At 39.9% G+C, this 144,179-nt stretch overlaps 4 protein-coding genes across 11 annotated transcripts; 3 read left to right on the plus strand and 1 right to left on the minus strand.

Annotated features, from left to right (window-relative positions):
- The first annotated feature begins 25,138 nt into the window (after window positions 1–25,138).
- LOC131236960 (uncharacterized) lies at window positions 25,139–79,119 on the plus strand. 8 transcript variants are annotated; one of them, XR_009166956.1, is made up of 8 exons: window positions 25,145–25,450; window positions 35,157–35,255; window positions 35,439–35,808; window positions 42,802–42,936; window positions 75,518–75,600; window positions 76,968–77,073; window positions 77,189–77,338; window positions 78,973–79,119. XR_009166956.1 is itself a non-coding variant. In XM_058234541.1 (7 exons), the coding sequence occupies exons 1-7, from the start codon at window positions 25,314–25,316 to the stop codon at window positions 77,282–77,284; spliced, it is 1,026 nt and encodes a 341-aa protein (XP_058090524.1). In that variant the 5' UTR covers window positions 25,145–25,313; the 3' UTR covers window positions 77,285–77,480. The 8 variants fall into 8 exon arrangements, 5 of the variants coding, with proteins under 5 accessions (XP_058090529.1, XP_058090526.1, XP_058090524.1 ...); XR_009166955.1 differs by lacking the exon at window positions 78,973–79,119 and adding an exon at window positions 77,980–78,618; XR_009166957.1 differs by lacking the exons at window positions 77,189–77,338; window positions 78,973–79,119 and adding an exon at window positions 73,151–73,223 and having other exon boundaries at window positions 25,140–25,450.
- A 5,528-nt stretch (window positions 79,120–84,647) lies between these two features.
- On the plus strand, window positions 84,648–86,324 carry LOC131224969 (pentatricopeptide repeat-containing protein At5g66520-like). The gene has a single exon (XM_058220406.1). It carries the CDS (start codon window positions 84,648–84,650, stop codon window positions 86,322–86,324), a length of 1,677 nt encoding a protein of 558 aa, XP_058076389.1.
- A 4,212-nt stretch (window positions 86,325–90,536) lies between these two features.
- Window positions 90,537–118,244, plus strand: LOC131236961 (organelle RRM domain-containing protein 6, chloroplastic-like). The gene is made up of 4 exons (XM_058234547.1): window positions 90,537–90,812; window positions 98,611–98,679; window positions 98,899–99,005; window positions 117,984–118,244. The coding sequence occupies exons 1-4, from the start codon at window positions 90,566–90,568 to the stop codon at window positions 118,071–118,073; spliced, it is 513 nt and encodes a 170-aa protein (XP_058090530.1). The 5' UTR covers window positions 90,537–90,565; the 3' UTR covers window positions 118,074–118,244.
- Window positions 118,245–127,467: 9,223 nt separating this feature from the next.
- On the minus strand, window positions 127,468–130,975 carry LOC131236962 (protein CCA1-like). The gene is made up of 7 exons (XM_058234548.1): window positions 130,817–130,975; window positions 130,208–130,541; window positions 129,666–129,800; window positions 129,449–129,560; window positions 129,296–129,357; window positions 128,696–129,124; window positions 127,468–128,591 (listed from the first exon to the last, which is right to left on the minus strand). Exons 2-7 carry the CDS (start codon window positions 130,217–130,219, stop codon window positions 127,803–127,805), a joined length of 1,539 nt encoding a protein of 512 aa, XP_058090531.1. The 5' UTR covers window positions 130,220–130,541; window positions 130,817–130,975; the 3' UTR covers window positions 127,468–127,802.
- Window positions 130,976–144,179: the final 13,204 nt, after the last annotated feature.

Raw genomic sequence — 144,179 nt, forward strand, 5'->3', positions numbered from 1 at the left:
ATTCAAAAGTACTATCTCATGGTTTCATGCATAATATACTTGACAAATACATATATTTTAAAGTTAATGGTAATTGTGTAATTATTATTTATATATGTGTTAATGACATGTTAATAATAAGTAATAAAATGGAAGGTGTAACTGAAACAAAGAAGTTTTTATCTTCCGTATTTAAAATGAATGATCTTGAACATGTGGATACCATCATAGGTATCAAAGTTAAAAAATATAGTGTGGGTAATGCACTATGTTAGTTTCATTACATTGAGAAGATATTAAATAAGTTTAAACATCTAAAAATAAAAGAAGTAAAAAATCACATTTGATTCAAGTATCAAGCTGAATGAGAATAATAAAAGAGCAATTACACAACTTAAGTATGCAAGTGTTATAGCCAGTCTAATGTATATTATGCAATACACTAAATAAGATATTGCATATGTTATGAGTAAGCTCAATAGGTTTACTAGCAACCCTAGTGTGGAACACCGAAATGCTATTAGTAGATTTATTGATTACTTAAAAGCAACCAAAAACTTGAGGTTATTTTTCTCAAAGTTTCCAGCCGTATTTGAAAGGATATATCGATGTGAGTTAGATATTGAGTGAAAGGGACAACGAGTCTACTAAATAGTGGGTATTCACTATAGAAGGTGTAGATCTGTCTTGGGGATCCAAGAAACAAACCTACATAAGTCACTCGAACATGTAATTTGAGTTTATAACTTTGACTGTAATAAGCAAATAAGTTGAGTGGCTCAGGAATCTGTTATTAGAAATCCATTTTTATGTGAAGTCTAAACTGGCTATGTCATTATGTGGTGATAGTGAAGCCACATTAGCTAGAGCTACAATGACACTTATAGTGCAAGGTCTAGATATATAAGTTTACAACATGATTATGTGAGACAATTGATTAAAGATGGAATAATTGTAATTTCCTATGTGAAATCAAGCAATAACTTGACTGATCTTTTTACTAAACCTCTAACGAGAGATGTAATAAATGCAACATTTATAGGATAGGGTTGAAACACTTCAATTAAATTTTCACCAGTGATGGAAACCCAACCTAAAATTAAAAATTCCTTATATAAGTTTAGGTTCAATAAGTAAAAATAAGTTACTGATATACGGAACGTTTTAACATTAAAATTATATAAAACATCATTCGTAATAGATAGTGATGTGCATTACAAATAGATGGTTGAGTCTTATAACTCTTAATGAAATCCAGTCTAAAGAACAAGTGTCTTAATAGTAACGGAGACACTAAAAGTATTTCACCTATGTGAACGTAGAGATGGTGTCGTATCTTATGAGAGTTGGAGTTTCTTTAGGATTGTTCATGAAATAAGATAAGCACATGGTCATTAATTGTGTTGAACAAGATTTGTGAGAACTATAATAACATAAAGTGAATATGTGTAGTTTCTCTGGCTCCATTATCTAGGAATAACTAGTTCAAAGCTGCGGTTACCGAGAATATCGATAGAGTATTGAGATACTAACACTAATACGAGATTCAAATTAAAAGTTATTTTTCTTTATGTATATAAGCTGTTTATATTTTGACAGATGTTTTTATTTGAAAATACCTTTTTAATTAAGTGGAGGATTGTTGTGAAAAAATTTAATATATATAAGTATTTGTTAAAAAACTTAGTTTTTTGGTGTTTTGAGAATAGCCCCATATTGGAAAGGAGAGAAGAAAATATTGTGTGTGTATATATATATAGGGTGTGGAGTACCTTATTATTTGTATGGTGGATCTATAGAGTGTTGAGATGAACACACGCGTGCACATGCACACACGCACGGTCATGATATCGGGCTCGGTGTGAGGGTGTGGGCATGTGAAGCAATATGGTTATAGAGGCACTTTTAGCATACTTTGTACTTCGCACGTGCGCATCATGTCGTGGATGGGTTGCTCCCTTATGAACCTGTGCGAGTCGTGGTACAACAAAGGCTATAGGTCGGGTAGTTGGAGTGCTGTGAGTAAGAGGTTTGAAAGACACCAGTCTATCATTTATAGAGGCTGGAAACGAGCCGTTTAAGTGTAGTGTAATTACTCATGCAATATATTAAACTAGACCATGCAGAAACTGTTGCATGTGGCTAGCCCAATAGTCATAAAATGGCCTAAACTGCTAGCATGCAGTTGGTGGTCCCACATGCATAATGGTCAGAAACAGCGAAATAAGTTTCTCACCAATCGTTATAAACGGTCACTTGGAGTTATGACCTTGTACCAAAATGTCCAGCAATCCTAGCCTATACAAACTATGTTGGGGTGGTTCATTAGACCATCACCAACCACTCAAAACACTCTCGCATATGACCCAACAAGAAAAGCTCAAGTGATCTTTGATCAAGTCAGTAAGGTTCTGTGAACACTAGGAGATCAACGCCCATGCTCTCTGGCAATCTTGCTTTTATTTTTTTCGTGCGTGTTGTATGTTGTGGGGTATGTAACCTTGATTGTCGGTTTGGAGTTGCTACCAGCCACTTAATCTTAAAATCTCGTAGTCGGCTAGAACCCGCGAAATATGTAAGGTTGAAGAAATCCAAAGATTCTCCTACCTTAGACTGACTCCTGGTCTGCGATCCGGGATTCCGAGTAAGGGATCTCGATTAAAAGAGGGAAGGTGTTAGGCACCCTCTCTACCTGTATGAATGTACGATCTCTACTTGGTGTGGTAAGAAAATCTCAAAGGATGAATGATATGGTCGGAGTAGGACTAGGCACACGTGAATTTTTGATGTGGCAAGATCTGAGATTTCGGCAAGCCACAGAGCATACGTTCGGGAATGTATCTAGAAGGCAGATGTGATGATGCTTATGCAAAAGTAAAGAAAAGTGGACTAGATCACTAGAAATTTCTGATATGACTGGATCTGATAAACGACAAGTCACAGAGCATCCATTCATAAGCGATCTAGAGAAGCAAGGGGGCTGAGAAGAGAAGGGATGTTATGATGAATTCTTGTATGTAAATAAAATGAAAAGATCTGGGCTTTGGTCAATGGGCTTTGTTTAGTGCTTTGGCTCGTCCGGACGTCTTCTTTCGGGCTGTTGGGCTCAAATGGGTGTGTTTTTGTACTGATTTGTATGTACGCTTCGGCTTTGACAATGTTTTAGGGTTCAGATTAGGGTTTAAGCTAGGGTTAGGTGGTTTAGGCTGAGGTTTGGATTAGGGTTAGGCTGGGTCCTAGGTTTAGGCTGAGGTTTGGACTTAGGTTAGGCTGCCATTAGGGTTTGGTTCGGATTAGGATATAAGCTAGGATTAGGATATGATCATGGTTCCCAGATTGTCTTAGCTTTCTCAAGATACTAGCCTAGGTGGGGTGTCTACAGATGCCCCTCTTTGACCAAGGTTGCGAGCAACCGAGCGCCAAAGCGAGTGGACACCCCACCCTTCTGGTCAAAAAAGGTAGTGGTTCAAATCTGCTACCTGTCATTATATCATTGTCAGTTGATTATTTGAAAAAGAGATGACTCGCACATGTCATGAGGGTTGAGGAAAATGTTGTAATTGTCTCTACGCGTCAATGCGGCATTACGGGTCACCAATCACAACTCCTTTACGTTAGATTGTTTAATAGCATTGGAGGGTAAAACTGAAAAGTAGGGCCTTTGTGCGTCGATGCGGCTTTACGAGGATTCCTACACTATTTGGATTTATCGTTTCCTTTGTTATATAATCACCATAGGAGTATTCGTTCCACTTGATCGTCAAAGTGGTTAGCTGCCCTGCGCGTCGATGAGGCCTTACGAGGAACTCACTACGCCGACTTTGACTCGATAAATCTTCTCGAACATTCCGAACTAGGTATGTGCGAGTAATCTTTTGTTATGCAATCTGCTAATTATGATACTTTGGTTATAATGGATTGTCTTCACTTTGAGTTTGATTATTCTTTCCAGAGATAAATCAAATCATTTGCACTTGCATTCGTCTCATACGATAATCCAAATATGGAGACCGGGCCAATCATACTTGTATCATATACGGATTCGATCGTCCTCCGGGGAAACCAGAAGAGATCGAATCTTATTTTACTGTTTGCACTGACTCCAATTGGAGAATATGGAAGATTCCTCAGTGCACTGTGCGCCGCGTGCATTTTTTTTAAATTGTTGTTTGGAAAACGACTCGTGTACTCGGGTCCTGAAAACACGGGGCGTTATAAGTACTTTTTGAATTTTTTGAAAAATATCCGTTCGATCTCGCGGGTGGGCATCGTCGTTCAATTTTTATTTGCACAAATTAAGTAAACAGTCGTGTTGCCTCCACTGATGAGCTAGTGGGGTTAACGATGTTTATTGGAGACATTTTTGGGATTTTTAAAATATCCATCCGATCTTGCGGGAGGGAGTCGTCGTCTGGTTTTTATTGTGTAAAGTAAGCAGTCGCTTTACCGTCAAGTCCCTGGTTGGCATTTGGCGGATGATGCGGATGATCAGGACATTGTTGGTGATGCGGCTTTGTCCTCGTCAGGGGTTGATGACTCCTTCGAGGTGTTCGAGGAGAGGCTTTTTATCGACTCGTCATTCTTGCTTGCTACTTATGGTCATCTTTTTGCCATCCTTCATCATGCATGTGAGGATATGGCCTGTCGTCTGGCGGTGGGGCGACGATATGGCTTGAGCATGATCGCATTGCACCGCCTAGAGAGAGATGAAGTCTTTTACCTGCGCATGGAGGTAGAGAGACTTAGGCAGAGGCTATCAATATATGAGATATAGGATGGAGCCCTACCTTGTGATCCCTAACTTCATTGCCTGCTTGTCCTGTATATGCATATATGTTTTTATTTTCATTTTTATAAAGAAAGGAAAACGATGTACTTGTAAAAATGATGTTTTAAAGGCATAAAAAATTTTGTTTTTGCCAAACTTGTTAGTATTTTCTCATGTTTAGATTTGTTCTTTGGATGATTGGGATCAGAATATTAGGCTTAGCCCACGTTGTGTTCAGTAGTCTGAGTTGTGTACTAGAGATCTTGGTTCCTTGAGAGTGTGCATTGGGATCGCGCCATTTGAATTTGGGCAAAGTCTGATAGAATATTAATCCGGCGTTTATCTTTTCCTTGTATCTCTTCATTCTGCTCTTTCCTTCGGTTTCCTTTGTACCTGCACTTTTGATTTTTATCGTTTTTATTTTATTTCTTGCCAATTTTGGCCGTAGCCTTTTCAGGTTTTCACTACAATTAGTTTTCATGTTATTTTTGCTTATAGCGTCCTTTCAAATTTTCACTACGTCTTGGATTTTTGTTCTTGCTTGCCCCTTGGCAGCTGCGCTTCTTTTTTTTTTAAACCCTTGGAACCTTTTCAGGTTTTCACCAAGTCCGCTACATGCCCGCTGTTTTTACTTGAGTAGCCCTTTCGGGTTTTCAACTCACCCTTCTTACTTAGGCATGTTTTTTTTTTGAAGTACATGGAGAGACGAAGATATTTCCTTCATAGCCAGCTGACTGGTTGCCCTCCTGTCCTTGTCTTTAATTACAATTGTAAGCTATTTTTATTTTGGTCGGATTATTTGATGATGTTGGATGACCTTATTTTCTTCTCCCTTTTCACTTTCTTTTTGAGTTTTCTGTCTTTTCCTTTTTTTATATCTTCTTTTTTTCGTTTCTTCCCTTTTTTTTCTCTTCATTTTGTGGGAGAAATGATGGGTACTCTCTTTCCCCCCTTTTTTGTTGTTGATCCCAGCTTTGCGATTGTAATCATTGACAAAGTTCGGTGTGGTTACCCGTGATAGATCTTCACATTATTGGCGTTGATGAGCTCGGAAAGATCCTCTCCTCTCAGACTGGTGAGCTGAAGGGCGCCTCCTGGGAGTACCTCTCAATGATTAGTGGTTCGTCCCGTGAGGGTTTGAACTTTCCTTTGGGATCTGGCAAATGCGGTAGTAGGATACGTTTCATGACCATGTCACCGACTTTGAAGCTCCTCTTCCGGACCCTCTTGTTGTAGGCCTGTGCGATCCTTCTTTGGTAGCATTGTGAGTGACTTAGCGCACACATGTGCTTTTTATCTGCCAGATGCAGTTGATCGTATCTCATTTGTTGCCACTCGCCTTCCTCGACTTCACTTTCCAACTATATTTGGAGTGATGGGATTTCGATTTCAACTAGCAGCACCGCTTCCATTCCGTACGCGAGTTCGTAAGGGGTTGCGCCTATAGCAGACCGTACAAATGTCTGACAAGCCCAGAGTGCATATGAGAGCATTTCTGACCAATCACGATATGTCTTGACCATCTTCTCTAGTATACGAATAACAGTCTTGTTTGCAGCTTCGACCTCACCTTTCATTTGAGGACGGTAAGGGCTTGATTAATGACGTTGGATCTTGAACTTGTCGAGGGCCCATTCTTTTATTGACGAACGGAATCCCATTGTTTGTAATGATGGTCTAAGGAATCTTATACTGGCTGATGATATTGTTCTTCATGAACTTTATCACGTGAGATGCTGCGATGGTGGTATAGGATGCTACCTCTATCCATTTGGTGAAGTAATCTACTGCCACCAGGATGTATTCATGCTCGTTTGAACCTTTGGGGTTGACTTTTCCGATGATGTGAAGTCCTCATATAGAGAAGGGCCATGGTGTCGTTAGATTGTATAACTCAGAAGCAGGTGCATGAATTTGGTTCGCGTGCTCCTAACACTTGAAGCACTTCTTGACATGTTTACAGCAATTTATCTCCATTGTTAGCCAATAATAACCAAGCCGTAGGATCTTCTTTGCCATCATATGTCCGTTTATGTGTGGGACGCACAGTCCTTCATGGATTTCCGACATGATTTGAGCAGCTTCTGTTTCATCCACGCAACGGAGGACTTGATTGAAGGATCGCTTGTAGAGGATTCCCCTGGTGATCGTAAACTGAGTCATTAGCTGTTGGATAGTGCGATGATCGGTTGATGCTGCACCTTTTGGGTACTTATGATGCTCGAGATATTCTTTGATGTTTATGTACCACAGCTGATCATTAGAAGAGGTTCTGCTTCGTCGATCTGCAGGGAGAACGCAGGTTCCTCCTGGAGTTCGATAGTGAGTTCCCATTCAGCAATTCCCCTCAGGATCTCCAGCATTGAAGCGAGGGTAGCCATAGCATCTATGAATTGATTCTTGGCTCGGTGCATGTAAGAGAATGTGATTTCCTCAAATTCTTTGGTCATATTCTCCAGATAGACATGATAAGGGTTTAACTTTTCATCCTTGGTCTTCCAGTCGCCATTTATTTGATTGATGATGAGTTGTGAGTCTCCGAAGACTCGCAACCTCTTCACGTTCAGGATGATAGCTTCTCTTGGACCAGCGATACATGCTTCATATTTAGCCACAATGTTGGTGCATTAGAACGCCAACCGCCAGGAAATAGGGATTGGGATGTCATAGGGAGAGTAGAGTATTGCTCCTACCCCACTCCCTTATGAGTCTGCAGCTCTGTCGAAGAAGAGTGTCCACTCTCCTGCCTTTTTTCCTCTTTTTTCTCGATTAGGAGGATGTCCTCGTCAGGGAAGAAGGTCTTCAGTGCTTGATAATCAGGTAGAGAGTGTGCTGCTAAATGGTCGGCCAGTGCTTGCTCCTTGATTGCCTTTTGAGTGATATAGGTGATGTCGAACTCAGAAAGCAGCAGTTGTCATTTTATGATCCTGCCCATTAGTGCTGGTTTCTTGAACAAGTATTTTAATGGGTCCATGCGAGCGAGAAGAATGATTGGGTGGGCAATTATATATTGTCGTAGCCATTGTGTCATCTAGACCAGGGCGAGACACGTTTTCTTTAAGCTAGAATATTTGGATTCGTAACTTGTGAACCTTCGGCTTAGATAATAGATCGTTTGCTCATTTCTTCCTGTAACATCGTGTTGGCCGAGAACACATCCGATTGCTTCTGCTGCGACAGAAATGTACAATAGCAGTGGCCTTCCTGGTGTAGGTGGCATTAGCATTGGAGGGTTTAACAGGTACTTCTTGATTCTATCAAAGGCCGCTTGCACAGTTTTCATTCCACTCCTTTGGCTAGTTCTTCCTGAGAAGCTTGAATATGGGCTCACATATGGGAGTGAGTTGTGCGATGAATCGACTGATGTACTGGATCTGTCCGAGAAAACCCCGAATCTCTTTTTTGGCTCTGGGAGGCGGCATCTCGATGATTGCTTTAGTCTTGGTCTTGTCCACTTGGATGCCATCTTCGTTGACAATGAAGCCTAACAGTTTACCCCGGTTGCTCCGAAGACACATTTTTGTGAGTTGAGACGAAGTTTGAACTTTTTCAGTCTGTCAAAGAGCTTCTTGAGGTCTTTAAAATGCCCTTCGATCGTGCGAGATTTGATGATCATGTCATCTACATAGACTTCCATTTCCTTCTTTATCATGTCGTGGAACAAGGCAGTCGTGGCTCGCTAATATGTAGCTCCTACGTTCTTCTGCCCAAAGGGCATAACCTGTAAGACCCGTGTCCTAATCCGTACCATTTCATTAGCTTCTGCGGTCCTTCCGGTCAAATTTCGGCAACCTTCGCACCGAATTCGGTGTTTGCGCACGATCCTAAGCCAGGTCCCGCGCACCGACGTCGGCTCGATCTGAAACTTATGTCTTGACGATCGCGTCGTCGCCGCGGTTCCAACGCCGTGACTTGCACACCGAACCGATACCCAGTTAAGAAGATGCCGATCAGCGTTTATTCCGAAGAAACACCGCGCGTTGCGGATTTCGAGGGAATCTCTACGCAATAAGTCCCATCAATCATCATTAAATGCAACCTTATCTCAAGTACAACAACCCATACCTCTCTCTTCACAAAGTCAACTCTCTCTCTCTTCACCCATCCCCCCTTTACTCACTTTTCAAACAAACCCATGCCCCATTAATTACACCCATCACTCCATCACCTCATATCACTCCCATCCTCTCATTTTCTCTCTCATTTTCTCATATCTCTCCAAGCAACCCCAAGCCCCAAACGTCTAAGCCTCCTCTCCCTCTCAAGTGTGGTCCACCTTTCATCATCCATCTACACCCTCCTATCTCTCATCCTCACCATCAAGAGTCCATCATCCTCCATCAAAGTTGAAGCTGAGGGGCATTGGAGTCTAAGAGACCAAGAAGAAGGAAGATAAGGTGGGTGCTTTGTCATTATTTTGAATTTCAGGGGCCCACTTGTTGGTGGGACCCATTTGGATGTATGTGATCTAATCAAGAGGGCCCATAGTGGCGGGGTTCCTCTATCTCACCGTATATCTCCCTTTATCTCTCTCTTTCTCTCTCTTTGTAATGGTGTGGATCCCACCAATATGTGCTACGTCTACCCCGTCCATCTACACCAGACGGCGTGGCCCACTCTATCACAGGTGATGATCCACACCATCCACTGTTTGGATGGGCCCAATGCACTTTTTGTATATATATACTTATATGTTATATTTTATATAATATATATAATATATATAACTTAATATGTATTATATATATAATATGATATATATATTATATGTATATATATATATATATACATATATATTTTGGTGGGTCACGTCCATGTGGGACCCACCACAAGACATGTGTTTATCCACGCCGTCCAGCGTCACTGGACGCTGGACGAGCAACCCCCCTTTGTGTTACAAAAAAAAAAAAAAAGAAGGAGGAAGGGGGCCACTCATGCAGGCCCCACCTTGATGTATATGTAAGATCCGAGCCGTCCATATTGTTTCTCAACTCATTTTAGGCGTTGAGCCGAAAAATGAAGTTGACCATTTTCTGGCGGGCCGTACCATAGGAAACAGTGTTCCTACTTTCGGTTTACTCCCTAAGGCTCCTGCATATCAAAAATACCCCGATATTGGACTCTATGGGCTGGTATCAAGCCATAGGGACCCATGGCTGGTGTTGATCTTGCGTAGGTGGGCCCCTTATATAAAAATCCCAATAAAAACAAATTTTCAAAAAAAAAAAAAAGAAGAATCGCCGCCGTATCGAGCGCAGCGCTGCCTGCACGCGCGATGCAGCTCGACGGACGGACGGCTGCTCACGGCCCACCGTGGTCCCACTGTGCATCTCGCCATCAACACCGTGCATTTGATGGGTCCCCATATTTCAACCGTCCACCCCAAATTCAACCGTATATGGAACTCCAGTGGGCCACATCATTGAAAATCATGTGAAGACATACTAAAACATATAAAATCATTTCGCGGCCCACCCGAGTTTTGGATGTTGCTTAAACTTGGTCTGGACGGTCATTTAGATGTTACCCACATAATGAATGGGCTTGATTGTGAATCACATCTCGGTGGGCCCCGAAACAAAAAAAAAAAAAAAAACAAATTTTAAAGCAGCAGCAGCGCTGCCGGGCGGGCGGCCAAGAGGCAAGGACCCACGGCTCCATCCGTGGGTCCCACCATGATGTATATTTAGTATCCACATCGTCCATTTGGTGGTCCATTATTTGATATGGACCCCCCTCAAAAAACAGGCCAATCCAACGCTCGGGCGGCCCACATCACAAGAAACAGTGTGAATTGAACTCTACCATTGAAACCTTTCTGGGTCCACAGAAGTTTCAGATCACGCTGATAATTGTTGTTCCCCACCTCCCTGGCCCGAGTGACCTTCTGAATAAGTTGGATGTCACATGACCATTTCAGTGGGCCTTACCCAAGGTCCAAGTGACCTTATGAATAGGTTGGATTTCAAATAAATATTATGGTGGGCCCTAGGCCCATGTAGTGGAGCCATATTGACGTATTTCTGGCCATTGGGGAGGCCCACCTTGATATATATATATAAGGCCCATGAGGTTATTCCCATTCGACGTATTTGTGGCCCGATGTCGAGGCCCACACTGATATATATAAGGGCCATGTTACGAGACCCATTGTGATGTTTTCAAAGGCTCATGGAGTATGACCCATTGCAATGTACATAAGGCCCACTAATGCGGCCCACTTGATTTATATAAGGCCCATAGGAGATGGCCCATTTAATGTATCTGAGAACTATGGGTCGAGGCCCAATGAGATGTATATTAGTCCATTGCAATGTGTGATTTCCTATGGTTTGTGTAATGGTGCTTTATGGCGGGCTAAGCCTTGGGAACAATGTTGGTTTGACGTCCACATTGTAAGGACAATGTTGGTTAAATGTCCGCATTGTCACACTCCTTAAGGCCACTGATAGGTTCATATTTATACTCTGCAGGCCGTCTATGCACATTTCCGTGATACGCAGAGCCCATCCCTATATGCATGTTTAGTATAGATCCATGGTTCATGATCATTCGCATCATATGTATGCCTGACGTGAGGAGTGACCGATCATAGCATATGCCTTTGGGCAGACTGTTTATGGGCTCCCTGATAGGCGGAGTTGCCCCATATAAGTGCATGGTACATACAGACTGTTGCATGACGATAATGTGACTCATGCACTTGCATTTGTGTGATTATATTTACTATGTGCCCTAGCGACATCAGGGCCATAGCCTCCACAGATACATCGTGGATGGCAGGAGTGGAGACCGGAAATACTTGGTTCTAACATACGGGCGCCATAGATGTCCCTGGGTGAAAATCCCTAAACCCGATGGTACCAGAGGATGACTCCAACGTCGAGACCGAGTGGATATACGAACGCATGAGGGCCGAATACCAGGAGGCCGCGTCTCCCACTGTGTCGTGGTCGGTTGGAAAGGAGTGTGGCCTTACTCGCCCGAGGGTAGGGGGCAATACTAGGCTGAGTTTGACCAGCTCGCGAATGGGTCCGCTATCGACGTGCCGGATAGGTATTGGCAGACTATTGGTCAGGCGGATAGTGAGGTTTCTTACGCTCATTTGGACTGTGCGGCTAGGAGAGCGACAGTGCCATTTGGAGTGTATTGAACCCCGGTGATTATCCAGAATGAAAACTGTACTGATACATGTTGAGAATTGGCATGCTTGAGTTGCATCTTGCATCGCATGGCTGTGTATGGCCGATAGCATTCATATCGTGCACCGCATAGCCTTGGTACGGCTGACTGCATTCATGTGCTCATCACCATGATTCCGCATCACTCTGACCTTGCATTTTGAGCACGTTTATATTGCGCACACACTTACACCACCCTCTAAGCTTTCCATAAGCTTATGCACGATTGATGCGTGCAGGTGACGCCAGACAGGATGCAGCCATAGTCTCGTTGTAGTTGGAGCGTGCAGCCGAGCTTCTGGAGTTCTGTTTCTTTTGTTACATTGTATTTTATTTTCTTTCAGTCGTATTGTACTTAAAAAGTTTTTGATCATAGTGGATTTTGTAGTGGTGTTCTTGTGCTTATTGATTGTGGGTTATGCTTTTGTTATGCTCATTATGAATCAAACTAATGATTTGAAACCCTCCTTGTAGTATCCCAGGATCGGAACCTGGTAAATGGGTGTCGGGATCCGAGAATGGGGTTCTACGGAGGCCGGAACAAGGCAGTCGTGGCTCGCTAATATGTAGCTCCTACGTTCTTCTGCCCAAAGGGCATAACCCGATAGCAGAAAGTTCCCCATGACATGATGAAGGATGTCTTCTCATGGTTTTCAATGGCCATCTTGATTTGATTGTAGCCGGGGAAGCTGTACATGAAGGAGAAGATCTTGTGTCCAGCAGTATTATCTACCAGTGTATCGATGTGAGGCAGAAAGAAAATCGTCTTTATGACTTACTTTGTTAAAGTCCCTAAAGTCGATGCACATCACGACTTTGTCGTTCTTCTTTGGGACTGGTACGATATTTTTAAGCCATTCCGGGTAGTTGGAGACAACAAGAATCCCGTATTGTATTACTTGATGACTTCATCTCGGATCTTCAGGGCCCATTCTGGCTTCGTTCTTTGGAGCTTTTGCTTAACAGACTTCATTTCTGATTTTGTTGGCAAGTGGTGTACCACCAGTTCTTCATCGAGCCTCTGCATATCTTTGTAAGAGAAAACAAAGTTGGACAACCTTGACTTCAAGAATTCCATCATCTTCTACTTGTATTCCGGAGGTAACGATATACCGATGCGCACTTCTCTTGGGAGGTCCGACAATCCCAAGTTTACAACTTCAAAATCGTCTATCACAACGTTGGTTTTTGTTTCGAACCTTTTGAGGGAATCCTCAATTTTGAGAGTTGGATCATCATCTCCATCATCCTGGGCTTCCTCCAAACCCATGAGTTCGAAATGTAACTCTAGATCAAAATCGTATGAGTCGACCTCGAACTCTGGTGCTGTGTGTGGTATGTTTCGCGGCTTAATTCTTCGACGTCGGTTGATATCACAGTCTCTGTCTTTGCTTATTTTACTACCATATCCTTTTCATGGAACTCAGTACGATAGTTTAGGATTTATCGTTCAGTAGGTGAAATGATATATTCGGTAGCGAGTGGCTAAGGGTTGGTGATGGAGTTCACAATTTCGAACTCGAGACTGCGATATGGTATGTCACCCTCCGTGTGTTGAACGTCAATCATTGGGATGTCAGGGTAGGTGAAATGATATATTCGGTAGCGAGTGGCTAAGGGTTGGTGATGGAGTTCACAATTTCGAACTCGAGACTGCGATATGGTATGTCACCCTCCGTGTGTTGAACGTCAATCATTGGGATGTCAGGTTCTATGATGTTGACCGCTACTGGTAGGATGATCTCCGATTCGGCCAGTACAGAAATGATTCGATTTTCTGAAGGGAATTTAACCCTTTGATGGAGAGTGGATGGGATGACTCCAACAGCATGAAGCCAAGGTCACCCCAATGGAAGGTTAAATGAGGTAGGGATATCAAGGACCTGGAATGTGACAAGGGTCACATTTGGTCCGATCTGTAATTCGATGTCTATTTTCGCCCTACCTGCTTTCGGGAGTTATCGAAGGCTCTGACGCTCATGGTACTGGGCCGGAAGGATGATGGTTCAATCCTTAAGTGTTCGGCAGTCCTCAGGGGGTAAATGTTTAAGCTTGGCCCGTTATCAATGAGTATGAGTGGGGCCTTGAAATTCCTGTAATGGACAACTATATTGAGTGAGCGCCCATGTTTGCGACCTTCAGGTGGCAACTCATCATCGAAGAATGTGATGGCTTGCGGTGTGAGAAGTTGTCCGATCATGCTTGCCACCATTTCAGGTGATACGTAGGGAGAAATGTGTGCATTGTTTAGAGTTTTCGTAAAGATTTCTCGATGCGATCTCGATGTGTATAAGAGTTCCCATATGGAAATTTGTGCGAGAATGGTTTTGAGCTGAGCTGCTACGTTGTAGGCAAATCAGCTTTGTGGGCCGTTCCTGACAAAGTTCCCCAGGTTTCTTTCTGATTTTGATTATCCCTCTTAAAGTATCGACCATTGTTGCCTACCTCGGCACACTCTGGGTAGTCCCAGGGGACCGCCTTTGTGTTATAGGAGGGAATCGTCCTCCCTTTTAAGTATACAGGTTCTTGAGGCTGCAAGATTGGTGCCGGTATGGTTTGTGATGGACTCGAGGCTCTCCCTTGAAGTACAACCGAATCCTCGCGGGGTTTCGATCATTTTGTGGTGTGATCTAGTGAGGGAGGGACCCTTTGGGTGTGTGCCAATTGGTGGGGTAAGAGGAGGAAACCTAGAGATTGGACTGGAGATGCCCCTTGAAAGGTTAGCGGGGCTAGATCAGGGAGGCCCACTGGCAGGATGAGAGGTTCAGTGTTTGACCTGTTTGGATATGTGGGAGATGATGCTGGAAGTGTCCCTTGGAGAATAAGGGGTTGTGAGCTTGATCTGTTGAATGTTGGTGGTGGCCCTTGCAGAATGAGAGGTTGGGAGATTGACCTGTGGGATACCGGAGATGCCCCTTGGAGGATGAGAGGTTGTACTATTTGTGTTGCTTCGAGGAATACTTGTTGTTCAGGCGGAGGCGCCTGTTGGTATCCTCATGTCCGATTTACCGTATCGGGCATGATTGCTTGTATGGAGTGATATGGGAAGGAGTAAGCGTGATGTCCTTCCTCGATGTTATTGACGGTAAAGGTGCCGGATGTGCTGGGCCCTGCTTGGTGTGATGCCAAGGGATTTTGGAGGATGTTGGCCTGGGCCGTAGTGTTACCCTGTGGGGTGATCGCAATCTTTTGGCTTTCGATCAAGTCCTGGACTAAGTGTTTCAAGGCGAAACAGCGGTCGGTTGGATGGCCTCGAGATTGGTGATATGCGCAATAATCATTCTCATTATAGCTTGTGGGCAAAGGATTTGGTGAAGGTCAAGGTTGAAGTGGTGTCAGGAGTTGCTTTTACACCAACATAGTCATGATCTGATTATATGTTTGTGCCAAGGGGGTGAACGTCCTGCCCAACATTGCTTGCTTGTATAGATATTACACATTGCCCCTAGGTTGTTGTTGTTGTTGTTGAGGCGGTTGTGCCTGATATCTCTGTTGGGTTTGCTGTGGTTGGTATTGTCTATTTTGTTGTGGCTCCAGTTACGGAGCGTACTCAACCCAGGACTCGTACCTTAGCGACCGCGTCGCCGCCGCGGTTCCGATGCCGCGACTCGCATGCCGATGCGATGCCTTGGTTGGGAGATGTGGGCCAGCGTTCAGTGCGAGGAAAACGCCGCGCGTGCGAATTTCGAGGGAATCTCTACAAGGTGTCACATCAATCCCATCAATCCCGTCATGTCAAGTACACATCACCTTTCACCCATTCCCAAGCAAGCCCCAAAAGTCAAAAAAAAAAATCTCACAAGCCATACCTTTCTTACATCTTTTGCCAAAAAAGTCAAAAAGCCTCTTACACACCCATCCCTCTCTCTCCCATCCATCACTCCATCACCCATCACTCCCTCTCTCTCTCTCTCTCCCTTACAAGTCTCTCTCTCATTTTCAACTTTCCCAAGCAACAAAAATCCATACGTATGAGCCTCTCCCCATATCTCCCAAGCTACATGTGTGGCCCACCTTTCCTACCCCTTCATCTCTCATCTCAACCATCCATTTCTCATCTTCCTCCATCAAAGAGAAGCACAAGGAGCTAAGGAAGCCAAGGGAGCAAGAAGATCAAGCGGTGGGTGTTTTGGTAGGGTAGATTTTAATATTTTTAAGATGGGTCAAGTGAGGCCAACCTATCAATGGCTTGGATCTCACTTTGGACCCTAAGATGTGGCCAATGGCCCACTTGGATCATCATGATCATTCCATGATGGGGCCATTCTCCATGGACCCCATCATGATGTTTATTTTCTTGCATATTTAGGGTCATCTAGACCGTCTAATTTAGTGGAGAAGGGATCTCTACCGTTGGATTTAATTTTAATGGGCCCACATGTAACGGGACCCACTTGATGTATGATTTAGTGCAAGAGAGGGCCCATAGTGCCGGGGTCCCTCCATCACGCGGGTCCCACTCTCTATCTCTCTCTCTCCCTATCTTTTTCTTTTCCTTATTTTCTTTATCTTGATATGATTGTGTGGCCCACTTGAATGGACCCCACCATGAAGTATGTATTTTGTTTAAGTCATCTATAAGTGGGGCCCACCTTATATGTGTAGTACCCACACCATCCATCAGTGGTGGCCCACCTGAGCAGGCCCACCTTGCATGGCCAGACCGTCCAGCGTCCCTGGACGCTGGACGTTTATTGGGAAAACACAAATACTAGCTTGGTTCAAGCCTTTGGGTGGCCCACTCATGTAGGCCCCACCTTGATGTATGTATTAAATCCACACCATCCATTCCTTTCCCAAGCCCTTTTTAGGCGTTGACCCGAAAGATGGGATCAATCAGACCTTCGGGCGGGCCATACCATAGCAAATGGTGGTTTTCACCATTGAAACCTTCCCTGATTGTTTATACGCTGAAATATGCCCAATATTGGGCTTGTTTTGCCTGTCGTGAGGCATGGAGAGCCATTGGACGGAGTGGATTTGCAAGATGTGGACCCCACCTGCAAAATCCATGAAAAAACTAAAAATAAAAAAAAATTAAAACCAACACAGCAGCAGCAGATGGCAGCAGGCGCTGCTGCGCACAGCGTCCAACGGACGGGCGGTCGGACAGCCAAGCACGGCTGTAGCCGTGGGCCCCACCTTGATGTTTTTCCATCATCTAACCCATTCATCGGGTGGGCCACTACCTGATGTGGGCCCACCCCAAAAATCAGCCTGATCCAAGACTCCGGTGGCCCACACCATAGGAAACAGTGGGATTGAACCTCTACCTTTGAAATCCTTTTGGGGCCCACAGAAGTTTTGGATCAGGGTGGAATTTGTGTTCACCCTTCATCTAGGCCTACGTGGCCTTATCAACGGGTTAGATGGCATATCAACATTATGGTGGGCCCCACATGGAGCCCACAGTGGTTTATGTGTTTTATGGCCACCGTCAGACTGACGGTGGGCTGCGGTGGAGCCCACTGTGAATGTGTTGTATCCCCACCGTCCAGGGACGGTGGGTGTGATCTGTGCACGTGTGTGTGGGTGTGCACGTGTGTGTGTATATATATATAATATTATATTATATATAATATTTTATGTACTATATATATATATTATATTAGGTTATATATATAATATAATGGTGGTGGGAGGCCCATCTCAGTACTTGTGGCCCATGGTTGAGGCCCACTTTGATGTATATGTAAGGCCCATGGGTCGAGGCCCATTTAATGCATTAGGGGCCCATGGGTCGAGGCCCATTAAGATGTAATGGGGCCAATGGGTCGAGGCCCATTTGATGCACGTATGGGGCCCAATTGGCGAGGCCCATTTGATACATATAAGGCCCATGTGAGTAGGCCCATTTGATGCACCCTAAGGCCCACGGGTTATAGCCCATTGCAATGTACATAAGGCCCATTGGTGTGGCCCATTGATGTGGCCCACTTAATGAATATAAGGCCCATGTGATTTGGCCCATTTGATGTATTGAAGGCTCAATGGGATGTACCTAAGGTCCATTGCAATGTGTGATCCTAACATGGGTTATGTAATGATGTTTACGTCGGGTTATGCCTTGGGAGCAATGGTGGTTTGACGTCCACATTGCAAGTATAGTGTTGGTTAAATGTCCGCATTATAACTCACCCTAGGGCTCATTATAGGTTCGTACGTCTAATGTATAGGCCGTCTAGGCCCATCTTTGTTATGAACATCATCCATCCTATATAACATGTTTAGTTCCATGATTCATGATCATATGCATCATACGTATGCTTGATATGAGGAATGGTTATCATAAGATATGCCTTTGGGTAGATTGTTTAGGGGCTCGGATAGGGGGTGTTGCTCTACATGAGCGCACGATACGCGCAGGATTCCTTGTATGACCGGATAGTGTGATTCATGCATTTTGCATTGTGTGACATGGTTACTATATGCCCTAGCGACATCAGGGTCGTAGCCTCCACATGCATATCATGGTTGACAGATTGGATACCCAAAATCTTGTTCTACATGGGGTGCTATAGATATCCCTGGGTGAAAGTCCCTAAACCCTTATGGTACCAAGAGGTTGCTCCAACATCTAGACCGAGTGGGTGCATGAGCGCCGAGTGCCGATTACCAGACGGTTGCGCTTTCCACTGTGTCGTGGTCGGTTGGAAGGGGGTGCGGCCTTACCCGCCCGAGAGTAGGGGGCAATGCTAGGCTGAGTCTGACCAGCTCGAGGAATGGGTCCGCTATTGACGAACCGAGCCCGATATTAGCAGGCGGATAGTGAGGTCTTTTTCACTCACCTTATTGCGCGCAATGGGACGGCAATCGGCTTGGAGTGTACTAGACCCGGTGATATCCCAGATTTTGGTGTAGTGATGTGGACTTAGATGAGGATTTGTATGCTTGAGTTGCATTTCGCATTGCATGGCCTTGGTATGACCGACATCATTCTTTGTACCGCATGACCTTAGTACGGCTAATGGTATTCTTGGCATTCATCAGCATGTTCCACATTACTCTGATACTGCATGACTGCATTACCACCTTGAGCATACACTTTCACCACCCTTTAAGTTTTCTATAAGCTTATGCACGACCGTTGCGTGCAGGTGACGTTGGATCGCAGCAGCGCTAAGGCTTGGGCGCGTGGCAGATCATTTTGGAGTTTTTTTTATCATCATTGTATTTTCCTTTATGCTCATTGTACTTGTAAAGTTTTTTATCATAGTGGAAATGTGATGGAATTTTTTATTATTGTTTTTGGAGCTTTTGTTTATCATCATTGTATTTCCCTTTATGCTCATTGTACTTATAAAGTTTTTGATCATAATGAAAATGTGATGGAGTTGGTTGTTGTTTTTGGGTTATGCCTTTGGTTATGCTTATTACAAATCAAACTGATGTTGGAAATCCTCCTCGTAGCATCCCAGGATCGGAACCTGGTGAATGGGCGCTGGGAGCCGAGAGTGGGGTTTTACGGAGGCTGTCGGCGCGGTCCTGCCCAACATTGCTTGCTTGTATAGATATTACACATTGCCCCTAGGTTGTTGTTGTTGTTGTTGAGGCGGTTGTGCCTGATATCTCTGTTGGGTTTGCTGTGGTTGGTATTGTCTATTTTGTTGTGGCTCCAGTTACGGAGCGTACTGGTTACCTTGAGTGTTCGTGATGATGTTGTTAACTTCTGTAGCGCGTTGCGCAGGAGCAACGCCATTTCCATTCCCATATCCGATGGGCTTCCCCTCGACTTTATTTTTTTTAGGCGGCCTGATGCGGCCATGGGAAAATGGTTCCGGCTCTTATCCCGGCTTCCACTTGTTCCCCAACTCGGATGAGCTGGGAGAAGTTCACATATGGGTACGAAATCAGATACATAGAGATGTTCGGATTTGCCAAATGGACGATCATAGATCTCTGTTCCTCATCATCGATGGGATTTCTCATTCGGGCGGCTGTGGCTTGCCATCGTCCCACATATGCCGACAACATCTCGTCAGCTTTCTGCCTCAAGGCAGCTAGATCAGCTCTTCTTGGAGTCGTGTTCAGATTATAAGAAAATCTGTCAATGAATGCTTGGAAAAGTCTTTCTCAGGTCCTAATCTGATGGCTGTCCAGTGATGTGTACCAATCCAAGGCATCGCCCTTAAGGGATTTCTAAAAAAGACGTATCAAGGCTCCATCATTCCCTGCTATTGCGTTGAGTTCCCCATAAAAGGCTTTCAGATGTGCTGTGGGGCACCAATTATCGTCGTATCTTTTGAATTTTGGCACCTCAAAGTTTTGAGGTACCCTAGCATCTGGAAAGGGACATAAGTCCTTGAATTTAGTAGATGGATGATCCACTCCTTGCTATCTTTGCAGCTGATTTTGCGTCATTTACAACTGTTCCCGTAACTCCTCGATTTCTGATATGTTGTGCTGCGGGTATCTTGCCCCTTGCTGTAAGGCTTGGGTTGCTTCCTCCTCATAATGGTCGATTTCTTCGACCATTTGGTTTTCGAAAATGGGGGGTTGTTGGAAAGAAGACGGACTCCCAGTGGTGGGAGGTAATTGAAATTGAACTTCGCTCCCTTCTGGGGGAGGGTGTGATGTACGGACATAGCTCCCGCCCGAGGTATCTATCAAGTTCGGAATGTGACTCCCGTTAGGGAGAGTAAGTTGGACTCGAAACTGGCCCCCTTCGTGGGCAGCCGTCAGTTCTTGTCCGTGACTCATGTTAGGGGGAGCCTGTGTTGTGATTTGATTGTTGTTCCAGTTTCTGCGGAGATGTGCTGAGTAATGTATTGGAAGATGTGTGGGAGGGTTGCTCTCATTTGTCTGTTGCTGTTGATCTTGTGCCGATTCCTCAGGAAGAGGGAGAACATGATTTATTGGAGAAATAAGCGAGAAAGCAAAGGGAGTTTGTGGGATTAAACTATTTTGAACACTAGGCTGTGTTGCCTGCATGATCGGTATGACGCCTGGTACCAGTGAAGCAATAACTCCTACAGTGCTTTGAGATTTTGGGTCATCTCATTCATGGTTGCAATAGCTGGTGAGTCTGTTGGAGTTGCCAAAGGTGTCGGCGCCAGTGCCAGTGCCGGTACTGGTGTTGATGCTGATGCTTTAGGAGTTGACAGAGATGCCTGCTCTTCTTCATGGGTAGCCATAACTGCTTAGGATCGAGTAGTCATAGGTTGGATTGATGCCCAAACAAGTGTAAGCTAAAGATTGATATTTTTCGGTTTATTTGTTTGTTTTATGACTATTATGTATTTTTTTTAATGAATACATTGATGAATGTCCCTTGAGATTGGAATACTACACACTTTCGAGTCGGGTCTCAGCTAATACACTCTAGCAATTCCCAATGGAGTTGTCATTTTGTGAACATTAGGAGATCGATGCCCACGCTCTTTGGCAATCTTGCTTTTATTTTTTTCATGCGTGTTGTATGTTGTGGGGCATGTAACCTTGATTGTCGGTTTGCAGTTGCCACTAGCCACTTAATCTCAAAATCCTGTAGTCGGCTAGAACTCGCGAAATATGTAAGGTCAGAGAAATTCGAAGATTCTTCTACCTTAGATTGACTCCTGGTCTGCGATCCAGGATTCTAAGTAAGGGACCTCGGTAAAAAGAGGGAAGGTGTTAAGTACCCTCTCTACCCGTACGAATGTACGGTCTCTACTTGGTGTGGTAAGGAAATCTCAAGGGATGAATGATGTGGTCAAAGTAGGACTAGGCAAACACGGATTTCTGATGTGGCAAGAATCGAGATTTCGGTAAACCATAGAGCATACGTTCGGGAATATATCTAGAAGGTGGATATGATGATGCTTATACAAAAGTAAAGAAAAGTGGAATAGATCGCTAGGAATTTTTACTATGACAGAATTCGATATACGGCAAGTCACTAAGCATACGTTCACAAGCGATTTAGAGAAGCAAGGGGGTTAAGAAGGGAAGATATGTTATGATGAATGCTTGTATGTAAACAAAATGAAAAGATCTTTGGCTTGATCTTGAGTTAGCTAGGACATGTACTACACTATGATCAATCTGGGCTAGAGTTGTGAGGTTGAGATGGTTGGGAAGAGGTTAAGGGGTAGCTGAAAAATCGGATCTTGAAGGCTTAGGAGCTCCTTCTCACTCTCACTCTCTTCCTCTCTCTCCCTCTTTCTCACTTGATTTTAGAAATGAGATGTTGTTCTCCTTCTTAGTGTTGTTTGAAATGTGAAAAGGAGAGGGCCATTTATACCCTTTTCTGGTGGCATTGTGGTAATTGTTGAGTTTGAGAAGAGTAAAAGCTGACATGACAGCTTGGGATTAGTTGATGAGAGAGGAATGCCATGTGGCATGCTCTCATTGGCTCTTGGATGTTAGTAAAATGGTAAATAAGGTAGGCTGGGAGGGTAAATCCATATAAAGTTGACTTAGGGACGAGAGATAGCTATTGCTCGAAGGAGACACATGTCCGTTTCTAGTGCGGCAGTCGGGTTATCGCCCGCAGTAGTTCGACTACTACACGGGCTTTGGTCAATGGGCTTTGTTTGGTGCTTTGGCTCGTCTGAAAGTCTTCTTTCGGGCTTTTGGGCTTGAATGAGTGTATTTTTGTACTGATTTATATGTACGCTTCGGCTTTGACGATGCTTTGGGGTTCGGATTAGAGTTTAGGCTAGGGTTAGGTGGTTTAGGCTGAGGTTTGGGTTATAGTTAGGCTGGGTCCTAGATTTAGGCTGAGGTTTGGGCTAGGGTTAGGCTGGGATTAGGGTTTGGTTCGGATTAAGATATGAGCTGGGATTAGGATATGATCATGGTTCCCGAATTGTCTTAGCTTTCTCAATATACTAGCCTGAATGAGGTGTCTACAGGTTCAATATGAACCTTAGCCAATAAGTCCTCAAAAAATAGACTAGAGCAGTGATTTAAACCTATTACATTTTTTCTAATATTCTCTATGATATGGAATTTTCTTTTACTTTTATTTGCCAGTAAATTATGTACAGAGAGTTTTATTAGCGGTTCTTTATGCTTGCTGAATGCGAAACCACATATAGGCTCGTCGTATCCTACAAGCTATTTGCATGCAACCTATTAGCAATCTCAATCACTTTAAAAAGGGGCAAGTAATGCTTTAAGGACAGCGTGATCACATGTGTTCCAAACTGTCCTTAACATTTCAGTTTCTCTTATTATTTTACAAAAATTATAAACATGTAATTTGCATTAACATTCAAGACTCAGGTGGGTCACGCCACACGACACAGTGGGGATTGAATGTTTACCATTGGAAATTTAGTGGGGACCACAGAAGCTTTGGATCAGGATAATTTTTTATTTTCAGTTCGTCCCAGTGTGAATAATCTTATTAACAATTTGGATGTCATAGCCCAATGCTCAGCTGCTTGCACACCAGTTCTCATGAGTTCTTGTGAGAACCTTTTGAGAACTCGTCAGACGTGATGTGAGCCCAAAATCTAAACGGTCCACCTGATGCAGCATCCCATGAAACTCTCACAGCCTAACTTTTATCCTGATCCAAAACTTTAGGGTTATAAAAAGAGAAAACAGTTTCCTCCATTGATTTGGGTCTTTCTTTGCTATGGCCCATCAAAGTTTTGGATCAAGATAAAAATTGGTCAATGCGGGTTTCATAGGTGCCATGTCAGATGAACAGTTCGGATTTTGGTCGCATGACATGTGTGCAAAACTGCACACGTGCGCAAGTGAACATGCTTCGGATTTCATGTTAAATCCCCAAAGATTTCAACAGTGGGTGTCTCCATTTTCGCCTGTCGTATGGCCCACCTAAGTTTTAGATATGTCTAATTTTTCGAATCCTATTATATTATGAGCTTGTGAAATTGATGGACGAAGTGGATTCCCAAGGACATATTGGTGGGCCCACATGGCTTCCACCTACAGGAAATTCCAGTATGGGGTCACGAGAGCTTCTCCTTGTTGGACACGGATTGCGTATAACCCCCGCCTGTAGCCACGGATAGGCAGTTTTGTGGTTGGGCCCACCGTGATGTAGCTGTTTATCCACGCCATCCATCTCTTCTCTCATATCATTTTAATGTATGTGCACAAAAATGAAGTAAATCCAATGCTCAAGTGTACCACGCTAAATAACAAAGATGTATGCGAACTGCGTTAGCTCGGTCAACTTGCTTTAATTGACTTGAAAAAGCTTGATTCAACTCCGTTTGAAACTGAGTTCGAGCTGACTCAAACCGAGTTTTTGAGTTTGAAAAAAAAATTGAGCCGAGTTCAAGCTTGCCAAAGCTCGACTCACTCGGATCGAACCTCAACTCAAACCAAATCGAATCGAATTGGCTTGGTGACTCGATTATTTTGATGTTGATGTTGCTTGCCAAGTGTTTGATGAAATGACTCAATGAAGTGCAGTTTTGGGTACATACATTGTTAGCGAGAACAGCTGATGGCAACGAATGAATGGATATAAAACAAATCACTATAAAAAAAACTTTATATTATTAAATCGCCCTTAAATCATGATTTCGATGTTGCCCACCCCATGTTTGATAAAATTCTTGTATATTGTTGTTACTGTTTTGCATTTTACAAAAAATTAAAGATGCCCTTCTTATGCTTAAGAAAATGTTGCATAAGCTCAAATTCGGTTTGAACTTGGCGAGCTGTTAATCGATCCGAGCTGAGTTTGCCAATCAGGCCAAACCGAGCCAAGTTTGAGCTAGGGTTATCTACCCTCCGAGCCGAGCGGAGCTGTGCCAAGCTAAATTCGGTGGACACGGATGGCGTCCTGCCCCGGCAAGTCTCTAGCCCCGAAGTGGCAGTTTTGTGGGTGGGCCCACCATAATGTGTCTGTGCATCCAAGCCGTCCATTCCTTTTCTAAGATCATTTTAATGTATGGGCACAAAAATGAAGCAGATCCAACCCTCAAATGGACCGCACCACATATATTATTGCATTTAATGCTTTGTGTATTTAATGCAACCAAGCTTATTATTTTGTGTAGTCCACTTGAGCGTTGGATCTGCCTCATTTTTGTGCTCATGCATTACAATGATCTTAGAAAAGGAATGGACGGCTTGGATGTACAGATACATCGCGGGCGGGGGTAGGACGCAATCCGCGTCCCAACTCGATTCGATTCGTGTAAACCTCTGTCACTAAATATCTACTTAAGATGATACGAGAAAATGGATCTGACTCATTTTAGGTGCTTATAGCTTAAGATAATACGATAAAATGGATGGACGGCATAGATAAACAGATACATCACGGTGGGCTCGCCGACAGTACCGCCTGTTCGTTGCTAGAAACGGGCGATTGTCCGCGTCCCTCTCTGTTGCGGCGGATTCCAGTTTGCTCTAGGAAGTTCCTGTAAAAATCCTCTACTGTCGTCGATTTTCTGTCATAGAGAGAGAGAGAGATGGTAACAAGATCGGCAGTGTTCTATCACTATCCATGTCCGGACGGAGCATTCGCAGCACTGGCAGCTCACCTTTATTTCAAGGCCGTTTCTCGTCCCGTCGTCTTCTTCCCCAACCCCGTCTTCGATCCCATCAGGTTCTCCTCCCCTTCTCTTCATACCTCTACCACTTCTCAATCATCTGGTGATCCGAGCCGTATTTCTTATGGCCTATCACGTCCCAAACAATCTGTTGCTGTGGATTGCCATCATTGACCTGCAAATGCAACGCTTATAGCAACAAATGGATGGCCAGCGCTCTCCAATCGCTGCGATCCTCACTGTAGCTCACCAGATCAACGGTCCTGATCATCACATGTTTGTCATGTGCACCTCGAGGAGGGAACCGTATGGAACTTCTATTGAGCTTTTTGCGTGCTAGAATTCCACTTCTGTATATTCATAGATCATTGGTGTTGTTACTGCATTGTATGTGGTCCTCTTGCATAGAGTCCTGCACTGTTATTGATAGCTAATAAGCATTTGGTCATGACAAAAAGAGTCCTGCTATGGGTATTCTCCCCATACGTGTTTTCGAGATCCAAGCTGCTCAGCAGCTGGGCCTGCTGTATAGGTGCCGTGGCCAAAAAAAGAAAAAAAGAAGGCTCATCTGGTGATGTAGTGGTCCATGCATGTGCACTGGATTAATCCTCTTCAACCATTCTACGTGGTCCACTGAATTATTGGTCTGGCCTGATTTTTGAGCTATGCAACATGCACAGTTGGTCTCACCTGATGATTGGACTGGATGCTTCGCATGTGCTGCGCTGGCGCGTGCTTGCGAGGAACATTCATATTTTATGGCAAAAATATTGAGTGGTTCAGATTCAATTGGGATAAGTCTTTCAATGGACAGGATTCATTTAGTCTTTGGTATGTGACCCATCTGTGGCAGCTACCTGTTCAATGTGTCAACCACACACACAACCATGTGCATTTTGAAGATTGGAGTGAATTAACCATTTTAGGAGTCGGTTGGTTGTCAATTGTGTTTACACCCATTTTTGGTACACCCATGTGGACCAATAAGAGGCCGCCATGTGTCGGCACTATGCGCCTAATAATGACAAAATCCTACTCGCACTTGGGGATATCTTTTATCCCCACCTCGTTTGGAGACACGTCACCTGCCAAAAGTAAAGTCGCGTAGAGCCGTATGCATGTTTGCAGAAAGATGAAGCGACGAATGACACGTGTGACTGAGGCAGAGTGTTCGGTAAGTCTATAAAAGACCCACCGAGACAAGGCTGTTATCACAAATCCGGATATGCTCAATAAGGCTGTCTTACACAATCCTTCCAAAATGGGAGATCTTTCTAGAGACGATCGGAGCTTTCGCGACGATTAAGAAGATTCGAGAATTGGATCAATATCAGAGCGGATGGGAAGCAATGTATTGGGATTCGATCTGGATCCAGCGAGATTGATCTTGTAAGATTGACGGATCTCCACGGTCGCGCTGGCTAGAGATATGAAAACGGTTTATGATCTTCGAAGATCTCTTTGGCTAGGTTGGGATGATCAGAGAACAACTAAGCGCCGTGATTGTTAAGAATCCTGGATCAACAAGGGTTTTGCCGCCTCCCAAACTTATAAAAGGAGAACGAGATGGAGAGCTCCATGCCCATGCCAAACACAATCAATCTACACAACGCATATTCTAGTTCCTCTACTTTTGTCCAGCCACGCCACAGAACGTTTGAGGTTTAGTTAACTTAGATCACTATTATTCAGAACCATCGCTGCAGTACACTTAGGAGTTGTGTAAATATCTACGACTTTCTGTCGTTGGATCTTGATCAACCGAGTCCTTGGAAGATCAAACCTTGGTCACATCCTGCCGACCATTCACTTCGATCGTCTGTCCATATGGGCAATTCAGGTGTTTATCTTTTGTTTGTTTTTTTTTTAAAAAAAAATCTACTTTAGTTTATTTCTTTGTCGATTATACTGAGCAACAATTACACATCAATAAAATCAACATTATTTTTAGCTTTTTTAAGTTTTGAATCTGTTCATCTTCATTCCCTTGAGAAAATAAAGGCTGCAATTATTGGTAAAAGAAGGACAGTCCTGAACGCAAGGCAAAAAGAATCCATTTGGAAGGACCAACCCCTACCCTTCTACAAATCGCCCGATCGCTTTGTAACCATTGGTGGTTGAGAGGGCGGCCGAGTCCTTGAGTTCGGTCTTAATTGGTCCATCTCAGCGCAGGGGGCACCAACATTCAATCAAACATGAGTTGAGTATGACTTTGGCACGCCCACATTATCCTAATCGTACACATTAACCAAATATAGGCCATCACTAATACGTGTGGCCTTGTGTTTGATTGAATTGCGTAAACAAATTGTTTGTATGATTGAAGACACCCCATCTAATTCTAGAAGTGTAAAACCATTCTATCTGATCGGATCAGGAAGGCTTACTCCCTAACTCTTATTTCAGAAGGAACTATAATCATTAGATTACGCTAGACATGTCCCCAACCCAATTTGAACAAAAAACCCTACACTTTTACTTTTTCCTATGTGACTTCCTTTGACTTTTTGTTCCCTTTAACTTTTGAACTTTTATATAGATATGGGCAAGTGGAACCCTGGAGAGCAAGAGACAAAGTGGCATCCTTATATTCACACCATATTGTATTTGTTAGTGTAGGCACATTCGTGTACACTTGTAGTGTACACAACATATGCGGGTGTACATAGATCCTCATGCACCTCTGGTGTACCATATAAAAGATTAGGCTTAGGTTTCCTACTTGTTCTTATTTGCTTATCTCTTGGATTCCTATTGTAATTAGACCTCTCTCTTGTTAATCTTTATAAATAAAGGATTAAAGAAGAGAAAGGGGGATGCAAAATATCAACCACTTCATTTGGGTAAAATTAGCCTCCAAGCTTTTACATATATCTTTTGTTTGTTTAGAAGATCAATTTGCAGATGTCTTCACTAAAGCCGCATCAATAGTGTGCCTCAAGACCATTAGTATCAAGCTCGGTATGAATGATATACATGTGCCATGCTTGAGGGGGAGTGTTAGCATACACAAATTTGTGTACGTCTGTAGTGTACACAATACCTGTGGGTGTACACAAATTCTTGTGCACTTGTGGTGTACCATATAAAGGATTAAGCTTAGGTTTCCTAAATGTTCTCGTCTAATTTTCTCTTAGTTTCCTATTGTAGTTAGTTCTTCGGGTCAAGATTGGCCCTGACCCAATTGTAGAGCCCTAAGCTCTAGCCCTAGCTTGACCCAAGCCCTAATGGGCTAAAGAAGTCATGGCTGGCCCTATAAGTTAGAGCATAAGTTATATGTACAATTGGTGAGTGCTTGTTTATGAACCATCATGCTCTTTCAAAGAATAAATTTTTTCTGTGGTTTGCCTCTGTCAAATAAGATCATTCATCAACCAAGCATATGCCCCACCCGAGTGCCCACCACATGGATGGACTTAAGTAAGTGCATCAATATATTGTTCATCATCTAAAGTGGGGTACACAATTTGGACAATTTATAAGTGCGCGTGTATCATCCATCATACTTTGCTGGAGTATCAAAGTTCTTCAAATTATTACATATACTAGTATACAAACCATATAGCCTATGTTGCTAATACCCATATACTCTGTACTATGTACTTGGGAAATTGGCTGGGCAGGTCAGGCTATTCATCATTAGCCTTGGCCCAACCTGGCCTGAACAATGGGCTTAGATTTCAAGCCTTAGTCCAGCCTCAGACCAAGTTTAGTGGCTAGCTCACCTGAGTTGGGCCGGGCAACCTGGACCATTGCCACCCCTAGTCAAGTGAACAGCCGCTCCAGAGTTGATCTCCTTCTCCGCATCTTCTCCATCTGTGCCTACTTCTCCACATCTAATGGCATTCTTCCCATTGAAGCATATATGTCATCCTTGGCTTTGAAATTCTTATCCCAAGGGATCAATTTGATAGGGGTCATTTTGGCTGTCAACAAGGAGTTTGTATGAATTTCAGATGAAGTATTTTCTGCAAATCTAGGCATACCTTTAGAGTCTTCATAAATCTTCCCTGTCTTCTGTTGAAGTTCCCATGTTGTTGTAGCAGAAGGATTTATGTTCATCAAGGTTGGCGGAATTATAGCTGCTACTGGAACATCTGCTATATTACTCTTGATTGCTGCAATGGTTCTCTTCCTTCTCTTCCTCTTGTTGCACCAAAGCTGGGATTCTGACTGTAAATGCGTGGTAGTGTGGTATTACTCAATCATTGAGTGGATTAATTCTATCTCGCTATTGTGATGATTTGTGTTCACCCAGATGTGATATCCACCATTCAATTGTCTTTGCAACAGCTATGGAGATGGGGTAAGGCTGATTGGCAAGCCTAACATTGACGAGTTGAAATCACTTTCAGACGAGAAACCCTCTGCACAGGACGAGAGTTAAGATGATATCTTCCTGAAGCCTTGGTTTCAAAGGCTTGTTCTTCACATATTTCGCCTCATTGCGTGGGAAGATACCTTTATCTTCTCGCGATAAATTGTGTATCACTGCCAAATCTCCTGCTACATGCTACACTCCCATGTTATGCTGACACATGGTTGGTTTGGTAGGGGGTTAGATGTAGGACCACCCCTACTTTTTAGATTTTGAAAATGGAAGTTCAGCAGGTGCGATTGTGTGGTTTACATTTGTTATCACATGAAAGGGGCTTATATGGCTGAGAGATCTACAGTTCATTCGCTGGAGACCACTACCACATGGATTGAGCATCTCCATGTCGGATGAGACCACCTTCTTCATCCCTCAATCTTCATCGCAGGCCTCTTCTTGTTTGCCGACTTTCGGTATATGCTGGTTGGAGAGTGCCACTTTGCCACCACCAAAATCTCAAACGATTTATCTAAGATGATGAGGGCTTTGGGCTCCTTAGCCTCTCAACATTGGAAACATATATTTTGATTCTTGGCATTCCACCTTACTTTCCATGATCAACAGAGGGTCTATTTCCAACGCTTTACAGTAGCAGTTGCTGATCTCCAAGAAGTTTTCAGGAACCAAGCATTGAGCAGTATCCCCAACACTCGGATTCAATGCACCCTCCCCTCTTTAGAGATCCATTTTGACCACAGAAGAATGGCTGCAAGGCTGATGTACAAGGGTTGTTTGTTTCTCCACAATGATGCTCTTCTTGTTTCTAATGAAAGTTGAATGGCACATGCATCTCTTGGAGTTTCAGAACTTGAATGAACTTTTGCGAGTGCTTAGATACTGATGCAGGACATGGAAAATTAAATATGATATGCAAGATTGCAGGCTTAGATCACACCAATTCAGAAACAATCACACAAATTCCACATCCCACATGAAAATCCAAACATTCAATTAAAGGGGAATCTATGCGGGTCTAAGCCGACACAGGCTAGGACTGGACCAATAAAATTATAAGCCAAACAATGTCAAAGGGAAATAAAATCAACTACTCATGCATAAAAATCAGCCCCTAATCCAAGGGATTCTCTAATTTCAATTCAAGGAATCCTAAGGTGATAAAAATGGGCAAATCAATTAGGGATCATGTAATATAGGGTTAGGATTCATGAAAAAAACGGCTATGAGAGGATAAAAGAGGATAAAAACCTGAGCCAAAAGATGATCCCGCGTGTGGACAGCAATAATGGCCCAGACGGACGTGCGTGTGATCCCGGCCGCACGTGTGTGGGGCCCACTATTCAGAAAAAGGCCACCTTGGCCCTGGTCGGCCAGTGATGGACTCAAATTTCAGCTCGATCCGATGTACGGTTTGTGCGTGGTGCTCCACCGAAGTTTCAGCTCTCCCGCAAGTGGAAACCTGCTTCAATGAAGAAATCTGATGCAACAAAAGGACAAATTCGAAGTATGGATGGTGGGGGAAGATGGAAAAAAAAGATGATGGAAGATGGGGGTGAATTGGGATCGATGTGGCTTCGCACCACGGTAGTTAGCCCTTCGAAAAGGGAGGGCTTCGCACCCACTTTTGAATTCTTCCACAACTCACGAAGAGAGCAGAAAAATAAAGCAGGAATTTTTTATTAACTTCAATTGAATGAAAAGAACTACAAGGGGTGCCTATTTATAGGGAGAACCCTATACCCAAAAACTCGCACCATGTGCGACACCTATTACTTGGCGATGAAGTAAACTAAAATAAAAACCAAACGAGGAAATCTAAAGCGTTCACGATGTTCTAAATAATAACAATAAGCAAAACCTAAAATATAAAACCAATCTGACGAGTGGGCCACGATCATGAGATCCCATGGTGGGCTTTTCTTGACAATCGGGCCACTTTTCTGAACCAAAACTTGACTTCTAGCTAGGAGGCCCTCCCTGGACGTCGTCATCGAGACAGATCGATGGTGGGGTCCTCCATCTACGTACGTACGTGCGTAGGGGTGGCGGCGTGAGTGCGCGTGTGCGCGTGATGTCCCCATCAGATACCATTTCTCCTACTCTACGATAATGATGTTGTCGACCTCTTTGTAGGAGACCCCCACCAAAGTGGTTTTGAGGAGTCCTATTTTTTCTTCTGTTGCTTCCTTCATTGGTGGAACCAATGTTTTAAATATTGTTATCGCATAATGTATCACACCTTTGGGATACAGATACATATCGGTTATCGCATGTGATATATCGGTTGTATCACATAATTTATCATTGTTGTTGGGAAACATGGGAACATTGAGAAATTGGTTGAATTTTTCATTGAAACTTCAAAGATTGTTGAAAAAGACATTAATACACACTTAGAAATCAAAACATTAGAAAAAAAAATGCATATAATAGGAGTTTCCTTTGTATGGGGTCCTAATACATGCACTGTCCAGCTGAACTGATGCAAGTATATTTAAAGTCTATTCATATAATTTATTAACGTAAGAAGACATGTATAGAAACACAAACAATACATTCAAAAGCAAAAGAAGAATCACTAGATCAGGTTATATACATGTTTGATTTTGTGTTTGGATACAAAGATTGCAACTGATTTGCGAAAATTGAGAAATTTCAATTTTTCTCAGTTTTCTGCAACTTTCCCCATCTCCCCAAATCTAAAAATCGGAGCCCCAAATCCATGATTTTTCATGGAAAACATGAAGAGTCGTAGATTTGTAGCCATTTGACACCGATTTAACGTGACTTATAGCAAAAAAAAAAGGATTGAAAATCGAAAATGCTCATTGGATCGAATAGGTGGGATATATCGGCACTACTTGTGCATTTCGTATTGCACAGGTAGGATACAAGATATATCGTGGGATATATCGGCCAATATCGTTGATATTTAAAACACTGCAGAACCTGGTTATTGAGTTAATGGGACATCCGAATCGCAAAGAATGGACAAGAGTACCCTCACAAGAAATAGTTGAGTAGAGAGGGGGAAATAACTTTATTGATATTCAAACTTCTTCTCTTACAATACCTGAGAAAACTCATAATTCAGAAAATGAGGAATTCCTACCTCCTACATCTGCCCCCATTTATAGATCTTAAAGACAATTCCTATGTATCTTTAATGAAAATCCCCCAATGATTAGATTGATTTCAAATAAATTATAGATTTATTTAAGATAATAAAAATCCAACCAACAAAGATTTAGCCTAAAATAACAAAAACAAACATACTAAATACCCCCAAAATATCAATCATATCTTCCGCATCAGCTCTTCTATCTTCCACAAATGGCAAATGTGGTCTTTGGCATTTAGGCCCCAAATTTTGCTACAAACAACCCAAGATCAGCACGTGCTGGGCCCTATGGTGGGCCATGGGCTGACATCACTTATCCATAAATATGCTATTGCCTTGAATATTTTGTCTAGCTCTACCCATCTTCTTCAGTTGAGAACTCACGAGAGTTTTTTTGAAGCCTCCTACTAGAAACAGGTGAGACTTGGTGGTCCATATCGGATTGATTTTTAAAGCTACTTCCCCATCTAGGAGTCCTCTTGCGGCTTCTCTCCCTACCTTAGCTAGAATTGTGGGACGAATCTTCGGGTGTGTATTCGAACTCTAATAATCTCTACATAACTCTTCCGACAAAGCTCTCTTGCGTATTGCAACCTCATTGAGGAAACCAATGGCATGTTTTGCTTCATCTTTGGATTTGAAGCAAAGCCCCTGATTCCTGTTCTAGATTTGTGTTTGGAGAGGAAGGCGTCCCTAACCTTCCCACATTGTTCAAAGACAGACTTGATTTCCCTTGGGCTTGAAGAGAATGAAATGTCAGAGATGAAAAGTGTTGTTTCTTTTGCCTGAGTTTTTTTTTTTCTCACCTCTTCCATCTCTCTTCCATCTTGAGCGTTCTTCCTTGCTTCTTGGTTCTCTATAACCAAGGCCTTTTGGGTTTTCTCCTTCTCCCCAATATTTTCTCTACACCCTATTCTCTCTCTTCCTCTCTTTCCTTAGGAAAAGCTTAGGAACCCATCTACCTCGAGGCAACCTTGTGAAGGAGAACAGTGACTACATATAAAGGAAGAGAGAGTTAGGGTTTTAATTTTCCTTTTGCAATTGGTAGAGGATTAGAGAGTGGCCCCCAATCTATTGCTAGGAGGAGGATTAGAGAGTTCTTCTTTCTCTCTAGGTTCTCTACGACCCAGGCGTTCCATTAAACCTATGGAATACTTTTAGATGGAGTTTCTACACTTTGCAGCTGTTTACATTTTCTCTCTCTTACACCTCATGCCTGCTCATATTTACTTTCTTGTTTTTATTATTCAAGCAGAGGATTTTTGCCAAAAGCTCTAATCCTAAAAATTGTGAATCCTGTTTAGTAGAGACTGTACATACATACAGGTAGAGAAGGTGCCTAACACATTTCTCCATAACCAAGGCCTTTCTTAGAATCTTTTGGAAATCTAGGCAATTGGATTTATTGAATCAAAATTTCTTAGTTTAATCATTGGGTTATGGGTCCTACGGATCCCAACCTTTTGCAGACTCTGAGATTCATGGCTAGTGTGGTGACTCCTTTATTCTTGACGAATTTTGCCGGCGATTTTGCCAGTTTGTTCCACAACGATTGATGTAGAAAATTGAATTTTCTCTAAAAGCCACATCATGGAAATGATTGTAAGCTGCAATATATTCAAATATTTTTAGCTTTTTTTACCTCTTTTAATGAAAAATGCTAATACAAAGAAATGATTGCTAGTTTGCTACATTTTGACTATACACATGGTATGTGTAAGGTGATTAGGATTGTTGATTTGGTGAGTCATAACAAAATCAAGGTGATTAGGCTATGTAAGTCGTTCGACTGGTAGCCTGCAAATCGACACTTCACAAAAGAGGACAGTGGTCAATGGGTAAAACTCACAAATCAGACGATAGAATCGCCAAATTGCTTCAAAAGTTTATCTGCATCCACTTGATAGACCACCACATCAACAATCTCTACCACTATACATTTTTGCCACATGCATGTTGGGACAACATTTGAGGGAGCTTCCATGATTCCTGCATCATATTATCTCTATGTGCGTGTGTGTGCACGTGCGTGTGCGTGTGATTCTGATTCCTGCATCATATTATCATTTCTCTCTCTCTATCTCTGAGTGTGTGTGTGTGTTTACTTTTCTTTCAGTTAGAAAAGAAGAAGAGATAATTGCTTTGATCAGATAAAAACAAACATAAAATTTGACTTTTCTTTCAGTTAGAAAAGAAGAAGAGATAATTGCTTTGATCAGCTAAAAACAAACATAAAATTTGAAGTTTGGAAAATATATGTTTATATAGTTGTGTAATATTCTAAAAGCTGCTTTAATTTGTTTCCCAGGACAGAAAATCTCCCATTGGACGAATTCGATGATGTTTACATGTTGGATTTTGTGGGACCTCCTTGTTTTGTCAGAGAAATCTCTTCTAAAGTTAGAAGGTATTTACAGCTCTAAGCTCCTCCCTTTTGAATGATTTTGGCAGTTTAAACACAATAGTTCATTCAAATTCAAGTGATGTGAAAGATAAATTCAGTTAGGCAATTTTAGTAATTAAATTGTTCTTTTCATCATGATAAGAATTTGTGTTAATTTATGTTTTCCTTTTTCTCCCCTTTTACTAGTGTCATCATATTAGACCATCACAAGACTGCACTTGAGACATTGCGTGAAACTACTTCAATTGGCAAGAATGTGACCAAAATCATTGATATGGAGAGAAGTGGGGCTACAATTGCTTATGATTTTTTTAAGGAGAAGCTTTTAGGAAGAACAATTGGTGCGGATAATCATATAGGGGGAGATGTTGTTAGTGCTAGCTGTGGTCAATTGGTGCCTGAAAGTGAACTTGAAAGGGTTAATCGACTTTTCAAGTACATTGAAGATGGAGATCTATGGAGGTGGGCTCTTCCAGATAGCAAAGCTTTCAGTAGTGGGATGAAAGATTTGAATGTTGATTTCAATGCCAGATTAAACGTGACTTTATTTGATCAGGTAAAGACTGGTTTCAAAGCTATTACTAAGTTCCATGAATGCATTGTAATGTTGGATGGAAATGTCTTTCCTATATCTTGATTTGCAATGTCTGTCCAAAACACCAATTTCAAACCTTATATGAGTTTCATCTTGGCATTCTTCCAGTGGATGAATGTATCTATTTCTGCTATATCCTGATTACATGCTTCCTGTCAATTGGACAATGAGAGTTGCTTCTTGCCTCAATACTAAATAAATTACCCATTCCCTTTTGAAAAAGTCAAGAAAAAAGAAACTAGGATTTTTTTTTTTTTTTTGAAGATTGAAAATTTTCAAAATTTTATTTTCCTGTCAATTGGTCTTTTGTAAGTTTTAGTCATTGAGGAATATTATTCCTCCTATCATTAGTAGAACAAGGAAAGAGATAATTGGTTCGTATTTGAGATTCCCTTGGTGAGATTAATTTTTGGTATCGGCTTTTTCTTCCAAGACCTCAGGGCCCTTGTGGAGAGTGTCGCGAGTGACCAGGTTCTGTGGGCATGCCTTTTCATGTGCCATCTTGGGAATATTTTGGAAGGGGAATGAGTCATCTGCTACTTCAGTTGTAGGTCATTTTTAGAAATCTCCGTGTCATTGATAGAATTTGTTTAAGAGGCCTTCTGTCAAAGCATGTTGTCTTCTTGTAATGGTCTTGATTTTAATTTATGGTTTTACTTTGCCCCAAGCTAGACTTCCACAAAATATAAAAGGTAATCATAAAAGATTCACTTGGTAGTTTTTGGCCAGGAGAGTCAGTAGCAGCTGCACTCGAGGATGCTTGCACTGAAAGGAGCTGTTGTTGGTGCTCTGCCTGCTAGAAGCTCTAGCCATGGAAGATCTATTGGATAGAACATTGGAGTTTCAGGATGATTTAGGTGGACTTGGAACCCCTCTGTTATCATTCATTTATTTGCCAATATATGGCTTGAATCCACCATGGTTGGTGGATGAACCACTGAAAGTATGCTACCAGAATCTTTTCACAATGTATTTGAGAATCGTTTCAGACCAGAAACCATGAATAGGCAGGTAGCAATGTGCGGATGTGCCAGCTGGTCCTACTTTTCACCCCAATGCATATTTGCCACTACCCAAATCTATGACTAGCAATGACAAAGATTAAGTGATGTAAGACCAATGCATGAACTCAAATAATGTGAGAGATCAATCATCAAATTTAAATTAATTAATGAAAACTATAAATCTTGCTACCATCATCACAAATATCAAGATTCTAAAAGGAAATCATGCATAGTTTAAGCCTAGGTTGTCAAGCATCATCCTACAAGACCATTAAACATGAGAAACTAGGATCTAATAGATGTAGAAACATCCAAATATCATGTGGTTAGACCTATTTTAAAGGGGAAGGTCTAATATTACATAGGGTTTACTAGATTTGGGTGTGGGTGAAGCTCAAGTTAGGAAAGTTTGAGGAAAAAGGATGAAATTAAGGTTAAAGTGGGGAATTGAATAAAGGGGTTAAAGGATTTAGGTATTAGGAGATAGGAATTAGGGTTTTGGATGTAGGGAATTTAGGGATTCAGGCTTAATTGATGTATTTGAAGATCTAGGGTTTGAGAATTTGGGAAAATTGGGAGATTTAGGATTTTTAGGCTTAGGGTTAGGGTTTATAGGTAGGAAGGAATAGGTTTTGTTGTGAAGGTAGTGGAAGGCCAGGAGGACAAAGGATGGGACTGTATGGCCATCCCTATGGGTTCACATGTGTGGCCGTACGGTCACACGTGTGGGCTAGGTAGGGTTGGGTTTTGGTTTTTATTTATTTATTTATTATTATAATGGTTCGGCTTGTCGAGAAAGGTGTAAAGGGGGAGAATCAAAAGGTTGTTGATGGATTTGGAAAAATGGGGAAGAAGAAAATACGAAACTTGAAGAAATACCGTAATTGTTGAAAAGATATGAGTGTGGGGATAGAAGGAAGCCTCACACTTCCTTTGATGAAGTTAGGCCTTGCACCGATCTTCCTTCCAAGTCACATGGAAGATATCCTCATATCACATGAAGATTAGAGAGAAAACAAGACAGTTCTCTCTCTCTCTCTCTCTCTCTCATAAACAAAAACCAATATTAAGGAGGTCACAAACCCCCTCCCCCTTTTTATATAAAGTCGAGACTTTTCAAAATTACAAATTAGACCTTATTTAATGACTTTTGACCAAAATAATCCTAGTCTAATGAAAAATCAAATAAAACCACCCATAAGGTGTCCAAAGCATAAATCAACCATAAACTAAATCCTAAAACATAAATATGTCCTATGATGTCGAGAATGGTCCATGATCAACGGCTCGTTCATGTAATCCATGCGATCCAATGGCCCGATCGTCACGTCCCTCAAATCCAACGGTCCGAGTCACTCTCTAAAGCAACCCATGTGCATCTTCCTAGTGCGGGGTCTTTTAGATGCTCGTACATGCACATGGGGTCTACAACATGGATACTCGCCTAGTCACAGAGAAATTGGTGCGGCGCACCTCCTCATCTGATATGTACGCAAAAGTGTACGTGATGTGATGTCCTCATCATTAAGATAGAGGGAAGAAAATGTATTTAGCTCGGGTAAAGGTGTGTTGATGCCAGGTGGTCAACCATTCATCAAACCTTTGCTAAACAAATCATGGGTATGCATTTTTTGAATCCACTAGTGAAATAGGGTCAATTTTTTAAATATCGATGATATCGGCCAATATATCCCACAATATATCTTGTATCCTACCTATGCAATACGAAACACATAGGTAGTATCGACAAATCCCACATGTTCGATCCGGTGAGCATTTTCAATTTTTGATCCCTTTTTTATTTTGAAATTATGTTAAATCAGTGTCAAATGGTTTAGTTCTTCGTGTTTTGCATAAAAAATCGTGGAGTTGGAGCTTTGATTTCGATATCCATTGGTTTTTCATATTCTCTATCTTTTTTTAAAAAAAATTAATTTTTTTAAAATTTTCCTTTAACTAGTTGTCAATTGAGACTAATTTCGAAGTATTTTGGAGTATTTGATGAAATGATCACCAAATATACTTAATTTCAAAATTTGAGTGTTAGTGGTATGATTTGGGGAAAAATTCAAAATTTCCCCAATTTCTTCCAAATTGCTTGGAATGTTGCACTCCAAACATGAAATCAAGCATGTATGAGAACTGATCTATTGATTTGTTAAGTCCTTGTCAAATTTTGAAAATAAAAATCAATTTTTAATTAAAAATTAATAAAAAATACTAAAATATTAAATTTTTTTCTTCAAAATTTCCCTTCAACCAGCTATTAATTGAGACTAATTTCGAAGTATTTAGGAGTGTTTGATGAAATGATCATCACATACACTGAATGTTACGCATTCAATTTGAATATAGTTGCAGTAGTTCAATCAGACAACGCATAGCTTAGGAACCTATGCAAAGAAAGCCTACTATGTGCATTTCTTTTTTGAGATGTTATGATTTAAAAGTGTGTATTAAGGTCTTTTTTAACAAACCTTAAGGTTCTATTGAAAAATTCAACCATTTTCTAATTTCTCCCCATGTTTCCCAAAAAGTACGATAAATTACCTGATTCAAACAATATATACCGTGCAATAGCCCATACGTATCTATATCCCAAGGGTGTGATACGTAACGTGATTCCGATATTTTGAACACTGAACAAGTTTTGTAAAGCTGACCCTAAATTGCTAGGACAAGGATATGATGATGATGATCCCAATTTGGTAAGGTCCAAACTGACAAACCTGAACTTGCATTTAACTAGAAACAGTCAAATCATGTTCTCCATGAGTAATGTTAAAGATGAAAGATGAGGATGGCTTGAACTAGTGTACACACCTCTCATCATCATGCTAGTTGTCAAAATATGGCATTCATTACACATGTAATTCACGCATTTTGTTGCATCAATATTCAGATGTGTCCCACCGAGCAGTGGCTTTTTGGCCATGATTTTGATATTAAAGTAAGTAAGCACGATTTCCAATATTAAAGTAACTAAGTGTGATTTCCAAGGTGGACCATCAAATATCCATGAATGAATTAAAAGGCATCTGGTGGATGGGGCAAGTTGTTGGTATTTTGCCATTCTTCAATTGTATCAACCTTGATCTCTTGATTTTGTTCTGGCCACAGCTATGCCTTGGATACCAGTCCTTGAGTTGTCCATGTGTTGCTTCAAAGCCAATGTTTTTTTAAAGGAGCAGATCTGTGTTGGGTTCGATTTGGTGGTCTGGTAGGTATTCAACATGCAGAGGGCTGGAGGTAAATGGTCTTGAACCTCTGTCACTACCTAAGGTTATAGGAGGGTGTCGCCACTTTTTATGAGGTTCCAGTGTCCTCCTTCCACATGATGACAATCTAGTCTTCTCAATTTCAGCGAGCAACTTATGGTGCATAAGTACGTCGTTACCACTTTTTGACAGTGTTTGGACTGTTATACCCAGTATGTAGGTGTTGTTTTACATTTTTGAGGAAGTCTTTCTCTCCTGGGAAGCTGTTGTAATCACTTAATTTTCAGCTTCTTGCGATATTTTATTTCCAATCTGTATATTCGGCAGATTCCGCGTTCTTTTTCTAAAAGAAATTGGATTTTTTTGGTTGATTTTGATCCTTATAGGTCCAGTGGCATCACAGAAATACGTGATCATCACCTGGGTGGTGTTTAAACCAACGCTTTAAAACTGGGACTGGACACTGACATGTTTTTCCGGGCACTTTTTCCCTATGCTATTGCTTCATTAAAAAAAAAACTTCAAAGTTTTTCTCTCTTCATTTGATTTGAAGATTTCTCCCATGTGATTTGGATCTTAGATTTGGTGTGAGGTCATTCCTTTTTAATGGAGGTGTGAGACTTCCACTTATCTTCCATCTTCTTTATTCTCTTTATCAAAAGAGGTATTTTTTTTTTTCGAACTTTCATCTTTTCTTCTTCCCTTTTGATCAAAATCCACCCAAATCCCTTCCTTCTTTACATCATCCCACATTAACTGCAACCAAAACCAAGCCCTTTGAAATCCTCAAACCCTAGCCAAACAGCCAACACGTGTGAACCGCCATAGCTGGCCATACGGTCAGCCCTACATCCCCTTGATTCCACTTTGTTTCCCCATCAAAACCCCCCTTGAATCCCATACCCTAACCCTAACCTAAACCCTAGATCCCCAAATTCCAAAATTTCCAAATCATCTAAACCCTAGATTTCTAATTACCCTAATTGGCCTAAAATTCCAAACACCCAACCCTTCAACTCTCTAATTCCCATCAATTAAGACCTGAAAACCCCAAATCCTTTAACAAATCAAGCAACCTAAGCCTTAATTTCAGTTTTTCCCTAAATCCCATGAACCCTAAGTTAACCTAAACCCTAATTGAACAAACCCTAGTTAGTATTAGCTTTCCTTTTGAAATTAAATTAGTTCCTATTCTAATTGGATGTCTCTACATCCATAAGATCCTATAATTTAGTGTTTTAATGGTCACGCAATGTGTAGTTATTACACATATGGTCAGAATTTCTCATAGTCAAATGCTTGATTCTTGATGTGTGATGATTTAATGTAGTTTGTAAATTTTAATTATTTAGATTAAGTGGCTGATTGATCTCACTTAATCATTTAGTCACATGCATCCTGCATCAAATAATTTTGATGACCATTCATTGGATGAATCATCTAATCTCATGTGATTGTAAAAGGCTTGAACCTCTCTCCTAAACTATAAATTTGATTATGCCAACGAAACAACAAATCTAGAAAAGTTTGAATATGGCTATCAAAACCGCAAACAATAAATTTTCTAATTGATGGATTTTCTGTTTAATGAAGATACCAATTGATGAATTTCTAAATTCATGAAGTGCCCAACTTCATGCATCCAAACAGGCCCTTAGCAGTTTATATGGCTGTACAGTTGTATGTGGCTGTGAATACAACTCCATAGTCCACAGAATGGCATATGTTGGAGTCTATTAATAGTTGTTCCTTACTTTTAGTAGTTTTGTATTGGTAGGAATGACCCTTGCTTTTAGTAGTGTAGTCCACAGATTATAAATTTTGGAATGACCCATAAGTTTGGACTAGGTTATCTCTATGAAATTTATAGTAAAGTTGCTGGCTTTTCCCCTTTGACTGTGTGTGCACGCACGTGTGCATGTGATTTGAAGTGAATAAGGTTGCTGTTTTTTTCCCTCTACTGATTGAAGGAAGATGCGTGAGGGTGTGGGTGGGTGACATTTGATGTGAATAAAGTTGCTGGTTTTTTCCCTCTTGCTGTAGCCTTTTGAAGGCAGGTGGGCAGGTGGGTGAAATTTGAAGTGAATAAAGTTGCTGGTTTTCCCCCTCTTACTGTAGCAGATTGAAGGGGTGTGTGTGCACGTGTGAGGCATGCATGCTCATGCATGTGAGCATATGTGCATGGGTGGGGGTGGGTGTTATGCAGCCGTGCAGTTGAGCGTGCATGCATCCTTGTGTGGGTGGGGTTGGGTGTGCATATGGCTGTGCAGTTGCGCGTGCATGTGCCCGTGTGTCTCATGCGAGGGTGGGTGGTGATTATCTGGCCTTCTGCTTGTTTCCGTGGACGAGTGCTCTGTTATCAAGGTAGCAGATTAAGGGGGTGATTATCTGTCCGTGTGCATGTTTCCCTGCGTGTTGGTGTTAATTGTCTAAGAAACTGTTTGTATAGGTTGACCTAGAAATATTTCTAACACAGTTTAGATGCATATTCTTGTTCTGATTACCAATTTATTCTTTCTTATCAATTATCATTCATAGTTTTTGTTATTTATTGTTCTTTTGAGTTGATTGTTAAGTTTCACTAGATCTGGCTTGTGTTGTGCATTTTTAGCTTACCAATGTCGCGCCTATCAGACAGTTTTATTTATGTTTGATCACCAACGGACATTTCTCATATCCTTTGGAATAAGACCATTGCTTTTTCTGAGAAGAATGTCATCCTTTCTGAACAGTTACTGGCATTGGATCCTCAGTTTCTGATAAATCAAGGGCAGATGACCATATCACGTAAGCAAAAATTAATAGATGATGTCCTCGAGCAGTCATATGAAATTGCACTTGGAGGTGGATTATTTGGATACTGCTTGGTAGGTCCCCTTTTCTTGTTCTACAATATTCTGGTAGCTATCATGCTCAATTTTTTTTTCTTTCACCATTCTTCCATGGAGCACATATTGTCATGAATAAGAGAAAATCTAGCCTTGGGCTAAAAAAAGGCTTGGTGATGACTAATAGCTTCATTTTCTTCAATATGGATTCACTTATGCAGCTTTTTTCTTGTATTAGAACTAATATGAGTGTGTTGATGGTTCTTACAAAGAATGTCTACAGTGTTTACTGTTGAAACTTTTAATCAAAATGTGGATATCCGCCAGATCAGGGTATGGGCTTTGATAACCTGAATCCGTTCTATGGTTGCATGAAGTGTAAAATGAAGTGGTAACAAATTCATGTTTGGGAGTGGGATGCGTTTGTTTCCAGATGTTTCCAAGTACAAATACGTAGGAAGTGGGAGCGGGAGCTTGAGAGTTGAGTCTATAGCGTGATTTGAAGCGGGAGTGGCACCTGGTTAGAAGGATTATGCAACTAAGATTCATTCTATAATAATAGATCCCCATGTTATGGCTAGGGTTGTACAGCTCGACTCGGCTCAAGTCAGCTCGGATTGACTCGGCTTGAAAGGCCAACTCGGGGGGAGTCAAGCTTATTTCCTAAATCTCGAGTCGAGTTCGAGCATGGTGCATTTCAACTCGACTCGACTCGAACTCGAAGCTCGAGTAATATATTTTAAAATTTAATATTATATATTATATATTATATTAATATTAAATATAATACACACACACATATAACTTAAAAAAAAAAAGAGTTAAAACTTAAAAGTTAAAACAAAAAACCCTACTCATCCGTCCCATTCCCTCTCTTTCTTTCCCTTACCCTATGGCCCTACCCAGCACGCCGCACCGCAGCCCGCACGGCCGCACCTAGCAGCCCGCCGATCGCCATCTCTGCCTGCCCCCCCTCTCATTCTCCTGATCTCTCCGAGCAACCCACTCGACGACTTCGAGCAACCCGCGCCCAATCCTGACTTGGCGACTTGTCTCAGGCCCGCTCAGCCCATTCGACCACCACGAAAGGTAGGTGATTACAGTTTATTTATTTATTTATATATACATAGATTTTTTGAATATGATTGGGTCGGGTTGGGCGTTGGGTTGGGTTGGGGTTTGGGTCAAGTTGGGCGCTGGGTTGAGTCGGGTTGGGGTTTGGGTTGGGTTGGGTTGGGGTTTGGGTCGGGTTGGGCGATGGGTTGGGTCGGGTTGGGCGTTGGGTTGAGTCGGGTTAGGGTTTGGGTCGGGATGAACGGTCGAGATCTCAAACATAAGTGGCTCACTATGCTGTTAGAGATGGAACTGACCTCTTGTAAGGTAGTTTAGCCCGTGCGTATTATCCTCGTCTCTGACAACATATAGCCCACCAATCAAATTTCACCTAGTGATTTCACCATCATTTTAAGGATTGGAAGTATATGATAACTTATATCATGTAGTTGGATTAGATGGTGTTAACTGTTAAGATGTGGCGGAATTTAATTGGGCCACGTGCTAGTGTTATAGACAGTGCCAAGTATCTAATAAATTTCAAAAATGCTATGTGTGATTCTATCTTTGACAGCAACACATGACCCAATCAAATACTACTACATTCTAATCTTACAGAGTCACTAATGACCCAGTCAATCCACATCGTCTCGCAACATCCTACCTTTCTATTTGTGAAAGAAAACTTTTTGAGCATGGCCCACCCATAAAAGACTCATCAGATAAGTGAACCAATATTTGTTTATAACAATATTCTAAATGTCTTCAGATGATCCATCCACCAATATTTGGGATTATGGATCCCAAGTCTACTCCCCAGACTCTGGAAGAATGAAAATTCAATGTAATTTGTGTGGGGCCAGATTTGTTAACAAAACAAATCGGCTTAGATTACACTTATCAGGTCTGGGGGGAGATGCAAAACCATGTCCCAAAGCATCAGAGGAGGTACGATTTTTATTCTAGGCTCTTGTAGACTCCAACAAGAAGCCTTCCACCTCCTCCCCCACACCGAATACAACTAGCCGCAAGATATACCATAACAGACACGTTCTAATCAATGAAGATTCTGAAATAGAGAGGGTGAAGAGAATTAGTAGGGAAGAGGAAGAGGAGAATGAAGCTAGATTAAGAAGACTGGAAGAAGAGCAATTACAAATAGCCTTGAAGTTAAGCAAAGAAGAGGCAGATGCATCAAGATATTAATGATCTGCTCCTCGACAACATAACACAAGCAGGACCGAGCTCGACAAGCAAGAAGCCATCAAACTTTATTTCCAAACTCGCCTCATTCCACAAGATCTTGGGTATTCCGTATAAATTAGCTCATAAAAATAGTTTGAAAAAATTAGCTGAATCTATATAAGAGCATGGTGAAATAGGCTCCCCACCTTCTGATTAAGAGGAGGTTAATGAGCATATTGGAGAGTATACCACTAGCTCGAGCTTGGACGACGAAAATTATGGATCTAATCTAGAGCAGGGTATCCCAAATCGGTTACGTATCGGCCGTAACGGCCGATACGTAACGGTAACGGTGGGACCCGTTAAGTAACGGCTGTGACGGGCCCTAAAAAAAAAAAAAAACAAAACAAAAAACAAAAAAAAAAACTCACCTTTTTTTCCTTTCTTTTCTTCTTCTTCTTCTCTTTCTTCTTCTTCTTCTTTTTCTTCTTCTTCTCAAGCAGCTGCAGCTGCTGCTGCGGCTGCGGATGCTTCCTCTTCTTCTTCTTCTTCTTCCTCTCTCTCTCTCACTCTCTCTCTCTCTCAATCTCTTCTCTTCCCCTTTCCCTCTTTTTTTCTTTTCTCTTCCTTCCCTCTTTTTTTCTTTTCGTTTCCCTCTCTGCCCTTTTTTTTTTTTTAATACTGATGTAGGAACGTGTCACGCAAAGACGAGCGCTGACACTCCTCGAGCTCCGAGTTGTACGAACGGTTAAAAGGAGATCAAAGTTATATGGGCTCCACAGTGATGTATTTATTACATCTACACCGCTCATCTATTTTCAGAGATCATTTTAGAGACCACCCAAAAAATGAATTATATCCAGAGATCATCTGGACCACACCAAAAATAGCAACAAAGATAATGATTTTCACGTTAAATAATTCGTACGCGCACGGTAACGTTTATTTTCCATCCAATGTGATCAGACCCGAGTGGGCCCACTATGATGTATATTTTCTATCCATATCGTCCATCCATTTTGCCACATCATTTTATGTTAGGATTCAAAAAATTAGTAATATTCAAATCTTAGGTGGACCACACCATAGGAAAAAATGGTTATAGAATGCTCACTATTAAAATTTTCTTAAAGTCCACTGTAACGTTTATTTTCAATCTAACTTATTAAGTGGGTCACATTGACGTGGATAAAGGGAAAACACACATGTCAGCTTGATCTAAAACTTTTCTAGCCCTCAATAAATTTTTAACGGTGAACATTTAATTATTGTTGTTTTTTATGGTGCAATCCACCTGAGCTTTGGATGTGCCTCATTTTTGGGCTCATGCCTTAAAATTATTTGGCAAAATGAATGGACGTTATGGATATAACACATTCATCACGGGTGGGGCCCAAAAAACTTTGACACGTGTTGCACTTTACATCTGAGTCCCTCCTAATTCAAGCCTTAAAAAATTGTACACGAGACATATATTAACTTAAAATTTGACAATTAAATTATGGACTGCAATTGCTAACTCACAATGCCAAAATCAAATTACTTAAATAATTTTAATTATTAATTTGTGAGTTTTTATTTTTTAAAATAGGGCCTTTTGATTTTATTTTATTTTTTTATGATTCACTATCCAATAAATGTCCACCAATTTATAAGTGGGATAATGACAATAAATGACATGAATTTGAGGCTGATTTGGAGAATAGATTGGTCCTCCAAGTCAGCCCCAAATTGGTAACGCCATCTACCTGAATTTAATTTCATTTTTTTTAAAAGAACTATAGGGAGAAATAATATCAAGTTGTTAAGTATATAAATTACATATTTTAAAAAAAATTAAATATATGAATTTTGTAGTCAAATTCAAGTTACCTGGTTAAAAAATTAATCAGACAGTCCGATACAACTTCTCACCAAATAGTGGACCGTTACACCACCATAAACATGTTCCAATTTATAAATGAATGCATATTTGGAATGCTTAGAATATTCCGGATTTAATCAATATTTTTTCATATTTTTTTGGCAAAAAAAAAAATTTGCGCCGTTACGGGCCGTTACGCCTCCGTATCGCCGTTACGCCCCCGTATCCGTATCGGTTTCGGAGGGTACCGTTACGCCAACCGATACCGATACGGGACACCTTGATCTAGAGTATAATAAGGAGAATATTAAAACTTAACTTTGATGCATTAAGTTTTTTAGTTGTAGTCTTGTAGACTTGTAATGGTACTTGTATGGAGTAAATACATTGACTTTCCTACTATAATGTTGTAACTTAACTTGCCTACCATAAATGCATTATCTTTTTATTTGTTTTTAAATTTTTTACTTGTAGACTTGTAGTTGTATGGATAAACTGTTTCTTATATATTTTGATATTTGTTCTTTAAATATTGATGCTTATGATTCTTTGTCATCTGATGTTGTTAATTAGTATTTAGGCCACCTAGTGGTTTTGCAATATACCCCCGTTTAGGAATTTTTATTGAACAAGTACAATCATTCGATTGAAAATACTTGTTCTTTATGGATTTCTAAATTATCTCATTTTGGACAGTTTGGTACCATACTATGTACTTAGGTTGTCCTCATTCAATTTACATGTAGTTAGAATTTTGGTAGTGTTTCCCTATATTTTCTCCGGATATGTGGTTCTTTACCAGTTAGTTTCCGTTACATGTGGGTGTGACAACTAATTAGTATTGAATTTTGCATATATCTGGAGAATATAGGGAGGTGCTGTCGAAATTTCGGCTCTCATGTAAATTGTATGGGGACAGTACATGGTACGTTACCGAATGGGATAAAGACAATTAACATCTCTACATAGAGACAAGTAGGAATATATGAGATATTTAGAGACAATTAGTAAACAAAATTTGAAACAATTATAGACAATTTATAGTTATGCATATGTATGTATCCCGGTTGATTTATTTATTAGGGGACTATTTGAGACACTTATGTCTTCCAGTTTATGGAGGGGCCTGATATTGTTTGTATTATATATTTATATATTCATATAAATGTGATTGACTGATTATTTCAACCTATAAGAGCCCTGATCTTATCCTACCATTGTTATCTTTTGATTTTTAGATAACTAGTGAAGAAAACCCAAGTACTCCTGGCCCTGGTGCGTCAATCACATCTTCTTTTGTTGTGGAGTGAGACAAAATAGAAAATAAGGTTGAAACAGCTTCAGGTTCGGTGAAAGGGAAAAAAAGATCAGCGATATGGGAATCTTTTGATGAGATCACGCAACCAGATGGTTCGGTCAAGATTAGATGCAAGTTTTGTAAAACTCTTTACAGCAAGCATTCTGGCTCTTCTACAACTCACTATTAGATGCATCTTGATAAATGTGTGAAGAGATCAAGAACATTAAAGGGTGGAGTTCAGCAACTTCTCTCATTTACTATTTCTGAAGATGAAGACTCTCAAGTTACACTCTCAACATATAAGTATGATCCGGAAAAACTGAAAGAGTGGTATGCAAGGTTGGCGATAGTTAATGGGAAGCTATTTAACATGGTAGAAAGCAAAGTTTTCATGGAATTTTGTAAATTTTTAAATCCCAAATCTGAGAAGGCCTCTCTTATTACTGTGAAAAGAGAGTGCATGAAGATGTATGCGATTGAGAAAGCTAACTTGAAAGCTCTTATGACATCTGTATCCAGAATAAGTTTGACTTCGGATATGTGGATGACCTCGAATCAAAGAAAGGGATATATGTCATTGACCACACACTTCGTTGATGCGGATTGGAAACTACAAAAGAATATTATAAACTTTTGCTACATTCCTCCTCATACCGGTGTGGTACTGTCCGACTGCATTTACAATTGTCTTGTTGAGTGGAGTATTGAAAAGAAAATTTCTTCAATTACTTTAGATAATGCCACTTCCAACGATACATTGGTTTCTTCTTACGTACTCAATTCAGGGCTATCGGAAATTTATTCTTCGAAGGTAAAATATTTCAAGTCAGATGTTGTGCTTACATACTCAACTTAATTGTGCAAGAAGAGCTGAAAGGAATTGAATCAACGATTACCAACATACGAGATAGCGTTAAATATATTAGGGGGTCACCTTCAAGACTGAGTACGTGGAATGATATAATCCAATGTTTGGATTTGAAATCTAAACAACAGTTGAAGTTGGATGTCTGCACGCGCTAGAATTCAACTTATGAAATGTGGGAAACGACTTTAGAATTTAAAGTTGCATTCCCTGAACTTGCAGCGCGCGATAAGATGTACATATACGTGCCTAGTGATGAAGACTGGAAGAAAGCAGAACATGTTTATCAGTTTCTCAAAGTTTTTTATGACTGCACAAGATTTTTTCAGGAAATAAGTATCCTACGGCAAATCAATTTCTTCCTGAAATTATTTTTATTATGGACGCGCTAAAAAAGTGTGTTGTTGAGGGTCCGGATTTTTACAAGAGATGACTATAGGAATGCAGATGAAATTCAATCAAGTATTGGGCTGAATGCCACTTGTCAATGGCCATTGTAGTTGTTATGGATACACGATACAAGATGAAAATGGTTAGATTTGTTTTCAGATCACTTTATTCCAGTTTCGAAAGAGATTTAGCGGAAACCGCCATTATTAATGCTGCAGTTAAAGAGCTGTTCACTTCATATGTTGGTAATTCGGCCGAAACATCAAGTACAATAGGTACTTCTGAAACTGCAGGTAGTTCTTCTACTGCAGGCAAGTGACTTCGTGACTTTATGTCTTTTTTAGACGAAGAAGAAACGGAGACGCATAAAACTGAATCTGAAGTGGAAGAGTATCTAAAGGAGCCGATCATAAGGCTACAAGAAAATGATTTCGATGTTTTGCAGTGGTGGAAGTCGAGAGCTCGTGAATACCCTAGACTTTCGGTGATGGCACGAGACATATTATCAATTCTAATTTCGACCGTGGCATTAGAATCAGCTTTTAGCACCGGGAGCAGGGTAGTTAGCAAGTATCGAAGCTCACTCGCCTCGAATACAGTTGAAGCACTGATATGTACACAAGATTGGTTCAACCAATTTGGGGCGGTAGCAGTTTCGATATTGAAGAGTATGAGGACAAGAATGGAAGTGAAGACGAGGTCCAGAATGCATCTAAAACTAGTTGAAGGAATGTAAGCTTTAAAATTTTTGTTTAAGGTTTTATATTTTCTGATATATTTTAACTCTTTGGATTTGATGTTGAGGACCAACATGTGGTATGATAGTATTTAGAGGTTTATGTGACACTTTTTTTTTTTTTTGGCTTAGTAATGTGTCATATGAGACATTTTAGACTTAATATTGTTGACATTTAATTTATATTTTTTAGCAAAAAATATAATAAATTAATATATGAACAAGCTCGACTCGACTCGAACCACTAGCTCGACTCGAAAGCTTTGGCAAACAAGCCAAGCTTCAATGTTGAGCTTGAGGTCGAGGTCGAACTCGAGTATAGCATGGACGAGTCGAGCCGAGCTTAGCCCACCTCGACTCGATTCTGCTCGATGTACAGATGAAATACTTATTGAATTTCATCTGCATTCCTATAGTCATCGCTTGTAAAAAATCCGAACCCTCAACAACACACTTTTTTAGCGCGTCCATAATGAAAATAATTTCAGGAAGAAATTGATTTGCCATAGGATACTTATTTCCTGAAAAAATCTTCGTGCAGTCGTAAAAAACTTTGAGAAACTGATAAACATGTTCAACTTTCTTCCAGTCTTCATGTGTACATCTTATCGCATGCCGCAAGTTCAAGGAATGCAACTTTAAATTCTAAAGCCGTATCCAACATTTCATAAGTTGAATTCCAGCGCGTGCAGACATCCAACTTCAATCGTTGTTTAGATTTCAAATCCAAACGTTGGATTATATCATTCCACATTCTCAATCTTGAAGGTGACCCCCTTATATATTTAACGCTATCTCGTATGTTGGTAATCATTGATTTAATTGCTTTCAGCCCTTCTTGCACAATCAAGTTGAGTATGTGAGCACAACATCTGACTTGAAATATTTTACCTTCAAAGAATAAATTTCCGGTAGCCATGAATTGAGTACGTAAGAAAGAAACCAAAGTATCGTTGGAAGTGGCATTATCTAAAGTAATTGAAGAAATTTTATTTTCAATGCTTCACTCAATAAGACAATTGTAAATGCAGTCGGACAGTACCATACCAGAATGAGGAGGAACGTAGCGGAAGTTTATAATCTTCTTTTATAGTTTCCAATCCGCATCAACGAAGTGTGTGGTCAATGACATATATTCCTTTCTTTGATTCGAGGCCGTCCACATATCCGAAGTCAAACTTATTCTGGATACGGATGCCATAAGAGCTTTCAAGTTAGCTTTCTCAATCGCATACATCTTCATGCACTCTCTTTTCACAGTAATACGAGAGGCCTTCTCACATTTGGGATTTAGAAATTTGCAAAATCCCATGAAAACTTTGCTTTCTACCATGTTAAATGGCTTCTTATTAACTATCGCCAACCTTGCATACCACTCTTTTAGTTTTTCCGGATCATACTTGTACGTTGAGAGTGTAGCTTGAGAGTCGTCATCTTCAGAAATGGTAAATGAAAGCAGTTGCTGAAATCCACCCTTCAATGTTCTTGGTCTCTTCACACATTTATCAAGATGCATCTGATAGTGAGTTATATAAGAACCAAAATGCTTGCTGTAAAGAGTTTTACAAAACTTGCATCTAATCTTGACTGAACCATCTGGTTGCGTGAACTCATTAAAAGATTCCCATATCGCTGATCTTTTTTTCCTTTTAACCGAACCTGAAGCTATTTCAACCTTATTTTTTAATTTGTCTCCCTCCACAACAAAAGGAGATGCGATTGACGCACCAGGGCCAGGAGTACTTGGGTTTTCTTCACTAGTCATCTAAAAATCAAAAGATAACAATGGTAGGGTAAGATCAGGGCTCTTGTAGGTTGAAGTAATCAGTCAATCACATTTATACGTATATATAAATATATAATACAAATAATATCAGGCCCCTCCATAAACTGGAAGACATAAGTGTCTCAAATAGTCCCCTAATAAATAAATCAACCGGGATACATATATACATAACTATAAATTGTCCATAATTGTTTTAAATTTTGTTTACTAATTGTCTCTAAATATCTCATATATTCCTACTTGTCTCTATGTAGAGGTGTTAATTGTCTTCATCTCATTCGGTAACGTACCATGTACTGTCCCCATACAATTTACATGTGAGCCAAAATTTCGGCAGCACCTCCCTATATTCTTCAGATATATGTAAAATTCAATATTAATTAGTTGTCACACCCACATGTAGTGGAAACCAACTAGTAAAGAACCACATGTCCGGAGAAAATATAGGAAAATACTACCGAAATTCCAACTACATGTAAATTGAATGAGGACAACCTACGCACATAATATGGTACCAAACTGTCCAAAATGGGACAATTTAGAAATCCATAAAGAACAAGTATTTTCAGTCGAATGATTGTACTTTTTCAATAAAAATTCCTAAACGAGGGGTATATTGCTAAACCACTAGGTGGCCTAAATGCTAATTAACAACATCAGATGACAGAATCATAAGCATCAATATTTAAAGAACATATATCAAAATATATAAGAAATAGTTTATCCATACAACTACAAGTCTACAAGTAAAAAAATTTAAGAACAAATAAGAAGATAATGCATTTATGGTAGGCAAGTTAAGTTACAACATTATAGTAGGAAAGTTAAGTCAATGTATTTATTCTGTACAAGTACAACTACAAGTCCACAAGACTACAACTAAGAAACTCTTCAAAGTCAAGTTTTAATATTCTCCTTATTCTACTCTAGATCAAATCCATAATTTTTGTCGTCCAAGCTCGAGCTAGTGGTATCCTCTCCAATATGCTCATTAACCTCCCCTGAATCAGAAGGTGGGGAGACTGTTTCACCATGCCCTTGTATAGATTTAGCCAGTGTTCGAAATATCGGTATCGCACAATGTATCGCACCCTTAGGATACAGATACATATCGGTTATCGCATGGGATATATCGTTTGTATCGCATATTTTATCGCACTTTTTGGGAAACATTCGAAAAATGATTGAATTTTTCAATGAAACTTCAGATATTCTTAAAAAAAGATATTAATACACACTTTTAAATCATAACATCTTAAAAACAAGCGCACACAATATGTTTCTTTTGTATAGGATCTTAAGTTTGCGTTGTCTGATTGAACTAAGGCAACTATATTCAAATATAATGCATAACATTTATAAATGTATTAAGACATGTATATCCACACCGTCCAACTATTTTGCCACCTTAATCTACGGTACCATCCCAAAAATGAAGCAGATCCAATTATCTAGTGGACCATGCCATAAGAAAGAGTATTGATTAAAGTCCCTACCATTAAAACCTTCTTACTGCTCACCTTAATGTTTTTGTAGTGTTAATTACCATCCACTATGTTGATAAGTTCACATGAGCTGGATGAAAGGAAAAAACAAATATACGATTGATCCAAAACTTTCGTGGCTTATTAATAGTCAATCACCACTTTTTCCTCTAGCATGGTTCACTCGATAATTGAATGTACTTTATTATTATTATTATTTTTTATAATACACACGTCTTTACTTTTTTATTGGTCTTGGCACAAAAAAAGAGGCAGATTGTGTGGGCCCCATCCATTGTATCCATGTTGTCCATTCATTTTTTCGGATAATTTTAAAGCATAAGCCAAAAAATGGGGGCAGATCCAGAGATCAAGTGGACCACATCACGACAAAACAGTGGGAATAAAGATGCCACCATTGAAACCACTGTTTTCTTTGGTGTGGTCCATTTGAGCCACATATCTGGCTACACTTTGGGATCATGCACTAAAATGACCTATAAAAAATGGATGGATGGTGTAGATAAAACACATATATCATGGTGGGCCATATAGAGCCCCTGACAGGACCGCCATCTGTCTCTAGCTCCCAATCCGTGCTGGAAGCGGATTTCCTGCCAACCAAAATGCTCAGTTGCGCACGGGTTATCATGAGAACTTTCTGATAATTTATCATAAGTAATACTATTCCAAAATCTGAACGGTCCACGTGATTCAGTACCCCATGAAACCCTATGTCCCAACTTTTACTTTAATCCAAAACTTTGGTTGGCCATGGAAACAATTTACTCCCTTGATTTACATCTTTCTTTGCTATGGCCTACCAGAGTTTTATATCAAGGTGAAAATTGGTCCTTGTAAGTTTCATGAGATGCCGCATCACATGGACTGTTCAGATTGGAGGCCCATGACAGTTGTGCAAAGGTGCGCACGTGCCTAGATGCGTAGTTGAGGATGCCTCTTCTTGTGAAAGGCTTTTGCAAGAAGTTCCTGCGCTGGGATGCAATATGGGGCCCATTGTGATGTTTTTCAGAAATCCACCCCGTCCATCCATTCTGCAAGCTCATTTTAGGATATGCGACTGAAAATGACGTAGATCCAAAAATCAAATGGGCCATACGAGAGGGAAACTGGGGAAAGAGTTTCCTACTGTTGAAACTTTCCTGGGCTCCAACGTGATGTTTATATGACATTCAAACCCTTTATAAGGTCATTCCCTTGGGATGAAGGGAAAACACGAAAAAATTATCCTGATATTAAACTGTTGTGGCCATAACAATGTTTTAACGGTCTCACCGACTCCCTATTGTTTCCTCTTGTGCGGCCCACCTGAGCTTTCAATTAACCTCATTTTCGATCACATGTCTTAAAATGAGCTCGCAAAACAGATGGACATGGCAGATTTTTAACAAACAACACGGTGGCCCCACCTATCATCCCAACGCAGAAACTTCATGCGCGCGTGTTTAGCCCAATAAAAAAAGGCTCGAAAGCCATTTTTTTAAAAAAAATCGCAGTGGTTCCAGAAAGAGGGTTCCGGCCTTTCGGAACGCTAAAACCCCGAAATTCTCTCCCCAAATCTCCGGGTTTCTCGAATTTTTTTTCAGATTTTCTTCCAAAATCACTTCCATTTTCAAGCAAAAATCTATTCAAAGAAAGGAAAACAAAAAAAAGGAATCGGAGATTTTCTTTACCCTAACCTACGAATGGAGAGCTTCGATTCGAATGGCCCACGAAATGCGGCTTCCAATCAGGGAAATCTCCTCTACAGTTACGGAAATCCACCCTCTTGAAAGTTTCCCCATTTTTTTTCCGATTTTTTCGGAACATTTACGCACAACCAAAAAATTTCTTACTTTCTTCAGACGAGTTTCGTATCGTTGGACTGCGATACCGATAATATCGGCAATATCGACGATGTATTGCAGATATCGACGATATATCGGACGATATTGACGATAAAATTATGCGATATCTGAAGTTTTGGATTTTTGGGATCTTCCGGGGGTTATCGGAGGAGTTTCGTCTCGCAGTGGTGTGATACCGATAATATCGGCTGATATATCGGCCGACAGTATCGATATTTCGATCACTGAATTCAGCTAATTTTTTCAAACTATTTTTATGAGCTGATTTATACAGAATACCCAAGATCTTGTGGAATGAGGTGAGTTTGGAAATAAAGTTTGACGACTTCTTGCTTGTCGAGCTCGGTCCTGCTTCTGCGTTATGTTGTCAAGGAGCAGATCGTTACATCTTAATGCATCTGCCTCTTCTTTGCTTAACTTCAAGGCTATTTGTAATTGCTCTTCTTCCAGTCTTCTTAATCTAGCTTCATTCTCCTCTTCCTCTTCCCTACTAAGTCTCTTCATCCTCTCTATTTCAGAATCTATGTTGATTAGAACGGGTCTGTTATGGTATATCTTGCGGCTAGTTGTATTCGGTGTGGGGGAGGGGGTGGAAGGCTTCTTGTTGGAGTCTACAAGAGCCTGGAATAAAAATCGTACCTCCTCTGATGCTTTGGGACATGGTTTTGCATCTCCCCTCTGACTTGATAAGTGTAGTCTAAGTCGATTTGTTTTGTTAACAAATCTGGCCCCACACAAATTACATTGAATTTTCATTCTTCCAGAGTCTGGGGAGTAGACTTGGGATCCATAATCCCAAATATTGTTGGATGGATTATCTGAAGACATTGCTGTACACCATTTAGAATATTATTATAAAGAAATATTGGTTCACTTATCTGATGAGTCTTTTATGGGTGGGCCATGCTCCAAAAGTTTTCTTAACAAATATTGTTAAGTTGATTTAGGACATGGTTTTGCATTTTCTCTGATGCTTTGGGACATGGTTTTGCATCTCCCCCCGACCTGATAAGTGTAGTCTAAGCCGATTTATTTCGTTAACAAATCTGGCCCCACACAAATTACATTGAATTTTCATTCCTCCAGAGTCTGGGGAGTAGACTTGGGATCCATAATCCCAAATATTGGTGGATGGATCATCTGAAGACATTGTTGCACACCATTTAGAATATTGTTATAAACAAATATTGGTTCACTTATCTGATGAGTCTTTTATGGGTGGGCCATGCTCCAAAAGTTTTCTTGCACAAACAGAAAGGTAGGATGTTGTGAGAGGATGTGAATTGACTGAGTCATCAGTGACTCTGTAACATTAGAATGTAGTAGTATTTGATTGGGTCATGTGTTGCGGTCAAAGATAGAATCACTCATAGCATTTTTGAAATTTATTAGATACTTGGCACTGTCTCTAACACTAGCATGTGGCCCAATTAAATTCCGCCACATCTTAACAGTTAACACCATCCAATCCAACTACATGATATAAGTTATCATATACTTCCAATCCCTAAAATGATGGTGAAATCACTCGGTGAAATTTGATTGGTGGGCCATATGTTGTCAGAGACGAGGATAATATGCACGGGCTAAACTACCTTACAAGAGGTTTGGTCCATCTCTAACAACATAGTGGGCCACTTACGTTTGAGATCTTGACCGTTCTCAAACCCCAACCCGACCCAAACCCTAACCTAACTCAACCCAGCACCCAACCCGACCCAACCCCCAACCCGACTCAACCCAGCGCCCAACCCGACTCAACCCATCGCCCAACCCAACCCAATCATATTCAAAAATAAAAATTAAAAAAATCTATGTCACTGTGTATATATAAATAAATAAATAAACTGTAATCACCTACCTTTGTGGTGGCCGAATGGGCTGAGCGGGCCCGAGACAAGTCGCCGAGTCGCGATTGGGCGCGGGTTGCTTTGAGAGATCAGGAGAGAGAGAGAGAGAGAGAGAGAGAGAGAGAGAGAGAGAGAGAGTCTCAGGCGGGACGGGCTGCTGGGTGTGGTCGTGCGGGCTGCGGCGCGGCGTGCTGGGTAGGGCCGTAGGGTAAGGGAAAGAAAGAGAGGGAATGGGACGGACAGGTAGGTTTTTTTTTTTTTTTTTTTTTAAGTTATATATATATATATATATATATATTATATTATATATAATATTAATATAATATGTAATATTAAAATTTAAAATATATTACTTGAGCCGAGCTCGAGCTCGAGCTGAAATGCACCATGCTCGAACTCAACTCAAGATTTAGGAAATAAGCTTGACTCGCCCCGAGTTGACCTTTCAAGCCGAGTCAATCCGAGCTGACTCGAGCCGAGTCGAACAAGATTTTCGAGCTATCTCGACTCCTGTACAACCCTAATGGTATCAATTTACCCTTGTGTGATTCTTGTTGAAGCATATACTTAGGGGGTGGGTGCAGGGTGAACGATTTCAAAATGGACTCCTCATTCATTATATAGGGAAGATTGCCTTCGGGGCCCGAAGTTTTGCAAGTGGGTTAACACCACCGTTTGGAGATGCTAACGGGGTAGTTCTAGTGAATGCTAGTGAATCGAACCCTCTCATCTCCATTTCAGATCTCTAGATCTTTCTGTCAAGGTTGCCCCCATTTTTCTATATCTGATCTGGATCATCTATAGGACTAGTAGCATTAAGGTCTCTATAGTCACTACAAGGCTGAACAGATCCGTTATACTGTTGGAAACTTTTGTAGTGGCCATAGAAGTATTGGATCAAGCTGAATTTTGTGTATTCCCTTCATCCATGTTTTTGTGACCTTATGAACAGGTTGGATGACAAATACATATCCCTTTGGGCCTTAGGAAGGCTTCATCTTTCAATGGTGGACGTCTATACCCCTTATTTCGTATTGTGTGGTCCACTTGAGCTTTGGATCTGCCTCAATTTTGGGACCATGCGCTAAAATGCATTGATAAAACGGATCGACGGCATGGATCAGACACAAACATCATGGTGGGTCCCATGGAATTTTTTCAGCACGCAATCCGTTCGATTTCATTCATGCCATCATGTAAATCGAGGTGTAATTAAGGATGTATTTCCCTTCAAACCAAGCATGTGTGGGAAGTAATAATTGCTTATTTACCACCACTCAGGTGGCAAATAAAAAATCAAACACCCCCTTAAGGTTAATCATCCCTAGCAAAAGCACTAGGAAACCAAAGTTTTTGAGAATAAATTAATGTCTGAAGAGGAGTTGCATGCTTCGATTTGCCTGTATTCCATGAATGACCAGTTGTATAATACGGAAATACTGCCATTTTCTTTAGCTACTTTCTCTAATACGATATGCAACGCATCGCGCATTCATTTAGGGTATGGCTGCCAGAAGTGCCCTTTCTTTGTAGCCTAGAGTGCAGTCTGCCTGCTGAAGACACTTGGACAACCTTGGAGCCAAACCATCTGTGTTGGGCTCAGAGGTTCACCAAAGTAATTGCATTTTCCAAAGACCCTAGAATCAAGTGCCGAAATAAATGTTTGAAAAAAGGTTCTGGCTCAAAAATTGCCCGTTGGGCTGGGCAAGTCGACTTGGCTAAGTCAGACAACTTCTCAGCTTTCTCAAACAACTCAAACGCTTTGTCTGACAAATGGATCTAAAAATCAAGAAAAAATTTGTAGAGAACTACAAAAATGAGGAAGTGGTTGGCCTGTAATGTGTATTGGGGACTGGCACTCTCAGCAGCCTGTTACACTGCTGTCTGTATAGTATGTTGTTAGGTTTGTAGTTTCACCTCTCAAGCTGTCTGTTTTAGATTTAAGAACCTGTCAACTTTCTTGTTGTCTTTTGTTCTGACACTTGACTAGAAATACTTGAATATGATGCTTTTTCATTGTCTTTGATTCTGATAGTTGACTAGTAAAACTTGATTTGAATTTGAAAGTGTCAATTCATTTTCTGAATTGAGATTACGATGATTAATGCATGATTGCGGATTAGTTTTTGCTACGTGACTGGAATTCATTTTGTGATTCCTTTTTCTTGCTGCATTATTAGAATTTTAATTTTAATGCGCGCGCGCACACACACACACACAGAAGTGGCCATTTGTTTATTTCTGGTTCTTGGATAGATGGGCAAAAATTATGCTCACAACTTTTGATCTAACCTGCATCTATGAATTTGTGGCACGCGTCTTTCTCTGGGGCCTGTTAGGCATGCTGATTCTTTGATGATCATCGAAGGGAAGTTCCATTGAATCTTCCTATGAAGAGGATGGGTATGCAGTTGTAAAAGGATCCTAATGGGTCATTTGTATGGATGGACTCTCTAAGAAAGAAGGAGAAAAGATAAAAAAGGGATATGAAAGGAGGGGAAGATAGGTTACAAGACAAGAAGAAAGATTAATGACGGGGCTCTCATACCATTTAACCTTAAGAAGAGAAGTGCAAGAAAAGAAGAGAGAATAATAAGAAAAGAGGAGAGAGAGTTTGTTATTATCTCTCTACTCACATGTTTTTTTTATTACTCCAAGTACACAAGAGATCAACTTTTTAATAAGTTATAATAAGATCTAAAGAATCCTAACATATTTTTTAAGGGTTTTGGTCCAGATGGTCCCGTACGGACCAGACTCAAGGTTTTGTAGCCCTGAAACCACTTTTCATTTTTTGGAGGATGAAAATGCCCCCCTGCCACCGCTGCCACTCATACAACGGGCTCTCATCACGAAAAATGAAAGGTCCTTTTAAAAAGGGACATGGCCCCACCAAAAACTGAAATTCGGCCCACCCATTGGCCAATTTGATCAGTTCATTTTAATCGGACAACCGTGAACCCATAGAAAGGGTTTTTCCGTTGTCTGTTTGAAGTTCTCTATGGCCCACAACTATACTAACGTTGTGTGTTAATTTTGAACTGTTTTCTCCTGTGTGGTCTATCTGTAATGAGTTTTGCCCTCAAACTTGGGTTAATGATATGAAATTAAAACCCTTTCACGTGGATGGGATATATTTGCTTCAAGACAACCCAATGGGCCCCACATAAGATGTACATGGGTTCAAAATGTGGGGCCCTTACCGCACGAGGCCATTTGGCCGTTTCCTTTTTCCTTTTTTTTTTTTCATGGGAGGGCAGGAGGGTGTGTGAAAGGGAAGATAATGTTTTTTGGTTCCTTTCCTTCTTCCTTCCTTAGTTCCCTTTACAATTAGCTTTCGTTATGGTGTGAAAGGGAAGATGGTGTTTTTTTTTTTTTTTAGTATGAATGATGTGAGTTTGTGAAAGAGAGGAGGGTGTAATGGTTCCCTTTATAGTTATTATTATTTTTTGGTTGGGTATGAATGGTGTGAGTTTGTGAAAGAGAGGAGGGTGTGGAAGAATGTTGTAATTGATAAATTTTTGTAATGGAATAATGTTGTAATGGATGAATTTTGTAATGGAAGAATTTTGAATGGTGGGAGTTTGTGAAAGATAGGAGGTGTGGTGGTTCCCTTTATGCTTTTTTGTTTTTTTTTTTCTGGTTGGGTATGATTGGTGGGACTTTGTGAAAGGGATGAGGGTATGGTGGTTCCCTTTATAGTTGTTGTGATGGTTTCCTTCATTGCGGACTGCAGATATTAGTAGTGGATCGTTGATATTCAGTGAGGACTGTGGATATTATTAAAGTGGACTGCTGATATTTAGTTGAGGACCACTGATATTCAGTTGAGGACCGCTGATATTCAGCTGAGGACTGTTGATATTCCAAGACCTACTAAATATCAACGGTCCTCAATTGAATATTGGTGATCCACTCTTAACATCAGTGGTCCACCCTTAATATCAGTGGTCCACGGTGAATATCGACGATCTACACTTCATATCGGTGATCCATAGTGAAAATATCGGCGATCCACAATGAAAATGGGCTATCCATAGTAAATATCAATTATTGACTATACAACATTCATCCATTACAACAAACTTCTATCTCAATATTCTTCTATTACAAGAATTTATCCATTAAAATAGTCATCCATTACGACATTCATCCATTTTAACATTCACTACATTCATTCATTACAACATTCTTCTATTACAAAATTCATGCCTTACAATATTCTATTACAAAATTCATCAATTACAACATCCTTCCATTATAAAAATTCATCCATTACTGTATTCTTCTACACCCTCTTCCCTTTCACAAACTCCCACCATTCATATCAAATAAAAAAATAAAAATAAATAACTATAAAGGAAACCAATGAAGGATGAAGGAGGAAGGAAGAAGGAAGAAGGAAACTAGAAACACCATCCTCCTCTCTCGTGAAAAAACCAAGGAAGAAAGAAGGAAATGACCAAATGACCTCGCGCGGAAGGGCCCCACGTTTTGAACCCATCCACATCTTATGTTGGGCCCATCGGGTTGTCGTGAAGCAAATCCAAACCGTTTACATGTAAGGGGTTTTAATTTCATGTCATCGGTCCAAGTTTGAGGGTAAAACTTATCACAGATGGACCGCACTGAAGGGAATAATTTAGAATTAACGCACAATGTTACTATAGTTGCGGGCTACAGGGAACTTCAAACAAAAACAGAAAAATCTTATTGTGGGTTCACAATTGTTCGATTAACATGAACGGATCTGATCGGCTAAGGGGTGGGCCGAATTTCAGTTTTTAGTGGGCTCACGTCCCTTAAAAAAAAATATTTCCCCTTTAGAAACTAGAGTCTGCCATATGAGGGGCAACTGTGGTAGAGGGGCATTTTCGTCCTCCAAAAAATGAAGAAGTGATTTTAGGGCTACAAAAGCATGAGTTTGGTCCATACGGACTCCTGCCACAACCACATCATAGTACGGGGTCATCTGAACCAAAAACCCTATTTTCTAAGATAGCTTCTCATGAATAGTGCTCCGCATGTGTATTGAAGTTTGTACTCTAACATAGTTCACAAGGGGCTGCTCTTTCAAGCCAAGATCTCTATCGGGTGGCCAAGGCAATGACAAGGGAGAATGGGAGGACTTCATCGACTATGAGGGATCTTGCAAGCCACCAAATGGGAAAGGTGGCGAGGACACAAATGGTGGCGTGCATGACATGCCATGAGAGATCATGAGTGCTTCATCTGCAATGAACCTCATTAGACTAGGGAGTGTCTAAAGAGATGCCTTCAATGCCCTCATAGTGAAGCTAGGTGAGAAGAGGGACATAAGCAACAGGGAGTTACATATTGGGTCAATGCTATGAAAGGTAAATGAAAGAGTAAGGAGGGTAGCTCAAGTCTCAGTCCAAGCCTGGGAGAAGGATGGAGGGGCCAAGCATTAGGTTGTTGAATGCATTGTAAAGTGGCAAAGGAGGCTAAGTCGTTTAAATGAGAGTTGAGGTATGGGGATATCCACATCAATGGAAAGTCCACTCTAGTTGTTTTGGTCAAGGGGGGTGATCCATAACTTCATCTCAGGAGTAAGGTTGGTCGACTCAGTGGGTTGGCTCAGGACTTGACTGAGTCGACCTGGTTTTTATGCCCCACCGAGTCAAAATTGATTCACACTTGGTATGAGTGAATATAGAACATGACCCGAGAGAGTTTGTCCAAGCTCTTTTATGATTCGGTGACTTGGACAAGTCATAGAACCCTTGTGAATCGTGTATTCTCCTCCTCCCCCCTTTTCCCTCCTCCTTCCTCCTCTTCCTTCTTCTTCTAGTTCTACTACGGCAGCATGCATGATAGCTTGATTCAACCCTAAAATGAAGAAGAAGAAAGACTGATGCAGGCCCAATTCAAGGGGAAAACCCAACCCATCAATCAAGCCCAAGCCTTGGTATTCAGCCATTGTTTCTAGCTCAAATGCATTCACGATGCATGGCTTTGGGGCCATGTTGCATGCATAGAAAAATGGAACAATTTGAAATTAAATGTCTTGGAAAAGTATTATTATTATTATTTTTTTTACATGGTTTAGAAACTTGTATTTTGTCTTAAAAAGATGTAACATGCATTGGGAACCCATAGTTGTTATTAATGCATTCATGAGAGGTGGTTGTAAATGGTCTATATAATGACCCATTTGTAATGAGAATGATCAATGTTTTGAGTTATGAAAAAAAATATTATTTCCTACAAGTCTCTAGTAGAAGAAAGAGTTGATTGAACCTCTTTGGTTGTGAGTGATTCCAATCTATGCCGATCGATGATTCCCGGTTGATCAACAACCTGTCTGGTCCATCTGCAACTTGTAGTTGCAGAAAATTTCAATTTCAACAGACTCATCAAGCTTCATTTTGGCTTTTGAATTACATCAATCAGAGTTGTTTTCAAGAAGATACATATTTTTTAAGTTGGCGTATTTAAGTTGTCCATTGCTGTCCATTGTGACCGCATTGGGCTGCATCAAGTGGTATCAGAGAAAGTTTGATTCTTAAATTGGGCTTGTTTTTTTATGGCAAGAGGAAGAGGAAACTTGGCTGAATGAACAACTTCAATTCAAGTTGTCCACCTCCGCGAAGAAATTAAAGAATTGAGGCCAACCAACAACAATTTACAACATATGGTGGAGGAGATTTTACGAAGACTTCCAGCATGAGCCTCCACAAGTATTCTGATTTATGATGAAGATGTCCATGAAGTGTTTGATGAAGTTATCGAAACGAATAAAGGTAACAAAGACTACATGTAATTTGATGATAATGTGCTGATTTATAATGAAGATGCATGCGAAGTGTTTGATGAAATGACCGAAACAAATGAAGTTGAAGTGAATGAAGATCATATTGAATTGATGATAACAAGCCAATTTATGATGAAGATGCCTATGAAGTGCTTGATGAAATGACTGGATCGAATGAAGGTGAAACATATGTTATTTGTAAAGTTTTGGCCTCTCCTCAAGCACCTGAAAATGATTTCTTACGAACTTGTATTTTCCTTACATGTTGCACATGTGATAAGAAGGTATGTAATGGCATCATAAATAGTGAAAGTGTTGAAAATTTGGTCTTCCAAGAGATGGTGGACAAGCTTCACATGAAAGTGGATGAGCACCATAAGCCTTTTAAGATATCATGGTTCAAAAGCGGGAAAAAGGAAGAAAAACCATATTGGCGAATCATCGGGCTACACCATCAACTACCAAAGAAGAAGCCAAGTTCGAAAGGTATTGCATTTCGAACTCAAGGACGGGTTCTTTCAAAGAAGGGGATAATGATGCAGGTCCAATTCAAGGGGAAATCCCAACCCATCAATCAGGCCCAAGCCTTGCTATTCAGCCCATTATTTCTAGCTCAATTGCATTCATGATGCATGGCTTTGGGACCATGTTGCATGCATAGAAAAATGGAACAATTTGAAATTAAATGGCTTGGAAAAATGGTTTTTTTTTTTTTTTTTTTTGCATGGTTTAGAAACTTATGTTGTCTTAAAAAGATATAACATGCGTTGGGAACCCATAGTTGTTATTAATGCATTTATGAGAGGTGGTTGTAATTGGTATATATAATGACCTATTTGTAATGAGAATGATCAATGTTTGGAGTTATGAAAAAAAAGTATTATTTCCTACAAATCTCTAGTAGAAGAAAGAGTCGAGTGATTCCAACCTATGCTGATCAAGTGATTTCCAGTTCATCTGCAACTTGTAGTTGCAGAAACTTTCAATTTCAACAGACTTATCAAGCTTCATTTTGGCTTTTGAATCTCCTCAATCGGAGTTGAATTCAAGAATATACATTTTTATTTTTATTTTAAAAGTCAGCGTATTTAAGCCATCCATTGCTGTCCATTGTGACCGCATTGGGCTGCATCAAAGACTTGGGTACTCCACCAAAGCATGATGGTTGATACTTAGGCATTAAGAAATTCTTCATGTGGCATGTAAGTAACTCAAATTAAATCATGGAAATTGTGGGCTCCAACTTAGATGGATTAAATATATATGAATTTAGACAAATTTAAATTTCTAGTTGATAGATTAGTGGATATTTTATAAATGGTTGACCCCACAGTTTCATTTCAATAAACAAATATTCATTAATCAAGGGTTATAATCATTCACTCAATTTAATTTTGATATGATGAACTATTTGTATTGGGTCACACCATTTGGATGGTTTAATTTGAGTAGTGTATGCTACATGTACAAGCAATGTATCATCCATCGCCCTCTACCAAAGTATCAAGTAACTCCCCAAGGGGTAGGCTCCTATGATAGTTCACCACCATTTGATATGATGGGACTTATCCTCTTCACATGTGGTGCTCATGTGCGGTTTTCTCAATCCAAATAGTGGGGTGCATTGTGGAGGAAGAGCATGTCTCTTATGAGAGTGGTATGGATGACATTGGACATCATATCAATGCCATGAATAACTAGACATGGATCAATGTTCCTAATTCCACAAAACGTGACTTGTTTGAGTCACTGTGTGAACACGTTTGAGTCAAAAGTTGTAGGTCAACTAAATCGAGCCCGAGTCCCAAGTTTGCCAATCTTGTGTAGGAGTGAACACGAAGCGAGCTGGTCTAACATTGGTGAAGGACATGAGAAGTATTGAGGCAGTCAGCATAGAAGTCAAACCCATTCAAGGTGTAGCCAAGGATGTTGAGTTACACATTGGTGGTTGGGTCAGAAACCAAGTCCTTTCGCCGTTCCACTGGATGACTTTAAGGTTATATTGGGCATGGATTTCCTGATCAAGGAAAAGGTAATTCCCATGTCCTTCCTTGGGGTGGTGTGCATGATGGATTGGGAGTATCTGTGGATGATAACTATAGTGCAAAAGGGGAAGGCCGAGGTTGGGAAGATTTCTGATGCAGGACATAGAAAATTAAATATGATATGCAAGATTTCAGGCTTAGATCCTACCAATTCAGAAACAATCACACAAATTCCATGTCTCACATGAAAATTCAAACATTCAATTAAAAAGGGGAATCTATGCGGGTCCAAGCCGACACAGGCTAGGACTGGACCAATAAAAATTATAAACCAAACGATGTCAAAGGGAAATAAAATCAACTACTCATGCATAAAAATCAGTCCCTAATTCAAGGGATTCCCTAATTTCAATTCAAGGAACCCTAAGGTGATAAAAAGGGACAAATTAATTAGGGATCATGTAATCTAGGGTTAGGATTCATGAAAAACGGTTATGAGAGGATAAAAGAGGATAAAAACCTGAGCCAAAAGATGATCCCGCATGTGGACAGCAACAATTGCCCAGACGGACGTACGTGTGATCCCGACCGCACATGTGTGGGGCCCACTATTCAGAAAAAGGCCACCTTGGCCTTGGTCGGCCAGGGATGGACTCCAAAATTTGAAGTACGGATGGTGGGGGAAGATGGAAAAAAAAGATGATGGAAGATGGGGGTGAATTGGGATCGATGTGGCTTCGCACCACGGTAGTTAGCCCTTCGAAAAGGGAGGGCTTCGCACCCACTTTTGAATTCTTCCACAACTCACGAAGAGAGCAGAAAAATAAAGCAGGAATTTTTTATTAACTTCAATGAATGAAAAGAACTACAAGGGGTGCCTATTTATGGGGAGAACCTTTTACCCAAAAACTCGCACTATGTGCGACACTTATTATTTGGCGATGAAGTAAATTAAAATAAAAACCAAACGAGGAAATCTAAAGCGTTCATGATGTTCTAAATAATAACAATAAGCAAAATCTAAAATATAAAACCAATCTGACGAGTGGGCCACGATCATGAGATCTCATGGTGGGCTTTTCTTGACTATCGGGTCACTTTTCTGAACCAAAACTTGACTTCTAGTTAGGAAGCCCTCCCTGGACGTCGTCATCGAGCCAGATCGATGGTAGGGTCCTCTTACGTACGTACGTGCATAGGGGGGCGGCGTGAGTGCGCGTGTGCACGTGATGTCCCCATCAATTCTCCCTGGCTGCAAAGATTTCGCCACTGGCGAAATAAAAATCCTGAACCGCTCCAGGATGTCAAGATCAAGTCTCTGAAGCTCCTCCTTAGTGAGCCACGTGCTGTCTGAAGCTGGGCGTGACTTCCATTTAACCACGTACTTCTGAAATCCGCCGTCCGAAGTTGAAACTATCTGATGGTCCAAGATATCCTCTATTTCCTTTTTGGGTGTGTGAAGGTTAGGTATGGGAGATAGAGGCTGAGAAAATGAGTCGGGAAGGATAGGTATGGGAGGTAGAGGCTGGGAAGATGGGTCGGGACAGGTAGGTATGGGAGGTAGAGGCTGGGAACATTGGTCAGGACGGGTAAGTATGGGACGTAGAGGCTGGAAAAATGGGTTGAGAAGGATAGATATGGGAGGTAGAGGCTGGAAAAATGAGTCGAGACGGGTAGGTATGAGACGTAGAGGCTGAAAAAATGGGTCGGGAAGGGTAGGTATGGGAGGTAGAGGTTGGGAAAATGGGTTGGAAAGGGGCTATAGTTCAAGGGATAAATATGAGGAATCAGGATGGGTAGGCGAAGGGCCGGACAAAGTATCAGTGGTCCCCTGAAAAGTAATTAAATCCTCCACATCGGATGTGAAACTAATTCCCATGGAATGTGGAAGATCTACCTCATACACATTGAGACCGTTTCGTTTTATAATTTTAACGGGTCCAGCGCTACACGCGTGTAACTTACGAACGGCCCTCGAAGGATACCGCTTGGGCCTGATGCAGACCATCACAGAGTCCCCAATATTGAATCCTTTGAAACATTTATACTGGTCTGTAGAAAATGTGCAATGTTCATTATTAGTCATGATCTTCTGCCTGATTTCTTGATGCCATGAATGAATGTGATGCGCAAAAGACTCTGACGGCCTATGGGACAGTGACATAGGGACAAGATCAATAAGTTTCCTAGGTTGATAATCAGTAACGACTTCACGAGGACTTAGACCTGTGGACCTATCGACAAAATTATTCAACGTAAACTCGGTTGTAGGTATTACGGTGTCCCATGTTCTGGTGTGCTCTATATCCCTCCTAGGGGACCCATCCGGTAGATCATCAGGACAAACATCATGAAACTCATCCACTATCGGAATGACCTCAGTGGGTAACTCTACACTAACATCTGGTGCACTCTCTCCAGTCATAAGGTTGCACATGTTGTACCCCTCAAAATAGTGGTCTTGATGTCCTTCATGGGGTGGGTACACGGGTGCACGCCTATAACTGATTCCTTGGCCAACTCCATTCATTGGTCTATCCTTCAGGCCACCTGCCTGAGATTGGACATCTACCCCAATGGTGAGGTTTGTCCTGGCGATGGTCTTTAGTCGGGCAATGCGTTCATCAAGCTGCTCAAAGCATTGATCTATTTCTAAGCGCTTAATCATAAACTCCAACTTCTGAGACAACTTGTTTAGTGACTCTTGCAATTGTTCCATGTTTAGTGTAGGGTGCCAACCAAAATTCAGCAATATAATTGTCAAAATATAAGAAATTTTTTATTTTTTTATTTTATTTTATTTTTTAAATTTTTAAAAGAAACAACCTAGTTTCTAAAAACAAAAAAGGAAAGTTTTTAAAACAAGTTAGGAAAGTTTCTAAAAAAAAAGCAACTTAGTTTTTAAAAACGAAAAAGGAAAGTTTCTAAGAAAAAATAATTAGGAAAGTTTCTATAAAAAAACAAATTAGGAAAGTTTCTAAAAAAAAAAAAAACAAATTAGGAAATCTAAAGCGTTCATGATGTTCTAAATAATAACAATAAGCAAAATCTAAAATATAAAACCAATCTGACGAGTGGGCCACGATCATGAGATCCCATGGTGGGCTTTTCTTGACTATCGGGTCACTTTTCTGAACCAAAACTTGACTTCTAGTTAGGAGGTCCTCCCTGGACGTCGTTATCGAGTCAGATCGATGGTGGGGGTCCTCCTACGTACGTACGTGCGTAGGGGGGGCGGCGTGAGTGCGCGTATGCGCGTGATGTCCTCATCAATTTCAGCCTAGTAGATAATTGAGGAAGACAAGGATGGGACACCATTTATGATAGTTCAAAGAACCAACATGGGAGATCATTGACGAGTAGTCTATGAGGGCGCCAACACAACGTGGGGGATCATTGACGAGTAGTCTATGAGGGTGCCACCACAACGTGGGGGAGATTGTCATGGACTGGTCATTCACAAGAGGCTTTTCAAGAGACGTACCATTTTTGGCACGACTTGTACACTAAAGGCAATTTACATAATACGTAGAGCAAGGTATTAAAAAGGGTAATGGTGGCCCATGGCCGTAACGGTTGTTACAACTTTGTAATAGTAAAAAAAAAAAAATTAAAGGAAGAAAGTATATCGGACCATTATGGCCATACTGAGCCATTTTTTTTGGCTTTACAACTCCGTATCACGTAACGAATCCCACCGTTATTGTTAGGTAACCATTTTTTAATACCGTAGCATAGAGTTCTATAGAGAATGGTAGAAGAATATAGTGTGGAGATCTCTAGAATGTTCTAAAGTTCTCTTGCAGATATTTCTAGAGAGAGTAGCGTAGAATCTTTTAGAAGATTTCTAGAGTATTCCTAGCCATTGTATGATCGCTCACATGGCACCATCCATGTAAAGTAGCTTGAAGGTTCTTAATTCTATGTAAGGGCACTCCTCATTGCTAACCATCTTTAGAGAGTTACAAGCTTTTAGAAGCATCATTCCATTTTCTCATCTCTCTTGCAAAACAATGAATCGGTGCATAACACTTGGTGTTTGCACTTGGGCGATTGGTTTATTCATCCACAGCATGACTATTGGTAAGGGTGCCACATGGTCTATGCTTGGGGAAGCACTTAGGCCATGACATGGTGTTGTAAATATTTTCAAGAAGTCTAATTGAGACTTGGATGTCAAGAAACCACAATATGGGCAATTGAGAAGGTTTGTGTTTGTTGATTTCAAATTTAGGGATGAAGTATTGAAAGTGATTGATGTCGAGGCGTAATGCAGGGGCATTTTCACACCAGGCTCGAGTGTGGTGGCCTGTGTGAAATGGGGGCACACTTGAGGTGGGCGGCCCGTGTGACGCGAGACCCATGTGAAGAGGGGCCCACGAGGGGGGTTCGACCGAGGGCTTGACATGGGCTATGAGATAAAGGGATTGATTCACTATGCTCGATCAGTTCGGGCTATTAGAGCAAGTGGCTAGTTGTCCTGCGTCAAAAGTGGTATCAGAACAGTAGGTCTCGTGTTCGAGACTCCTCACTGGGGATGATTAATGTAGGGGCATTTTTACACCAGGCTCGAGTGGGATGGCCTGTGTAAAGCAGGGGCACACTCGAGGTGGGCGGCTTGTGTTAGGCAGGTAGCTCGTGTGTGGGTTCGGCCGAGGGCCTGACTTAGGCTATGAGATAAAGGGATTGATTCGCCACATTATATTAGTTTGAGCTTTTAGAGCAAGTGGTTAGTTGTCTTGTGTTAGGTTGAGACTAAAGATGCACTTCATGAAATATGTTGGAATCAAAGGTGAAAAAACTACCTGCAAGGGATTTGGCATGATGAATCAAGGGCCTAGTTTGGACACCGAGGGTTGTTTGAACAAATGGTGTCATGGGTTCTTTGCGCAAAATAATATGGTTTATGGTATGAGGTACTACTTCATTGTTTGAGACATTGAAACATCGCAAAATAATATGGTTTATGGTATGAGGTACTACTTCATTGTTTGAGACATTGAAACATCGCAAAATAATATGGTTTATGGTATCAGGTACTACTTCATTGTTTTAGACATTGAAACATTTGGAGTCATACTAGAGGTGGACTTGAATGGGAAAACGCAAAGCGTGGAAACAAATCCTAAGAGTGAGGATTATCGTGAATGATGCCTTAGCCATCAATAGAAAAAAGAGCAGTTGAAGGCCTATCTCATAGGTAGTGCTTACCTATTGATTGTCTTAACATTTCTTGATGGGTCATTCTAGGGGGAAGACCGTTCTCCCAGTGGGAGTTAAGAGGATGGATTAGGTATTTGTTCTATTGTTGTTGCCATCAGAGTAGAAGGTTGATAGGGTTTTGCAAGATGTTGAGGGAAGGTGGAGGGCCCACTTCTTCATATCAAGGGTTGGTACAAGTTGTGGGGTTCTTTGCACATAATAATATGATTTATGGTATGAGGTACCACTTCATGTTGGAGACGTTAAAACATCTGGAGTCATGCTAGAGGTGGACTTGAAGGTTGCATGCTAGGACGTTTTAAATGTGGGAAAGGTCAAAGTCCTCTCAGGTGGTGGTTTGTTGGTGGTGTGACAATTCCATTTATTGTTGAGGAGCTTAAGGCCATGTTTATGCTATTGAATTAGAGATGAAGGAGAATCAACTAAGACTACTAAGTAGAAAGCTTTTTGGGGACAGAATGGAATTTGAGTGGGGGTTGTGCTTCCGAATGAAAGGGTATATAGTGGCGAGTAACTAGGAGAACAATGTCGTCAACTTGGAAACAAATCTAGCTCCCACTTGTGGAAGCGCTTCGATTGTGTCTAGGTGATCATTGGAAGATAATGTGAATTGGTTATACATGAAAATGAGTAGAGAATGAGACACAAGATATACGTTGTTCGTCATATCATGACTACCTATACGGGGATGCACCAACAAATCATTTCACTAGCAAAATAGTGAGTACAAGATACATTAGAAGTATATTCATACAATGAACAAACAATAAACACCTCTCACCTCTTTTCATCATGCACCAAGGGAACTTTTGGCAAAATTATCCCACCTCTTCGCTCCACCTGCTAACACGTGAGAAGTAACCCTTGGAGAAAACCCTCCTCTTGAGAGAAACCCTTTCTCCCTCACTCATGCCATCTTTCTAGCACAAGGAAAAACCCTTCAAGGCTATAAGGAGAAATACCATATCTTTACCTTTTATAACATGCTCTAACTTAGAGATATAGGTGAAAATATTATTTTTCCGTAAAATTTATGCTTACCTAATATGCCAAAAAAAAAAAAAAAAAAGGAGAGAGAGAGAGAGGAAGGAAAATGCCATTTTGCCATTGGAAAAGTGTCTCACCTAAATCTAAAGGTGATGGGCCATTACCCCAACAATCTGAATGTTAGTGGCACATCACTGGTTTGCCTTCCTGCAAATAAATCCTCAAAGCACATGGCGACATTGCCATCATTCTCTCCATTGAAAACTTTGGATCTTCACCTTTTTCGTGGCTAACCTATCGTAAGAGAGCCTCCTCCATGACTAGGCTATTAGAGGCAAAATATCAAATTCCTTGTTGATCTTGGCCTTTCCACAACTAACTTGTGGTAAGAGAATTGCCTTTTGATACCCACGTTTTCTCTTTGGAGCCTAGAAGGGTCTTCCCTTGTGCTATTAAGGTGGAGATGAGAGAAATGAAATGAGGATCTCTCTCAAGAGGAGTTCTCTCAAAAGATTTCTTCTCACGTATTGGCAAGGTGGAGAGAAAAGGTGGGATGGTTTTTCTAAAGGTTCTCTTTAATGCTTGAAGACAACAGATGGAATAGTTTTCCCAAATGTCCTCTTGGATGCTTGAAGAAAAGAGGTGGGATGGTTTTCCCAAAGGTTCTCTTAGTTGCATGATGAGAAGAGGTGGGAGATATTTATGTTCATTGTATTGAGAACTGCCTCTATTGTATCTTGTATTCTCCTCATTTTGCTAGTAGATTGATTTGCTAGTGCTTTCCTGTGGATTTAGTCACAATATGACAAACCACGTGCATCTTGTCTCATTCTCTACTCATTTTCATGTGTACCTGAATCTATAGTGATGGTTATTTCACATTATCTTCGCATGCATTGAAGCACTATTGCAAGTGGGAGCTCAGTTCATTTTCCAGATTGATGATGGTATGCTCCCGGGTCTCACCACAACAAGGTAATTTCTGAAGGCATTTTCCAGTTCTCATGGTGTTGTGGGATCCTAGGCGACAATTTTGTCTCTCTAGTATGGTTTGCACACTGGTTTGGGCCCTTTGGGGGTGGCAGGTGTACTTCGGAATGGAATGTGGTGGGATCCATAGGGTGACAATTTGGCTCTCAGGTAAGGTTACACATCTCGTCAGTGGTCATCAGAACTTTAATCATTGAAGGGGACATGCATTATGATCAAATGGGCTTCTCTTTTGAGTGGGACCTTGATATCTGGCTCAGCTTATTTCAGGGTTGCAGAAATAGTGTTGTTTCATTTTCTTTACCTCAATGTGATTTAAATGAGGCTGCTATCCCTCTCCCATTCGCAGTCCATGCTATAAAGGATGGGGTTACATTATGCAAACAATCTATCTTGGAAACCACAAAAGCCAATTTCGATGGCACCAGCACTGTAGAGGATAAACACTAGGCTTTCTTGGAACTACCTTCGACCATCATTGATCCAGCAAAAGAGTTGGCAAAAGTTCTCAAACCCTCCCCAAGTGCAATAGCCTCCGTCTCAATAGAATCCACACTGCCAGAAGGCCCAAAGAAGAACATAACAGTGTCTCCTTTATGGACAGGGCCTGATTAATGCCCGGTGATGTTAAACATCGGGGACTGGTCGTTGGATTTTTAAAAAATGTCGGTGGGATTCATGCGAAGTGCATTGAGTGGCACACGTGCCAATGTGGAATGTTCCACACTTGTGTGAGATCCAGGCTATTCATCAGGTGGTCTGACATGTGAACATTCTCTAACACAAAAGATAGGCTGGTCCACTCATCAGGTGGCCCACATGTCTAACCTTCCATTTCTTTCACATATGGGTGGTCAGCTGACGAGTGGGCCAGGCTTGATTTTGGGGCCAGGGCTTTGTCTTGGAGGGCCTGGCCATCCATTGGCCTGGGTCTAGTATGCATGCCATGTTTCCATGTCTGAGCAAAGAAAAACCTATCTCATCACACATCTACCTACCATTTCTCTTGCATGAATCTTTGAAGACATGGATTTGCCTCATGGTTTTTATCTATATTCTAAGGTTTCATAGCTCTTTCTTTTATTAGTTTTGCATTCGTTTCTCACGACATATTCCACATTATTGGGTTTGTTGATCCCATAGCTCAATAGTAGACAGGTTTGTTTTCAATATAGAGGTCTCTGGTTCAAGCCCGGCTTACCTATCAAAAAAATGGCAAGCATAGTCCACATTATTGAAGAGCATATTTTATGCGGATACTGGTTTCATGAAGAGCATAGTCCACATTATTGAAGAGCATATTTTATTTGGATACTGTTTTCATGAAAAATTCTCAGTCTATTATATCATGTTCTAGAGCTACAAGACAGACTTCCACTTGCGAACATGCTCTAACACAAAAGTCATGCTTGTCTGCTCATCAGAAGACCCACATGTGTGCTCTGAATGTGCTCTTGGTCATTGCTTCTTTGTATGGGTGCCCCACCCTGATGAGTGAACAGGGCCTGATTTTGGGCCAGGCAATAGTCACGGTGGGCCTCGCCTGATAAATGGCCTGGATCTTAAATGTGTCCCAAAGAAAACCTTTAGGGCCCATTTGGACGCAGCTTCCATGAAAGGGATGTTCTTGCAAAAGCAAAGTCTGAATTGACTTGTCAGTTGATTTTCTGAAAACCAATCTTATTGGTTTTCTGCGAGTGGACTTTCTAGCACCTATTTCGATGATTGGGAGATCAAACAAGGTCCTGGAAAGTGCATCCAAATGCACAACATGAAAACGGGTTCGGCTCGAAATGGCATTTAGGCGTCAAACACCCCTTTTGGGGATGCGTCCAAAAGGGTCCGTAGTCCCCTTTGCACAGATCCCCTTTAGCATTTCTGTGGTTGAAATCTTTGTCTACAGAGATTTGTCTCTTATGGTTCCTCTGTAATTTAAGATTGCGTAGATTTTTTTATTTTTTTAAATTGTTTTCACGTTCATTTTTTTCATGACACATTCCATGTTATTGAAGAGAGTATTTTGAAGAGTATATTGTCCGTGGATTCTGGTTACATGTATATTGGGTTCTACAACTACAAGAGTAACCTGCTGCTTGGAGAATGGTTTCTGATGAAGTTCTCCCAAACAAGCCTAGTAGGGAATAAATATAATCTTACATGCCTATTTACACCAACATTGACTGTCATGCATCGAAATAAGTGATGCTGTACAAACACATTTAATGCGCAGCTAATTTCAGAATAAAGAGCTTTTCCTTGTTGTGTTCTGATGCTTGTAGGCTGTCAATGCTGATTCTGTTTCAAACCTGAGGAGTGAGCTCGGACACCAGTTAGCTGATAAGAGCCATAATCTCCAGTTGCGGTAAGTACCTTTCTTCTTATGTTTATTTAACCTTTCAGTTAATTTTTGTTCTTACTATGATTTATCATGATTAAGGTAGCATTAGGATGTGGTTTCAAATGGCCTTTCACAGGACTTCCAATGGAAGCTGCATCAGGCTGGCTTCTGTCTTCCTGCCTTTTACTGTCCCAATCACAAGTGAGACATGTACAGGAGTCAGGACTATCTTTCACCATTCCCATGTACCTTGAGACTTTAGAGTAGTCTCTTATAGTAACTCACGTCCACTGGATTAGCCTTTGATCTTCAATCCAGAAGACTTCTTAATTCAGCAGTCTGTGATGATGTTCAACAATTATTTTTGTACAAGATGGGCCATGTTTACGATGAACTTTGATGTTTATTGTCTGCTGTAGGATGACCCATAGGCTGCATCAGCTATGTTCAACTTTATCTTAATCATTAGTTACTCTCTTAATGCAACCAACTCTAAAGCAGTTTGTGCTTGAGAGTTTCGAGAGGGGATGTAGTAGACAGTCGAAATGGTATTTTTGGGCCATGCTGATTGCAAGTTTGGTTGAGGAGCTGAAAGATTTTGGATGATGCGTGTGTGTGTGCAGAATACCATAGCCTTGAGCCTAAATTCCTAAGGGCCCGTTTGGCCAGTCGGATTGGAAGGGATTGGAAGTTAAATCCTGGGATTGGCCTGGCGTGCCAAACAGAGTCGGTGATCTGATCCCAATCCCATGGATCTTAAGACAATCCACTGACAACACCATCATTACCTTTAAATCCTATCCAATCCACCCTAATCCTTTCAAATTTACCTGGGACATGTTTGGTTCGAGGGATTGGAAGGGATGGGAAGGTTTAATCCCGGGATTGGCCGGGCGTGCCAAACAGACTGGATATAGCAATCCCATGGATCTCAAGACAATCCACTGACAACACCATCATTACCTAGAAATCCATGCCATCCACCCTAATACCATTCAATCCCTTCCAATCCACCCGGCCAAACAGGCCCTAACTGTTTGTTCTCATGTGATAATCCATGTAAGGAAAGTATTGTGTGCAGATGATGTGCACTGACAGTCGGTTCACAACTTCACACCCATCTCCCACTGCCCAAAGATGATGAACAGGAACCCAACATGAAACATGACTGGGTTTTAAAAATCTGGCTATTGCGAAATACATGTTTGGTTCCTTCCGGCAGAGAGCAGATGGTGTGCACCTAAAAGGAGCCCTTTGTTTGATCCCAATGACAAACATTGGATGGCGGTTGCTTTGCATTTTGGGCATCATGTATTTGGACCATTTGTTACCATTCAATGTTACATCTTCATTTTTAGTATGATAAATTTCTAATTTGGTTCCTTTTGCAGGGGCATTGGAGCTGTTGTGTATATGGTTCCTGAACTTGAAAACAATCAGTTGCTGAAAATAAGCCTCCGGAGTGTGGGAAATGAAGACACGACACCCATATCACAGGTTATATCCTCTTTTTTCTTTCTGGGTTTTCCTTGCAGTAACAAGGGATGATCTATTAGTTGGACAATGAAATTTACAGCCCTCTTCCCAACAACTCATCTCCCATGTGGTGCAGAAATATGGAGGAGGTGGACATCAAAATGCAAGTTCCTTCATGTTAAGCTCGGCCGAGTTTGAGAAGTGGAAGGTTGGAGTCAGGCCATTGGCATAGGCAGCAAGCGATGATCTTTTTTCGTTCAAGTTACTGCCAATCTCCTGCATGCATGTATGTACATTATTTAATTTTTGCTGTCGTCGTTCAATGGCATTTCAAGGTTGTGCTGCTGTAGTCAAAAGCAGTGGAAGAAAGGGGAATATATATCCTGTAATGAATTTATTTGCCTGTATCATAACATGGGATTGTGTTATCTCTCATCTCTGTTCATGATTGATAGAGTTCCTGATGAGGCATCCAGTCCACACATCGGCCGTATCGTTTAGAGACACTGACTATTGGTTTGATGCACTCTACGGTGGGGAGAACATGGCCCAAGATTCTCCCAGATTGAAAAGATCATCTATCAATTTTGTTTATTCCATGCAACATGGACTGTTGCTGCACTTTTTGTTAACCATCTACTAGCAGACCAATGATGGGAGGATTGGGGTTGTCCCATAACCCTTTTGGGCATGTTCCATCCATGGGGTCCATCTCATCAATGGTTTGGATATCCAAACCATGAGTCCTGTGGAAATTTTGGCCCTGTCAGTCATGAACTGGGAACTCGCCACTGCTTATATTTGTAGCAAAGATTTTTTGCTGAACCAATCTAATTACCCTAATCCAGTTATGGTGGTTGTGGTTTGCTCTATTTGGTATTAGAGCTTGTTGGAATCACTGAAATCTGAAATTCTATCTTTTTTCAGAAATGTTTTGTGATGAAAAAAGAAATAGGGTGCCGTTATGCCTTTTCTTGAGGATGCATCTGCGAAGCTTGTTGGCAAGGTTTACCGATACCACCGCCGCCTTTGCAAGGCAAAAATGAGACTTAATTTATTTGGCTTATTTGGTGAGAATTTAAACGATGGCATCCCAAGGAAATGAGAATGTGAATGAAACGCATTCATGCAAGGGGTCATCTAGATGCATGCAAAATCCTTTTTAAGGGTTTCCGCACAATGTTTACACCTACAAAAGCATTAGCAGGTGTTTGAATTGTCTTCGATATTATCAAAATATCTCTGATATTATTGTTATCTCTAGCTTGGTGATACCGATAACACCGGCATCATTAGAAATTTCAGACATCGGCAATGTATCACTAAGTATCGCAACGTATTGATATTGCCAGTATTTTCAATTGTGTAAATTCCACGCGTCACTTGTATTGCCAATGTATTGATATCGTCAATATTTTCGACTGTGTAATGATGCTTGTATTACAAGTGTATTAGTGATATTTCAATAATATCATCAATTTAGAGATATCACATAAAATTTGTTTATTAAAAAAAAAATTTATTTCAAATTTTGTTATGAGCACATTGTTGTATGCAGTTTTTCAATTTATCATTGCTAATACTGATAAATCTCAATATTATCGTTATCGCAGCATGCTCGATGTTAAGACCATAATATTTCATTTTCTTTCTAGTTGTCGATGATTTCTTGGCAAAATATTGTGAGTTGTTGATATTCTTCAATATCAATGAATGTTTGGATTGAATGATGGATGATGGATGGTTAGACTATTTTTTACGATGACACATGCTTTTAAGCCCCCATTAAATGGAAACTTATTGTGTATACATTCTTTTTGTAATTTTTTTATTTCTAAATCTGCAAATATGTGTATCGTAGCATTTCCTTAAGTTTCACTTAAGTTTCTATCATTTTCTCATGTTTTCCCGCATTTCCAGTTATCGGTGATATTATCGGCAATATCAATATTGTTTTGATATCCTCGGCCAACGAAACTTGTAGCGATACCGATACTTCGAATGCCCACCATCATGCATATGATACATCCAATCCAACCTTTTTTCCTATTGGGATGGGACAGCTACCATTAAATATCTTCCAAATTGTGTGGGGTACACTGTGATGGCTATAGTACATTTGATCAGTCCATCAAGTGCATATGTTGATGCTCTTTTAAGGGCCAAAAGAATTAAGTCCTTTTTTTAAAAGGAAAAAAAAAAATGTGATTTGAAGGTTTTGGTGGGATTTACTACTACAAACTTTGTATGGTTTAAATATTCATCTTTCACTTGGTGACACCTTATCATTTAAGAGCCAAATATAACTGAATGTAAATAATTTATCTACAAAATTCTTTATAGATATAAAGTCGTAAGAATTAATTTCTTAGTTGTTTTTTTTTCCCATACACAGAAGAATATGACGGAAATACACATTCAAATAAATGAAATGTCACCTTCTATTTTTTAATTTTATTTTTTTTTGCGTTGGATGTCTGTAAATTCTATCGGTAATGAAGGATTTACGGGTAAAAACTCACAAGTGGTGTTTGGACAAGAAATTTCACCTTAGAATAAAAATAGAAGCACAATGACTCACCGAGTGTGATAGTCGGTACAGATGCATATGAGAAAGAAACAAAGATCTGTATATTTGCTATGCACGAGATTAAAAAAAAATAATAAAAAAAAAGCATAGAAGGAAAGCAGCTAGCAACAAAGATTGCAAAGACTAGTATTACTGGTAAGGAATGCTTGTATTTGAGCAAATCTTCCTTCTTCTTTGGGAAAGATGATATCAAATAGTTGGAGTATGCCTACGGTGTCGGGTGTTGATGGATGAAGAAGAGATGGTGTAGAAGTGATGCTGAGATTCTAGGTCGTGCTGCTGCTTCATGGACGACACGGACGGCTCCTCCTCTTCGTCGTTGACGGATTTGAGGGCTTGAGTGGTGGCGTAGAAGATTAGGAAAACGAGGAGATAGAACCCTAAGAGGATGATTGTGGTCATCCAATCATGTGATAAGATCATTATCATGATCAGGTATGCCCCACCCAAAACAAGCCCTACCAGAAGTCCTGGCATCTCCATCTTCGTCGACACAGATATTAGATTACAGATAGAGAAAGAAGGCATGGTGGAATTGGAAATATCAAGGAACCGCAGCTTCTTCTTGTTTGTTTTTTAGGATTATCAGGGGGACGCGGATTGCCTGCGACCGCTCGCAGAACTGGCCGGAAGCGGATTGGCTGGTGTACCACACACAAGCGATCTAGCTGGTGTGTTGACGTCAGCAAGTTATGTGGGTCCCATCATGAGGTATGTGTTATATCCAAACCGTCCATCCTTTGGCGAGCTCGTCGTAGGGCTTGAGCCGAAAAAATGAGATAGATCTAAAGATCAAGTGGCCCACATTGCAAAAAGCAGTGGGGATTGAACATTTACCGTTGAAACCCTTTTGGGGTTCACAGAAGTTTTGAATCAATATGATATTTGTTTTTCCCTTCATTCAGGTCTCCGTGACCTTATGAACAGATTGGATGGAAAATAAATGTTATGGTGGGACTTATGAATGTTTTAATGGTAAAAATCACTATTGCGTTGATATTTGTGGTTTGGTCCATTTGAGCTTTGGATATGATTCATTTTTTTGCTAATGCTCTAAAATGATCTCGAAAAATGGATGAACAGTATAGATATAATAAATACATAATTTTGAGGCTACGCAACTTTGATCTCCTTTGAACCGTTCATATAATAGGGAGCTCGATGAGCGTCAGCGCTGGTCTTTGCGCGACGCATACCACCTATATCGGTGGCGTGTCGTACCCCAGCCAATCCGCTTCCGAACTTGCCGCGAAAAGAGCGAATTAGCTGTTAACCGGGTAACACACCCTAACCATGTGGGGTCCACCTTGATGTAATTTTTGGTCCACCGCATTTTAGGATGATATGCTAAACGTTAAGAAGATCCAAATCTTAGGTAGACCACAGCACTAGAAAAAGTGACGATGGACCCTTTGGAATTTTAATGGTGAGGCACTCAAGCACCACTTTTTCCTGTGGTGTGGTCCACCTGGGATTTGGATCTGCTTGATTTTTGGGATTATAACCTAAAATAGGCCAGAGAAATGGATGGACAACATGGATATACAACACATCATCAAGGTGGGAGGGTAACACCCACTAGAGTGTTACCCGTGTAACACCTAATCCGATCCCTGCCGCGAAAGAAGCTACGTGGGACACCGTAATATTTGTGAGAAATCCACCCCGTCCATCTGTTTTCCAGATCGTGTTAGGACATGGGCTAAAAAATTATGCAGATCCAAAACTTGCCACAGAAATTTCGCATCAGGCTAATATTTTTTCTGTTTTCACTTTATCTTATGAACGGTACGGATGACATATAAACATCATGGTGGACCAAGGGAGGTTTCAACGGCAGACATTTCCCTACCCACCTTTTCCTGTCGTGCGGCCCACTTGAGTTTGGGATTCGCCTACTTTTTGTGCTCGTATCCTAATATGATATGGGAAAACGGATGGATGGGGTGGATTCCTCACAAACATTACGGATCGCAGTCAATCGTAGTAGGAATTGAGGAAGGGTTCGTTTTGCCTCTGTCGCGACTCAGGGTCGAACCTGTGTCGCCGTCCCTGGTCCCACATGCTGAGCCGTTCGATGATCAAACGGTCATCTACATTTAAATCTTCTGAACGGCAGCAAGAGAATTTAAAATAATTAAAATAAAATTTTCAATGGCCCAAACTCAACTCTAAATATCAAAGGTAGGATCACCGTTGAAGCAGTTTTGGTAGTAGTAGAGAATATGGAAGGTTCAAATCATTGGACCATCGGAGCATGTGGGCCCACACGCTGGATTCTGAGTCGCGACAGATGCAAAACGGGCTCTTGTTGTGAGCCTTTGCACAATATGCACGAGTTTTTAAATTACGTGAAGTTGGGCCCATGATTCAATAATCCAGACCATCCATCTGTTGCAGCCCACCACGGATTGTGTTTCAAAAATATCCTAGATTAGGAGATCGTAGCAATCATTCCTGGGACTATTTTTTCAGTTGACTGTAGACCGATCCTGTATCTCTTTTTAGCCATCTATTTTTAGGCCACAGATTGAGAGGCTAAGATTGACCTATCAAGAAGAACTTTGGGACATGGTCCACATATAGTGGGAAGCAACAGACTAATGGTCTGGATTACCGAACTACGTGCCCACATATTAAAATTTAAAATCCGTGCATAATTCCAATGTCGGCATTCACGGTACACGGTATGGACAGTTTGGTCAACCCACAATACAACCGCGTGCCGGCATGAGCGGACGCGGATTAGGTGGCATTGCCCACACCACTCGTGATGTTTGGGCAGTGTGGGGCCCACTATGATATATGTGTTTTACATCCACTCCGTCCATCCGTTTTTTCAGCTCATCTTAGTACATAAACCCAAAAATGAATTAGATCCCAAGTTCAAGTGGACCATACGTCAGGAAACACTAAGGTGGCCCTAAAAGGTTTTAGGGCCTGTTTGGCCAGTTGCATTGGAAAGGATTGGGTGGGATGGGATTCAAAAAACATAATTATTACCCATGACAGGGATTGTTCCTGTTACCATGGGATAAGCTTAATTCCATACTTTGTTAATAATGCGGTGGTGCATTGAATGGATATACCACCGTCATGTGAAATTATTGAGAATAACATACGTGCTATAACTAAATTGTTTATTTGTTTTGTAACCACATTTTATGAGGTGAGCTTAAAAATGAAGTCAGATCCAAAACTTATGTGGCCCCGAAGAAGTTTTCAACGGTAAGTATTCAATCCCCACTGCTTTCTATGGTGGGGTCCACTTGAGCTTTAGATCTACCTGATTTTTTGGCCCATGCTCTAAAATGATCTCAAAAAATGGGTGGATGGTGTGGATATAGCCCACACATCATGGTGGGACCTACACAACTTGCTAACATTGAGTGAAATTGGCATGGGACCAATGCAATTCCATCTAATCTACTTTCAAGCTTTTCCATTCTTCCCAAACATGGAGTGGAATTGGCACAGGACCGGATGCAATTCCATCCCACCTAATCCTTTCGAATGCAACTGGCCAAACAGGCCCTAGTGGTAGGTGTCGTTATCCTCATTGTTTCTGTGGTGGTCCACTTGAGCTTCGTATCTGATTTATTTATGGGTCCACTTGAGAGCCCTTTTATAACCTTTCATGTCACAAAAGTATCGATTTTTCTATTTCGACGGCTATTATTCCAAGGAGCAAACAACAAGTCTAGGCTCGCTCACTCTTTCTGATGGCTAATATAAAACACATACATCACCACACTACCATCAACTCACCTAATCCGCATCCATTAGTATAAGCCTTTTTGCAGAAAAAATGTAGGAGAAACCTAGTGATGGGGCCCACCCAGTAGATGGTCTACATCATTGGGGTTTTGATCACATGCGTTCGCCATCCAACCCGTTTATTAGATGTACCCCAACATGTTAGGCCTACATCCCAAAATCTAACACGATCCATAGCTCAGGTTGGCCATACCAAAGAGAACAATGGGGAATATCACCACGCGGATTGGGTATCCCTGTCCGTCCCTAACTAGGAAAAGACATGGACTCTGAGGGCCCATCATGTATCCACACCGTCCATTCATTCTGTCATATTATTTTCGGGTAGGAATCCTAAAACGAGGCAAATCAAAGGTCTGTGGGCCCACCATAATTTATGTGTTTTATCTACACTGTCTATCTATTTTGTCAACTTCAGATCTGACTTTTTTAAGGGTCATGGCTTAAAACGAGCCATCAAAATGGAAGGACGAAGTGGATAAAACACATACATTATAGTGGGACCCACATAGTTTTGACACCAGCTAGCTGGCCGGTGTTGGGGTCACCAGCCCAGACGCGTCCACCGTTGACGAGTTGTATGGTCGTGTTGAGGCGTCCATCAGGCGGTCGCCACCTTTCATTTTTAACCGTCCAATAGATCTCCACCCATCCGACGGTTTAATTTGAATGTCTTGTATTGGACTTATGCAATTTCTTCGTAATCTCTAGGTGTTTGTGGATCGTCCATCACACTTTGTGCCAGACTATCAAAAGTTTTTTTTTTTTTTTTTTCTTGTCCGTTTAATTTTCAACTCTGCAATTGATGCCACCGATCAAAACGTCATGATTGTTCGGTGGCTATGATCAATGGGGCCCATGAATTGGATGGCGAGGATTGACGCATAAGCAATGCGTGCTGTGGATGAGTTGCATCCTGTCTGGGCCCAACGAACACTGTAGGTCTGCCGGAAATATGGTATAGCCATATCTACTAATCTACGCAGTACACGTGGCAGGTGATGCGTTACCTAGTAGTGGGCCATGGCCCATGTTTCAAAGATCAAACATGCCCGCCAATCCTAGCTACCGCATCTCTTCACTTTCTAGCATGGAAGGTTCGCCTTTAGTCAGTTTTGTTAAGGCCGCGGAATTGATGGCTAAGATCATCTGATCTTCGAAATCTTACTGTTGTAGAAACGACTTTTTAAAACTGGTTGACGCTTCCCAACCGTTTTTTGAACTTGAAATGCTACAGCAGAGATCTCACTTCCTTTTCCTTTCTTTCAAAGCAAGATTCGCAACAGCTCCAATCCTTCATGGCCGTTCCCTCAAACTGACATTAGACCACCCGATTCTCTCCTTCTTGGAAGCATGCTCTAACGTTGAAGATTTGCGGAGAATCCATGCCAAGATGATCACATCAGGTCTCATTCAAGACCCCTTTGCCGCCAGCCGCCTTGTGAAGTTCTGCTGTCTTTCAACCTACGCAGATCTCGATTACGCTCGCTTGGTCTTTACCCGGATTGAGGAGCCAGATGTTTTCACTTGGAACATCCTGATCAAGGGCTACGCACAGAGCGATGATCCGGGGAGAGCAATCTTGGTATATGAGCAGATGCGGTCACGAGCCGTTAGTCCAAATGAGTATACGTTTCCCATTGTAATCAAGGCATGTTCTCATGTGGGTGGCGCCCGTGAGGGGGCAGCAGTCCACGGGCATGCCACGAGGGCTGGATTTGAGACGGTGGTTGAAGTGCAGAATTCGTTGATTCACATGTACTCGAGCTGCAGCTTAATGGGGAGCGCTTGTCGTGTGTTTGATGCAAGCTCTCGGCTGGATGTGGTGTCGTGGAATTCGATGGTGGGTGCACTGGCGAAGAATGGGGATCTGGATTCAGCCCGTAGGCTGTTTGATATGATGCCGGAGAGAAATGTTGTGTCTTGGAATGTGATGATTAATGGGTGTGTCCAGTGTGGTTCATTTAAGGAAGCATTGGGTCTTTTCGATGAGATGCAAAGGCAGAACGAGAAGCCTAACGAGCCGACATTGGTGAATTTGGTTTTGGCTTGTGCTCATCTAGGGGCCCTTGATAAAGGAAGACAGTTTCACGCTCTTATACGAAAGAGCAAGCTTACACAAAACCTTGTCTTGTTGACGGCGCTTATTGACATGTGTGCCAAGTGTGGTAGCATCGAAGATGCTCAGGAGCTCTTTGAGAAGGCCCCCAAGAGAGATTTGGTTATGTGGAATGCTATGATCAATGGGCACGCGATACATGGGGATGCAAGAAGAGCACTTGAGCTTTTCAGTGAGATGGTGGGGGCCTCTGTAAGGCCTGATGGTGTCACCTTTGTTGGAGTCCTAACGGCGTGCAGTCATGTTGGTTTAGTCAATAAGGGGCGTGAGTATTTTGATCTCATGACTCAGATTTACCATATTTCTCCTGAATTTGAGCACTATGGATGCATGGTCGACCTTCTTGGCCGTATGGGGTGCCTCTTTGAGGCTGAGGAACTCGTCAGGACCATGCCAGTAAAAACAGATGCTTCGGTTTGGGGTGCTTTACTCAATGCTTGCAGGATCCATGGGAATGTCGAGATGGGAATGCGTGTGGGGAGGATTCTTGTAGAGTTGGATCCACAGAATTGTGGGCGGTATACCCTTCTCTATAACATGTTTGCAGATGGTGGGATGTGGGATGAGGCTGCGAGATTGAGGAAGATGATGAGAGATAGGGGTATTAAGAAGACGCGTGGGACTAGCTCTATTCATTTGAATGGTGGCTCACATGAATTTGTTGCAGTTGATTGTTCTCACCCTGAATTTAAGAGTATAGCAGGTGTTTTGAATGATTTGACGGAGCAATTGAAGTTGGAAGGATATGTTCTGTGTGTGGTAAATGAATGGTTGGAGGTTGATTAGGAGGACTAGGAAGAAAGTTTTGATGACATTGCATTCAATCGCAAGGTTTGCTAGCCACATGAGCACCTTTATTGCAGCACCTTATCGACGTGCCAAGTGTGTGGAATGAGGCTGCGAAAGTGAGGAAGATGATGAGAGGGGGGATTAAGAAGACGCGTGGGACTAGCTCTATCCATTTGAATAGTGCCTCACATGAATTTGTTATGGTTGATTGTTCTCACCCCCAATTTCAGACTATAGAAGGTGCTTTGAATGATTTGATGGGAGCAATTGAAGTTAGAAGGATATGCTCCACATGTGGTAAATGAATGGTTGGAGGTTGATTAAGAGGACTAGGAAGAAAGTTTTGATGACATCCCTTAAATTGCAATGTTTGCAAGCCACACAAGCACCTTTATATGCAGCACCTTATCAACTTGTCAAGTGTGTGGGACATCTGAGTGCGCGTAAGGTGGCTCCCATCATGAAGATGAAAGTACGCAGAATCTAGGTTGGACCACTCATCGGGTGGGCCACCCTATACAAAAAGAACTGTTTAAAAGACTTGCCTACGGTTCACACTCAATATGCACGTGTTGACTGCCTGATGATGCTACCATCCTTAGTTTGCATATGTCCATCTTCATCTGTGGGGCTACCCTGATGTCTGGTTGGCATGAGTGCTGCATGAAAAGGTACTTGTAAAGAGGGGTGCATGTGATGCTAGCAAACCTCTTTTATCCTTTCTCACATAGTATAAAGGTCGTTTCTAGTACACTTTCTTATGTTGGTTGTGGATCAACTTAATGAGATTTTTTCCACACGGCCCGTCTGTGGTGGAACCTCCTATATGAATGGCCTGAGGATTTTGAGCACAATAACCATAGAAATCAGATGCAAACCTGGAATTTATGTACTGAAGTTGAAGTGTGAGCTATATGGTTGAAATGTGAAGAAGCTGATTAGTCAAGAATGTAACGCTCAGTGAGAAACGACTGCTGCCTGTTGAAAAATGGGAGATGATATAAAACATGGATCAAGTTCGACTTAGGATTTCTCTATGCAGATGCGAATCCAATAAGTTGACAGATTTCAGTTGAGATGCTGGTGCAATTCACGAGGTGATGAGAATCTAGATGGATGAAAGATGCATGATATGGGTCGATGGCTTCTGTTCGAGAAAAGTAATTCACATATTCCCATGTTCTTACCACTCAGCACGGAATTCATGCCCTCGTTGACTTTCAAACATCCTGTGTAAAATCCATATCCACGGCATGCTCATGTCATGCCTATGATGTATCTTAGCAACTTGGTTCTCTTTTCAGATTCATTATAGCTGTAGGCTGTAGCCCATCTTGTCTGTTTGCAATGCTGTAATTGCCTGCCTCCATTTTCAGATCAATAAAACTGCTATGAATTGAATAACTCTATAAAACTACTTGTACAGTTCTATGCATATATATTTGCAAAAGTTTCATATATCTCATCATTATATTTCAGAACGATCTTCACGACAGAAAATTTAGTAGCTTCATTAGTATCCTTCAAAAGGTCACTTACACATGTAACCTCAATGTCAGCCAGCTTCACCCATATCACGTTGGCGAATGAGGACCTATAGATAACATTTGTTATGGATGAATCTTACCACCATCATGGTCAGTGGGCTTCATTTGATCCCATGATCTTCTAGAAGTCCATGAAAGCAGGATCCGTTTTCCATTATGGTCGAATGATCTGATGCTGATCAGATTCACCAATAAGGAATTTTCTCTTTGGGTGTTTACTTGGGATTGTCGGCCTAAAAGATAGTTAAGAAATGACTGAGAATGAGATTTTTCAGTATCTTATACCCACTCTACCAGACTAAAAATAAAATAAAAAAAATAAAAAAAAGAAGGATGGCACTAATTAAAAACCCACCATACATTCAGTTCACGGCACTATATATGGATGTTAGCAAAAAAAATTCACACATATTAGAAGAACTGGACCAGTACATTCAGTTCACAAAAACTTCATGGATTAAATGGTTTGGATCATTCCATCAATACCATTGTTGAGCCATTATCCATCCACATGGAAATCTCCCACGTGTGGATGGACCATCCGATTGGCATGATTCTTGCAACATGGTTTGCTCCTATTTCTATGAATGAATGAGCGGTTCAGTTCAACAATAAGTTGCCCCATGTGCCATTTAAAAGGTTGAGGGAAGTCTGAAAAGGATGTTTTACACAAAAATAGGTCCAATCAACAATTGGATCCATCTATTTGTTAGGGGCCATCATGGATTGCTTATGATTCTAAAGAATCATTGCCGTTGGGCGATCATAGTCATTCCACCCATAGCTTAGAAAAATGATGCTATAGAAAATAGGTCCAAATCAAGGATGGATTAGATCATTTGATCAGTAAAATTTTTGCATAGTAGTTCATGAAATGTGTTTTGGAGTTGAGAATTAATTCAAATTGATTGATTGAACTGTACAAAATCCTACTATGACCACTATACCTGTCCTGCTTTGAGAGCACTAGAGCATACATACATGCCAACATGATTTTGAAATCTTGCAATATTCTTGTAGGAAATTGATCAAACAATAATACCATGATATTTTAAATAAATCTTTTTTTAATTTCTTGCAGTGCAAAATTGTTGAGTTTTTATTTTCAACATCATTTAGAGGTGAAAACAATTCATTATATGATTATATATTCGTCTTTTGAAAATTATTATTACCTATAATAGATATTATTTAATGTTTAATTTTCTAAGAGATTTAAAAAAAAAAAAAAAAATTGTCGAGAAAAGTGTCAAAATATGAAAAATCTCCTCAGAAATTCCCAGGCCGGGAAATTGCCCAAACAAGATTTATCAATATGCTTATACCCGACTCTACAAAACTACAAGAAACAAGGATGGCACTAAGCTTTACCCAATTAAAGACCCACCATACATTCAGTGTACCCCACTGTGCATGGGACGTGGCTTCAGTGGATCCCTGAATGTGGGGCCCACCATGATGTATGTGATTTACATCCAGACCATCCATCCGTTTTGACATCTCATTTTAGGGCATGATCTGAAAAATGAAGTAGATCCAAATCTGAAGAAACAGTGGTGATTGACTATTAAAAGCTTCTCATATGCCACAAAAGTTTTTGATCAGGCTGATATTTGTGTGGTCCCTTCATCCAGGTCTTTGTGACCTTATCAACAGGTTGGATGGAAAATAAACATCGCGGCGGCTCCCAAGAAGTTTTTAATGGTGGATATTCAATCACCATTGTTTCCTGTGGTGTGAGATTTGGATATGCTTCAATGTTTTGGATCATGCTTGAAAATGAGCTTTAAAACAGATGGACGGCGTGGATGTAAATAAAATACTTAAATATAGGCCCCAGAGACAGGGATCTTCCAATCTAGGATGCTGATTTCCTCCTAAAGCTTTTTGCAGGAAGTTCTTGCCCTGAGAACCAGGTGGGACCCACTGTCATGTTTGTGAGAAATCTTTCCCGTGTATCCGTTTTGTGAGTTCATCTTAGGACATGATGCCCAAAATGAACCCTATCCAATGCTCAAGTGGGCCGAAAACGTGAAAATTAAACATCTACAGTTGAAATATTCATTTGCCAAAGAAGTTTTGAATCATGCTAATATTTGTGTTTTCTGGTCATCCCAGTAGGAATGATGTTATTCACAGTATGGATGGCATGTAAACATCATTGTATAATCCAGAGAGGTTTCAACGGTGAGAATTTACCTAACCACATTTTCCTTTATTACAGCCCACTTGAGCATTGTATAGGGTTCATTTTTGGCATCATATCCTAAAATGAACTCACAAAACATATGAACGGGTAAGATTTCTCACAAACATCACAGTGGGGCCCTGCATGGGTTCCCAGCACAGGAACTTCCTGCCAAAGGTTTTCCAAGGATATCCGCGTCCACCAATCTGGGGCCAAAAACTTTGCATTGGATGGTTCAGATCATTCCATCAATATTCAATACCATTGTTGAGCCATTATCCGTCCAGGTGGGAACCTTCCATACGAACCATCCCGATAACCAGGTAAGCTGACAGAACATACTCTCAAGATCAGCAAATGGGCCGACTTGATGTACAATCCACACCATTCATTACACGAGTCCGGATAAAAAAATTGGAGTACCTAATTTCGGTACTCCAAACAGAATCAAGTTTTATATCATCCAAAGTCCGAACGGCCTCTAGATTTCATCACACAGGGAGATGATGGCAGCGACAGTTCTTCCAGTTGCTGCCTCTGTTTCCAAATCTCTAACAAGAAAAGAAAGCCAGAGCTCTCCTCCTCCTCTCATTCTCTTCAAATCTCTCTCTCCTCCTTCTTGCCATTCTATTTCATTCTCTGCAACTCCACTAACGACTCGCAACCGTGGCGTTGCTGTTGCTTGCCTTCCGTCTTCTTCTCCTCATCCAAAGACTAATACATCACCCTCCACCAAACTCTATGTCAGCGGTAACTTTTCTAAAATCCTGACCCTTTCTTTTTTTTTTTTCCTCCATTCAAAATGATATTGAAATCTCTAGCCCTTCTTCATCCTTATCGCCTTTCTAATGATAATTTCAAATGGGGTTTCTTTATCTTTTTTTGGGTATTTCATTTTATTGTGATGTTTTGGTTTTTCCGTGAAAATTGGCAGGTTTGTGTTGGTTTTTCAATTGGGGTTTATGTTTCTGGAGTGTAGATAGATGAATTGAGTACTCTGTTTTTCCCCTGCCTCATAGTCTTCTAATCTTCTTCTCTTATGTGAGGATGCTAAAAAAGGAGCATCGATCTCTTGTACTGTTTTGGTTTTCCTGTGGTGAAACTTCAATTGGGACTGGAATAGTCTACAACACCTGTTTTACTGAGTGCATAAAACACCCATGCTGTGCAGCCCACCACGTTGTATATGTAAAATCCACTCCGTCCGTCAGACAAGAACCATTGTTTAGACCGTACATACAGAAGGCCGAATAAAAGCTGATATGGGCCACGCCCATGGGAAAACAAGTAAAATTGCTGCCAAAAGTGCTAAGTTCACATGGTATGGCTTACTTCAGGCTGATTCTTTTGGCTTCTCTTCTTCTTGGCGGGTTACACCTGATTAATGGGTTTGATGAAAGATACACACCATGGTGGCCATAGAAACAAACCTATGGTTGGCATCCCATCCCCATCATTCCATTTGGTGTGGCCCATCTAAATTGTTGATCTAGCTGATTTTTGGCCATAGGACCTAACTTTGAGGATAGAACCTGATAGACGGAGTGGATTTTATGTATAAAACATGGTGTGCTCCACAATCTTGAGGGTTTTATGCACTATGTAAAACATGTGTTGTAGAGGATTCCAGTCCCTTTAATTGAGTTTTCATTCATTTCTTATTTGTATTCAACTGTTATTTATAATGATGCTTGTCAGTATATAGTGGTTTGATTGAATTGGAAATTTGGAACCTCACATTCTCATCTGTGAGGATCAAGTAAACATGATGTTAGAGTTCTGTACAGATCTGCTACTCCTCCAAGCATTTGATATAAATCCAATTCGGTAACACCATTTTGGCAGCATTTGTATCTTGTTAAATTTGTGATACGCAGAATGGTCATTTGCCCAAATCGTGGTTTAACACCTTTTTTCCGGTTACATGAAATGGGTTCACTTGTCATTTTTGGCCAAGGAAGTCCATTCTACACAATGGGAAATATGCTCTCTCCAGATTTTCCGAATAGCTCGTCTTTCAAAACTCACTTGGTCTGCATGAGTACAAGGGGCGCAACTCGGGTAGGTCGGGTCAGATCAGGTTTGGGGTCAACCTGAGCCCAACCTGACCTCAAGAGGACGCAACCTGATCCCACCTGAATTCCAACCTGAGGTACCCAACCCGAACCCAACCCCAATTCCTCTGTACTCCATCCAACCCTACCTGAGTGACCAAAAAATACATGTGATTATTCCCAACCCAACCTAACCCGACTCGAATTTGGTTATCCTGAACCCAACCAAATTTCAAAATGGGTTGGGTTTTTACAACCCGAACCCAACTCGAGGACCTTGACAACCTTGCCTGAACTTGAGTTGGGTTAGGTTCGGGTTGACCTGAAAGTTGCAACCCTATTAATTATAGACCCATGCCCAATATTTGTTGATGGGTGTGGACGTCTGCCATACCACTGTATGGCCCACTTAGGCTCACTTAGTTTTGTTTATGTGCTTACTCTTTTGTTAATAGTGATTTAGGACATGATGAGGATTCTTGTTTTTGTTATTAAGGGCACTTTTGTTATTATGAAAATCCATTAATATAAAAAAAGGCAGAGTGGGGGCATCAACCCTAACTTAGGTCCCTCTCTTTTACCAACCTTCTCTTCTCTTCTCTCTCTTTCTTCTCTTCTTTTCTGGCTCTCTATACTTTTACATGGTATCAGAGCATCATTGTTTCTAATTTAACCTTTTTTCCTCCCATTCTTTCCTTCTTTCTCCCTTTTTTTATCTTTTAGTACTTCTTATCTCTCATGTTGAAAATCTTTTAATTTTAATTTTTTTTCTATGTTGGGCCTTTTGTAATGGTCCATGCATGAGTAGTTGAATGAAGTCCATGTGCTTTCACTTCTTGTGTGATTATTAGAAGCATGTGGGCTGATTGCCCATGTTGGATGTCATGTTTATGATCATCTTCATTCATATCCGGTTGGAAATTTTGGATGCATGGGCTGAGTTTTCTCTCCAAGCATGGTGTGCACATTATGTGAAGCATACAAGTGGGTTGTTTGTCGATTGTGCTATGTTAGCCCGTGTTTATGCAAGACTTATGGTATTCTCTTTTTCACTTGTTTTGATGGAGATGGAAAGTAATTCGAAATCTAGATTCATAAATCCATCTAATTTTTTAGTAGATAACCTCTATTAAATTAAATGGAACAAACTATCTCTAGTGGTCTAAGTCCATCTAAGTGTTTCTAACGACCAAGGGAAAATTAAGATGTTTGACCACAAAGGAACCTAATAAGAGTTCTAGTACTTATGATCAATGGATCCAGTAGAATGTCTAAATTATGACATTGTTGTGGAATAGTACGGAACTATCCATAGTGAGAATGTAATGTTTTTGGACTCTAGAAAGGAAGTGTGGGATGCATTGCTAGAGATGTATTTAGCTAACAAAACCATCTCTTGTATGTATCAATTATATGAAGAAATATTTGAGCTTCAACAAGGTGATAAAATATCTAGGTGAATACTATTCCAAACTCAAAGGAATGTGGGAGAAGTTGAATGTGTATCAACCTCTTACTACTGATTTGGAAAAGCTACACCGGCAACGTGAAGAGTTCTATGTGGCTGAGTTCTTATTAGGGTTGAAACGTGAGTATGAACTAGTTCGTGCACAAATTTTGGGTGGCAAAGATGTGTTATTTCTAAATGAGGTGTATGCTTGCCTCCAATGTGAATCTTTGTCTCTATGAGTGGAGCCAACGACCGTTCGACTTTTACATCTTCTATTGGCTGAGGCTGTAGTGAAAGAGGTAACTTAGGTCGTCGTGGATCTAGGAAGTGTACGCATTGTGGGTTTTTCAATCACTTTGTTCAAAAATGTTGGAATCTCAATAGTAAGCCAGCATAGGCTAATCAAGCATCTTACATTGGAGAGAGAGAAGTGGCTTCATCCGGCTAGTTCTATGTCTATAGCCCCACAACCACGTATGACTGGTGAAATGGTTACACTAACTCAATATGAGCACTCCAAGTTGCTGAAAAATCTATAGAATCAACCTATTCCCACCACTTCTGTAGCTACTACTCCTACGATTACATTTGTGACATCGGGTATGGCGGCCTATTTAAGATCTAAGTTCCCTACTCCATGGGCCATTGACTCTGAAGCATCTGACCATATGACAAGTGATCCAGTGTGTTTTCCTCCATTGGTATATCGTTAACAAGTTCATTTGTCACTTTGACAATTTGTATCCAGTCTAAAGTACGTGGAATGGATACTGTTCATACAAGTCCTCTTTCATTATCATTTGTCCCGTTTGTTCCAACATTTCTTTTAAGTGTTCTGTTTGTTAGCAAACTTACCAAAATTTTTAACTGTTTTGTCACTGTCTATCATTCGTATTATGTTTTCTAGGATCTAAAGACAAAGAAGGAGATTGGCGGAGGACATGTTGTACTATTTTGATCATGATGTCATTGGCATAACAACACAAATCTCCCATTATTAGTGGTATTGCTATCTCGGTCATCCATCTTTGAAGATTCTTAAGGGCATCATTCTTTCTTTGTCATCTGTGTTATGTGTGTGAGTTGAGCAAACATTATCATACTACTTTTCCACCGGTGTGAAAAAGCGTAGTTTAACTTCTTTCTCTTTAGTTCATTCGGATGTTTGGGGAATAGTTAAAATATCCGATAGGTCAGGGTGTAAGTATTTTGTTACATTGGTTGGTGATTTCTTTAAGAATACCATGGATTTATTTAATGAAAGAAAGATCTAAATTATTTCTAGTTTTTAAGACTTTTCATATGAAAGTACAAAATCAATTTAATTCAAATGTGTCTGTGTTTCGTTTTGATAATGCCAAGGAATATGTCTCAAGATTTTAGTTAGTATTTTAAAAAAAAAAAAAAAACTAGTATCCTACATAAAACATCATATGCACACACCCCATGACAAATGGTTTTGCGTAACAGAAAAATTGTTACCTACTTGAGCCAAACTCGTACTCTATTAAAAATCATTTCGTTTGGATAATGCCAAGGAATATGTCCCAAGATTTTAGTTAGTATTTTTTTTTAAAAACTAGTATCCTATATCAAACATCATATGCACCCACCCCAAAAAATGGTTTTGCGTAATAGAAACAATCGTTATGATGCAGGACAATTAACCACTTGCTCTAAAAGCTCGAACTGATAGAGCATGACAAATTAATCCCTTTATCTTGTAGCTTAGGCCCCACATCGCATGGGTTAGGACCTGGGCCGAACCCCCATCGTGGGCCCCAAATCACATGGGTATTGCCTCACACAAGCCACCCGCCTCACACGAGCCGCCCACCCCGAGGGTGCCCCTGCATTCCACAGGCAACCCCACTCGAGCCCGGTGTGAAAATGCCCCTGCATTAATCACCCCCAGTGAGGAGTCTCGAATACGAGACCTCCCGCTTTGATACCAATTTGACGCAGGACCATTAACCACTTGTTTTAAAAGCTCGAACTAATAAAGCATGGCAAATTAATCCCTTTATCTTGTAGCCCAGGCCCCACATCACATGGGTTAGGACCTCGGCCGAACCCCCCTTGTGGGCCCCAAATCACGTGCGTATCGCCTCACACGAGCCACCTGCCTCACATGAGCCGCCCACCCCGAGTGTGCCCTTGCATCCCATAGGCAACCCCACTCGAGCCCGGTGTGAAAATGCCCATGCATTACGTTACCTTCTTGAGGTGAACTCGTACTCTATTAATTCCCATGAATGTTCCCAAAATTTTTTGGAGCGATGCAATACTCATGGCATGTTTTCTGATAAATTGAATACATTCGTTTGTTTTAATGGGTCAATCACTTTAGCAAATGTTACTCCCAGGTACTCCACTGTCTTCTTTGGCTTTCAAAGTTATTATTATTATTATTTATTTTATATGTATGCTTTGTTCATTAGTTGGAGTCGGGCCATGATAAATTAGATCTTCAAGCAATTAAATAGATTTTTCTTAGATTCTCTCAGACGTAGAGGTTGTTAGTGTTCTTAACACTTTGAAGACAATATGTATGTACAGATGTAACATTTTTTTTTGAGTCTATTCAATTCTTCTTAAAAGACAGTAAATCTCTTAATGCGGAAGTTGTGCCTGTACCTATTGTAGTTGACGAAGATATCATCCAACTTCCTCCCTCTGTTTACTTTTCCATTTCGTCTATGCCTCAACTGAAGGTTTACTCATGAAGGAAACATAAAGATGGTGTAGCCAATCATGATGTGCTATTACTGAATCTTCTTTTGATTCTTGTGATCCGGTGAATTCTCTAGATAAGTCTGATATTCCTATTGCTTTAAGAAAAGGTAAGAGTGCATGTACCAATCACCATATCTCTAAATATGTTTCTTTTCATTGCTTATCTCTAAAGTTTCGTAAGTTTACCCTATTATTGTCCTTTCACTCTATTCTTAGGGCATATCATGAGGCATTGTTACATGAGGGGTGAAAGCAAGTAATGGAAGATGAAATGGTTGCCCTTTATCAGAATAACACTTGGGAACTAATCAGTGTACACCTGCTAATAAACGTGTTGTTGGTTGCAGAAGGATTTACACAATTAAGTTTCATTCCGCTGGTATAGTTGAATGTCTAAAGGTTCTCTTAGTTGCTAAGGGATATACTCAGACCCTTAGTATTGATTACACAGAAACTTTCTCTCCAGTGACTAAGTTGAACTCCATTCGTGTTATATTGTCCATGGTTGTTAATCATGGTTGACCCTTCTTCCAACTTGTTGTAAAAAATGCCTTCCTTCATGGTGATCTCACAGAAGAAGTTTATATGGAGCAACCACTTCGATTTGTTGCTCAGGAGTTTTGCAAAGTATGTAAATTGCACAAGGTGATTTATGGATTGAAACAATCTCCACATGCATAGCTTGAAAAATTTAGCAACATTGTGTTGAACCATGACTTTGTTCGAAGCCATGTTGATCGTTCTATTTTCGTACAAAAAGGTACCGTAGGCTTCGTTGTGCTAGTAGTGTATGTGGTGTTGTTACAGAAAGTGACAATAGGGGGATTGAGGAGCTAAAGAAGTACCTTTAATGACATATCTTCACAAAAGATCCGGATAATCTTTGATACTTTCTTGGTATAGAAGTAGCCAGATCCAAGGAAGGAATTAATTTGTCCCAATGGAAATATGTTGTGGATTTGCTAATGGAAACATGTCTTCTTGTTATTGCTGGTTGATAAACCAATGGATCCTCATCACAAACTCGTAAGTGATCAAGGAGATGCAATAGAAGACTAAGGGAGGTAAAGAAGATTGGTTGGAAAACTTATCTACTTAACCATTACTCGACCAGACATATCTTATGCTGCGAGCGTGGTGAGTCAGTTTATGAGTTCTCTGAGAGTACCTCACATGGATACAATTATTCAGATTCTCTGATACCTTAAAAGAGCACTACATCAGGGAATTTTGTATAAATAGAATAATTGTCTTCAGGTCATGGGGTACTCTGATGCAGACTGGTCAGGTTCTTTAGCAGATATACGATCTCCTACTAGGTATTGCACGTTTGGGAGGAAATCTAGTTATATGGAATAGAGCATGAAGCAGTGTGGTGGCCTGATCAAGTGTTGAAGCAAAATATTGAGCAATGGCTCATACCAACTGTGAGTTAATGTGGCAGGAAATGGGGTTTACGGTGAGTCTATCTACGCAATTATTTTGTGATAATCAGGCGGAATCCCACATCACGAACAATTTGGTCTATTATGAAAGAATTAAACACATTGAAGTTGACTGTCACTTCAAATGTGAGGTCTCTAATGGTGAAATCTCTACGCCATACGTCTGATCTTAGGATCAAATTGTTGATGCGTTCACCAACGCTCTTCGTTACAATAATTCATGCTTGGCATCGACAACATCTATGCTCTAGCTTGAGGGTGTGTGCTAATGGAAGTGGATGTAAGCTCTACCACTATACGGCCTACCTAGCCTTACTTAGGTTTGTTTCTATGCTTGCTTTTTTGTTAATAGTGATTTAGAATATAATGAGAATTCTTGCTCTTGTTATCAAGGGCACTTTTATCACTATGAAAATTCATTAATATGAAAGAGGGAGAATTAGGGCGTCAACCCTAAATTGGATCCCTCTCTTCTCCCAACCTTTCTTCTTTCTCTCTTTTTTCTCTTCTTTTCTCTCTTTCTATATTCCTTTACAAATTCATCGAGTTATTCCCAGTAGAGAAGGCATCACTTTATTTTACCCCATGATCCATTTACCTTTCAAATTTTGATTACGAGGGGTTCTCTTTTCTGATAATTTCATATCAGAAACCAGTTGTTAATTTAATTTCTCACATGGATCTAGAAGATCCGTAAGAAATGTTGATATGAATGTTTTGTTTTTGTTTTTTGAAAAATGACAAATTCAAGCCACAAGAAGGATTACAAGGCCCAAGAGATGTGAATATTCTTTAATGCAACATTCCTCAGCTGGAAACGTTGCAGAATTTCAATGCTGTAACACTTGAAACATTGCTTGCAGGACTTTCGTTCCGCACCACTGAAGAAAGTCTGAGAAATGCCTTCCAAAATTTTGGTCAACTCGTTGAAGGTGAGAACAATGATATGCTTGTTTCCGTCTTTTGACATAGAGTGGAAGTGATTTTACTGGAAATCCTTTAGATAGAATTCAACCATGGAATTTCATTGGTCCATTTTTACTGAACTCATATTGGTAGTGAAACTCTTAAAGTGTTCTATCAAGAAATCTGTGCATGATAATGTGTTGATGAGACTGATGGGGTTATATGCTGATATCTGATATTTACAGTCAACCTTGTGATGGATAGAATAGCAAATAGACCAAGAGGCTTTGCTTTTCTTCGTTATGCAACAGAGGAGGAGTCCAAGAAAGCCATTGAAGGGATGCATGGAAAGGTATGCCCATGGAATCCATTTGGAGGTTCTGCCTAGTTGAGATGTCTCTAAAATCCTTGTCTAATCGATTAATTAATTATCAATTATTAGTTCATGTATGCAGTGCTAAACATAAATGTCCACGTTAGTTCTCGAGCTCTTGCTCTCTGTACAAAGGGCATACCTGTATTTCACCTGGATCGTTAATCTGTGGGGCTGTATCGTTTATTGGGAATGTGCCAAAAATGGCACTGATCAGGTGAGCTAGCCACTGATTGGGTGAGATTTTTTTCAGGATTATAATGGGAAGTTGGAATGAAGTCCAACCAGTGGCCAGCATTTAATGGTTGTTAAATATTTTGTGTTTCCATTGAGAAAAAGTTATAAACATCTAACAGGCCAACATCTGCCCTCATCAATACTCAAAATGTAGGTACATATATCTACATGTCAGGTTCAACTGCTACTCATTCATAATTTCTTGTAACTTCCGTAAACAGTGAACTTCTGTTATTTGCTTGCTTAGTTCCACTTATGCACAAGATGTGTGACTTATGAAGAAAATACCAGACAACAAGTTTTGTTGTGGACAATGGCTGGATGCTACATGAATCAATTGTGGTGTAAACATGGTTTAAAGTTTCGTATGCACAACTCAGAAAAAGTTTGTCTGCAATGAAACAAGACACCAGGCCAATACGGGACCGAGATGGATGAGTTGGGGCAAGTCACTCCAGTTTCGGTCCCAATACAAAACTGCTATTTAAATACATGGGTGTAAATATAGCTGGTGATGCAGGATGTGTGATCTAATCACTTGAATGTGAGAGATTATTAACAAATAAATCAAAATAAATCAAATATGATAACATGCTATCCTACCATGATTAAAAGAGTAACAAAGAGGCAATAAAATTCAGATTTATGTTAAATTCACAATCCCACACAAGTATGAATCATATAAGCATGAAAACCTAAGGCTCAATGAGAGATTGGAACTCTCACATTAGCATAGGCACAATTCCAATTCAATGGGCAGATTTGGTGCAATTCTAGGGTTAGGAAATTTGGGGATTCGTGAATTAGGGTTTGGAATTAGGGCTAGGGAGAATTAGGGTTTGTGGAGAAATAGGGTTTTGAGAGCTAAGGTATTGGGTTAGGGTTTTAGGCTTAGGGCTAGGGATTTTAAAGAGGAAGAAGGAGCAAGGATTAAGAGGGAAAGAGAGAGGGAGGGCTGGCCATACGGATGGCCGTACAGTTACACGTATGGACGTACGATCTAGGGGTTTGGTCTGTACAGTCATACGGCTTGAATGTGCTAGGTTTAAGTGGTTTTGGATGTGATGGGGATGGGTTTTGGTTGAGAACAAAAGGAAAAAGGAAGCGGTAGAGAGAAATTAAGAGGGATTGAGAGAGATGGAGATACAGAAAGTAGAAGAAAATACCTCGATTGTAGAGAATGAGAGAGAAGAATAAGATAATGGGCTTCACACCCTTGGATTCACATCAAAATAGCCTCTTTTCACAAGAGATTAGCATTGCACATGAGAGATGATGCTTTTTCTTAGCAAAAGAGAGTTTTTTAATTCCAAAATCTGAGGGCTAGGGCTTGACGTCGCCCCCTTGATAGTATCAACAATGCGTTTTTACAATAATGCCCCTCAAATAAAAATGTCTCACGTCCTATGATACCATAAAACATAAATCTGCTAATCCTAAGCTACGAATAATCAACTAAAGCATAAATTATGCTAATCCAAACACATGATCAAAGCGATCAAGGATCATAATGATTCAACTGTCCGATCAAAGGATCCACGTGATCCAACGGTCAAAACTCTTCAACTAAGTAGCCACATGCATCTTCCTAGTGTAGGATATTTGAAGATGCACAATCATGCATGTGGGGTCTTCAAGGCCTCAGTGCGGCCCACTTGAGCCTATGTACAAGTCATCGAGCCAAGGTGAAGGCTAGGCCAATCTCCTCCTCCTCTGGTACACTCTAAATGGTCAGATGTCCTCATCAGTTGGGTTTTAAAACTGAGACAACCTTAGGGTCCAGTTGGGTAGGGGATCCTATAAAATTAGGATTAAGCATAGTATTGATTTTGGGAGGCCCCACACTCTACACGTCAGATTACTCACCATTAAATCACACTTTCCTTTGCATTAGTGGAATTACCAAAGTTTTAGAAAAAAACCTGAAACTGCTAATTGCAATTATGTGTAGGAAAACATGATTTTAATGTGGTGAATTTTACGCAGAGGGCATGGGCCATGGGGCCTGCTAAAATCGGGATTAGACTTAATCCTGGTTATGTGGGATCCTCTTTCTCATTTTTTTTACTCCTTAGTCGAGTATTTGACACTAGCAGAGAGAGAGAGAGCCTTACAAAAAATTGTGTAATCATCTAAATATGTTGTTGGTTAGTAGATAGGTGCCGACATATATGGCCTTGGGTGGGGTCTTTACTCATGGCTTAGTGGAAGACACTGTGTGTTTCAACTCTGAGGTCATGGGTTCAAGAACTCATGTGGTGTGTGTGGGTGTGAGAGTGTGTATGTATTGACCATTCAAAAAAAAGTATATGGCCTTTGGTGGGGTGGCAGTGAGACACTATGAGTATGATTTTTGCATGCATTTGAACTGTATGGAGCTTTTTTTTTTTTCCCTCTCCTGAATGAGGAATTGTCATGCCTAGAAATCCGAGTACCCAAGTAGAGATACTCAAGACCCGAATCTCAAGAACGTGATCTAAATTATTTAATTTTCGTTACAACTCATAGTGTCATTCAAATTTAAATAGGCATTCAACTCAAAATAAACGGAAATATACTTACCGAATTCAATCTCAATAAAATAAAGGTGCATACTACGCTATTCCACTATATGTCTCTTCTCCTTAAACAATTATTCATTTACATGGAAACTTAAATTCTAAACTAAGTCCTACGAAACTGAAGTAAAAGTTAATAATAAAGGCTTGCTTGCTTGTAATATTCCAGCTCAGCACCTGTAACATTGTTTAAAATAGGATGAGTATACATAAGCTCAGTAAGATCATATACTATACAAGTTTGAAGTTTCTAGATCAAATTTTTATAAACAATGAGATGATTTTGAAATAAAGATATAAAACACAACGAATTATGAATCAAATATTGGAATCATAAAGATGTTATAAATGCGATACTATCCATGAATCCATATAAACAATAAAATAGATATCCATCATTTCTTACAACACTGTACACAGTGGATGGCTACGTTGTATTAACGTCCATGCATTGCTACCTCATTTTGAGGGACCCATTCATATGTTAGCTGGTCAGACTATTGCTCTAGTTGTACCTTTGACGTATGTCCGTGTATACGATTGTACTATATGTTGTGCACAAATGAAACTTTGAAGGATCTAACGGGTTCTCGGGTTTTTCACCCAATGGATACGATTGCCCTACCTGCTTATACTTTTAGGGACATACCCAGGGCAATGCACCCAATATACCTTTAAGGACATTCTCAGGGCAGTGCACCCGCTATACTTTTAGGGACATTACTAGGGCAGTGCAACCAATATACCTTTTCAATTCCATAATGAATGCATGTATGTCATGATAATAAATAAATTAATAATGGAATAATTCATTTGAAAGATTAAAGAGGAACTTAAGATGGTTAAAAAAATTAACATAAATACCCTAAAAGAAATAAATTTGCGACACTTTAATGCAGGATTTCAAATCAATGCAGAAATTTGGCACTGTCAGAATTTAACCCCTTAAATTGTCTGTAAGACTGACTGTCTTGAACTTTTGCATAGAGCCCCGTTTATATCCCGAAAATTCGATTTTTGAATTAATATATAGTTTGATGTTGGGTGGTTAAATAATAAATTTTAAATTCACTACTAAAATTCTAAGGATAATTTAATTTATGACTCAATAATGTTAAATTTTAATTTGAAATAAAATTCCAAAAATAATTTTATCGAATGTTAGATAGTAATCAATTTTCAAAATGTCAACTAAAATTCTAAGATTTTTTAATCTAAATATTTAATAATTAAAATGATATAATTTAAGATTTAAAATTGAAGTTCAAGTTATAAATATATGATTTAACACCTGAGCTTAAATTTAACATTGCATAAAAAAAGTTAAATCAACCTCCACCATAATCATACTAAGTTATAAAAGTTATAATCTATTTAAATCAATAATTTTTTTTTCAAAAATCATAATTAATAGACTTTAATGCAACTTAATGAATTTGACTTTAAGTCAATTTGTTTTTAAAGTTCAGAAATTTAATTGATTTACTAATTAAACATTGAAAATATAATTCTAAACATTTTAGAATTAAATATAAATTTAATGACTTATTATAATTCAATTTAAAATTTAATCAGACTTAATACTTATAAAAACATCTCCACTATTCTATTATTAAATTTTAAGAATCATTAAAACTCAAATAATTCAACGATAAAAAATTAAGTTAGTTTTTAATAAATAAATCACCATTTACAGTTGATGATTTAATTTTTTAACTATTAAAAAAAATTAAAAAAATTAAATCTAAGTTTAACAAATTATTATAAATATAATAATTTAACACTTTAGGATTAATTTATATTTAACTAACAAATTACCATATTTACATAATAACTTGTTTCCATTAATCATTTTAAATTAACAAATTGTTATAAAACAAATAATTCTACCATTTAGAAATAAATTAACTTGAAATGGATCCTTACTCTTGCTCCGGTTGTAGACTCTCAGGAGTTTCAACACTCGGTCAAGGGTTCGAGTATCCATAGGTGGTGAAATCCCACTACAGCGTGAGTATGTGTGCGTGTAAAAAAAAAAAAAAAAAAAAATCAATTTGAAATTTCAAATTAAACGAGTTAGTCTAAATTTGATTATCCTAAAATTTTAGGATATAAATTGGATAAAAATTTTAAACAAATTAATTTAAACAAATAATTTTCTAATTATCAAGCTACAATCTAAAATCTATCTTGATAATCTTAAGTATTAAGTTTCAATATTTTGGGTTTTAAATCAAACCTATCAAGATAATTCATAATTTAAATTCGTGTTATAATTTAAACTTATCATAATTATATTAATTTCATATGTTTCTAAAATTCTAGAAATCAAACATTAAATTAGTTTCAACACCCGGTCAAGGGTCACCGTCTGCACGCAGGAGCTTTTTTCCGAGTCAGGTTTTCCTCTTTTCATTCCTATTTCCTAAACCCTAGCCTTAGTTTGCATTAGCCCTAATTTATTTGCCATTTTTTTCACCCTAGGGTTCCTTGAATTGAGATCAAGGTGTGCCAAAACGGTTACGTATCGGCCGTTACGGCCGATACGTAATGGTAATGGTGGGAACCGTTACGCGTTTCGAGGTCGTATCGGCCGATACGGGCCCATTACGGGGTGTAACAGCCGTAACGGGCCATTACGGGCACGTAACGGTAACTTTTTTTTTTTTTTTCATTTTAAGCTCTGTTTTTGCTGTTTTTTTGAAACCTCTTGCTTCCAAACTGTTTCTCACTCCTTCTACTACTAATTTCGACCAACCTTGGCTAGGTATTTGAGATAAAAACACATTATATTACAGATTTTTTTGAATCAAAGCTCGGTGGGCCATTTTTCAGAAATTCGTCAAAAATAGGTATTTATACTTTTTTTTAATATGTTTTGCTGTTTTAATCATGTCATATGATGTGTTAATCATAGTAGAACATGTTAATGTGCATTTTACAGATTTGGGGTGCCATTTAATAATTTTTTTATATTTTTTTCTATTTACGCATGAATTTTGGCCCCTTTTTTTAAAATTCGAAAAATCAATTTTTAATGGTTGTTTTGCTGTTTTAATCATGCCATTTGATGTGTTAATCATAGTAGAACATGTTAATGTGCATTTTACAGATTTGGGGTGCCATTTTATATTTTTTTTAATATTTTTTTCTATTTACGCATTTATTTTGGCCCTTTTTTTGAAAATTCGAAAAATCATTTTTTAATGATTCTTTTGCTGTTTTAATGATGTCATATGATGTGTTAATCATAGTAGAACATGTTAATGTGCATTTTACAGATTTGGGGTGCCATTTTATATATTTTTTATATTTTTTTCTATTTACGCATTTATTTTGGCCCTTTTTTTGAAAATTCGAAAAATCATTTTTTAATGATTCTTTTGCTGTTTTAATGATGTCATATGATGTGTTAATCATAGTAGAACATGTTAATATGCATTTTACAGATTTGGGGTGCCATTTTATATTTTTTTATATAGATATTTTTTCTATTTACGCATTTATTTCAGCCCTTTTTTTGAAAATTTGAAAAATCATTTTTTAATGATTCTTTTGCTGTTTTAATGATGCCATATGATGTGTTAATCATAGTAGAACATGTTAATGTATATTTTACATATTTGGGGTGCCATTTTATATTTTTTTATATTTTTTTCTATTTACGCATTTATTTCGGCCCTTTTTTTGAAAATTCAAAAAGTCATTTTTTAATCATTCTTTTGTTGTTTTAATGATGCCATATGATGTGTTAATCATAGTAGAACATGTTAATGTGCATTTTACATATTTGGGGTGCCATTTTATATTTTTTTATATATTTTTTTCTATTTACGCATGAATTTTGGCCCTCAAAAATAATTGCAAACACCTAAATGTAAGATATTTTCATATTACATTCATTCTAATATATCTATCATTGATAGTAGATAGTTAGAAAATTAAATATATGAATTTTGTAGTCATTATCTGGTTCATAAATTCATCAGACAGTCCGATACAACTTCTCACCAAAGAGTGGACCATTACACCACCATAAACATGTTCCAATTTATAAATGAATGCATATTTGGAATGCTTAGAATATTCCGGATTTAATCCATATTTTTTCATATTTTTTTGGCAAAAAATTTTTTTTGCGCCGTTACGGGCCGTTACGCCCCCGTATCACCGTTACGCCCCCGTATCCGTATCGGTTTTGGAGGTCATCGTTACGCCAACCAATACCGATATGGGACACCTTGATTGAGATTGGGGAATCCCTTGGATTAGGGACTGTTTGCTATGCATGTGTGGTTGATTCTATTTCCCTTTGAGCATCATTTGGTTTATAATTTTTATTGGTCCAGTCTTAGCTTGTGTAGGCCTGGACCCGCATAGATTCCCCTTTAATTGAATGATTTGGACTGTCATGTGGGATGTGAAATTTGTGTAATTGTTTCTGAATTGGTATGATCTAAGCTTGAATTCTTGTACACCATACTTGAATTTCATGTCTTGCATCACATGTACTAAAAACTAAAGCCATGAGCTCATTTCTCTTAAAAATCAATGCTTGAGCAACATATTAAGATTTTAATAAGATTTCGATGCTTAGAGTTTCTTTAGCCTTTAAATTCGGTCATGAAACTTCTCAGAGTTCATTGTTGTTGAAGGTTGAGGACCTTCATTGCAATAACAATCCTAGCTCGATCTAGTGTTCCTTTATACACAGAACCAAAACTTCTAGTATGAATCGAATTTACAGAGAAAAAGCCATTTGTCGCTTTAGAAAGCTCTGCATAAGACGCATTTATGAAAGGATCATCCGAATTTAATCTAATTTTAACAAAATATTTATATTTCAACAATATAATATATATATATATATATATATATATATAGAGAGAGAGAGAGAGAGAGAGAGAGAGAGAGAGAGAGAGAGATTTATAATAATATGAAATTTAATTTTTAGATTTAGAGATAGATCACCCACCTTTGTAGCATTTGGACGATCTGAATTCAATCCATACTCGACCCAAACACGACCCGAACTGATCTCTCTCCCTCTCTCTTGTTCTCTCTCTCTCTCTCTCTCTATCTCTCATGCTTTCACTATTATTTATTATTATTATTATTTTTTTTCTGTTTTAAAAAGATGAAGAGAGGAATGGAGTGGGGGGAGGAAGATCCGACATTGAGGCTTCATGGCGACATGCGAGAACAACTCACATCGCTGATTATTTTTTTTAAAAAAACCGTGGGTCCTGTAAGATGGATGGGGTTAGGTGCGGAACCCACTTTGCTGCAACTACATAAGGAGGAGAAGATGGATAGAGAGTCGGAGTTTCCCTAGTTTCATGAGGGTGTGCGATGCATGTCGTGTTTTCATCTTTTTTTTTAAAGGCTGGACTAGACCTGTGGGTCTGACTGAATGGATGGTTCAGATCAGGGACCCAAGCCCCCGTTGATGATGGGTTGGAAGATGGTGGTAGGTTCGGGATCCACCACTATCGAATGAAGAAGGGAGAGGGAGAGTTGGGCTCCCCCATCTCACGTGGTGACGTGTGAAACCATGTCATTGCCTTCTTCTTCTTTTTTTCTTTTATTTAAAAAAAGTTGGTGGGGCCCTCTGATGGCCGATCCAGACTGTTGGTTCAATCTAGGGGCCCCACAAACCTTTTGGTTATCATAGGAATGGCCCTCTGACATGGGAGGTATCAGTTGCACCATAGAATCAGGAAGAATGCTACTTGCAACTATCCACATATGCCAATGTGTCACACGTGCAAAACTTGGTGTCGTTCCATGTATGTTTCTGTGGTGAGTGTTCTCGAGCCTAAGAATTAGCCGAGTCCACCCATAAGGTGTGGCATACTTGCATGATTAATGTGGAACTTGGTTATCCTTTTCTAACCTTTCATTTTTTTGTACACATCAAGTTTACCATTGGGCAAAGTCACACTTTGAGTGGAGCTTCCTGATTAATAGCCCATGTGTGCCATGTTGTCATGTGCGAGGTGCTTGTGTTTGACATTCACGAATTGGTGCTTGCAACTAGCTTTGGTTTCTTGTTTCTAGTGTTTCTTTCTTCTTCTTCTTCTTCTTTTTTTTTTTTAAAATTTTTTTTAAATTTTTTAAATTTTTTATTATTTTATTTTATGTGGATGGATGGGATTCATCATGGACCAACAGAAACATGCTCCTCGTTGTGAGAGGTTGCATAAATAATGGAATACAAGTTGTAGAGAAGTTGGAACAAATTTTGGAAAGCATGCATGGTCAAAGAGAAAGGAAACCGGAAGAGATCCAAGCATTGAGCAACGTTGATTTAACAAAATTTTTTAAGGGTGTGATTATCTACTACAATTTTATAAAGCTTTTTCAATGTGCAAGGGGAATCAAATTCAATGAGAACAAAGGAAAAGAAGCCCTTGCACCATCCTGAGTCATTGGTTTTGCCTTAAATGCTCATTACTATTGGAGCTCAAAGGTAGCTCTTGGAGGTATTGAAGAACAACACTGTTCAAAATTCTAATGGTTGAAGGAAGTTTCTTTTGTCTGTAGACCTCATATTTAGCATGGACGTCAATTGTCTGCATGTACGAGGCACAGTGAGACATGGTTGCTTGAAAGATGACATTTGGCATGCAATGAGTAAGTGGGAGTTGATACCCATTGCTCGGTAGTTTAGAATGTGGAAAGCGACTTTTGCACATTGAGAATCCCTCTTTAGGTGCTTGATTAATATTATTTTGATGAATTGTGATTTTTATTTAAAAATTTTAAAAGCAAAAAAAGAATACAATAGAAGTTCCTAGGAAGCAGACATTTGGCAAAACAGCATGTTGAAATTGAGATAAAAAACAAAATAGAAAAAATGAGTGTGCTATGGGGGAGGACTAAGGCCAAAGGGAAAAAAATAAGAGAGAAATGAGCCTTGGTCATGGATCCCCGGAAGCACCCTCCGTGGCAAGCCTGTGATAACCTGAATGTTTGTGGGGCTCTTTGATCCAACCAATGGTTTTGGATCAGCCATTAGAGGGCCCCACCACCTTTTTCTTAAATAAAAAGTAAAAAAAGAAAAAAAAGAAGGCAATTGATGTGCATTCACACGTCATCATGTGAGACGAGAGAGCCTGACTCTCCCTCTCTCCCTTCTTTGTTCGACAGTGATGGGTCCCAGACCCACCAATGTCTTCTAACCCATCATCAATAGGGGTCTAAGGCTCTGGTCTGAACTGTCCCTTTGGAGGGACCCACAGGTCCGGTCCACCATTTTAAAAAAAAGATGAAAATGCGACGTGTGTCACACGTTGTCGTGAAATTGGGGAACCTCCTACTCTATCTCTGTCTCTCTCTCTCTCTCTCTCTCTCTCTCTCTCTCTCCCACTTCTCTCCTTCTCATGTGGTCGCAACTAGGGCTGTCAACGGGCTGGGCCTAGGGTTTATTCTCGGCCCGGAGTTTGAATTGTTTCGGGTTGGGCCTATTCAAAATTCTGATTTTGGCAGGCCCAAGCCTGACCCATTGACACCCCTAGTTGCAGCGGAGTGGGTTCTGCACCTAACCCCATCCAAACCATCCATCTTGCGCGGCCCGCAGTTAAAAAAAAAAAAAAACAATGACCTGCACTGTTGTGACTTGTCGCATGTCACCATGAAGCCTCGACGCTGGATCTTCCTCCCCTAGCTCCATCATCTTCCTCCCCCAGCTCCATTCCTCTCTTCATCCCTTTAAAACAGAAAAAAGAGATAGTGAAAGCATGAGAGAGAGAGAGAGAGAGAGAGTCGTATTCGGGTTGAATTCAGACGTTCAAATGTTGCAGAGGTGGGTATCTATCTCCAAATATGAAAATTTCATATTATATATATTGTTATTATTATTATTTTTTTGTTATATAAAATTTTCAAATTATATATATACATATATATATATATATATAATTTGAAAATTTTATATTGTTGAAATATAAGTATTTTGTTAGAATTAGATTAAATTCGGATGATCCTTTCATGAGTTTGTCTTATGCAGAGCTTTCTAAAATGACAAATGGTTTTTCCCATCTCAATTTGTTTTTATTGAAAGTTTTGGTTCTGTGTATGAAGGAACACTAGATCGAGCTGGGATTATTATTGCAGTGAAGGTCCTCAACCTGAACAACAAGGAACTCTGAGAAGTTTTATGACCGAATATGAAGCCTTGAGAAACTCTAAGCATTGAAATCTTATTAAAATCTTAACTTGTTGCTTGAACATTGATTTTTAAGGGAAATGAGTTCAGGGTTTTAGTTTTTAGTACATGCCCAATGGAAGTCTTAGAGAAGTGGTTGTACAATTCTGGGCATTATCAGTTGAGGAGGAATTTAAACTTTATTGATATGTTAAATATAGCTACTGATGTGGCTTTTGCTCTATAAATAAATAAATTCGGAATACTTCATGGATCATTTAATTAATATAAACTTATATATGAATTTTAAATATTGTTAGTTTAAGCCAAAATTACCAAATTTAAATTTAGGATTAGCTTAAATTTTGAATATTCCCAAAATTCTAAAAATTATTTAAATTAAATTTGCTGATTTATATCATGTTGTATAATTTAGATTTTAGAATATTTAATTTATAGAATTTTAGAAACTTATGGAATTAATATAATTATGATAAGTTTAAATTATAAAATGAATTTAAATTATCAATTACAATAATTATCTTAATAGGTTTGATTAAAATCTAATTTAAAACTCAAAATATTAAAACTTAATATTTAAGATTTATCAAGGTAAATTTCAGATTGTAGCTTGATAATTAGGAATTTAGTTATTTAAATTAATTTGTTTAATTAAAATTTTTATCCAATTTTTATCCTAAAATTTTAGGAGAATCTAATTTAGACTAACTTGTTTAATTTGAAATTTAAAGTTGATTTAATTCGAAATGGTAGAATTATTTGATTTAGAACAATTTGTTAATTTATAATTATTAATGAAAATTAATTTATTGGGTATATGTGGTAATTTGATTACTAAATATAAATTATTCCCAAAGTGTTACATTATTAGATTTATAATAATTTGTTAAATTTAGATTTTTTTTAATAGTTAAAAAAATTAAATCATCGATTGTAGATGGTGATTTATTTATTAAAAACTAACTTAATTTTTTATCGTTGAATTATTGAGAGTTTTTCTATTGGTGGAGGCTTTTGGCATTGAAAGTTGGGATTTTTTTTTTTTTTTATAAGTATTAAGTCTGATTAAAATTTAAATTTAACTATAATAAGTTATTAAATTTAGCTTTAATTCTAGAATATTTAACATTAAAATTTCTAAGTTTAATTAGCAAATCAACTAAATTTTCGAACCTTAAAAATTGATTTATTTGAATTCAATTTCATTAAGTTGCATTAAAGTTGATTAATTATGAGTTTTGGAAAAGTTATTGATTTAAATACATTATAGCTTTTATAACTCAATACGATTATGGTGAGGGTTGATTTAACTTTTTCAATGCAATATTAAATTTCAGTTCGCTTGTTAAATCCTATATTTATAACTTAAAACTTTTGTTTTAAGTCGTAAATTAAAGAATTTTAATTATTAAATGTTTGGACAAAAAATTTTCTTAGAATTTTAGTTGATATTTTGAAAATTTATTACTATATAATCTTTAATAAATTTATTTTTAGAATTTTATTTAAAATTAAAATATAATATTATTGAATAATAAATTAAATTACCTTTAGAATTTTATTGGTAAATTAAAATTTTATTTTTTGGCCACCCCATATCAAAATACGGATATATCAATACAAAAATTGAATATTCAAGACATAATTGGAATTTTCAGTATTGTCAGGGGGCTTTGTGCAAAAATTCCAGACAGTTACAGTAAATGGTTCGGTCTTACAGACAATTTTATGGGCTAAATTCCAGCAACACTAGATTTCTTTGTTGATTTGAAATCTTGTATTGGAGTGTCGCAAATTTATTTCTTTTAGGTTATTTATGTTAGATTTTTTTTAAACATCTCATATCCCTCTGTAAAGTGAATTATTACACTGTTAATTTATTTATTATCATGACATACATGAACTTATTATGGAATTGAAAAAGTATATCGGGTGTACTGTCCTAGGAATGTCTCTATAAGTACAGAGGGTGCACTGCCCTGTGACTTGTCCCGAAAAGTATATCGAGTACACTTCCTTAGATATGTCCCTAAAAGTATAAGCAAGTAAGGCAATTGTGTCCATTGGGTGAAAGACCTTAGAACCCATTTGATCTTTTGAAGTCTCATTTGTATACAATGTATAAGTACAACTGTGCGTGTGGACATACATTAGAGGTACAACTGGAGCAGTAGTCTGACAAGCTAACGTATGAATGAGTCCCTCACTACGAGATACTGATGCGTGGACGTTAATGCAACGTGGTCATCCACTCTGTACGGTGTGGTAAGAAAATGATGGATACCTATTTTATTATTTATGTAGATTCATGGATAGCACCGCATTCATAACATCTTTATGATTCTGGATTTGATTTCATAATTCATTATGCTTTATATCTTTATTTCAAAATCAACTCATTGTTTATAAAAAATTGATCTAAAAACTTCAAATTCATGTAGGAAATGATCTCATTGAGCTCTCGTATGCTCGTCCTTTCTTAAATAATGTTCCAAGTGCTGAGCTGGAATATTGCGAGCAAGCATGCCTTTATTATTAACTTTTACTTCAGTTTAATAAGACTTTAGTTTGGAAATTAAGTTTCAATATAAATGAATAATTGTTTAAGGAGAATAGACTTGAATAGTGGAATAACGTAGCATACACATCTATTTTATTGAGATTGAATTCAGTAAGTATATTTCCATTTATTTTAAGTCGAATGCCTATTTTAATTTGAATGAGATTATGATTTGTAATGAAAATTAAATAATTTAGATCACGTTTTTGGGATTCAAGTCTCGAGTATCTCTACTCAAGAACTCGGATTTCGGGGTGTCACAAGCTGGTCTACCATAGCATTAGCAGATCGATGGATATGGGTGAAAGATACTAAAATGCATGAGCACATGCCATGAGCCTCCATAAGATCTGCCACTCTCTATGACAAGACCCACTTTCGATCCATTTTGAGTGTTACTAGTCTCCATTTTGCCTACAAAATCCACCCCAAAGTGAGTAGGGGAAGATATTCGATAATGGGTTTGATCCTCCAAAGATGTCTTTAAAGTCTGAACTCGTTGGTTTTTTCAGTAATTTTCGTCCAATCTTCGAGATTCAAAGCTTTCATTGTAAGCAAAACATTTCATTTTAGTGCCTAGAAGTGTGATTGCAATTTGGGAACCACATTTTTTAAAAAAGGCAATAATTTATTTATATGACGAAACTATTTATATGGGTGAAAGATACTAAAATGCCTGAGCACATGCCATGAGCCTCCATAAGGTCTGCTACTCTCTAATGACCCCACTTGCCATCCATTTTGAGTGTTGCTAGAGTCTCCATTTTGCCTGCAAAATCCACCCCAAATTGAGTAGGGGAAGATATTCGATAATTGGTTGGATCATCTGAAGATGTCTTTAAAGTCTGAACTCATTGATTTTTTCAGTATTTTTCGTCCAATCTTCATGATTCAGAGCTTGCATTGTAAGTAAAACAATTCATTTTAGTGCCTATAAGTGTGATTGCAATTTGGGAACCACATTTTTTTTTTGAAAGGCAATAATTTATTTATATGTTGAAGCTATTTACAAAATTTACAAAGCAGACCAGCAAACTGGAAAAGAAAAATAGTATCTACAATATTTACAGGGATAGCCCACCATTGAACTAGATGCCTAGTCCTGGAGAAATAAATCGAGACTAGGCTCATCCCAGTCTTGAAGCAACAATTGTTTCTTTCCTCCCAAAGAGATGGAATTCCTGCCAATAAGGCCATTCTCCATATCATGGTACCATTTACCCCCGCCTCGGGCTTTGCAGAATGGAGTGACCTAAAGAGGTTAGCGAGGTCATTGGCTTCTTCATCCAAGAGTTCCTACGACATGGCGGAGCTCATATTGTTGCATTTCCGATACCCAAGAAGCATTGTGTGACCATTACTTCTGATGAAAGGGAGGTTTGCACCAACCATGGAAATGCATCTAGTAACCACAGTTGGATGCAGATAAAGAACAGACCATGTTTTTTTGGAAGAAAGAATACACTATCTATTTTCTAGTTTTTGCAGGTTATTGATGGATTATCTATGACATCACAAAAGTTCCTCTACTGTCAGTTGTAATGCCATAGCATAAACCACTTCACTTATCAGTTATTTGGGAACATTTGCATACCTTGAAATAAAAAGGTTTTCTGTGGAATCGTCATTTTCCTCCACTTGCAAAAGAAAAGTTTGTCTGAAAACGGTTTCCATTTCCAAGATTTTATTGAAAAAACATGGGTATTGATGTCTTTAAAAGACCTGGTAGATGCAGATTTCCAAGGGTAAGAGAGCTGTACAGCTCTCTCTGTTTGACCATTGTCCTTTTAACAATTCCATGGAGAACTGCACTCCAGACCAAATGACAAAACTATTGTATCCATAGTTTTCCATTTCCTGAGGATTCCGTGTTGTTTCCATGCTGACATTCTCGTTTCTCTCTATCCATACAACTCCTTAAGGGCCTGTTTGGCTGGGCGGATTAAGAGGGATTAGGAGGGATGGGATGGATTTTAAGGTAATGATGGTGGTGTCAGTGGATTGGTTTAAGATCCATGGGATTGCTATATCCTGGGACAAGTTCACCGAGTCTGTTTGGCACACACGGCATATCCCGGGATTTTACCTTCCAATCCCTTCCAATCCGTCCAACCAAACACGCCCCAGGCACGATTGAACGGGATTAGGAGGGATGGGATCAATTTTAAGGTAATGATGGTGATGTCAGTGGATTGGTTTAAGATCCTTGGGTTTGCTATATCCCGGGACAAGTTCATCGGGTCTCTTTGGCTCGTTTGGCATATCCCGGGATTTTACCATCCCATCCCTCCTAATCCCATGGGATCCGTCTGGCCAAACACGCCCTAAGCGGGGCAGCACAAGGGCTTTGAAGGTTTCAAGGTGAATCTGCATGTTTTAAAAAGAGGGGTTGTGCAGTGCTCAGGCCGAAAGCTTATACAGTACCGTTCGAGTTTGTAGTTTGTACTAGTATTATCCAAACCGCTGATATTCTGGTCGCTACTGTGGATGGTCCATGGATGGTTATGAAAAATAAACCATGATTCACATTAAAAAGGTTACATATTCAATAGCTATTATCTTCTGATGTGGAGGATTTTGGTGCATGGGCCTCCTACAATGAGGCCCATCATATCAATGATTTGGATAACTGAACCATATCCCCACTTGCCACTTCTACATACTGGAAACCCAAGTGACACTGTATACTTTCAGATTGATTGCGGTATAATATCTCTTTAGCAAAATATAGATTATTTAGGAAATAACAATATCTTTTTTATCTTATGAATCAAGAAAGAAAAAGTGCAAACCTGGCCTTTATATATATATATATATATATAATTTCATCAAGTGAAGCTCTACAAAAATGCTGAAACATAAAAAGGTTTGTGGAAGGGCTTGGTTTAGTTGAATTGCATGCTTTACAGGTAGAAACGAGTGATTTTGTTGCTCCAACAAACGGCTGCAAGGTCATTGTCCTAGTATTGATATTGATACTGGCCGATGCGATTTTGTTTGTGGCTGACTGATCTCTATGAGATCCGTTTAAGATGATATTCCAACTATATCAATTTAGGCCTTTAATATTTGTCATCGATGAAAATAGTACCTGTCCCCAAATTGCTGGGACATGGCTGTGGTGGGGATGATGATGATTAAGATATGATGAAAGTTTCGGCTGTAAGGAGGGTGATATGAAAGTCAATTTGCTTCAAAGTCATACGGGCTTTGGTTCGTAGTATTCTCCAAAATTACAATCACCAAAAACAAGTTTTGGGCCACTGCATAAACATTCTTATTTCCATTATTAGTAAATAGAGAAACTCTTTGATTACTTGCTAGAATGGTCAACCAAGGTGGCGCAACATCGTTGCTTGTGACTCTCAAATACAGATACTGACAAGGATGGGGAACATGGATAGTATTCCCCAATCATCATAACCCAAGAGATAGATATAGATACATATATCCCAGATTCCCAGTCAGGATTCGATCTTCGCATTTAGTTTTATGATTTTTAGTTGGAATTTTACCAAACATATTAATTACTAGTTCTATTAGACAGAGCTTTATCTTTTCGGCTTTTTAATATGCTAAATTTAATAGTTACTGTCAATAGGGAATCGCTGTTTTTCTCTCCTTGATTGAGAATGGCATCCATTTTTCTACTTATGGCAGAGCTGACTCGTATATTAGTTTAACACCATTTTGAGATGGAGGTGACTCATCCTCCTCACATGTGTTTCATTGGTGCACAACCATCCAGAACATCAGACAAGAAATCTATCCAATTAATGACTATCAAATGGATGTTAAAATTACAATAGTTTTTGGTCCAAAGTCGAAGGGAAAAATCAGACAGTTAATATCATCTTCTCAGTGCAATTTTTCGGATATGCTCCATGATCAGTTGGGTTGGCGATTTGGATGGTCTCGATTGCTTTACAACTATGCCATGTGTACGGTTGTAGAGTCACCACCATTTTTTAAATGGTGAAAACTAACACAGGAGTGCAGTCCCTTATGGTAATATGATCTTAGGACTTTGCACCATGGTATTACCCTAAGTAGAAAGAATGAGTGCTGCAACTAATAAGGTAGGTGTATGTAGTGGCTCCCCTATTCATGTGTCTTTGTAATTTCTGTTGCAAGTCCTTGTGCAATTTCCTTTTGTTTGTTTTTTCTAGTACCAAAGTATAAAAAAACAATCTAGGGATTTAGAAAATAATGAATCTTAAAGTAAAAATGGGATTCCGTTGTAACATCCTAAGGGTGTCCGGTATGGTATTGGTTGTATTGGTTGTCTTGTTACAGTTAACAAATAAAAGTATGCAGGAACTTAATTCCACATACACAAGCAACAACTGCCATGATATGTTGGCATCTCATCCATTGTCCAAACTCCAAAGTGGGCCATGGAATGTGAGAAATTGTAATTCGATAAATAAATCAATTCTCAGAAGAGTAATGTCACACTCGAATTGCTGATTTGGACGCTTGTACGAGAATTGAATGGCAATGCAGGTTTTCCTGCTAGGTGAGGTGTGGACCAGGCCACTTTCTTGCTATCTTTAGGATATAGTCACCAATGTTATGTCACCTCACATTTGCACAAATTGAAGATGCCCAACACCAGAAAACCTCCTACGAACTTTCTCCCCACGTGCCCAAAATGAAGAATACAAGAAGATAACAAAGATTCAGATGAGAAAAATGAGGTTTATTTTTTTTCTTCTTTTCTTTCTTTTTTCTTTTTTCCTTCTTCTGTTCCTGTTCAAAATTCTGCCAGCAGTTGCAAGAAGGTTATAGGAGCTTTAGAAAGACTTTCTGTGGGAAGGAAATGATGAAAAAAAAAATCTAGTGAATCGGGGTGAATGGAAAAGGGTCAGGGCTGGGTATGATTAGGGAAAGGAATCGAAATTTATTGGGTAAGTGGTAGTGGAGATTCCATGTGGAAATTGATGCTCTGTGGAGGAAAATATCTCGAGGAGAGAAGTATGGCCTGGAAAACGGAGGTTGGGACCCAAGTCGTGCTAATAGTAGAGCAAAATCAGAAGTTTGGAGGGGCATCTATAGTCTATGGATAGACTAAAGAAGTTGGGAAAGGCTATAATGGAAGGGGAAATGTTTAAGGTGGGTAGAGGAGAGTTTGGTTATGGAAGAATATCTGGTCAGGGGATCAGACATTGGCAGGAGGACATTCAGAACTTTACAGGATGATTGTGAGTAAAGAAGTGTGTAAAACACGCATGCACGTGCGCGCGCACACACACACACACACACTCAAGATACACAACCACCAACCATACTCTTTTAAACCTTGGAATTTTCATGGTTGCAAAATCTGCTCACCTCTTCTAAACACGCTTCTCTATAGCATGCACCCACAATGCACTTTAATATGAATTTGGATAAGGGGCTCTGATAGATCCCTTCATTGTGTTGCTCAGTTTTTGGATGGCAGGGTCATATTTGTGGAAGTTGCAAAGCCGAGGTCGGAGCTGCGCCAGGGCTTAAAGCAAAACCCAAGACAGTACTGAGGAACACGAAACATGATTTGCTAATCCGAGTACAATACATGTGTTGATTCCATGTCATGCATTGTTCTTATACATTCCATGCATATCTGTAATTCATGATAATCATTCTATGAGTATGGTCCATGTAATGGATTGATTTCAATTAATGAAAAATGTTTTTGAAATTCTTTGTGGTATTTCTAGTTATGAAATTACACTATTGGTCAAACTAATTACATTTCAATGGGTGCTCGTCATCATTTGTGGCTAATGTTTGGTATTCCATGAACTTTGGTTGCTTGATTTCATGATCAGGCAAAGGGGCTTTTAATTGTTTGATTCTCTATGCCCTTCAAGAAACAGTAGAAGCAACTTTGATTATTATTATTATTATTTTTCTAAAACTGGGCAAAAGCCCCATGAACCCAGTTCGTCAATCCTAACCATAATTCAAAAACTTGAAAACTCGACTTGATATCTAGCTGGGTCAGTTCAACTTGAAGATTCAAACAAGTTTTTACTTGACTCATCTCGGTTATTTTAAAGTATTTCACGTGTTATATTTGAAAATCGGCATAGTACATAAAATACCCTCTTTCAAACACAATTGTGTGTTATAGCTCACTTGTAGTTCACCTGCTCACTCAGGAGAGGTTGCATGTTCAATTCTCGCGCGGAGTGACTCCATCGGGTCATGCTGAGTCGCATTGAGCCGACCAAGTTTTTGAGTCAACTCAACAAGTCTTGTCAAGTCCCAACTGAGTCAAGCTCATCAGCGAATTTCCATGAGACTTGGCTGAGTTTCAAGTGGAGTCTCTAATATTTAAAACCATGATTCTAACAAATTGCCAATATTAATGCAATATTTGATTTTCCTTTCTTTTGAAGTTGAAACATTTAGTGTGTGTTTGGATGCACTATAGAATTGAATTGCAATTTACTAGTCTAATGAAGTGTAGATGACCGAATCGTAATTTCCTTTTATATCCATTCATATTGAGGGTCTATGCCCCTAACTGCTGTCACATTACTTCATGTTGAATTTGAAAAGAAACATAACTGCAATTTCATGTCATCATTGTTGTCATCATCAATTCAATTAACTTGGACATCCAAACACAGCCTTAAAACTTTCATTCTATGGTAGTTTGCACATTCGTGGAAGTCACAAACATAAGCAGATACATTGTTTAGGTTTCCTGTTGCAGAGAAGATTGGGACTGAGTTTGTGGCTGACAAAGATGGAGGAGAAACAGAAATATGTATTTGGGCCATGTTTTTTGTGGATGAGATTTGCAGGCAATGTTCTCAAGCCCTAGCTAGAGATGGATACGCACACCTCCACCCCACAGACTGCATACCTCTATGGTGATTGAAGCCATTGATTCGGCCTGATACTTTGGATTTTTCGGCCGGCCTGAAAATTGTAGTTAGTGGAGAATTGTGGCCATTCAATGAAGTTCAACTTCTGTCGATTGAGTGCGGACCATTTTCATATTCGCTGCATTAATTTGTTATAAGTTAAAATGCATGCCAGATATGGTAGCTAATACAGTCCAATAGCTGTGATTTTTCAGCTTTTCAATTTGCACATGGTGAGACAACGGCAGACTCACATAGGGTGCTATGTTGTGGCTCGGGAGTTTCAAAACTCGACGTCTCTTTTATTTTTAAAAAATCAGCTCGATGCACCACAAATCTTGCTGTAGACTCACGCAAGCGGCAAGTTTCCTTGTGCAGGCGGCGAGTTTCCTTGTGACTTGCTTGAAATCTCAACTTGTTGACTGGACAAGTTTGGAGTCGAGTCACCGAGTTTTAGGACTGTTTCTATTGCAAATGGCAAACATGAAAAGGATCTGAATAGATCATTGCGCAGGCCCTACCTTGGATGGGTAGTGCCGTTAACTGGCCAGGCTGCAGCTGGGCCAAGCTCTGTCCAAGCCCAGCCTACTAAGCAAAAACTAGCCCTAAGCCTCACCTGGGCAGATGATGGGAAAGTACAAATAGGTTTGAGCCTGGGCTGATGTACAGCCCAGGCCTTTAATGTAGGTTTAAATTTCGAGCTAAGTCCCAGCCCAAGCCTTTACAGCCCTCTGGATGGGCCATATATGAAAAAAAAAATCCATACAGGTTGGAAAATCACAACCCTTGGATTTGGAGGCATCTTTGGGTAAATGATATACTGTTGTAGTCTGTGATGGTTGATACGCAGACTTTCAAAATTCTACATGTGGATGTGTGAACTCAAGTTAAATTGTCCAAATGCAGGATCAAAATCACATCGGTTGATCATGGACATTTGTTATCTGGATATGGATTTTCATTTCATCAAGCCATTTGTATCCATCAATTAGATCTAAAGAGATTGAGAAACGTAGATGATTGAGAAGGAAATAAAGGCCACACAATGATGGCTTTTCCATGATCAATATTTAAGGATTTCAAATATAACAACTTGTCTAAACTAACTGCTATATTTAAGGAAACAGAAAGATCCTCCTAAATACAATGAAACAGAATTCAAATAACAAATACAAAGTCAAAAACAAAACTTATTGAAAACAATATCAGATAAGATACGATGGCTCTATTATGCCCCCTCAAGATGGAACTCGAGAAGAGAGTCCAATCTTGGTCTTGAGAGTAAGAAATTGTGTCCTAGAAAGGGGCTTTGTCAGAGCATCAGCAAGTTGGTCTTTACTGGAAACATGAGCAACACGTAGACGACCCGATTGAACTTGATCACGAATAAAATGGAAGTCAATAGCTACATGCTTCATTTTCGAGTGGAAAACTGGGTTGGAACATAGAGAAGTGGCCCCAACGTTGTCACAATAAATCACTGGGGAATGAGAAAGAGACACACCAAGTTCATCCAAGAGAGAGCAGACCCAGTTGAGTTCGGCAGCAGTGTTTGCAACAGACCGATACTCTGCTTCAGTGCTGGACCGAGAGACAGAACGCTGCTTCTTGGAACTCCAGGAAATCGGATTTCGACCAAGATAAACAATATTGGCACTGGTGGAAGTGAAATCATCTTTGTTCCCAGCCCAATCGGCGTCAGAGAAGGCATGTAATTGAGCAGCAGGGAAGGCATGTGGAGAGTCACGGTAGAGAAGGATACCTTCATTAACTGAGCCACAAAGATAACGAAGAAGTCGCTTAACAAGAAGCCAATGATCTGAGGTTGGTTTATGCATGAACTGTGACAATTTATTGACTGCAAAAGCAATGTCTGGCCGAGTAAGTAGCAGATATTGCAAACTTCCAACTATGGCACGATATTCAGATGGATCACTCAGTGGAGAACCAGAGTGCAAAGTGATTGGTGGTGAAGTAGGAAGAGGTGTGAGAACAGGTTTTGCTTCCATCATTTTGGTACGAGCAAGAAGATCCAGTATGTAGCGCCTTTGAGAGAGCAACAGACCATGAGGATGTGAGATAACTTCCACACCTAAAAAATAAGAGAGCTGCCCAAGGTCCTTTAATGAAAACTGTTGAGATAATAGAGTCACAAATTGTTGAACAAAACCATCATTGTCACCCGTTATAATAATATCATCGACATAAACCAAGAGATAGATAAGGTGACCACCATGTTTGAGAATGAACAGAGAGGTATCAGCAAGGGAGTTCTGAAAACCCGAGGCTAGTAGAAATTTGCGAAGCTCAGTATACCAGGCACGTGGGGCTTGCTTCAGACCATAAATTGCTTTTCTTAGTTTGCAGACATAAGAGGGATTATCAGGATCAACAAAGCCTTGTGGTTGTGACATATAGACAGCTTCAGAAAGATAGCCTTGTAAAAAAGCATTGTTGATATCAAGCTGGCGGAGAGACCATTTACGACTAACAGCAAGACTGAGCACAAGGCGTACTGTAGTTGGCTTGACCACAGGGCTAAAAGTATCATGATAGTCAACACCAGGACGTTGATGAAACCCTTGAGCTACTAGGCGGGCCTTATACCTGTCAATGGAACCATCAGAGTGTCGTTTAATTCGAAAAATCCACTTACAACCAACTATATTGTGACTGGAAGCAGGAGGCACAAGCTCCCACGTTCCATTTCGAACAAGAGCGTCATATTCTTGAGACATGGCCCGACGCCATTTTTGATCCTTGAGGGCTTGGGTGGCAGTGGTGGGTTCTGTGTCCAGTGGTGGAGAAAGTTGAGTGGAAAGATTGAGCTTTTGAATAGGTTTGCGAATGTTATTTTTGGCTCTTGTGATCATTGTGTGGGTGGGAGTTGGTTGATGGGTAGAGGGAATGGAAGTGGTGATATGGAGAGGAGGTGGGTCGGATGAGGATGCAATAATGGTGGAATTAGGTGGCAAAGATTGGCTGTTTGTGACTGAGGGTAAGGATCCACTAGAATGTGTTGGTCCCACACACAAGGGTTGCCTAATAGGTTGCACGGCAAATGGGGTGACATCTGATGGCGAAGTTGTTGGTGAAGAAGCAGCTGCTGGCAAGGGCACATGAAGAGGTTGAGGAATCCAGGTAGACACCAGATCTGGTTGTGTAGGAGATGAAGGAGTGGATGCTTTTGAAAATGGAAACACTGACTCAACAAACTTAACATGCCTAGAGACATATGTTCTAGAGGTGGGTGGATGGAAACAAAGATAAGCACTTTGTGTTAGAGAGTAACCTAAAAAGACACATGGTTTGGAGCGAGCATCAAGTTTGTGTGAGGAATAGGGGCGAAGCCATGGGTAGCATAAACATCCAAAAATTCGAAGTTTTGAATAGTTTGGAGAAGTGCCAAAAATTTTTGCAAAAGGAGATGAAAGATCAAGTGTTGGGGTGGGCATTCTATTAATTAAATAAGTTGCAGTAGCAAACGCTTGAGGCCAAAAGGTTAAAGGTATGGAAGCATGGGTAAGAAGAGATAAGCCTGTTTCAACAATATGCCTATGTCTTCTCTCAGAATATCCATTATGTTCAGGAGTGTGTGGTGGGGTAGTGAGATGAGAGATGCCATTGATAGCAAGAAAGTTAGCTAAAGCTAAATATTCACCACCATTGTCTGAATAAAGTGTGCAAATTTTGAGTGTGAAGTGGTTTTCCACTATAGCTTTAAATCGGATAAAAACATCTTTAACCTCAGATTTATGCGTTAGTGGATAAAACCAGATGTATTTAGTGAAGTGATCTACAAAGATGACATAATATTTAAAACCATGATTTGATAAAACAGGGGAAGTCCATACATCTGAGAAGATGATTTGAAGAGGCCGAGAAGACACAATAGAAGAATTAGAAAAAGAAAGTTTGTGACTTTTATTGCACTGACATGCGTTACATAGAAAATCCGAAGTCAATGATGTGGAGGAGTTGATTTGACAATGAGAGAGAATGTGCTTTAAAATAGGAGAGGCTGGGTGACCTAGTCTATGATGCCACTGAGAAGAGGTTGTCTTGACACTGGAAAAAGCCAACAGAGGAGAGTGAATTGGAGTAGAGGATGGCCATTCATACACCCCATCTTTCGTTTTGCCCTTCAAGAGAGTTGCCCCCGTGCGAAGTTCCTTCACAATAAAAGAAGAAGATGAGAATTCAATGGACACATTATTGGAGAGACAAAATTGTGAGATGGAGATTAAATTTTTCTTCATTGTAGGAACACAGAGAACATTGTTTAATTGAAAAGAGGTGTTGGGAGTGTGAAGAGAGATTGAACCCGTGTGAGTGATGGGGAGGCCAGTGCCATCGCCGATCATGATATCATCTGAGCCTGTGTAAGGTGCATGAAGGGAGAGATTGGACAAGTCTGCTGTGACATGATGAGAAGCACCCGTGTCCAGTAACCATGTTGGATTGTTGGACGAAGTATTTGCAGCAAAATGGGCTCGAGGCTGCCATGGTGTTGGAGAATTTGTCGTTGGAGCACTTGCTATGGTGGATGGTGAATTAGGAACAAGGCGATAGGATGGGCACTTCTTGGCTGTATGTCCCTGAATTCCACAGATTTGGCAGTGACCAAGATAGGGACGAGGAGGCCGAGTGTTTCTACTGGAGTTTGGTCCAGTGTTGTATGCAGGGGTGTTATTGGTGTAGTTTGGCGACGGGCGCCAGCCCGTGTTGATGTTTCTGTTGTTGGATAGGTTGGAAGGACGCCAGCCATTGTTGGATCGATGTGCAGGATTTGCCGAAGCCGGAAAGTATGCAGGTGCAGACTTGGTTCCGGGTAAAGCTGCTTCATAATTCAGAAGTTTTTCATGAAGCTCGACAAAGGTGATCGGAGTGTCTCGAGCTTGGACGGCACGAACAAGTTCTTTATACTCATCCCCAAGCCCATCTAGGATTTTCTCCGTGAGATCATCTTCCTCCATTGGCGCTCCAAGAATTGCAAGCTCATCAGCACGAGCTTTCACTGTTTGCAGAAAATCTGTAACAGTTTGAGAGCCTTTGGTTAGATTTTTCAGATGAGTTTTTACCTGCTTAATGCGTCCTCGTGACGGCTTAGCATACGTGTCTGCCAAAATCGTCCAAGCTGCTTTAGATGTTTGGGCGCTAGCAATGAAAGGAATGATAGTGGGAGAAAGAGATCCAACAAGAGCATTTAGGATTAATTGATCTTGTCGAACCCATAAGATGTGAGCAGGATTTGGTGTAGTGGTGGCGTTGGACGTAACGGTGGCTGTTGGACATGGTTTTGAACCATCTATGTATCCTAGGAGATCATATCCGATGAAGAGGGTTTGAAATTGAAGCTTCCAGGAAATGTAGTTGTTATTGGTGAGTTTTAGTGGGGCTTGAGCTGAGATATTGATGGTGATCAAGGTTTGATTTGGTTCGTTGGTGTTGTAAATTGTAGGTTGGGATGAATTTGTAGTCATGACGGGGGTGGCTTAGAGAGGAATAGAAAAAAATAAAAATAAACTGCTCTGATACCATAAAGAGATTGAGAAACGTAGATGATTGAGAAGGAAATAAAGGCCACACAATGATGGCTTTTCCATGATCAATATTTAAGGATTTCAAATATAACAGCTTGTCTAAACTAACTACTATATTTAAGGAAACAGAAAGATCCTCCTAAATACAATGAAACAGAATTCAAATAACAAATACAAAGTCAAAAACAAAACATATTGAAAACAATATCAGATAAGATACGATGGCTCTATTAGATCATCATAGTCGTATTCGTCTAAGCCTTTCCCAATTAATTGGACCGTTTGGATGAATCCTTTTCTGCAATTCCACTCTATCAAGGGCTATAATTAAATATAGTTCGACCAAATGTCATCAAGTCCTTTCTTACCACCTTCATCCATGTCCTTTTCATCTTTTTGAAACTATCTTTGTCCTTTTAGAATTACACCAACTTCTAACAACAATAGCTCTGTCTCCAGTATACATGACTAAATCATATATGTTTCTTTGAATTTATTTATTTATAATTCTATATATATTCTTTATCTTCCCACTCATACCTGTCAACATTCTTATTTCAGCTACACTCATCCTACAAACATGTTGTTCTTTAACCACCCAACATTGCAGCCAATAAAGCATAGATAGTCTTATTAGATGAAGGCCACATAAAATTTTAAAAGCACATCTTCATTTCTCCCCCCAACTTAAAACTCTGTAGGAAACATTCCTCTTGAGCTCTCAACTCTCAAGAATTATTGATCAAGGTATTGGCAAGTGATCATTTAAAGAAAATCAAAAATCTTAACTAATTTTTCATTTTCACTTCGATTATTATTAAAATTACACTCCATGTATACTATATTTTAGTCTTATTAATTTTAAATTCTTTAGCTTCTAAACTATCCTTTTATAAATCTTTCTATTTATGCCCCTGTTAAAGTCCCTTGAAATACATTAATACACCATCCATTGACAGCTAAAGCTTTTAGAGGAACTGGTTATCTGACGTAGTATCAAAGCAGAAGGTCCTGTGTTTGGTCTCTCTGTGAATGGGGAATATATCTAAAATCACATTGACCAAGCAATGATAACCATCCAATTTAATGGCTAAATGGCTGACTAAAGGTAAAATAGTGAGTGGTCCAAGTTCCAAGGGAAACATTAGAAGTTAATACTATTTGTCTCCACCATTTTCAAGTCGTGCAAAACTAACATTTTATACTAGACCCAAAATGCAAATCCTGGCTGCAGGTCACTTCTTCGATGACTGCTGACTGTTTCCATTCTAACCGCTCACGGATGTCCACCGATCATTAAGTTTCAAAAGTTCAGTGTAATTTCAGATTGTGATTCATCTATATCGGAACCATGATTTGGAAGGTTCAATTTGAATTAGTCATGCCATGCCTACGATTTCCGTGAGCATATGTGCATGGAGCATTACACTCTTCAAGAGTATCAAACTACTCTGGAAGTGTGATGGTTGATACGCAGGCACAAAGCACTTGTGGAAGACAGGTAACTTAAATTAAAAAGTTCGAATTGTGGGTCCCAGTTTTGATGGCTCTTGGACCAGAAACTACACTGATTTGATTCCCCAACAGGATAATTGGTGGGTATTTAATGACGGCCAAAATAAAAATTAGTCAATGGTCCCTGTGTAAGAAACAAATTCCCATTAATCAAAGGCCAGGATCACTTAATCAATTTTGTATCACGAATTATCCAGAGTGGGTCCTGTTATATGGACAGCTTAATTTCAGCTGACGTATGCCACATGTACAACTAACGAGTGATTGCACATCAACAATCACACTCTGCCAGAGTATCAAATAACTCCACTATCTTAAATACCACCTTCCCCTCAGCGACAAGATAACGTTTTGATCATACATTCCCCACCTCATCTACAACCACCTGGTGCTTTATCTCAATGAGGGTACAAATCTCACCCTCTACTTATTTCTGTTAATGGCCAACCACCCCGTCAGCATTCCTACCTTTATACAGCAATGTGTGAATCATCCCTCGTCAGAAAGGTGGCCCACATGCTGGAAATGGCCCAGGGGCAGCAAGCAGATGGGAGATTGGCAGTTTCTAGCCACAAGAATCTAAGGCTTGTCTAGCATGTATTAGCACTCAACTAGCCTGAATATATCGTACGCTGACCGCCTGGCAATCCCATCGATGATTTTGCCATGCATCTCACATACACCCTGCAATAAAAAGGTCGTTGGAACTGGTACTAAATACAGGTTGGATATCGTTTCTAGTGGTCACAACTGTTGATATGGTGGGCCACCATCTGCATGTGCTATAGGCAAAAAATGAGAGAATTCCCACAGCCCCATCATATACAAGTATTTTTGGTGGTTGAATGTAGACAGTTGATCTAACAGTTCTGTTTTCAGGCCACTGATCGTATGGCTTCCATGGTCCAATCCCCTGGGACATCCATTTAGTGGTCCATCAGATCAACAGAGCAGTCATCTGGCATGTTTGCAAAGAGGGAGAGATGAAAACAGTCTCAAGGAAAATTACTCTTAATGCACTTTGCAAAAAAGAATACAATATTTCAGACATAAGAAGAGGGAAGACCTAAAAGCTTACAATGCTGCTGATAGGAAAGAAGAGGAGTCTAATGGTTTGGAAGTTACATTTGAGGGGGGGAAGGGTTATTTATGCCTATTGAAGATGTAAGGTAGTGAAACAGGTGATTTACATGCAGCAGATCAGATGGCGGTTTTGCCTTCTTTCTTTCAATCTCATTCATCATCAACAGCTGAAACTGGCAGTTGTTGAATCTCTCTACTGAAATAAAGCTTCAAAAACCCTCCCTGCGTAAAGGGAGGGAATCAAAAGCTATAAGCACAATCGGATTCTCTGCCCCTCTCTTTCATTGCCACCCATCTGTGATTGCTCAACGTCTCTTTCGGCTACACATCTTTTATAGGGCATGAACCCCTTTGCGCGGTTCCCAGGACTCGATGTTTTTAGGCTAGAGAATGCTGAATTCTCACTTGCTTTAAAGTGGAAAACAGTCATCGGTTCCTTTTCTTTATCTCCATTACGGGAGTCAACGACATCACTATTCCTTTCACCAATTCCTGCTTCACCTATGGTGCTGGTGTTTGAACCAGTCCAGGATCCTTCCTTGTTCGTATCTCTAACGTCTGAGGCTACCATGCAGGAATCAGGAGGTGTTTGTCTAGATTCTTCATTAAATGGTTGAGCGAGAGGGAAGAGTAAACTTCCATGAGAAACCCACCAGGGCAGAGGATTGGTAGATTCTGCCGAATTTGAATTTTCTTGCTGGAATTGCATGCAATAGAATAATGGTGGTATTCCACAGGACCATTGATTCCAAGCGCTTTGGCTTGAAATCCCAGAACAATCTCTCTGCATCATGTCTTCTGGTGATTGTGGAGATGTCTTCTGCACATCTGTTTCTAAATTTTCTTGGTGGCTTCCGATGTCACTGAGAGGCAACGACTTGTGGCACTGAGGAATGTTCTCAACAACAGGTGAAGATGGTCGGTGAGAATCGGTGACTAAGAGTGTCCTTCCGAAGAGCTTAAGACTTGTCATGTGTGTCTCAACTGGTGAAGTTTCCCTTGTAAAGACATGATCTTTAAAACCCATATCTGATTCCTGGAAATCCAGTTTAACCAACCAAACATGAGAAAGGAAAAACATCATCACGAAACAATTCAAAATCATCATAGAGTAAGGTCGTAGATTTGACATGGTCGTACCAAAGATGATTTGTCCTGTGGGCTTGAACGAGCAGGCAACGGGGCTGGAAATGGAAATCTGTTCTCTTCTTCGGCTGATGAAGTGGATGTTGGGTATCCATTCTCTTGCTTCTCAAGTAACAAACCTACAGGGTTTGATCCAGCAGCAGATGACACAGGTGATGAGCAGCCATTTGATAGATTTGAAACAGTCGACCAAACTGTATCCGACCCAACTGCAGATAAAACAGATGATGGTGATCTGTTATCTTGTTCATAGGCTGATGTTGGTGATGAAGACCTTTCAAGCTGCTCAGGAACTGATATTCCCTTAGTGGACGAATGGATCAATTTACGAGGATATGGATGTACGGGTTTTCTTTTTGGACGAGGAGGTGGTATCTCGATAGACTTCACAGAGTCTGCATTGCTACTGGACTCCCGCACCACCTACACGACAAAGATTACAGACTGTGAGAAAGATAACCAAGAAATTGGTAAAATAGCCTAGCATGACCAGCAGCTCCTTTTCATGAAAAGACGACTTACTTCAATGATCAAGTAAGACTATCCATGAGCATATTATGGTAGAAAATAGGTACTGGATGAAGAGCAATAAACCTTAGAGAAGAACTTCTGAGCATGGCTTCGAATCTGAACTGCAGTCTTTGAACCTATGTGTTCTGCAAAAGCATAAGGAAATTTCATGAGATGGATGGGAAAACCTACAAAAGGATTTCCATTACCAAAACATCAGAGTTCACCCAATGGTACCTTCAATTCGACGCCAGGCACGGCCATACAGTTTTAAAGCTTCCAAGAACTTCTTATGCTCTTCCTCTGTCCATCTTTCTCGCTGTTTTGTAATTGTGTAAGGTTTTCTAACCTATTCACACAGGAACAAAAGAGTGAGAGAGAAAAAAGAAAGTCATAATTCAACTGAACTACTCCCCAATGAATACAGAATTCACGGTTATGCAAAGAATGTAACCTTGGGGGTGAGTTCATCGCCTGACGCATAAAACTCCTTCATTTGAACCCCATTTGGTGAAGGTTTCCCGACATCCACACAAATATGACCAATCGGCATGAGAATGGGGTTTAAACCTGCGCCTATGCTTTTTTCCTAAATTCAAATAAGAAAAGGTTAGAGGTGATCTCCTCCAAATTCCTAACCCTATAAAAAGAAGCATTAACCAGTCATGGAAGAATCAACAAACAACTTCCCCACTACTTTGATTCTCCGTTCCAGTAGGGTGGAAAAAAGAAACAGAATCTTTGAGTTCTTCTATCATGGCATGGAGCTATAACCATTCATGGTGGAATTTAGAGTTTTCAACATGGCGCAAAACACTCTTCAATTTCAACACAAGATGCGAATTAAGCTTAAAGAGAAGCGTCGGATTTTCAATCCAACGGTTTACCAAAACTCATCCAACATAACGTAAAATCAATATGCAAATTGAACTTAGCAAAAACATCAGTTTCCTAATTCGACCAGGAAAACAGGTATGGACGGTTCAAGATGAATACCTGAACAGACATCACCGAGTAAAAGCCCTTAACCTTGCCAGAGATCAAATCCTCCTCCTCCTTATTCTTCCTTCCTTTCTTCTTTGGATCAATCTCTTTTTTACTCTCTTGCAGTCTCTCTCTTCAACCCAAATTCCATCAAAATTCCTAAAATACTCGCCTCAATCTCCCTTCTCATAAACTCCTCCAAAAACTAACATCCACAAACTCCTCTCTCTAAATCAGCACAATTCAATCGACTCCTACGAAACTTCTCGACTTCGAGAATAGGAGAAGCACTTCAATTACGCCTCAAAAACCTTCGACTATGTAAATCCAATAAGCGAACAGCAATCTGATAAACAGAAAATGAATATTTTAGATCGAAGGTTAATATCGATGGATATTTCTTCCCTTCACCTGAAAAGAATCCAGAAACACAAAAATCGAATCGAATTTTCAGCATCTCTTCATGCGATCCTGAAAATTCCTACTCGAAAAGCAAGATCTTAAGCCTAATTTCTTCAAACAGCAGAAAAATAAAGGAAAAATCACAGATAGATCGAGATTTTGAAAAAATGAGAAAAAGAAAAGTCGGAGACAACTATTGTCGGAATCTGACGAAATTACCTTCAAATACAGCTGGAAAACTGAATCTACGCTTGCTATTCGCCGGAAAATGTCCTCTTGAGATAAGACCGTCAGACCCCGGCGAAAAATCGATAGAGATTTTTCAGAGAGAAAGAGAGAATAGCAACCAGAAATATGCAGAGGCGAATGAATGTGGGCTTTTTAGGGGAAAGGGTAAAGGAGGGGTCGCCACGTCAGCGTGCATTTTTTTCTTTTCGCTTTTCTCTCCGATGAAAAATCGAGAAAACGATAGAATCTTGTGGCTGTCAATGCACGAGCATTGACACGTGGCGCATCCTTGTCTTGTCCCCGCATTTCACTCACGGCTTCATATTTAGTGGAGGGAGAGAGTAAATATCGGATAATAAACTCACGTGCACGTTTGTAAGTGCACTCGCCTCACACGTGGAATGAGTAGCACGAGTATAATATCTGATCCGATCATCAGTCGGTCCCTCGCTTGTAAATACCATCTATAAAATATTGGACTGATGTAATTATCTCATGAACCACACGTGTAGAAAATTTAAAGTAATAGTCAATTTCTCATGGCCGTCCATCTGCATCGTAAATGCGCACGTGGGATTTACCCATTGCGTGTGCACCGAATGAGCAGCCGCAGGGCCGCACGCACGTGCCTCGTTTACGAGATCGAGGCAAACACACAGGAAGCGGATTGCGTACTGACTAACTCAGTACGCTAAGCGTACTGAGTAAACTTTGTGGGGTCCACCTTGATTTGCATATTTTATCTACTCCTTCCATCCATTTTAACAGATAATTCTATAGCTTGATCCCAAAAATGAGAAATACCCAAGTCTCAAGTGGACCTCACCACAGGAAATAGTTTGAATTGAAATTCTACCGTTGAAAATTTCTGGGGGCCCACATAAGTTTTAGATCAAGCTGATATTTGTTTTTTACCTTCATCCATCTCTTTGTAATCTTATGAACAGGTTGGATGACAAATAAAAATCAGTGTCGGCCCTAGCAAGGTTTCAACGGTGGAAGTCATTATTCTCATTGTTTCTTATAGTGTGGTCCACTTGAGCTTTGAGAATATGTTTATTTTAGAATCAACCACTAAAATTATCTCGAAAAACGGATGGACGGCCTGGATAACCCACATACATTCATAGTAGGCCCAGATGAGTTTACTCAGTACGATAAAAGCGTACTGAGTAACTCAGTACGCAATCCTATTTCAAGCACACAAACACAAGAGAATAAAAACGGAGGACTGCTGCATACATCGTGATGTATTTTTTTAGGTGTCGCGTACTTCATCCGTTGGATCTGTGGAGGTTTTTCGATGATCCTGACCGTTAATATAACGTGCTTCACTTTGAATGGTTGCCCAAAACAATATTCAAGATTGTAAGATCCTATCACGGTAAGACACAAGTCTATCATATACCTACAGTTGATCTTCGGGTCCCACGCGTGGACGATTGATACGATCTTGAATGACAGCCGTCGGTTCAGCTGGTTCTCTAAGCTTCCATTTTCAACCCTCTACATAAAGTATGACACTGACAATTGGTGGCTAGGATTCTCTAGCCGTTATTATTATTTATTTTCTTGGTGAAACGACTATTGGGAAATGTAGTGCTTGATAGCTAATATACAAGTGATTGGACCGGATTCTTACTTTTTCTATACACTGGATTATTATATTATTCTTGTTGAGAAGTGGTCGTGTTTGACATCTGGGCCATTCATTAGGAATGACCCAAATTAATCAAGCGATCTTAACCATTCATTGTTAGCCATATAGTTGGAGGTCACTGATCGAATGATTAGGATCATGTTGGTAAGCATAAGCTGCAGACTACTGTTCATACTCACCAGCCTCATAGACGGTCCGGATCTCGTACGTGTACCACGTAGGGACACGAAAGACGTATGTCCCTCAGGAGCACCAAGCAGAGTACCGTGAAAAACAAAAAATCTAAAATATCTCAACCTCAAAATAACAGGTGAGGGTGTGAGACAAACCATGGCCAAGAGCAGTGGATCAAAAGCGACGGACTTTATGCGCTTTTTGCCACGTCACTACCACTCGCCTTCACAGACTAACGTAAGCGCCACGCGTATTTTAGCGTTTTGGAGGAGAAAAGGAGTTTAAAAAAAGAGAAAAGCGTGGTGTAGGAGAGGATATGGACGATTCTCGACCACTCAAATTGGTGGATTTGAAATACATTAATGGGTGATTTCGTCGGTTTCAAAAGCGTGTTAGAAAAAACTTTCAAATCCGGACAGGTGGCCCTTGCAAAGCTCGAGTTCTCGGAGCGTTGCTGAATAGCTATTTGCGCTTTTTGGTAAGCAGACATGTGTTCTTTTCCTTTCAATCAATGGTTGTGGATCGCCCATTGTACCCCACTATGTGTTGATCTGGACCGTTATTTTGGTAGGTACTACTATATAATACATATTTCAGGAAAATCACTAAATTTTTCTTTAAATATTTAATAGATACATGCTTAAAAATGGACCGTTTGTTTGGATACACCTTCGTGTGTGCTTCGTGGATTAGTTCTCAGTAATATCTTTTCCACGTGGTCCAACCGAATCATTTCCATATGGCCCACCTGCGGTGGGACCTCCTATTTGAATGGCGTGGACAGACAAGGGATGGGCTGGTGGTAAGCCTCCCTGGTATATCTAGATGGATGGATGTAAGAAGTAACGCCATTGGTTGGGTAGGCAAGGAACCACGGGGTATGAGACGGACGCGAATTGCCTGTGCCCCCGGTCAACAGGAAGTTTCCGTCGGCGGAAGCGATGTGGGATCCACTGTGATGTCCGTGAGAAATCTACTCCGTCCAAAAGTTTCTAAAGACAAAATATAATACAGAAAATTATAAGATATTCATATATATATATAATGTGGGCCACACAACAGGAAAAAATAAGAATTAAAATGTCTACCGTTGAAACCTTCCTAGAGCGTATCATGATGTTTATATGTCATCCAAACCGTCCATAACCTTATTCCCACTGGAATGAACTGAAAACAAAAATATTAGCCTGATCCAAAACTTTTGTGACCCCACAAAGGTTTCAATGGTGGATGTTCAATCCCCACTGCTTCCTATCGCGTCATCCACTCTGAGTTTTTTACCTGCCTCATGTTGGGATCCTGTCCTCTTGTGAACTTGGGAAAGATGGATGAAGTGGATTCCATAAAAACGCGAGTAATTACCAACTGTACGACCCATATATGGCACATCAACCTATTGAAGCCTACTCGCTTTTAACCTTTCGAGAAAAAGCCGCAGCTGCACGGCCCCATTTCTCAGGTCGAAAATCCTTCCGTTATGTGAGAAAGCTAGGACTAGCTACGGATTATAACCGTAGCTTTATCCGTAGCTATAGCCTTACCTTTAACCTGTTGATTGCAAAAGGGTGGACCGCGAGTTGAGGTTGACTGGGAGTCACTGTCCCACTAACCCAGTCAGCTGGGTCCAAACCTGGTCGACCCCAACTCGCTATTCGACCTTTGTATTTTTATTTTTATTTTTTACAAGGAGAACTTTTTCTCTCCTACATTTTTCTCTAATATATATTTATATAAATATGTATATATAAGCATATAAAAAAAAAATTTCTCTCTTTTTATTCATTTCGTTCTTTATTCATTTAATAAACATATCTCTTAAACCAGAATGAGTTACTTAACATACCATATAGGATTTGGGGGTAGGAGATGCTACTTTAGCTAACCAACCTACTTATTTTCCAGGATTCCATCAAGTCAGTGGTTGAAAATTCATTTCATTCACTTCGTGGCCAATTTCAATCAGTTCATGGTCAATTTCATTTATTTCATTTCACGTTCAATTCCATGCATTTCAAGGTCAATTCCCTTTACTTTCAATGTCAATTCACTTCACTTTACTTCACGATCAATTCCATTCATTTTACGGTCAATTCGCTTCACTTCACGGTCAATTCCATGCATTTCACGGTCAATTCCCTTCACTTCACGGTCATTTGCGATTTCGTGTTGATTCATGGTCATTTTCCATGCATTTCACGGTCAATTTCCTTCACTTCACGATCATTTCCACGCATTTCATGGTCAAATCGCTTCACTTCAAGGTCATTTCTATGCATTTCACGGTCATTCCCGTCGATTTTGTGTTGATTCACGGTCATTTCCATGCATTTCATGGTCAATTCACTTCCCTTCACAGTCATTTCCATGTATTTCACAGTCAATTCGCTTCACTTCACGGTCATTTCCATGCATTTCACGGTCAATTCCCTTCACTTTACGATCAACTCCCTTTACTTCACGGTCAATTTGCTTCACTTCACGGTCATTCCCGGCGATTCCGTGTTGATTCACGGTCATTTCCACGCATTTCATGGTCAATTCCCTTCACTTCACGATCATTTGCATGCATTTCACGGTCAATTCGCTTTACTTCACGGTCATTTTCATGCATTTCACGGTCATTCCCTGCAATTCCGTGTTGATTCACGATCATTTTTACGCATTTCACGGTCAATTCCCTTCACTTCACGATCATTTCCACGCATTTCACGGTCAATTCGCTTCACTTCACAGTCATTTCCATGCATTTCATGGTCATTCCCAGCGATTCAGTGTTGATTCACGGTCATTTCCACGCATTTTACGGTCAATTCCCTTCACTTCACGGTCATTTCCACGCATTTCACAATCAATTCGCTTCACTTCATGGTCATTTCCATGCATTTCACGGTCATTCCCGGCAATTCCGTGTTGATTCACGGTCATTTTCACAGTCAATTCCCTTCACTTCACGGTCATTTCCATGCATTTCACGGTCATTCCCTGTGATGCGTGGAAATGACCACGAATCAACACGGAATCGCTAGGAATGACCGTGAAATACATAGAAATGACCGTGAAATGCGTGAAAATGATCGTGAAGTGAAGGGGAATTGACCGTGAAATGCGTGGAAATGACTGTGAATCAACATGGAATCGCCGGGAATGACCGTGAAATGCATGGAAATGACCGCGAAGTGAAGCGAATTGACCGTGAAATGCATGGAAATGACCGTGAAGTGAAGGGAATTGACCATGAAATGCATGGTAATGACCTTGAATCAACACGGAATCACCGGGAATGACCATAAAATGCATGAAAATGACCGTGAATCAACACGGAATCGCCGAGAATGATCGTGAAATGTATGGAAATGACTGTGAATCAACACGGAATCGCTGAGAATGACCATGAAATGCATGGAAATTACCGTGAAGTGAAGCGAATTGACCATGAAATGCGTGGAAATGATCGTGAAGTGAAGCGAATTGACCGTGAAATGCATGGAAATAACCGTGAATCAACACGAAATCGCCAGGAATGACCGTGAAATGCATGGAAATGACCGTGAAGTGAAGCGAATTGACCGTGAAATGCGTGGAAATGACCGTGAAGTGAAGGGAATTGACCGTGAAATGTGTGGAAATGACCGTGAATCAACACGGAATCGCCGGGAATGACCGTGAAATGCATGGAAATGACCGTGAAGTGAAGCGAATTAACTATGAAGTGAAGGGAATTGACTGTGAAGTGAAGGGAATTGACCGTGAATCAACACGGAATCGCCGGGAATGACCGTGAAATGCATGGAAATGACCGTGAAGTGATGCGAATTAACTGTGAAATGTGTGGAAATGACCGTGAAGTAAAGGGAATTGACCGTGAAATGCATGAAAATGACTGTGAATCAACACGGAATCGACGGGAATGACCGTGAAATGTATGGAAATGATCGTGAAGTGAAGTGAATTGACCATGAAATGCGTGGAAATGACCGTGAAGTGAAGGGAATTGACCGTGAAATGCATGGAAATGACCGTGAATCAACACGGAATTGATGGGAATGACCGTGAAATGCACAGAAATGACCATGAAGTTAAGCGAATTGACCGTGAAGTGAAGGGAATTGACTGTAAAATGCATGGAATTGACTGTGAAGTGAGGCGAATTGACCGTGAAATGAATGGAATTGATCGTGAAGTGAAGCGAATTGACCGTGAAAGTGAAGGGAATTGACCGTGAAATGCATGGAATTGAATGTGAAATGAAATGAATGAAATTGACCATGAACTGATTGAAATTGGCCACGAAGTGAATGGAATGAATTTTCGACCATCAACCTGATGGAATCTTGGAAAATAAGTAGGTTCGTTAGCTAAAGTAGTATCCCCACCGTCCAGGGACGGTGGGTGTGTTCTTGTGCGTGCGTGTGTGGGTGTGTACATGTGTGTATATATATTTATATTTATATATATATATATATATATATATATATATATATATATATATACATGTATTAAAGAAAAATGTAGGATAGAAAATGTTCTCCTTGTAAAAAAAAATAAAATAAAATAAAAGTATAAAGGTGGAACAACGAATTGGGGTCAACGGGTCAGTAGGATAGTGAGTCGGGGTCGACCGTGTTTGGGTTAGGTTGGGTTTTTTTTTTTTTTTCCTTGTTGTAATCCCATTGCTATTTATGGGTCCCATTATGATGTATGTGTTATATCCAAACCGTCCATTTATCTGGCGAACTCGTATTAAGGCTTGACACAAAAAATAAGTCAGATCTAGCTATCAAGCGGACCACACTGTAAAAGGCAGTAGAGGATTGAACGTCTACCATTGAAATCCTTGCATGGGTCACAGAAGTTTTGGATCATTATGATTTTTTTTTTCCTCTTCATCCAGGTCTTTTTTATCTTATGAATAGATTGGATGGAAAATATATGTTATGGTGGGCCCTACAAAATTTTTAACGGTGAAAATCAATTTCCCCCCTGCTCGTTGTGGTGTGGTCCAGTTAATCTTTGGGTATGATTTTTTTTTTTTTCTGATAATGCTCCGAAATGATCTCGAAATATGGATGAACGTTGTGGATATAATAAATACATAACTGTGGGGCCCGTGTAACTTTGATATCTTTTGAACCGTTCGTACAACTCGGAGTTCGAGGAGCGTAAGCGCTCGTCTTGGAGCACCAGGCGATCCGCCCCGCCTCAGGAAGGAAAGCAGGGGCATTTTCGACCTGAGAAATGGGGCCGTATAGCTGGGGATTATTCTTGGAAGGTAAAAGGCAAGTGGGCTTAAAAAGGTTGTGAGCCATATACTGGTCATACAGTTGGAAATTTCTCAAAAAACATCAACCCCCACCCCCACATAGCTGCCGCCGGAAACGGATTGCTACTCCCCTCACACCAGCCAATGACCGGTTGTTGGTGCTCCATGGGCCCCACCATGATGTATGTGTTTCATCCATGCGGTCCATCTGTTTTTACAGATCATTTTACAGTATGAGACCAAAAACGATATATCCCAATCTTTAGTGGACCACATTACAAGAAATAGTGTTGAATGAGCGTCTACCGTTGAAAAACATTTTGAGGACATAAAAGTTTTGGATTAAACTGATTTTTGTTTTCTCCCTTCATCTGGGCCTATATGACATAATCAATATATTGGATGTCAAATAAATATGACAGTGGGCCTTAGGAGGATTTTAATGATGGATATCCAATCACTATTGTTTTCATGTGGTGCGGTCCACTGAGATTTATATACCTCTTATTTTTGAAGTCAAACCATAAAATGACCTGTAAAAATGGATGAACGGAATGGATGAGACACATACATCATGGTGGGCCCACAGATCACCGACCACAAACCACGGGGCCGGTGTAAGGGGGAGTAGCCAATCCGTTTCCGCTACCGCCTATGGAAACTTCATGGTTCAGGTACGGGCATTTATCGCCCCATGAGGACACGATGATGCTGGTGCATGAGCTTGAGGAATTATATCATAAATGGGTCCCGACTTCTTTTGCATCGTACAACAGGAGCCAAATCTGATAAATGGTACCATTTGATCAATGTTAGGATTTAATTTTGAAAACGTTCTTTACTTTTATGAAAACATTCGAATGGTTAACCAAAATAATTAATGGTTAATACAGGCAACGCTTATATAATCTGGTCCATTAATATACTAGTATTAAATCGTAGGTAGCCATCACAACATTTAATCTTAGTGAAGTAATACTAAGCACGGTCATGAATATCACTAAACTTAATGACATATATTAGGAAATATATAGTGTTGTATAAGGATTACACATGTAATGTGATCATATATGCCTATCCTTAAGAGATTTAGGAGCTTTCACATATTTTCAATAAAACATGACTATAATTTTACTTCCTGAAAATAAATTGTACATGCATAAAAGAAGTAGAAATTAACTTTATACTAGAATTATTAAAAGTTTACAAATGAAATCTCTTCAATGCCTATAAGAATAAAACAAACTCAACTACTACTAACTGAATATATCTGTGTGGTCAATGACTCCCACGGATGTTACATGCTCTTGAAATTGTGTGATAGGGAGCATTTTAGTGAGTGGATCCGCAATCATCTGCTTAGTGCCAATGAACTCTATAGATACTAGATGATTCTGAATTTTTCTTCACAATAAGATACTTGATGTCGATATGCTTCACCTTGATAAATGCTTATTATTGCTAGAAAAGAAAACCACAATTGAGTTATCACAAAAGATTTTCAATGGTTTCTGAATTTGCTTCAAGACCCACAAATTTGAGAAGAAACGTTGTAACAACGATGTTTGATTTGATGCTTCATTACAAGCATTGAACTCAACTTTAATGGTTGATGAGGCTGTTATCAATTGTTTAACGCTTCTTCGAAATAGAGACCCACCAACCATCATGAAGATATAGCGTGGACTTCTTTATATCAAAGCAGCCAGCATAATCAGTGTCTAAGTATCCAATCAACTCTAAATGATCAAACCTTTTGTATATAAATCTGAAGCCCTTTGTTCTTTATAGGCAACACAACACCTTCTTTGCAGCTAACCGGTGTTGCATTCCTAGATTAGATAAATACATGTTTAGAATTCTAACTGCAGAGGCAATATCCAGTCGCATGCGGACTTGATCATATATGATGCTACCTACTACTAACACGTATGAAAAATCCTTCATTCGAATCTTTTCTAAATCATTCTTAGGACACTGGAACTAGCCGAATTTATCACAATTTGCAATGGGCGATTGTCTAGGAGTATAGTTTTACATGTCATACCTTTTAAGTACCCTATCAATATATGTTATCCGTGACAGGCTAAGCAGTCCGCATGATCTGTCATGACGTATCTCAATGCCGATGAGATAAGAGGTATCACCAAGATCCTTCATCTCAAACCGTTGAGATGAGAATTTTTTAGTATCGTTCAATATTCTAATGTCATTGTTAGCTAACAAAATATCATTAACATGCCAAACTAATATTATGAAGTTGTTCTCAATGATTTTGATGTAAATACACTCATCTGCAATGTTTTCTACAAAACCATATAAGAAAATCACTTCATGAAACTTCAGGTACCACTGTTGTGATGCATATTTCAACTTATAAATTGATTTCTTTAGTTTACAAACCATATGTTTTGAGTCATTGATTGTAAAACCTTCAGGTTGCAATATATACACGCTCTCGTTTATATCTCTATTGAGAAACATAATCTTTACATTCTTCTAATGTAGCTCCAAATCCATATGAGCCACGGGAGTCATTATGATCCTGAATGAGTTTTTCTTAAATACTAGTGAGAAAGTCTCCTTAAAATTAATACTTTCATGTTGGTTGAAACCATTGGAAACAAGTATGGCTTTATACCTTTCGACATTATCCTTAGAGTCCGTTTGGTTTTAAATACCCATTTACAACCAATTGGTTATATTCCTTAGAATAACTCAATAAGATCTCATACTTTGTTGTCCTTCATGGATTTCAATTCATCCTTCATGGCATCAATCCATCGATAAGTTGTAACACTTTCTTTAGCTCATATAAAGGATTCAGGATCATTTTCCACCTATATATCAAATTCGTGCTCCTATAGGTATACGATATAATCATCTCGAATCACGGGCATCCTTTCTCTTTCAGATCTTCTCAAAGGCTCACCCTCTTGAGTGTGATTTTAATTTCCTTCTTCAGTGGATTGTATAAGAGATTCATTGTAGTGGTTTGAAGTAACTAAAAGCTCAACTGCAGGATATATGTGCACGTGGTTTAGAATGACCACGATGAGAGTCACGATCCTTTCTTCCTTAAATACAAAATTTCTAATGTTTGTGCTCCCACTATTTTTAGTATCCTCAATTAATCTGGTATTCCCAGTCTCAACAATCCTTATGAAATGAGAATGACAGTAGAATAGATAACCTATTGACCTTTTTGAGTATCCTATAAAGAAACAACTAATGGTTTTAGGATCGAGCTTTTTCTTCATGCAGGTTATAAACTTTGACATCAATAGAACATTCCCAAACATGTAGATATCGAAGACTTGGCTTTCTCTCATTCGACAATTCAAAATGGATTTTACTTACAACCTTACTATAGACTCTGTCAAGGATACGAACTGCAGTTTTGATCGCATCACCACACAGATTCTGGCAATGTCGAATTGTTTATCATGCTACGCACCATGTTCATAAGGGCGTGGTTGCATCTTTCAGACACACCATTCTACTCTAGATTCTCAAGCATAGTGTATTGGGAGACAATGCCACAATATTTTATATATCTAGCGAAAGATCCTGTATTGCAACTAAATTCATCATATTTGCCATAATATTCGCTACCACGGTCAGACCTGGCGGCCTTAATCTTCCGATTTAGTTTATTTTCAACTTTAGCCTTATAGATTTTAAAACCATATATGGCATTTGATATTTCATTTATAAGATAAATATGCCCAAAATAAGAGTAGTCACATATGAATGTGATAAAATATTTGTGCCCACTATAGGATGCTGTAGGGAATGACTCACAAATGTCCATGTGTCACACCCCAAAATTCAGTGCCCGAGTTAGCCAGACCCAACTCTTAATCCCAGGTTGTGATTAAATTTTTAACATTTTCAAATACAAATTTAATAAAAACTACATCAAATATTCATCCAATACAATGTTTAGACTCACTTTTAAGTTTCTCACTGTACATTTTAAAAAAAAACACAAAAAAAAAATCACAATTACTAAACGAGTGGTTAGATCGTCTGTTGAGGGTCAAATATTGTATATTAGACCCCAGTTATTACCTGGATCTACAAGCATAATACTGTTTAAGGGCTGATTTAATCGTGTTTGTAATGCAGAGTGTACTTACGAGCTTAGACTGAAAAAAGATGATAAAGCATAGATTTAACGCGCTGATGACACCAAAGGTAAGGGACAGACTCCAGGGGACCAAGATCAACCGAATTACATGCCAGGGATCCGCGAAAATTGAGAAACTGAAGCTCAAGTGGCCTGAAAGTCACTAAAATGCAAGATCACTAGGTTTCCATCATCTGTTTGGCTTGAAACTTCATACATGGCCTGAGGGCCATAAATTAACCATACACGTAAAATTTCAGCCATTGGATACCTCTGGAAGTGGCACAACTGTCAGATCAGCCCATAAACAGTTGATTCTGGGCCCACCTAATCTTCGGATATGCTTCAACTTTAGTCTCAACCCCTTAAATTTGATGATTCAGCAGATGGACGGTGCAGATTTCTTGCGAACATCATATGTCGACCCCATATGAGACGAGTGTGCATAGTGTACAAGTGCACTAGCCGTGCATAGAAAACGTAGAGACGGTTTGACCGTCTTTGACTGAGAAAAAAAAGAAGGAAATTTCCTTCTTCCTTCGTAAGCTGCCCGACCGTTTTTGGGTAGTGGGGCCCACCTATCATCCATTTCAAAGATCCGAACCATCCGTACTCTCCTGAGGGTGGGAACAACCCCATCCTAGCTTTCCTTTCGGTTTCATGCACGTACACACAGGAAGAAAGCGATCAAACGTAGGATAGACGGTGGAAATATTTGATATGGTGGGCCGCACTAAAATCAAGAAAAAGTATAAATTTCTAATTGGTTTTTCGCCATGAGTCGAATGAACGGAGTGGATTTACTTTTTGACATTGTTCATGGGCCCCATCGACTCTCATTCAAAAACGGAAACTTCCGTTTCTTTTGGCGTGAAACAGGGGCGCCGTTTGATCTGCAGTGGGCCTCCATCATGACCCATGCAAATAATCCAAGCCCTCCATCATAAAGAGGGGATCAAACTAGTTAAAAACATGCTGACTTTTTTTCATCCATGCAAGCACATGTGCTGGTTTTAACGGACAGCCCTGCAACGTTCAAAATAGTTGCGGCGTGATTACTTCTTTAGGCCACGTTAATGACAACCTAAAACCGCCCATACTCAACGAAAATTTCATTACAAATCTAATGGATGGATTAGATTTCACTTTTGATGTGATCAGGGGCCCGCCAAGTGACGGAGTAAGGATCAGCCCTGTTTTCGCAACAGAACACTGTCCGCATTTCACTGCTGACTTGGCCCACTATTCGTAAGTCCGACCAGTGATCTGAACCGTCCATCATGAAGGTCTTCCAAAAAACATCCCAAGGGACGTTGATCTTTGGAAAGAAAGTAAGGAAAATGGGGAATTGTGGTGCCGTTTTCTTGGCTGCGAAAAGTCTTTACGCACAGCAACCGCCTTCTGCTGCGTAGACTTATGCACGAATCCGAATTTCTCACCGCCTCTTTGTGCGAAAATCTCCTCTCCACTGCCTTTTGATGCTTATAAAAGAACGAGAATAGATAGAGAAGGGGATTCAATCTGAAAAGCTTGTCACTTGCTTGTGGAGTTGGAACATAAAGCGTACTGGGCGATCAAAAATCTGAATTTCAATCTGGACAATGCTGGCTCGCTACGTAAACTTCAATTAAATGAACTTGAAGAAATTCGGAACGATGCGTACGAGAACTCGAGAATTTACAAGGACAGGATGAAGGCATTTCATGATCAACATATTCTACGGAAATCATTCATGTCAGGTTAGAAAGTCCTTTTGTATGACTCTCGACTTCATCTCTTTCCGGGTAAGCTTCGATCTCGTTGGACCGGCCCTTACATTGTTGTTACTGCTTATCCGCATGGGATCGTTGAGATAAGAGATCCCGACAATGGCAAAGAGTTTAAAGTAAATAGACATCGATTAAAACCATTTGTCGAGAAATTTGATTCAGAGGACATGTCCATGCCTCTGACTGCTCCTGTTTACCAGAATTGATCTCCTAGTCTGATGGAGGTATAGGTAGGTTTATCGCTTTCATAAGACTAGAGTAGTTTGCTTTATTTGTCTGGCTGAAGACGGTAAACTTAGCGCTCCTGGGAGGCAACCCAGCCTTTTACTTTATTTTATTTTATTTTATTTTAGTTAATT

This window comes from Magnolia sinica, chromosome 2 (assembly GCF_029962835.1).
Source record: "Magnolia sinica isolate HGM2019 chromosome 2, MsV1, whole genome shotgun sequence".
In the NCBI taxonomy this organism is placed as follows: domain Eukaryota; kingdom Viridiplantae; phylum Streptophyta; class Magnoliopsida; order Magnoliales; family Magnoliaceae; genus Magnolia; species Magnolia sinica.

Excerpts from the sequence above, each read along its gene's own strand:
- LOC131236960 (XM_058234541.1), top strand. The coding sequence starts at position 25,314 with ATGGTAACAAGATCGGCAGTGTTCTATCACTATCCATGTCCGGACGGA. Across the intron at positions 35,256-35,438 it reads ATCTCTTCTAAAGTTAGAAG|TGTCATCATATTAGACCATC; the intron begins GTATTTACAGCT and ends CCCTTTTACTAG. Across the intron at positions 77,074-77,188 it reads ACACGACACCCATATCACAG|AAATATGGAGGAGGTGGACA; the intron begins GTTATATCCTCT and ends CATGTGGTGCAG.
- LOC131224969 (XM_058220406.1), top strand. The coding sequence starts at position 84,648 with ATGCTACAGCAGAGATCTCACTTCCTTTTCCTTTCTTTCAAAGCAAGA.
- LOC131236961 (XM_058234547.1), top strand. The coding sequence starts at position 90,566 with ATGATGGCAGCGACAGTTCTTCCAGTTGCTGCCTCTGTTTCCAAATCT. Across the intron at positions 90,813-98,610 it reads CACCAAACTCTATGTCAGCG|GACTTTCGTTCCGCACCACT; the intron begins GTAACTTTTCTA and ends CATTGCTTGCAG. Across the intron at positions 99,006-117,983 it reads TTGAAGGGATGCATGGAAAG|TTTTTGGATGGCAGGGTCAT; the intron begins GTATGCCCATGG and ends TGTGTTGCTCAG.
- LOC131236962 (XM_058234548.1), bottom strand. Across the intron at positions 129,561-129,665 it reads GCGATGAACTCACCCCCAAG|GTTAGAAAACCTTACACAAT; the intron begins GTTACATTCTTT and ends CTGTGTGAATAG. Across the intron at positions 129,125-129,295 it reads CTCAGAAGTTCTTCTCTAAG|GTGGTGCGGGAGTCCAGTAG; the intron begins GTTTATTGCTCT and ends TTTGTCGTGTAG.